General features: G+C 39.7%; 6 protein-coding genes across 7 annotated transcripts; 4 read left to right on the top strand and 2 right to left on the bottom strand.

The window, feature by feature from the left end:
- Positions 1 to 71,775: 71,775 nt before the first annotated feature.
- On the top strand, positions 71,776 to 112,371 carry LOC110948659 (chromodomain Y-like protein 2). Its single transcript, XM_022190294.2, has 7 exons — positions 71,776 to 72,138; positions 95,125 to 95,728; positions 102,079 to 102,296; positions 108,633 to 108,805; positions 108,889 to 109,099; positions 109,186 to 109,329; positions 109,418 to 112,371. The coding sequence occupies exons 1-7, from the start codon at positions 72,115 to 72,117 to the stop codon at positions 109,574 to 109,576; spliced, it is 1,533 nt and encodes a 510-aa protein (XP_022045986.1). The 5' UTR covers positions 71,776 to 72,114; the 3' UTR covers positions 109,577 to 112,371.
- A 270-nt stretch (positions 112,372 to 112,641) lies between these two features.
- Positions 112,642 to 114,963, bottom strand: cmc2 (C-x(9)-C motif containing 2). 2 transcript variants are annotated; one of them, XM_022190297.2, is made up of 4 exons: positions 114,666 to 114,963; positions 113,653 to 113,769; positions 113,498 to 113,569; positions 112,642 to 113,391 (listed from the first exon to the last, which is right to left on the bottom strand). In XM_022190297.2, exons 2-4 carry the CDS (start codon positions 113,731 to 113,733, stop codon positions 113,308 to 113,310), a joined length of 237 nt encoding a protein of 78 aa, XP_022045989.1. In that variant the 5' UTR covers positions 113,734 to 113,769; positions 114,666 to 114,963; the 3' UTR covers positions 112,642 to 113,307. The 2 variants fall into 2 exon arrangements, with proteins under 2 accessions (XP_022045989.1, XP_051799096.1); XM_051943136.1 differs by having other exon boundaries at positions 114,900 to 114,924.
- Positions 114,964 to 117,498: 2,535 nt separating this feature from the next.
- cenpn (centromere protein N) lies at positions 117,499 to 122,740 on the top strand. Its single transcript, XM_022190285.2, has 10 exons — positions 117,499 to 117,778; positions 118,457 to 118,502; positions 118,628 to 118,687; positions 119,904 to 119,977; positions 120,107 to 120,280; positions 120,388 to 120,489; positions 120,655 to 120,709; positions 120,858 to 120,967; positions 121,131 to 121,254; positions 121,661 to 122,740. Exons 1-10 carry the CDS (start codon positions 117,608 to 117,610, stop codon positions 121,780 to 121,782), a joined length of 1,038 nt encoding a protein of 345 aa, XP_022045977.2. The 5' UTR covers positions 117,499 to 117,607; the 3' UTR covers positions 121,783 to 122,740.
- A 1,934-nt stretch (positions 122,741 to 124,674) lies between these two features.
- On the top strand, positions 124,675 to 135,523 carry atmin (ATM interactor). Its single transcript, XM_022190299.2, has 4 exons — positions 124,675 to 125,033; positions 128,213 to 128,338; positions 131,313 to 131,512; positions 131,617 to 135,523. The coding sequence occupies exons 1-4, from the start codon at positions 124,782 to 124,784 to the stop codon at positions 133,400 to 133,402; spliced, it is 2,364 nt and encodes a 787-aa protein (XP_022045991.2). The 5' UTR covers positions 124,675 to 124,781; the 3' UTR covers positions 133,403 to 135,523.
- LOC110948652 (uncharacterized) lies at positions 135,311 to 139,471 on the bottom strand. The gene is made up of 3 exons (XM_022190286.2): positions 138,995 to 139,471; positions 138,689 to 138,902; positions 135,311 to 137,790 (listed from the first exon to the last, which is right to left on the bottom strand). The coding sequence occupies exons 2-3, from the start codon at positions 138,887 to 138,889 to the stop codon at positions 136,969 to 136,971; spliced, it is 1,023 nt and encodes a 340-aa protein (XP_022045978.1). The 5' UTR covers positions 138,890 to 138,902; positions 138,995 to 139,471; the 3' UTR covers positions 135,311 to 136,968.
- Positions 139,472 to 139,663: 192 nt separating this feature from the next.
- LOC110948663 (protein phosphatase 1 regulatory subunit 3E) lies at positions 139,664 to 143,948 on the top strand. Its single transcript, XM_022190300.2, has one exon. It carries the CDS (start codon positions 139,941 to 139,943, stop codon positions 140,862 to 140,864), a length of 924 nt encoding a protein of 307 aa, XP_022045992.1. The 5' UTR covers positions 139,664 to 139,940; the 3' UTR covers positions 140,865 to 143,948.
- Positions 143,949 to 144,179: the final 231 nt, after the last annotated feature.

The following is a 144,179-nucleotide window of genomic DNA, read 5'->3' as shown; positions in this document are numbered from 1 at the left end:
CAGTAAGATGGGTTGTGAAATATTTCCGTTGTAGCCAGTGTGCCAGTTGTCAACTCTACCGGAACATCTATGCCACATAGCGGAATCTGCTAAATAACAAACAGTATCTTCCCGAAACAAGATTTTCACTCGCTATGCCAGTGAAAGTGACTTAGTGTGGGCTGCAAAGCAAACAAGAACAGTACAATTTGCAAACTAGAATTTCAACCACGTGAAATTCCATCATGGTGCCACACACTCAAACAATTACGCAACTATTTAAATTTGGGTATGTAGATGGCTAATTTGGCCTCTCTGATTTTCCCTTTCCTGAGTCTAAATGCAGAATGCCGAGCTCCAGTGCACGGATGAAATGTATGAGGTGACTGGGCAGCCCAGTGCAGGTTCACTGACAGCTGGGAATGATGAAGGCTAGGGTGTGGCCTCACAGCACAGAACCTTGACACACCATGCTTCAAAAATCAAAAGAAAGAAGAAAAAGACACATTTTCTCTCTGTTCCAGACAAGTTAAAAAATGAAATAAAAAACACATAACACATTTTATAATAACTACCAGAAGTTCATAAAAAGAGCCATTGTTCAAACATTCTCCATTTCTCTTTTGTATTATGACTGTGTTGAGTAACAGAGATTGTTTTGGCTGGGAAAGGCAGTTCACTCTTAAAGCAAACCGTGAGATACAAGATAAACAAAGTTAAATGAAAAGAGGTGAAAAGAGCGTAACTCAGACCATGGTAATTGCTCATTTGTAACCCAAAGCTTGGCTCCCCCGGTGGGTGCAGCGGAGAGAGTGATGGGGTGTGTTAGTTGAACCCCCAGTGTGATTGGGTGCTCTGAGCCAGTACACCCTCACTTGGCCTCCAGTATGGTTTGCTTGATTTGAAGAGTGACCTTGAGTGGGAGGCTGCACTCCTTTTTCGTTTCTGCTCTCTTCGCTAAAACGTCTTATCCCTCCGTCTGCCTGGGGAGTGAAAGCTTTGCCAAGCCACCATCAACACAAGAGTTTCAAAGGAATTAGAAGTCGTCTCAACCAGGGCTCTTTCAATGAATGAGACTAGTGTCCTCACTCCCACTGTGTCTTTATGCCTGCATCCCTCTGTCATCCTGTTCCAGCACCGTGTTCAACATCTCGAAGCAGGTAAGCATAGACAACAGAGCGATCCCTCTCGCTGATCAGACACACGTTTTCTTCTGGTAAAATAAACATCATTTGATTCTGTCTGACAAGGATGATTTATCCTGAAATTATCAGCTTACATTCACATACTTGTGTCTTCAGTGCTTTACTCTGTAAGAGGGCGGTTGCTTCTAGCTGGACAACTGAGAAAACAAAGCCCCTGTCAGAAGTTAAAGTAGCACAGAGCTTCAAAGGCTAAGTAGTTAAGATTAGAAGTAGTACGGCGCTCCACTCCACCCAAAGAAAAAGGTGGAAGTGAGGCCATCCGGCATTTCAGTTCCATTTTGCTGCAACAATGTAAGTCCTCTCTTCTTGACATAACTGTAAAAAAAAAAAACACACAGGCATGTGCATTACAAATTCTCCATCTTTCTCACTACAGATTACTTCTAAGTCCTTCAGAGTCAGTTGGATAAATCCTTATTCTGCGTCTGCATTTCTCTAATTTGAGACAAAAACTGAATAAAGGACAAAAGACCAGAGGAAATGGCATGGAAATGAGGAAGAGTGGCAACCCACTGCCATACAGTAACACAGAGTCAGTAACAGAGAGTACAGATAACTTACTCATATAAACCATAGGCACTGGAAAATATGGCCCCATGATGACAAAATAATCATAGGATGAGAAAATAATAATAGGAAGGAGTAATCATCCTGGACAGGTCTTAAAGCCCCCTAGATTTACCCCATCACATCTTTTAACATGTACACGCTGCTCTGAGCAGAAGGGGCAATTTCCACCGCTCTGGAGCACTGTCTGGGTTTACATGAGGATTAGGGCTTGGCTGTCGAGTCAGAATCCAATGCGAAGCCTTGTATAACAAACTGAAGTAATTAACAGCTCACGTCTAAGGCTAACCTCTTTCATTTAGTGTCATATGGAGCTGCCTCTTCCCAGGAGTGAAGACCTTAACAAATGGCTTTAATAGGCAGACCTTCATAATGTAAAACCATAGTCTTGTGGGACAGCTCACGGCTTTGACCACAGAGCAAATATGAGTAATTTGTATACACGTCTGCAGGGAGCCATAACAACCGCAATGGGAGGCATTACTTTATATAATTACTAGAGAAAATATCTGGGTAAAACACGTGCAGGGCTATGTCATGCAACGAAAGAAAAAAAAAAAACAGACACGGGAGAGAAAGGAGACAGAGATTATGTGATCTATTCCTACAGTGGTTAGGACAGTCCGTGGTGAGGCTATGAGGCAATTACAAAGGCTCTTCAAATGCACCCAGCAAATTTACTCACATGGAAAATTAAGCAGAGACGGCATTCTGTCCCCCTAAAGACTTTAAGATATATGGCTGCTTTTGTAATTATCACGGGTCAGGTCCTAAATTGAGATACGTTCATATACCAGTGATTTCAGCGTAAATCTTCCTCTCTGCGTGATGATTCTTTCAGCAGCCTGCTTGCATGTGTGTCTGGCTTTTCGTTTTGCACACACACTGTTATCTGTGTGTATGCCCCTGTGCGTGTGTATATATGCATATGTGTGTGCATGCAGTGGGTGATATATGAGTTGCGATAGGATTGAGAGAGCCCTGTCGACAGCTGCTGGCTGCCATTCACACCTGAGAGGACCCATGTCCTGATGAGAATTAATGTACTCTGACATCCTCTGGGACTCTGGCAGCCCCCAGAGGGCCTAATGAAGAAATACAACCTTGCCAAGAGAGAGGGGGCATATCAAAAGGCTCCCTCAGGCCCCAGGAGAGGGCATATAGCGAGGGCATGGATAGACAGAGGAGACTGAGAACAAGGATATCTGAAGTGAGAGCAGAAAGACTGAGATTATTCTCAAAGCTTGAATACTTTGGTTATGTTTTGGGGATTTTTTGTTTGTTTGTTTTATTCAAATGTTGGTTGAGGCTCAGATGTTCATCATTACACGGATCAGCTTTGTTTTATTAATTTACCTGCACAAAGTGTCACCAACATATGCTGAGAATTTCCCACCTGCTCATTAAAAACATAATAAATCATTTTTATTAATTAATTTTTAGAACTCTTGAGAATGAACCAATTAGGTTACATTCCCTGACCTCCCAGCAAGCCCGTATAGACCAGGGTCCTAAAGGTCTGGAAGGTTAGAGGACCAGCCTCTGTGCCCGAGAAAAGGTCACATATGGCATATCTAAAAAAGAACTGCCTTCGGGATTAAAGCATTGGTCATTATGCAAAATCTATTTAGGTCCCAAGTGATGTATCATCCAAGTACCAATTAAAAAAACCTCCCTTTAAATTCACGGTGACTTGTACATCTCTAAAGGGACAGATGGTAAAGCATAATGGTATATTTGTCCAGACAAGCCTGCCCAGCTGTCCATAGACCACAAAGTCAGAGTAGGAGGTAAAAACAACTATTCCAGTTCTTCAACCTCAGACCTTATGCTCTCTAAATCCCTCATTTGCCCATCACTTTTTTTCCCCCACATCCTTCCCTAAATCCGACTCTCTGTAACAAAAGCAGCACATTAGATTTTCAGTGCTCTGGCACTCTTGGCAAACGGGGTGACTTTCACAAGTGAGGCAGGCAGAGCTTCTAATCCTAGAGGAGAATGTAAAACTCTGAAATAAAGACTCAAGTCTGACCACCGGGAAGAGAAAAGAAAGAAAGGCAGACAGGAGTAGCAGTGAGAGCCAACAAAGAGGTGCGGGTGTTCAGCACAGAACATGGAGATGTTGACTAGAAATGAAACCCAGAGTTTTGGTGCTTTCGGGTAGACTGAGGCCAGCACGGCAGAGGTTCTCCAAGAGGTTCAGTTGGGGACCATTGCAGAGATCTGAGTACAGTAAGAGTCCTGTCAGGAGGTCCAGCAGCCTCTGGATCCCCTCATAATGTTGACCAGCCATCCACAAACCACCAGGAAATGGTGGTAAGACCTGACCCAGACAGCATTCCAGGCGTGTGACCATGTGACGTCAGTGCAACCAACGTCTATCATTAGCACATCCACAAGCTCTTCCCACACGTCTTTCTGTCCATTCAAACAACACAGTAGAATTTCTTCTGAAGAGGCCGATCGGGGTTGTGAAAATGGCCAGATGCCCGTCTTGTCGCTGTGGCACAACAGCTAATTTGAAGTTCATTGAAATTGTTTTTTTAACAGCTGCTCAGTTGTCACACGGCAACACTCACTGGCAGGATATCCCTGTCTGAATTCAGCTCTGCCACTAATCCCTGAAAATTACAGTGTAACTGCATCCATGGAAAGTCACTTTAGCCACTCAGGTCATCCTGTTCACTCAAAATGAAAAAGGATTGAAATACTTCTTTTTTAAATGAATCTATAGAGGAACATATTGCATTGCCATGTTCAGATTTAATTCTCTGCTACTGTTATGTACATTAAAATAAAGTTGGCAATAAAGTCTTCAAATAGGATATCTTTCCAGATTTATTTTAAAACTAACAGTCTGACAGCCTCACAAATACTTTGCAAGTCAAAAAACAATGTCACTGAATTACTGGACAAAGGTGAAAGTAGCAATCTACTCCTTTAAAAACATGTTAGCTTCTCTTTACCACTTGGCCCATCAATTTCATTTGTCAGTTCAGAACCTGTTCAATTGCACAGCAAAACTGTGACGTGCAAGGGAATAGAGGTGATTTCTTTTTAGGCTCCAGTGTTTGGACAGAAATTGCTCTTTCATACCCCATTAAAATTTCCCACACATTTCTGTCAAAACACTGCCTTCAAAGTCCCTGTCAAACATGTATGCAGATGAGAAACACTCTTACCCAGTCATCCTGTGGGCAAACATTACTTCCAGCTGAGCAAACATGCCCAGACAGAACAGGCTATACATGACAGACGCCTCTAGTTTCTTACAGCCTATTGGTCAAACGCCATACAGAATTAATACATATACTGTCAGAGTTTTCCTGGCTCATACTTAAAACAGTAAGTATGATCAGTCCATGTACAGTAAAGACAATGACTCTGTGATAACATATTTGACAGATATTTTTGCTGCTTTTTCTGACCATCTGACACACAAAAAAGTCTATTACAGTTGAGTTAATGAAGCCTGAATTTGTAAAACTGATTAGAAAAAAATAGATGCATCTTTAGTCTCGATTCTTATCATTTTGGCACCAGTTAAAACCTGTTTTGAGGAAGTGACAAAAATTTCTCTAGCAGAAAAAAACCTTTACACTCTACGTTCTCCATGACTCCAGTCTGATTCCAGCTATACTTTTTGAACCACTACAGGTAACAATGTTAACCAGTCAAATTTTCCCAGGAATTAAAGCTGGATTAGAGTGATGCGATACAGATCTCAATATATACCTTTTATACAAAAGAAAATCAACTATGCAAGTCATCAATCATCATTGCATTTTATATAACAAAGGTGGATTACTTTTTGGGACATTGGGGATTTTTTTCATGGCAATACCATCAGTGGCTACTTGGACAAATGGGGCTAAAAAGACTCAGCAATGGCACCATATCTAGCTCTTTTAATACCCCCAGGCCATTTTCAGATGGTACTTTATCACAGTCCTAACATTTACATTGTTTATGTATCGTTTGTGTTGTTGGCTTTTTCTTTGTCTTTTTGTTTTCCATCCATGGATGTAGCTAAGCTAATTGCAGCTTATTGTGATTTATGCACTAGTCTTTGCATGGATTTGGAAGCTGGGAAAATTAATAAAGGAGTTTTTTTTCCCCACTCAATTCTTTTTCTCTCATTAAAAGAGAGACACAACAAACTTTAATTGAGGTTCCGTCTTAATTGGTTTAAGTGCAGGTTTACGGAATAGTCAATGATTCTCCAGACACCAGTTTGATGTGTTCATTTTGCAGCTGCAGGTCAGGTGAACTCTGACCCTACATCCTTACACAGTAACAGTGAGACCAGACCCTTGGCCTCTCTCAGTATTAAAGTTCTCATATTGGTCACAACGGTCATGTATAATGTAAACTGTGACCAATAATTGGTCAAGTATTTTAAGCCTCTCTTGTTTATTGAACTGCATCATTTTAGGCGCTGTGCATGAGGGTGGGGAGTGTGTGGTGTGTATGACTGTTTTTTTCTCGAGAAAAAAACACAAAATATACTGGTGCCTCTTCAATCCTCAATGGATGAAGTAATTTTTTATATCATTTACATCATTTTTATAGTTGATTAATTGATTCAATCAATAAAAATAATGAAGAAATCCTATTTTTGAACACTGGTTTTGTTGTGACCTCTGACCACGGAAACAGAAAAAGGACAGATTCTCTAAACATGTGCCAACTACTTCAAAGTGACTCTGTAGCAGCTTTATGTTTTACAGAAGCACAAAAGCAGCTAAAGCAGCATTTTTAAAGTAAAACATGTTCCAGCTCTACAAAGTTTACACAACAGTATCATTTTTATTATGCACTATTTTTGGCAGACTTCATGCAAGTAAAACATATACTATATTTCTGCCATTAGAAGGTGATGCAAAGTGTAAATAAATGGTTGTCATGTTACTTTATTATTCTGACTTGATGGAAAAGAATATTTAATATCAATAGTACTAGTAAGCCTTGATTACATTAACAATCCAGTTACGGTTGGGATTATTTTTAAAAAAGGAGGAAGACTGAGTCTGACTGTGAGGACGTATTGGGACTGTGAATAAGAATCTGTGGAGTGGTGCTTGCAATCGTGAGAGTGGGTCTTGGAGAGTTATGGCTTTAGCTAGCCTGTAGTTTATGTGCACTCTGGGTAAAATGCAGAGCACTTTGAGAACATTTATCATAAAACACAGGGAAGGGACCGGGATGTAAAATGGCTGCTCTGCTCGGCCTTAGTATCTGCAATCTGATATAAACTCTCCAGATAAATAATGTATGACTCCACTGTTGATAAAATGTCAGAGTGCCTTTTATTTCTTGCTCTGACAATTATAATGCTTTGTAAGGCTTTTGTTTCCCTCTTTTTTCATTTGTGAAAACTGTATTTCTCTTTTATTGTACTTCGAACCAGACAATGTGATTTTTTCTTGTGTGGTCTTAACTTTACACTGAAGAGCCTTATCATTGAAGAATACTGAACAGAATAGTCTGAATACACATTAATGTAATAAGTTTAAAGAAATGGAACACGAGGGAGACGGGCAGATTATCAGTGCTCAGATAGCTCAGATGGGGGACAGATAAATGTTAAAAACATACCGGAGTTTTTTTAAATATTTTATGCACTTGAGAAGGTACCGACTACTTATCACTCCTAACCTTCCCCTGACTACATTTTTGATTACCTGTACATATAAAATATCTTTTCCCTTCACATGGGAAGAAATGGTGATAGATCAGATGATAAACTGTTAAAACTGCTTGTTTTGCCTGAAAAATCCCTGATGTAAAGATACTTTATCTACACTAATACAGCACACAGAGAAGCGCCATTGTTCATTTTAGCCAACTCAACAATTAATCAACTAATTGTCTCAGCACTGGTTGAAACTCTTACTCCTCCGTATTTGTGCAGCCTTTTTCTTGCGTATTTTCCCAAAGACATAAATAAAACCTACATCCACTCTCTCTAAAGGACACAGGCAGTGGGGACTCCATGCACATTGGCAGCATTTAGCAGGTGACAAATGGAGTTTCCCAGGCTGAACCAGCCCAGAAGGCTCACTCAGATGGGTTGATGAATGTAGAAGTGAGGCCCGACAGGCAGGTTTATTTTTATTACGTCTGTCAGCGCACCTTTGCAGTGTCTCCACTCTAAACCCACATGCACAGTGTATACTACAGCAAGAGGAAGGAGTAGTCCTGAATCACAATGAAGGCTGTGTAGAGATGCCGTTGCAGCGTTTGTTCTTTACACAGTTGATACACATCATGCTTTCAGAAAATGTTTCATAACATGCCTTGCATCACAATTTTGCATGGAATAAGTCTCAAGCAAAGGAGGTAAATCAGTGACTATAGCTAGTTTCTTTTGAGGGATTGAGGGAAGCAGAAGACGAGAGAAAAACAAACATGTATGGCTGACACATAAACAGATGGGATAAAGACAAAATTATTGGATTTTGCAATACCCCTGTCAGAATAAGACAAAACAGAGTGTTCTGTGAACCCAGCAAATGCAGCTACTGACTATCAAAAGACAATGAAGGCCAAATTTACAAGTAGTGGCGAAACATCAACCATCATTTCATTACATTTCTCTCCCAATGAGAAAACACATGATGGCAGGGAAAAACACTGTTTCTTTATTTGGCTGCACACAGAGCACTTTATCTATTTGACAGAGGATGTGAAATCACAGAAAAGGAGTGTGGAAAAATGGGAGAAATATTCTTTTTAAGAAAATGATTCATGGGCTCCTGGCTGTGCAATTCATGAGTCAACAATGTACTGTGGGTGTCTTTGGGGGTGTGTTCGGGGAGGGTGTGTATCAATAGGTAATAAATCTCCAAGCATTCCCAGGATGAGGACAGCCTCACAGGTGTCTCGCTGTGAACACAGCAGCTTCAGCAGTACACACAGGTCACAGAAACACTGACTGCGTCGACCACAGGTCAGTTATACAATATGGCTGTGTGGTGAATGCAGGGAGATCAGAGTAAAAATAAATAAACATTCTGCCACTGAAACATTCATAAATGATAACTTGGCTCTAGCGTTATTTCATACTGTATAGTGGTGTTTAATAAAATCCAAACTAATGGATTCATTTTGAGACAGAAGACAAATGTGAATTTCCCAGAATCCAGCAAATACTGATGAAAGCCGGAGTTTTGCTCCGTTTCTGTTGCTTTGTTTTTATGTATTTGTTCTCCATACAGCAAGTGTGCATTTTGTCACATTTTGGGATGTTGCCCATTTTTTCAACCCATTTTCCAGAAAATATAAAATGCTGTATGAACTTGCAGGTTTATCTGTGGGCTCAAAGCTGCATTGAGTCTTAGGAGCTTCTCTGCTCTTTGGTGCTCAAGAACCACTGAAAACTAACAATCAAGAAAGGAAAGAATCTGCAAAGTAGACATTTATCAATGACTGGAATCCTCAAACACCCTTTCAGCTCATCTCATATCAAGTTTCACAACAGAACTCAATCAAATTAGGAGCAGCCAAGCTGAGACACACCCATTTCCACTCAAACGAGCAAGGAGAGACAATGACCTGTTTAATGGTGATAAAATGGTCTTTAATGGGGCTGGTGTGAGACAGATTTAATGTAGTGACTTAATGCTGAGGTCTCTCACCTCTTCCTAAGGCTCCAGGGAGAGCTACCATTATGTGATCAAAACCCCTTGCCACCTGATGGGCTAGCTAGAGACCCTGTATAATCAAGATCAGCATGGGTCTTGGATGATGCAATGTGGTTTAGGCTACAGCTAACAATTATCTCCACCACTCACTGATCTATTATTTCACCTATACAGTGGCAGCAAAAAGCAACACATATCCATCAGAAGCTAGAATAGAGGGTTTTTTTCTAAGATAGTGTCAAATGTATTCAACAAGATATTTTAGAGTGTAAAAAAGTAGATAATACAACCAAAGCAAGGAGGCTTTCTACATGAAGACTACTCCCTTGTAAAAGTGGGTTACTGTTAGCCTAGCCGCGCTAGACAACCCACGGCAACGAATTTAATTCTCTGCCAGGGTGGGTCTAGTTACCCTCCATAAGGCTCGAGGCTGGATTCTCCTAAAACTGGCCGGACCAATCACCATGAAGTGTAGAGTCAGAAGGCGGGCGTAACTAAGTGACGACAGAGGCGCGACGATTCTGACAGAAACAACTGGCGCACAATAAACAGTTATCTTTCGACTCGGCTTTGGCCACAGCCCTTAAAGATTTGAAGGTAAAATTCAACTTGAAAGACAAACAAAGGACGGCACTGAAGTGTTTCATTGAGAAGAAAGACGTATTTGGACTTATGCCGACGGGATATGGCAAATCCCTAATATGCCAGTTGGCTCCGCTGGTTGGGAAGCTAATGGGACTTAGCCACAATCCGCCGGCGCTCTCGGAACAACGTCAGCCTATTCGTTGCACTGATTGGTTGTATATCTACCCAATTGCTGCAGAGTGATTTGAAAGACAACCTTTTAGCCCGCCTCCCTCCCTGTCGAGCGGCCCTAGACCCTTGTGCCTTCAGAAACATGGGGCTAGCGCGGCTAGGCTAGGTTACTGTTGCTTCACTTGGATGTTTGACTATCACTGTGCAACTGTTGATCGTGCCGAGTTTGACGAGAAGATTTTCACGTTCATCTACTGAGACGGTTAATTTTTATCTGTTATCATCTTTAAAGCAAATTGAAGTCATTCACAAAACCTGATTTTGTTCTGTCACATCTAATTTGCACACCAGTTCCAAACCATAAGGAACTTAAACAAGTGTGATATGGAGACCTGAAGCCTACTGTGCACATATTCTAAGAATGAGTTTTTTTGCAGAATCCCAGAGTTTGAATTTAGAAAGATATCAATGTGCCTAAAGTATTTTTAACAAAGGAACTAGACTGTTTTTTCTTTTCTTTTGTTTTTTCGGAAAAAACCTATTAGACACAAATTCACATAAGTCTTGTCATGTCTATGTTGTGTTTCTATGACCCTGTTTGTCTGGAACCTAGTGTTGTATTGTATTGCTATATTGTCTAGTGTGGGTTCCTTCATGTTGTTTGTCAGTAACTCAATGTTGTCTTGTGTTATTTAAGGATAGGTCTCTCCTGGGAATGAGACTTAGTGTCTCAATGAGATTACCTGTTTAAATAAAGGCTAAATAAAAAGTAAAAATAAAAATAAAATGTTTGGGAAGGAGCTGTGATATAGGATTCAAACAGTAAATTGGTTGTCAAAAACTGTTCTTCTGTTTGACTAATCAATTCATTCACCAAGTACTTCAAACTGGCCTTTGCACCTGTTCAGTCAGATTTAACTCAAAATTACCTTGAAGCTGAATATTTCTTCAAATTTATTCTCCTGCTGCAACCTGAGGTCAGATGTCGAACTATCTGATGGAACAGAAGGAAATGCACCTGCAAAAAATTGACAAGTTTTCTCCGATTTCCTGCACAAGAATATCGTCTATTGAGCACTTTCCTCTAGTCGTATGTTGAAGAACGCACATATCAGTCCAAAAATAAAAAATAAAAACACACTGCACTCAAATGATTACAAATTAGATTTTTTCCGCATGCGACATCTTAGACTCAGCTTCCTGTTGTGTCATTTTGGTTTCACTCAGCCAGAGAAGGTTTCAGTCTCCAGTTCATCTGGAGTTCAAATGGAGCATCAGGGATTGTTCACCCTGTCTGTGTCTGTGAGGTGTCTTGTAAGTAGCAGCCAGGGAGGAATCCTTTCAATTAGAGTGATTTATGAGAGACCTTATTGAGCTTATTACGCATGGGCTAAGACTGGGAGTTTTCTGCACTGTACAGAGGGTCATTTACGTGTTGATTACATGAAGAAGAATTGGAAGCATTGGAATAGTATCAAATCTCATCCTGACTGTCATCAATCAACAATAACTTGCACTCCATTAGTCTTAATGAAGTCCATCTACCCAACAATTTCCTCCCCGTTTTCCTTTGTGCGACACCGACAACAAAAACGACACAAAAATATTTTCAAACACATCGTCCTGGGTTTTGTCGTATAATAAAAGGTGAACATTATTAAGCTCCGTCTGCTTCTTTTCTATTTGCAAATAATGCATATTTTTGCAGTTTCACAGACTACCAGCCTTCTCCCAGGATGGTCTAATGGTGGCACTAATAATGTTATCTTACAATGTATCTGCGCTGCAAAGAAAGCTTTTAAATCTCAAACAATTATGTAGAACTCATTATGCAATTCAGCAAAGACATTTAACTGTAATACTCCAACTTTGTAAAGATAAAAAATATATCTTTAGCACAGTTAAAAAGGTATAAACACGTGTTATTTTTCCCTTGTCTGGCAGAAAATGGAGCTGGGGAAAAGTTTAATGACAATTGTGTAATTGCGAAAGTCAGCAGAAAGGTACTATTAGCACAAGGAGTGTCACCAACATCATGGCTTCGGTGAAAATCAGCACAGGTCTCTGTTGGTATAAAGCCTGAGAAAACAGTATAACAATATGTCATTTGGCAACAATACAGTGGTGTGTGGTCACTGTGCCAGCAGTGACTGATTCTACAGCAGCTTTATTTTATTGGACATGATAATCAGAACTTACAATTGCACATTTCACATGCTGTCATTAAAATGATTTGAAAATTTGTTCTAATTTGTGCAACATTTCATTAATACAGTAATTTACAAAAAAAATATAGCTATATTTCTAAATCGTTTCTGGCATGAAAAGCTGCACATTACATGGGAACCGTTCTTCATCTCCTGCCTCAATTGAAGGCGCCACTAGCTCTATAACAAATTAGCTAATCACTAAGATTACTCTGGGACAGAAAGCAGGATTCAGTTAAAAATTATGTATCAGTGCAATGGGTGTCTCTGTGTGTGGCCGAAGGCACATAATAGGTGACAACTGTGTGATCTCTAGAGCTGCGAGGAACTCAGTGGTGATGAGAAACACAAAGGCTTGATTCTCCTCTATATTTAATGGAACTTGTTAAGCACGCATGCAATGTCATTAGAGACAAACTAAATTCTATCTGACAGCTTTCATTGGGGTTGCCGTTTTGAGATATGGAATCTGTGCTCTTGTTCTTCCACAACAGAAACACTGCTTCATTTCCTGTCTACATGGATGAGCTGCCCAATTTTACGCCAGCCTTTGAAGGTAATTTTACTTTGCCTGGGCCTCTCTGATTTCAACTTTGTAGGCATTATTTACAGAGAAAAGGGGGCAGAGTGGGTCTATCAAAATACTCCTTGCCCCAGGTAATTATCCAGAAGTCTTAGTCCACCCCCATTGATGAAATGTGCTCATGTTTATGCACATGAAGGGGATTACACATTCAAACAGTCGGACCACTATTCCACTTCCTCGCTGTGTAATTATAAAAGGATTAGACTGCATTCAAAATGCAAAGACACTCCTTATTTTGAACCATATCCTGTTACAAATAATATTGCACATACAAATGTGTGTTGTCGTCTTATCTCTTGTTATTTCATTTGGCCAAAAAAAAAAAAAGTGTAGAAAGAGGAAGAAAAACCTGAAATGGTGAAACAATACTTTCTATTTCAAATCCATGGAGCTTCACGGTGTTAAAGTCATAATGGGCTGCAGGCAATGAGAGGAAAGACACGGTGAATTAATTAGCCTGGCAAAGAGAGAGGAGCCCTGTATTGACCCTCGGTGCTTTTCAGTGGGTTCCCCCGCCTCTCTGGCCAGCCACACAATCAGCAGTGTCACTAATTAAGAAATACCAGTTCAGATTCTGTCCTTTGTTACTGCCATCAGACAAACCGCGAATTAAAAGCCAAAATGGCGTATTCTCACAATGTGACTGTTGAGTTTCTAATAACCTATTTTTTTTTACCATTTATAGATTGATATTGTTTGTGTGTGGAGTAGACTGTGGCTGTAAAGGATCCACTTATAATGAAAGAATATCATACATAATGTATAATGTTATCTTAATGCTTACACATCCTTATAGTTTAAAGGACACATTAAGCCACTACACAAACTTATTTCAGACAAGCCCGAGAGAGCTGTGTGTCCTTAAAAAAAAAAAAAAAAAAAAAAGCTCTGGAAAACTGCTGTCCAGGAATCGATGCTGACTGGTTAAACTCCTAGAAGACAGAGCTGATTAGTTAAATTCAGAGACCACAGAAAGTGCCTTGTTATTTTGCAATCTCACTGTTTTCATCTAAGAACGATCTGTTCCTCTCAAACATCAGCATCAACAACATAAAACTGGCTGTAAAGGCTACCAAAACCACTCCATTGTTCTACTTCCCACGTGCTCTTAGAACCAGATTCACGCTCAGTAGCTACAATTCGTTGATTTTTTTTAATGCGCTCATCTTAAACATTGAAGCCGTAGCTGATGCACCCTAAACTGTAACAGAATAAAAAGGCTGAATGGGCCAATTAGAAAGCAGTTCCTATAAACTCTACCTCGGCATTATGGTGAGAGTTGGAACAGCAGAAAATAGAGGATAGATTTCCTGACAAATGCATAATGTTTCTTCAGGTCAACCGAATTTTTGTGAATAATCTTTAGGTTTGAACCTGGAAAGGAATGTAGAATCATTTAGATACAGAAAAACTGACATCTACAGCATACTGCATATACATATCTCATGTAGAAAAATTAAAATGGTGGTAACTGACTGTAGTATCAACATTTCTCTACCAAAGCAGGTTGTTAAATGTACAATCTCCTGTATTCTAATACTTCCCCACACTTCATTCATTTTAACAGATTAAACAAATATATATATACAGCTACTTAAATGATGCTCAAGATAAACTCAATGGAAGTTCTACTAAACTCAAGTCCTACAAAATATTTCAGTGCTGTACATCAAGCCCAGGTGTTGGTTCTGTGAGTTCCTTTTCCTTTAATCGGGGAGATGTCCCGCTGCACAATGCTGCAATGCTTGCAGGCGGGCAATATTACAGCTAAGGGAGCCTTCTGGCACATTAGTGAGGTGGAGGTTGAGAGAGCAGGCCCTAGTCAGTCCTACAATAAGGAAGAGTCACACCAGAGACAGAAACAATAACTGCACTTCCTCAGCAATGGTGCTCCCATGCACCCAAATGCAGAAAAATGACAGGAGGTGACGTTCCCTGCTGCATTACTTTTGAGTTACGGAGGCGATTTGCAATTCAAAGAGTCTGAGGAGTGCTGACCACAACACTAACGCCTCCATGGGCCCACTGAGGCAAATAAGACCTGGGGCAATTTGCAGCTCCTTTTGCTGGGAAACACACTTTTAGGCCAAGTCATGTAAAATAAAAATATGATAAATACCAAAACTAATGAGGCCAAATTTTGTTTTCTGAACTAAAAATAGCGGTGGTGTTAGGAGTTAACTTTAAGTCAAGGCTGCCATTTCTTCGAGCAACTGATGGCCTTGACAATGTTGCAGAGTAGCTTGCATGTTCCACTTGTAAATTAATACTTTGCATATCTGCTTAACCGGTAAAATCACCTCTAAAGTTTTAGCTGTGAAGACTGTACACAATGTTTGAATATGCATTTGTTTGAAAAAAGTAGCATTCAAAAAGTGAACGTGCGATTAAGCATTTCTGTGAAGGAATGAAAACCTGTTATTCGAGGATTTCAACTTTGACTGCCACAACCTCAAACATTCTTACCTGAACTATTAATCATAGTGTGTGACTTCTGTGCTGCCATATGGAGGAGCAGCATGCGAAGAGTAGCCTACCAAACTTGCTGATCCTCTGTAAGAGGGCCCAATTAATCCTGCCGGCTGCATCATCCACATCAGGTCTGTAGTGTGCTGCGCTTCAGCTAGAGAGAAATACGAGTACAGTATTTCTCCCAGCAGCCTGTCCAGTCAGAAACAGGAAAACTCAAAGCGCTTGTGATTAATGATGGAGGGTTAAACTACTATAGATGATTTAGGATGACATGAGAAAGGTGGGGGTGGGGGGCGGTGAAAGGCTCTTTGCGCCTCTGCTCTGTATTTCTGTGCCCAGCAGAGCAGAGAGCCACATAACAAAGCAGTGCCAAACAGAAAAGCTAAAGAGAAAAAATGGTGTCAGATTTGATGTCTGACTGATTAAGTAAACTCACAAACTTAAGTTAAAAAAAAAAAAGCAGTACTACAACATGCTACATTTTATATTACACAGGATTGTACAGAAAAATATTGCATAAAGTTAGATAAAAAATATGTAAATCTTCTCAAACATGACAGTAGAAAGGGAATTTCGCCCGTACAGATGTACGGTTGTACTGCTTTGTACATTTTCTGATGTGGCTACCTGTATAACCGATTGATTAATAGACTGATTGACCTCTGCAATGTGAGAAGGCAAAAGCCACTTTCTCATGCAAAGGAATCAATCAGCACTACAAGGAAAATCTATGGTCACTAATAAGATATCGTCGGCTCAAGGTGAAGAGCCCTATTTTTATGAATTAAAAAAAAAAAGTAAATTAACACTCAGTTTGCTGCAGATGGTGGTTCTACACATGGCAACGGGTGCACAGATCTAGACTAGAGTAACTTTCTACCTTCATCATTGAACAATTTTTTGAAAAAGCCAGCAAATTCAGCAAGCACAAAGATCATATGTAGAATCTTTTTATTTTACTTTATACGATTTAACTTTAGCAAATCTACAGCAAAGAACTTTATTGATGAAGCTGAATTTTTGGAGTCAGTTATAAGCAAATGATAGATTAGTGTATTAGGGTAGTTCAATATTTTGTAAGGAATGTCGCTGGATTCTACTAAAATTTAGACTAAACTTAAGCTGTTACTTACATTTGATACACACACACACACACATATATGTATATATATATATATATATATATATATATATATATATATATGTATATATATGTATATACTTACACGTGTGAGGTTAATTTTACAGTTTACTTCACTTTTTTTTTTTTACCATTTTACACTTTATTTGCTACTGAAATATGCTCAGCTTAAGATGTTCTAACCTGATATGGTGTCATTTTTCTTACTTCATTATTGGAGTAAAACAGCAGAATTAAGTTATTATGGTCTAAACAAAACTCTTCAGATGTCTAAGACAAAGAAATGTTATAAAAATAACTCACACCTGTGAAAATTCACCATCCAAGCCACAGATAATTAAATGACCTTATCTGATTAAACCAGTCTGTGCTTGTATCATTTTCTAAAGAGAATCTTGAACAGCTGCATCATAAAACTTGTTTCAATACAAAATAACCTGGTTCAACAGGTGCAAAATCACAAGACACAAATCTGCACCACCACTGTTACTATACTGTGAAGGACAGACCGCACAACGATTTCCCATTTTCAGCGAAGTCATGTCCGTGGAGATACAGAATCTTTGTACTTGTCAGCAAGATGTCAGAGGGCCATTCTGCCGTTTTATGTCAGATTATTATTCATCCAGTACCTGGTGCAGAGCCTGTTGAGCCGACTTTGGCAGGTGCTGCAACTTGTTATACGTACAGTAAGTGGTTGGAAATGTTGTATTCCGTTAATCCCAGCCATGTTTATATGTACACAACAATTCATCCACTGCCAATACTGCAAACATTGAGGTTTCTAGGTTGAAAGCATGGTGGCGGTGAGCCACAACAGCTTGCATCAAACCAGTGTTAATTTTGACACCTGATGCTGATTTAGTTTTGAGTTTTGTCAAAAATGTGTTTTAGTCAAATTTTTGGCCATGATTTCTATTGACTTACGTGGGAAAGAAAGCTATTGTCTCGGGTATTTTAGTCTTAGAACTAACTATGAACGGTTTAAACAGCTGTGGCCTAAACTGTCACTATGTTTGTATACCATAGTTACACGTGTATTTCTGGTCTATCGCGAGGTTTGTGGATGGATAACATCAGTAGAGCTGTCCAACAGTATTTCTTTAGTGAACACCTAGAGAAAGATAGAGCGCTGTCATTAGTCCTTATCTATTCTTTCGAGAAGTAACTGGTTGCAGCCTGTAGAAGGGCCGAGTTTGACTACGACTCTTACGTCCGATCCACCATGGTTTGATTGGTTCAACATTGGAATTTGGACGGGGTTAACCGTCACAGACAATCTGATGCTACCTGTGAGTCTTGTATATGAAATTTTTGTTAAGAATAAAAATGTGTGTTAAATTTTCTCAAAGTATGAAAAATAAAAATACTCATTTTGCAGATGTATATGTTACATAATCCTTCTCTCGATGTTTTTTTTTACCTACTTCATATCCTATTGAGGAGATGAATCACCAGCAAAGCATTGCATTCTTTAAAATCACACTGTTTTGTCGCGTCCCTGTCCTGTGACAATCTCTTAAAAGGCCACTTTTCAAGAGCCAAGAAAAACAGCCCTGGTTTGTGACAAGGCATTTCCTTGCTAATACAAGGGTTTTTTTTTAAATAGCCTATTAAGTTGGAAAATGTTTTGGTCTTAGAAACACTTTATCTTTCAAGACATATTTAAGACAGCAGAGGAAACTTACTAATTAGAGGTGTCAGCATGCGATTCCACAAAAAGTCACTGAATAAGGCTTTAAATTAAAGCAGCAATTGGTTTATTCGTTCAGTCATCCATCTCAAACATTACATCTACCATTCAGTTTTTATTTGTTGATGAAAAATACTAAGTTTGGTTGTATCTTTGTTTTCATTTGTTTTTGCTGTGACAACACAAGGTCATTTGTGCTGAAGTGGAATAAACATGAGGCTGAAGTCCATCTACAGTACTGTGTGATGGCAAACAAAGCTAGTTTATGGATATGTGTGGTATCATCTTAGACATCTTTTAAATGTATACTTAATCCATATATCAGAAATAATCTTCCACTAGCAATAAGACAACATTTTATTGTACATCAGGAGGCAGCCATCAAAATGTTTAGTTTTCTCTTTATTTTGTTTCAAGGTGCTTAAGGAGGCATGCGAGTGTGTTTGTGTTCATGGCGCAACGAGAGTGAATGCATTTTTTTTTAAGCACATAAAGGAGTAAACAGAGTAAATTCACACAACAGAAAAAGAAATATCTTTTGAGGGTGGAAAGGGCTACTTGAAAATGCCTGGCAGCCTTAAACAAGAAAGTGAACCACAGAACTGTAGATAATTATCACAACATCTATAGCATTCAGCAACTCAGCATTTCATTATAATCCAGCACATATTTTGTTTAAAGTCACTTTGATTGTGTTTGACTTGAGCAATAACCGAGCCTGTTGGACCAGAGTCTATCTGTGTTTGCCTATAACTCAAACCAACTCAGCACACGCTCAACGCAGCATCTGGCTTTCACATTACATTTGAGGCTGAGTTTTGAGGAGCCTCTGAAATGTGTTGGAATTCAATTAAAACGTGCGCTCTGCCTAGGCAAACTGGACATTTTCCAAGAGTGCATTTCACACACCATAAACACTACACAAATCTTTAAACATATAACCTAAAAGGGCACTGCCAAGCCTTTTAGATTTTTTTCGGGCAGCATGCATTTAAAAATCTCCCAAAAATAACAAGCTGTTTTGCATTTGAAAGAAGGAAGGAGGCATTAAAATCCCCACAATTTATGGTTCTTGAACGCAAAAGTTCTCTTTCTACTTTTTTAACATCTTAATATTTCACATTGACTTCAGAATAGCTGGAGTTGAGAGGGAGATAAAGGTGCACGGGAATAAATTACTGTAAATAACGACTGCAAAGATTAAAATCAACAGGAATTAAAAAAAAAAAAACACACACATCAGTATCACAGTTTCTACAATTAGGCTTGTGCTGATTGGCAATCAGATTAACCATTGGGTTAAGACTCAAATGTAGATTTTTTTTTTTTTGTTAATCAGCCCAGGCAACATTTTCTCTTCATTTTTGCAAACTGACAAAACCTTGTATCTCCTTTGTGTATACACATGCTGTTACTGCTTAAATTTAGCAGCATTTGTGTGTGTAGGTAGCGCTTTTGTCTCCACTATCCTTGCATGCTGGGTGTATTTCTGCCAGTCCGGCTGTATTGGAGGATTGGCTAACTACTGTAGGTGTTCAAAGTGAATGCGTTCATAAAAGAAAAGAGGAAAAGAGGTAAACAGGAGAGTGCTTTGAACCACAAAGGGAAGGTATTTCTCCAGCAGTGTTCTCAATACAGCACCCAGACTGCTTGGGAATCCTTTTAGCCTACCCCTAATGCAATATTACACCCCTAATGCAATAGATTTCACTAGTTATCATACCGAGGTTCACATATGGTGTGACCTCTGTTGAAATCCGAAAAAACAAACTGTGACCAAGCCCCCAAATCTGCCTCAAATAACCACCATCTGCACCAGAGCTGATTTACAGTAAAACCAATGTCTCGTTAGCAGCTTAAGCAAAACTAGTGCACGATATGGAAACAGATATGATTATATAACATAATACAATAACAAATCTTGTTAAAGTTAACAGGAGGGACAGAGACCCCATTCAGAATCTCAACCCCTTGTTATTATTCCTCTCCCAATCTAATCCTGTCAGACAATAAACGACATAAATGCCTCTAATAGGATTATGGCCAGTGAAAATATGTTGGTACGAAGAGGGATGGAGACATAGGGGAGAGGGAGGAAAGGGTGAAGTGAGAGAGATAAGTGGGGTACCTTTAAAACACTCAAAAGAAAGCATGAAGAGAGGGTCAAGACTTGTGAGGGAGCATAAGTTTCCCAAACTGAGGATCAGACCTAATTCCTCCTGGCCCATGGCTGAGTGCTGGGTTGTGGCTTCAAACAGCAGTGAGTTTATTTAGTGGGTCTCTGGAACATTCCTCAGCCGAAGCCGAACAATAAGATGACCACCTCTGTCCTCCATCCTTCAATTTCAACCAAACGTTATCAAATCTGAGTGCCCCAAATGCATGACCTGCTTTCCAAATGGCTTTTAAATTAGATTTGATTAAGGTAACTGCCAGTTTGTGCTTTAACTGTTGAATATGTTTCCATCTAGTATTAGCACTGATCTCACACTGGTTTTACCATGTTTGCCTTGGCCTGAAACCTGCTTCTTCCCACAAGGTTATGAAGCTCAGTGGAGGGATCAAAATCTGCTGACATCCATGAATACAGGGCAGCAGTCATATTTACAAAAACTGGCAAAGAAAAGGAAGGAACCCTTTACAGCAGCAAGCTGTGCAGAAGAGTGAGTGAATAAAAAAGATAGAAAGGACAGCCATAATTCTGTCTGTCACTTTGCATTAGAAAAGAAATTACTCTAGTAAATGCACATATACACACATTCACACAGGCCTTTCCTCTAATGGACTATTGCTCCGTGATAAACGGTGCCGTGCCTCCTCAGGACCACCTACCCAGCAGGAAAATCAGGTCATGCACCTGGAAATGGTCAGAGCCACAAACACTAACAAACGGTATGTGATTAAGGTTGGCTATTACTCAGGACCTTGGCCCACACCAGAGCCAGACAGAGGTGGAGATAGGGAGCACTTTGAGCCAGAAGAGGAGGGACAGACTATGTACATCATCAGAAGGGAGGACTTAACATAAGCTAATCAAACAGACAAAAAAAATAAAAAATCTCACACCACAGAACCTCAAACATACCTGCTGGGAGGCTGTGAACACACAGAAACATACGGTGTATAAAAACAGGAGCTATGGAACACACTCTGGACTGCTCCAAGATTAGTTCACTTACAGAGCAGCCCATAGGCCTATGCTCGTATGTCACTGCTGCCTTTTTCTAAAATCAATTCAAACTTGTGCCACTGCCAAGTCCTCTGTCGGTTAGCTAATAATAATAATTCACTGAACGTTTGAGGCTGTTATGGATAATAATTAGAATTTCTGTTTTCAATCACAATTCCATGCTCAATCATTGGTAACAATTAGAAATAAATACTAATAAAAATTCCCTATGCTCTGCAAATTTGGCAATTTTATGACATTTTACATGGAAAAAACACTATTTGGCACCAAAAAAACCTCTCCATTTTAAAATTTCAAAGACTTTGTTCAATGCAATTAGTTTTTTCTATATGTGCAGGAAATCTATGCAAGTTTCGTATTATGTACACACAGAAGAATCTGTGCAATATTAGTGTTTTTATTGTCCAAATTTCATTCTCACGGAAGAATCTATGCAATATGAATATTTTACTACATATAGAATAACCCTTTGCAAAGCTGTTAGTTACAACATTTAGAGGAATTTGTGCAACATCTAAATGTCTATATATGGAAGAATCCATTTATTATCACAGTACAGGGGATCCTTGACTTACATCAGAGTTCCATTCCTACGGTGTGACGTAAACGGATTTTCGTCGTAAGTCGGAATTCCAGTGACAATGTAAATAAGACCAGTACATGCATTGCAATATCGATCAGTTTCCATATTTGTACTAGCCTAGCCGCGCTAGACAACCCATGGCAACAAATTTAATTCTCTGCCAGGGTGGGTCTAGTTACCCTCGGTAAGCCTCGAGGTTGGATGCTCCTAAAACTGGCCGACGAATCACCATGAAGTGTAGAGTCAGAAGGCGGGCGTAACTAAGTGACGACAGAGGCTCGACGATTCTGACAGAAACAACCGGAAACAACTAGCCTAGCCGCGCTAGACAACCTACAGCAACGAATGTAATTCTCTGCCAGGGTCGAAAACAAAAACGACAACAGTCGTTGAGCTCCATTAGCACCGACTCTGAATAATCTTTCTGTTAACATGTCTTTAATATACTTGAGCTTCACCCATTGACTGTATAAATAAGGCTTCACCGAACTCCCGCATCCTCTGATTTCCGGCGCTCTAGGAACTACATCAGCCTATTCGTTGCGCTGATTGGTTGTATACCTACCCAATTGCTGCAGAGTGATTTGAAAGACAACCTTTTAGCCCGCCTCCCTCCCTGTCGAGAGTTCCTAGACCCTTGCGTCTTCAGACCTGGGTCTAGCGCGGCTAGGCTATATTTGTACAGCTACAGTAATGAAAACAGTCATTAGCTCACACTGAAATACAGCTTGGTAGGAAAATACCGGCGAAAATGTTAAGTCGTCTTATAGCGCCGCATGACTACTGTGCATAGTATTCATCCGCTCGCCGTGGGACGACGTCTTTCTACGCACCACTCTAACTAGTTCCACTGAACCGTAATGACAAAACGCCATACGTTAAACTGAGGACAGGCCTGTAATCAGTTTCAACATAATGGCAAAATGATATAAGTTGGTACACCGAGGACCTCCTGTATTTACGTACATTTCTTGTGTTTTGTTTTTTGTTTTTTTCTACTGAAGTCCCCATATTTTTTGCACTATACCCTTTGCAGATGTAACACTCTAAATTTCCTTAGTGTGGGATAAATAAAAGCATATCTTATCTTGTCCTTTTTTTATATATATGTTATAATGAAAGCAATGATAGTGCCAGTAGATATTTACAGTTAAAATTTACATTACATTAGCTGTACATTTAAGACATCTGTAAATTCTGAAACTAAGGTTACACTTATCTACTCATCAAATGCAAACACTCCAACAATAAAACTCATCTAAGCACCAGACTTCCACCTGCCTGGCTTGTGTTTTGAAGGCCACCTCCACGTATCAACTAAAAGGAGAAAACATTTGTGAGACAGCTGCTAGACTTATGGCCATTTGCAGAGAACTGAGTTGATTGTATGGACCTCCACCAGTAATGATGAGTAATCTAACAAATTAGGTAGACATAACACTCCAGTAAACCCTGTCACATGCACAAAGAATCACACTGAAGGAGACATTCAAGATTCTAAGTGGTGTTTTAAGCAAGCGTTGTTGATGTTCTTGTGGGACATTATTTTACTAGAAGACCAATCAGGGTCTGGACTGAGAAGGAAGCACTGCCGTTCAGTTTTTTGGACAGCAGACAAACATCCTCCCAGTTGTTTGTACTGTAAATCACATTATGCTCCACGACGCCCTCCAACAAACCTGCCGTCTACCAACACCTCCTACTGTGACACATTAATTATAACTTCCTGTATACAGCCTATCCCAAGCCATGAATACGTAATGCCCCAAAATGAGTCATATTCACATAGCAGACGCCCAGCAGTGAATAAATACAACCTATCCATCACACACTGCCCAGTGAAAAATTAATGAAAGCCCACAGATGCAGGCAGGAGGCTGGGCCTAGCCAACGGGAAGACTGGAAAATATTATACTTTATCTTTCCTTTTTTAAAGCAAAATTTGAACAGCCATCACAATGTCCCAATTATGCCATTTATGCTCTACAAGACCCTGAGCACATGAAAATGACACACTACATGAAGAAAAACATGTCAAAATCAGAGCACAGACCAAGCAGGTGTTCTTCTAAATTCTGACTTCATATCGTCTCTGCCCAAACAAGGTGCTAACATGAATAGAAGTTGAATTTTCTCACTCCTGAAAGCCATCTCTGTCTTTCCCTGGGATGGTGAAAAATGCAGCAGAAACTGGCAGGTCATTCGTCTCTGTTGTCCCAGTGGGTGGTGCTGGCTACAGGTTGACTAATGGTCCTGTTGAAATGCTTCAGATGTCTGAGTAATGACAAGCTATAAAAGCTAAGCTGACTATAAAGTCAACTAATCTGAAATCTACTGGCTGTTTTCCGGTGATGAGAGGTGTTAAAGTTTTAGAACAAGAAAATGTCACAACAGTACGTAAACTGAGGTTAGAAAGGGTTTGGATGCTGGTAATTATTTCGCGGTCAACTGATATCGTGAGCTGATGAGAAAGTCCTCGAAGTCGAGAAGTTCAGACTACACAGAAGTTAACAGTAGCTGCTTTTCCTGGGCCGTTTTATTCCACTGGAATACTCGGTATTACTTTTATTTCCATCTGTTTCCTCGCATTTCAGTGCAGAAATTAAAAGGAAATGAATGAAAAAGGAATGAAGAAAAGAACATAAGAAGGAGGCTGACAGAAGGAGGCAAGGAAAAAAACACTAATAAAGTTAGGGGAAGTAAATTCAGGATCCATCCCATCTGAACATCCTCTGCCCATCCCACCTTCCCTTCTCTGAACTGCTCCCACTTAGCCCCCCCAGCCCTACCTCCCCTTCTGTTATTGCTCCTTCTGCTCCTCATGTCTGTTAAGTCAGCATGACATTTTATGATGCCTGGATATTAAAAAGCAGTTTCTATTATGTGTGAGAGGGAAGTGGAAACAGCCATGCTCATGCTAGGTAATTAGGGGAAGCAGGCGAGGGTATATTTATGAATGCAGGGGAAGGCTAGGGGGAGACCAGGGGAATTGGTGTGTAATGTCCTGCTGTCAGTAACAGTTTACTCTTTAACTCTATACGGAACACTGTTAAGGGCGGAAATCATTTTGAATCTCATTTATGATCCACGATTCCTCTGAATTTGGTTCATTTGTCCTCTATGACAATTCCAACAGCACAATGCCAACTGGAGTGAACTAGCGCTGAGCAGTTTTAGCAAATAAGGCCACGACAGGATAGATTTGATTACACTTGATGAGGTGAACAGAGATAGGAAACACAGTTAAACAGTCTGCTTAGAGTTGTCAACAGGGCCTTTACCTCAGTTAAATAGAATTCCTGATGTAAAAGAGAGTGTAATGTAACAGTGTTCTAAAGCTGAGTGAATTCCTGCAGCTTAGATAGTATAGCTTATGCATTAGGATGTCAATTTAGAGTCAAAACTGTACTAACAAAAGTTAATAATATCGTAATTAAAAATTGGAGTATCATCTTGGCAAGGTCAGTTTTACTTCTGTCATATTTAAGAAAATATTAAGATTCATTCAGCTTTAAATATGCTTAACTATCGTATAAAATTTAATGTCTGTACTTTGTATCTTCTTTAAATCAGGTCTGAAAACACATTTTGATCAAAATCTTTTCTTATAATATAATTTTAATAATTTCTTTTTATTGTTTAGGATTTTTACTCAATTAGGTTTTAATTGTTTTTTACTACAGTGTTCAGCTTTATACATGGTTACACTCCTTCTGGTGTTTTGTTGTTTTCACATTTTTATCATTGACATCTTCACTTTTTCACCTTTTAATGTAATTGTATTGTTTTTCCATCCTGGTCTTTCATTGTTTTGTCCTCTTTTTATAAAGCATTTTATAATGCTAGTTTTGAAGTACTATATATCTTACTTTCTTATGACCTAAAAACTTTAAAAGGATGAAAGGATTTAGAATCGTTAAAAAAATAAACCTCTATTTGTAATATTGTCTCCATTCAAAACCCCCCTTTGATTTTATTAACAGATTGCATGGCGCCAGTGGCAACATTTTCCACAGATCGCCTCAGCAGATATATTATAAAACCACCCTGTGTTCTTCTCCCCTGATGTGGTCAGCATATCCGTGTGTGATATTCGCTGCAGAACTTTGATCAGTTTTCTGACCACAAACTGTGAAAAATCATTTTCACAGAAACCAAAGTTAAAATAATACATTCACTTTCCCTTACATGAAAGCAAATGTACTCAGGTACAGAGGAAACGGGTTCCTCTGAATAGAGAGGGGGAAATAATTGTTGATCAGTGTTTAGTTTTTCATTTTGTTCAGTGGTCCATATATGAATCAAACACACACACAGTTTGAAATGCACCGGTTACTTTGTGCGATTAGGGTTGTGGCTTTTTGCCCTGTACGGCTGTACTGTATCTTGCCTGTCTCTGTTCAAAAACATTAAACAATATTTCCAGCCAGCCCCTCCAGGCCCCCAGCTCAATAACAGTTTGAGGCTGCGAGAGAAGTGAGTGGAGGTGGTTCAGACACCTCAGAGCCTTGGGGGCTGCTCTGGGCTCTCCCTGGAACCACAAACCAGCACAGGTCACACTCCAGTTTGTTGCTTTTCGTTTTCTCCACAGCTCTGGGACAAAATGAAGCCTTAACCTCGTAATCTACCCAACGTGTCCCCCGGTAGCACTTCTGGATTTAGAGCTGGGAAATTACACTTCGGGTGTGAGAGCTAAGGTGGGAGAGATGCGATTTTGAGCACAGCCGATGAAAGATGGCAGTTTAGATCACAGAACCACAAAACTGGGGTAAATTTTTCACTTTTTATGATCATACTTGAAAATATAATATTGTTTTTCACATCAGTAATTGAAGCGAACAGTTACTTAGTAAAATAAAGAAGATCGTACATCTGTGTTTATTTCTATACGATTATATCTTTGATGGCTTAGGTCTGAGAGGTAAGGAGGGATATAATGTGACAGCAGTCTCTCTGCCACCTGTCACCGTGCGGCTTTAGGGGAAATACATTCTGCCATACCTTCTCCCCAGAGCTGACTCGGGCCATCCAGCCCACTGTCTGCTGCACAATCAGCCCTCTGTTCGTGACTCGGGGTGGGTCCAGCTCCTTCCACCCACATTTCTGTGAAAACAACCCAATCTCAAACACTCTCTCTCTGGTATACCCATATGTAAATACACACTCCTGGACCCACTTCTAAACCCATCGCCCACCACGGTGCAGCAGGACCTATGGGGAACCTGACCCTACTCCTGCCACTTACCATTATATTCCCGCCTGTCTGCTTAATTGGAAACACATGTATGTGTGCGCTTGTGTGCTTAACGCAAAGATGCATGTAAATGCCGGTCTGCCGAGGTATTCCTACTGTAACGTTGGGTGTGACTGTGCATACAGTCTTGAAACCCTGACAATGCTGGTAGGATACATTATTCAGGCCAATTCACACCCTCACTCCCAGCCTTGATCTTTGCCCACCACTCATGCGTATTTACATAAGCAACTACTCTGACCAGTCTAACCACACCATAGCGTGAATATACAGACCACATTATATTACTGTAGTAGCCACACAAGTTCTTTTCATATGTGCACCTTGTTACATGATTATTATGTAAAAGTCACAAAGGCAATCGGTCGGACAAAGTAACACTTCTGGAACAAACACGGCACGTGTCTGAATTGAATGCTATCAGACTGACGTTAAGGCGGCAGCAGCAGATGATTAAATATGCAGAGAGACCAATTAGATACGGTCTGCAAAAACTTCACCACTCAATTATTATTATCTACGAAGAATAATGAAAAGATCCTCTGAATGTGCTAATTGGAAGCTGTCACGAAGATCTCCCATGTCAGACTTGCATACACTTTGACAATAAGACTCATTTATGTTCAGTTATCGACTAAATAAAAAATATCCCATATAACACATGGCATACATAAGTGAGCAAACAGTCCCAACTCATTGTCCTGCCATTCTGTGCTTGTCTAGTGTCAGACTTCAGAAAGGGCCAGCAGATACTACAAACAATGTTAAACACCTGTGCCTGAGATACAAAAAGCCATCACTTCAATAGATAGAGCATGTTTGGAAAGGGCTATAGAGCCAGGGAGAAGAACTTCCCTGCATCACTGTCTTCTCAGGTGGTCACATGATTCATAGTCTTACTTGCCAACAACTTAACACCTGAGCTACAATAAATGGCAACAGGGACAAATCACCCTGTGTGAAACTCCCCCCATACTCCCAATGTATGTGATGACACAGGGGATCCTCCTGATGCATAATGATGAAAATGTTGTGCCACTGTGACAAGGCGAAGTCTTTGCTTCAGCGCAAGAGACCCATGAGCCAACATATGGTTCAGTGTATTGCAGTCGACATTGACATATTGCAAGACGAGTTGGAGTGGGGCTCGCATCAAGAGAGAGCTCGTCCAAACCACTTACTCTATAGATCATCAGAGACAGAGGGCTCTCCCTCAGCCCTGTGCACACTCCTAAAGTGGGCCCGTTCCATCTGAAATGAAAATAGAGAGAAAGCATGCTATGTCTTTAGAGTACAAGTGCACTTATGTGTGTGGTATGAAACTCATACAGACATGGGAGCAAAAAGGGTGGGCCGATTGCTTAGACCACACACATATGCACACAAAAGTAATCATGCACATATATGTCTACATCCACATGCATAAACACAGGCACACTTGCTCATTTAAACACTCAAATGACACAAAATGACAACCACAGGCCAAGAAACACAGGCCTACACTGTTGCGGCATCACCTTTCAGCAATAGAGGGAGCAAACGAGCCTCAGCGTTTGCCACGGCTGGGTGCGCAAGTTAAACGCTCTCACAAGTGATGTCTCTTTGATGAGCTGTGGTAAGTGATATAATAATCACACTACTGCATGTTTACCAGAACACTTGCCCATGTCGCCCCACCAGCTTAATGCCCTTCGGTGAGCCTCAGCCAAATAAACAGATCCCATTTCTGAAGGCAGACACTGGTAATGTGGAGTCGTGCCCTGCCAGATCAAACCCTTCCCCATTACCGCCGCCACTCCAGTGCTAAAGTGCTCGTCTTGTTAACAATCCTCTCGTACAATAGCGGTATCATTGCTGCTAGAGGCAAGAATGGAGTTTATACTGCCTTCCAGTAAGGCTGTCCATCTCTGATGAGAACACACTGGAGGATTTTGTGTCACTGGAACATTTTAGACTGACACACGAACAGACAGTCAGAGAGGGGCAAAATATAGATTAGATAAGCTCTCTATGGCAAGCACACACACACACACACACACACACACACACACACACACACACACACACACACACACACACACACCACACACACACACACACACACACACACACTACCCCGACTGAAGATTTCTGCCACCAATGCATCAGACAACCCATAACTCATAGTGAGTCTACAACCATGAGAGGCAGTGATACACTGGCTTAATTTTAAGACAATAAAGTAGAGGGCAATTTTGTAAAAGAAAAAAATAACTCCAACCTGTGTTTTTTCATTACAGTTTTGTTCTTTACAGGCCACTTTATTGGCACCAATTTTGTCCCAACTGACACCACCCATACCTGTGAAAGCAATATCCATTATCAGCTTCTTGAAAACCCAGAGAAACACCTCTTTTTGGCCTTGCAGAGTGTAAATGTCAAAGACATCCCTTGTACATGTGTAAGCCACAATTATTGACGATACAATGACGTGGACTATTTCTACACAAAACAGCTTCATTGTCTAAACTGCAGAGTTGTAGTTGTTGCACGGAAATGTGTTCAACCCTTCATGACACCACTGTTACCCAGATTCTAGCAGTTATCAGAAACTCTTGCCTGCAGTATGTGCAGTGAAGGCCGAGTGGCTGCTAGACAAATACCAGCCACATATATACTTTTAAACAACAGTCATGACATTGCTATGGCCCCAATGCACTCTAACACCATGAGGCAATGGGGCACCTTTGGCGTTATAGGCCAAGGAGATTTCACAGTAGGTAGGTCACTGCAGAGACAGCACCATGACCTTCACTGCGTTGACAAAGCAGACAAAAAAGTGTGGCCTTGGAGCTACCAGGTAAAAAGATCACCATGCTATAAGCTGTGCATAGTATGGAGCTGATAATGGTCAAATTCTTCACGGGGTAACAGAAAAAAGCAAAAGAAGACAACTGTTTACACCAGTGTCAGTAAAGACAATACTTGTAAATATTGTGCGAAATCAGTTGGTCTTCAGAGGAGGGACTAACTACTGCTAAATTAGTGAAGAATGAAATGCTTTTAATGAAATGAAATGCTAGGAATGAAGACAAAGATAATCTACACTAAAACATATTCTTAAATTTAAATAGACTGATTACATGGCACAATCACTATAGTTGGTTTAGTTTTACTACACCAAAGATTCTGATGGAGCTGTGCGCTTGTTCATAGACTCAGAGGTTTTAGTGTGTGCATATGAAGTACCAAACAAATAAATATGATTTGGCCCATCAGTTTCAATATTGACATATCCACAGAACTCTCCACCCCCCCAATCCTTCTCTTTCTTTCATGCCATCCTTATTTCCTGCCTGGTAATAAGCACCTGAATACATAAAAGATGTTGCTCAAGTCCTTCCTGTTTATATTAATGTTTTATTTAGTGTTTTGTATTATCATAATCAAAGTTCCAATAAAAATAACAAAGTAGAATAAAATATACATATCAAGTGACAGCCTAGTTCCGTAACCTGTCCCGCACGGAATCTTGATGTTATGTTAACAAACAAATTAGCATTTAAATGAGTCCTGCATTTTATCCTTCAAGGTTATGTTGTTATGGATATTAAATTAGAGTGTGTGGAATTGCTTGTGTGTGCGTTTGTGTGCGCGAACCTGTGTGTGGTCCATAAGCTGCCAACCGACAAGTCCCCCAGAGAGGTGTTAGAGCAGGTTTGTTTAGGGTTGGTTTGGGAGAGAGTGGGGTGGAAATGTGCACGTCCCAGTGTGTGTGGGTTTTGGTCTGCACATGCTCGAGGCGAGCAGTCCAGACATTTTTCTTACAGCGGTAGATTTAATATCTATTTCTCCTCACTGTAGTTGATAGTTTCTTCTAAGCTAATGTGCCTATTATTTCTGTCTTTCTAAGGATGAAGTCTGAAGACAACATTCGTAACAAAGGGAGAATGGCCCGACCATGTGCTGGTCTGCTTAGGTTTGTTATTATTTTGGCTGAGCTCCTAGGGCACCAGTAACGGCGATGAAAGTGTGTGAACTGTTATTGCAGAGGCGCTACACAGTGACTGTTTAAACAGCAAACAGTGCTTAGAGACACACTGCACCCGCCAGAGGGCTCAATTGCCAGTTTATAACGTAAATTCCAAAACAGACTTTACACCAACTTTACTGAGCTATCACTGTTGGGGAAGAATCAAAAGTTTTTAAACTTTGTGCTACAACATGATACCTATAAAGCTCTGCCAAGACCTATTACTTGCCTTTAAAGCCGGGTGTGATCTCGTTTGATCCTCGGCCAGAGTAACGTTTACCTGACAGTCTGCCACCTACTAGTGAACCATCTAATCTATACATGCATTTTTCTGCAGAAAGAGAATAACAATGTGTTAGGAAGTAGAAACATTAGGTCACACTCATCTTGCACACATTTAAATCTGCAGATGATAATGTTGCGAGTCCACACTTAATCTCTAAGGCAAACTAATCTCCCCTTTAATATAGTTGATTCACGAACCTGCTCAAAAACATGTTGTTTTTAATCTACCCCTCGCTAGCTCAGCAGCCATAATAAAATGTGGATTAACTTGTAAGCTGGGTGATATGTGGAGGGGTTTTTTTTCTGATTCTTATGGCAGAGCATCTCCTTCTGTCTGCAGCAGTAAATATGTATGCTAATACAGTAGCTCATAAAGTCTTTAAAAACATCTCCCCGTGATATTATAGACAGAAAACCTCACATATTCAAACATATACACACATTCCATATGCTCATACACAACAACACACACAGTAATGACACTGATTCATGCAATTTAATCTATAAGCAACAAAAAGAAAAGGAATTTAAAAGACAGAAAACACCCATTTAAGATGGCTTTTAATTTATTGAAATTTGGGAAAATTTGAACAAATTTCTGTTCACCTAGTCTGTAATATAACATGTTGGGGAGCTATCATCTGCAAAGAAGGTTTCTAAGTAAGAAAAGTAAATAATGCAATGTTTACAAGGATTGAGCAAACTTTGAAATATCTTTTTTGAAGTTCTCTATGAACTACTAGAATGTCTGTGGTCTACCCACGCCGCTTTAATCCTTAGGTGGTGTCCAGAGATTTGATACAGCATGCACAGTGCTCCAATGATTAAGGCCAGGTGGATATGGTTACAGTTGGGCCAATTTCTGCCTGCGTCCTACCTATTAATCCATCTGAAAGTGTAGCTACACTTCAGATCACCATTTCGACATTCCAAGACACACTGATCCATCACAGGGATGTCAACCTGGAAGCACTCAGACCCCCAAGCAAATCATTTCCTGAAGCGTACCTCCACCCATCGCCAAAGCCAGACATTTATTTATTTAGCATTGCTATCCAGTGCAGTTTGGGCCATTGCAAAAACTAATTTGGGAATACATGGAGCTTGGTTTCAAACGCAAGGGTCTATGGTGGAGTGTCTGATATGTTCCTGTGGGTTTGCGACAGGAAATAAAGATTTACAAATGGAGTGGAATTCGCTTTGAGACATGCCAATGTTAGGTGGGTTGTTGTTATTCCAAAGTTAGAAAATTCCACCTCTACCCCAGAAACACATATCCTGGAAGTCCACATCCACAGGCCATATCAGAGCAGGGGCTCTGCTTTAAAAGGGCTTATGTCCTTTTATCTGAAAAGATCTTAACACTGATGGAAAAACATCAATGCCGAATGAACAAACACTTGACAGACCACAGAAGGAAAGCAATGTAATGTATTCCACCTTATAAAACAATAATGCATGCTTTTTAGGAAGTTCATGGCTTGAACTGATGCAAGGAAATAAGCCTATGATCAGTGTAAAAAGATCTGTTTGTTAACAGTCATCGCAGCAAAGGAGACTTATTTTTTGTCCATCTGGAGTGGATGATGTGTTATTTCTTCTACGGTTTCTCAAAGAGGACATATAAATTCAGATCTCACTGCTGAGATTTTAAGGATTAAAAACAAGCTGTGGTTTAGCTGGTCAGAATCTGCACAGACAGAAGTGAAATGCACAAGACCTTTGTCAATGCACTAGGTGGCAAGAAAAATGTCAATCTAAAGAGACTTCAGCGCCTTCTCCCTACTCCTGTTTTTATCTGTTACAACCCCCTTCTGTTTCCCACTATCCCACTACCTCTCAAGCCTTTTCTCTCTCTCACGCACACACATACACACAAAGTACAAGGGACTTGAAAGACCTGTTTCAGGTGTTTGAACTCATCATTACCAACTCCAGCCTGGGGATCTGCTCAACCTGACAGCCTTGTTGATAGATTGTAATTGTATGGTCGAAATTGATTGACTGCACCTCACTCAATGTAATATGCATTTGTTGGAGGTTACAGGTAAAGGGAAAGGCAGTAATGACTTCCCTTCTTGTCCTTTGGCAAATGACCCTGTACAAACTCTGACGGACACTTTACCATATTGAAGGAGGGAAGGATACTTTTGCATTTCACTGTGGAGTTTCTGCTTACCAGGCAAAAGAAGGTTCTGGTTTCCCTTTTAATCAAATTTCAATTATTCCAATGGAGGGGAGGAAACACACTCGTTTTGTGGCAGGCTTTCTCTGTGTTCTTTAAAACCAGTATTTTCCTCCAGCAGCTCCAGGTAATTAATCATCCATACATGTTTTAAAACATCAGCGACTCTCCTCCTCTGTTCTCTTAGTCAGTACTTTGCCTCTGTTGTCCCAATGTGTGAGTGATTACCACCAAACTAAATATATTACATATTCCAAAGTGTGGAAAATACACATATGGCGTGGTCTTTGAAACTGCATTTTATTTGAAGCATAAGCGGAAAAGAAAAAAGGAGGCTGAATGGAGTGTGACTTCCAATGTACAGGTGTAGTTAACGAAGTTGTAGAAAAGGAAAGGGGAAATGTACACTAGCAGGTCAGTGTTTTTCACATTTTTAATAAGCCAAGATTGAGAGAAAAAAAGTACTTGCTAAGCTGTGTGCATTAGCCGTTAACTTGCTGGCAGAAAAATATCTTGGTTGCAGTCAAGTTTTCTAATGGTAGTTTTTGGTGCTAATGATATTTGACCAACTTCAAGCACAATTCTTGCATCGTTCTTACCATAAGCCAGTCTCCTTCTATTATGCACAAGTTAGGCCGTCTAGTTTTCTCACTTGTCGTCTCATGCTATTGGAACAAACCATTGAAACTTTCATGTTCCTGGCTAGCCAACCATCTTCAAAAAGGAACCTCTTGCAGCTGTACCACTGGACCCTAACCCAGAATGCACTTTCAAATAACAAAAAAATTACAGTTTTAGTTAAGGATTGCTCTCTCCCTCTACTCCTGATGCTGCACTGCCCCTACTGCCACAGTGGTGTTGGTCGTTCACGACAACTGCCCCCAATGATGGGAGTCTTAGTTGACCAAGTTTTGATTTGGCAGTTATTTGTAGTAAAAACACTCTTACTCTACAGGAAGTAAAAACAATGGACAGACAATATCCTTGACACAGGTAGTTACTGCAGTTATTGGACAGTAATCACAGTTGTCTGTCTAAAGTGTGGGATCACTTCAGCAAAGTAAAGGACGACTCCAAGAAGCTGACATGCAAACTATGGATTTCCACCAGAAAAAGCCCAAGAAACTCTAACTAGCCCAGTCTTGGAACAGACATGCAGCATGCTCTAATGCATAAAAAGACAGGCAGGACTGCTAAAAACTTTACGGAATTTTTGACAGACCACCAATGCAGCAGTTAAGTGTCTTTTTAGACCTGGCACCAGTGCGGGCCAGTGACACACTGGTGGCAACATTGAGGTAGGATCCTATAATTTCTGCAATAAATTACCAAGGATAAGGTGCTCGCCAGCTGCACCATGTCAACCCAAAGTGTTCTACATGACCTGAATTATTAACAAATGTTCGGTCTTCTTGCTGGTTTTTCTGACACATTAAGAATCATTACTGCTTTTTCCAACATTCCTGTGGCTCACTTCTTGTGAGTTCATTATTCACTGTGGTTTTGTGTTTCTCTGTAATGTAGTATAGTGTTAACAATGGTTAGCTACTTATGACATTATTTCTCTGTACTGGAGTTCAAAACATGTTCTGATGCCTCCAAAAACATACATTAACAGTCAAAAGTTTGGACACACCTTCTCAGTAATGTTTTTCTTTATTTTCATGACTATTTATATTGTAGATTCTCAGTGAAGGCATCAAAACAATGAATGAACACATATGGAATTGTGTAAAAAAAAAAAAAGTGAAATAAGTCAAAACATGTTTTATATTTTAGATTCTTCAAAATAGCCACCCTTTGCTTTTTGGACTCCCTGAATGAGAATGTTTTGGGTTTGGATCCAACAACACAGGTAAACCGGGCAAGACAAACAAAACTGCCGGTATAATCTTCTATACGAAAGTTGAGGCAAAATGTGACGTATCAAACAAGAAAAGCACTCAGAGAGTGCAGTACTCCATCAAGGCTGCTCAGTCGTATGATTTCCAACGGATAAATCCGATAATTTTTGACCTTCCCTGAAAATTTCATCCAAATCCCTTATTCTGTTTTTGAGTAATGTTGTACACAGACACAACGACAGACTAACAGAGACAAGGACAAATGTACGCCGATTGTCACAAAACTCTGTCATGTTCCTTGGCGGAGCAACTAATACTATCTACTGTGGCTAACAAATACATCTGCATCTGAGCTGAATGAATACTGAGCAAACACAGTCACCCATCAGCAAGCACAATTAAAGCCAGATGTAAATATGGTCATCTTTTTACCAAAAAAAACTCAATCATTAGGTCGACTTAACCTTCAGTATGATGCAAAAGTTTCGGAAACTATTTCAGATTGTTCAAAAAATACTACCTTTAGTATTACAAATTTTACCTGATTGATTGATGAATTATACGGTTAGCTGTATCTTATGATAACCTGCTGAATGTATCAATCACTTTAAGCTGTATATTACCATAGGCATGGTCAGTGTTCTGTGTAAATATACAGACACTGACAGTTGTGCATACACAACATTCACCTTTTGTGCACATTGCATGAAGGTGGTGAGGCAGGACAGGAAAAGTCATGGGATGAGAGGGTGACGAGGTTACACAAAACCTCTTGAGGGTTCACCAAAGCTATGTTCCTTTCATAGAACAAAAACACTTTCCACAGCAGATTGTATGACATGCACACACGGGTGCAGACACATGGCTCCTTCTCAGTGATACTCGCACGAAGTTCCTGTGTCTAACAATACCGCCATAATTCTTCTGTTTCATTGAGCAAGCTGGTGGAGCAGAGTGGATCTAAATCAAGCTTCTAAAAGCTGCATATGGGTCTGAGAGGTTTCCTGGGTTATCTGACAAAGACAGAGGACATAATGAGAGACAGATCAGTTTCACCTCCATCTACTTCTCCTCTTCCTCGCCTTGCTAAGTCTTTCCATCTCTCCGCTCTGCCGTCCTGAGATACAGGACCTGTACCCAGTGCACAACCGGATGATACCAGGCCAATCTTCCCTCTCGAAATAGAGGAGGGCCGGAAAAGACTTTTGCTGACGTCACCATATCAAGAAGAAGGGACACGGGGGGGAGGTAGAGAGTAGATTAGCAGTATCTAAAAATACATTTGAAATATGGCTTCTGTTCTGCAACTTCCCATTTTCTGGCTGTGTCTATATGTTTTCTGTTGGCTGTTTCTCTCCTTGCATTCATTTCTCCATAATGTAACATATATACAGTATACACAGTGTTAAGTAAGTGGATTCTATGATAAAGTCAAGTTAACACCGATCCTTGTTTAATAATACACTTATATAGACATATTACATAGGTGTGGCCTGGTTGCACATTATTGTTTTAAGTCTTGGCCTCTTGCTCAGTTTTACTGGTCTCAGAGGACAGCGGGCATTGAGTACTAATTGGTTCCAGAGCGAACCATAACACGGACTCCACCAACGACTGTCCGCCTCCATCACCACAGGACCGTAACGAGTGTTTTGCAAACAACACAGTGGGGCTGATAAGAGGCCAGGTGGGTAATTGATGTGGTTACTAAGTGGCTAATTTGCATTCTTTACGCATATCAAACTAGGCATGGGGAGAGATACGGGTAAATTGGACGAGGTTAGGGGAAAGTGCAGTCATAAATGACAACATAAACTCAAAATATGTCTAAAGTGCCCGGAATTCTTGGAGAATACTCATAAATAAAGTGCAGTCGGGCTTGCAAAAGAGTTGAATGTAAGGGCTGGGCAAAAATATGTAATCAGAGAATTTTCACTGTCAATGTATACTGACAGTCAATAGAAACTTTGAGGTAGAAATGTACACAGAATTCTACTTGTAGGGGGGTTGTAATTATTCATTGTGGATTTACTGATGATCTAGTGCCCTGGTAGTTGAGATAATGAGGAGTTGTCATTTTGTCATGATTCATTGCACATGGGTTGGTCACTTTGCAAAAGTGAACCAAATACACACCAAGCAATACTCAGTGAGTATCTGCACAATTTGAGAATGGGTTTTGAAGGCCTATATAAAGGCCCAAAAAAGGCCACCATTGTTAGTCCAGTGAACAGCATCATGCCGCGTCTATCACATGAACAACGTCTCCAGGCACTGGGTATGGTGGAGGCCGGTTTGAGCTACAGTGATGTAGCCAGGCGTATGGGCTGTTCCCAACCCACAATCAGAAGCCTGGTCCAAAGCATGCGCCGACGGATTGCTGCCTGCATCGAAGCAAATAGAGGCCATACTCGGTATTGACTGTTATGACTTTGTGTTTGGCAGGTGCCGTTTTCTTTTGTGAAATTCTTTATTTTGAAACTTTAGATTTTTGTTTCTGTATGCCAATATGCTAAACAAATGATTCATATGAAGAAAATCCAGTTTCGGGCTTCAAAATAAAAATTACGTTGAAAAATATGGTCTCAAAGTTTTTAATGACTGTCAGTGTATATGTATACAGACAGGTGACAAATTTAAGGAAATACCTGAAACACTGACCACGACAGTGAGAGAATCCAGGGCTTTATTATGCTGTGGGGGCATTCTGCTGGCTTGGTTTGGGTCCAATGGAAACCAATAGAAAGTTGCTCTGAGTGATATCCTTTATCCAATGATGAAACATTTCTTTCCCAATGAGGGTGGTCTCTTCCAGGATGACCCTCATCGACACGTCATGAGTGGTGGTTTTATGAGTATGAAAATGATGTGAATTATATGCTACAGCCAGATCTCAATACAACTGAACATCTGGGGGAGACGTTGGACCAACAAGTTAGACAGTGCAATAAGGGAATATCTTTTGGAAGAATTGTGTTTATCCCCCTAGAAGAGTTCCAGAAAGTGTAAGAATCAATGTCAAGGAGTATTGAAGCTGTTCTGGCGGTTCCGGTGTCTTAATGTCTTTTTGTTTTGCGTCCAAGGCTGCATTGCAAACAGCTGATAGAGGTGTTTGAACCTGTAAAGGTGCTGTTAACAGCATTTACAATCTACAGTAGAAGACAAATTTGTTTTCTGATGCACTTTCAAGAGCAACATTGTCATTTCACCCAGATTAAAGCTAGTTTTTGCTGCTGCTGCTTATTCAAGTTGCAATTATTTTCCCCATCTATCTGTCATTCAATCCTACGCAGAATATTTTAGAAGGTGGCCACAGTTGAAGAACTGAATCACTGCAGTGTTTCCCTGTCCTCTCTGGTTGAAAGTTTCAAGCATATTTCGACCAAAATCAGCATCACCCATGGGTGTAGTCCCAAGTATGATCTTATGCACCACACCCGATCGTTACGTTAAAGTCCGCCGACACATCCTCAAGTAAAATTCACTGCAGCCAGAAAGAAATTAGTAATAAGGATAGTTTCTTGTCCAGTAGATAAAATAAGGACAAAATGTATTTCCAGAATATTCCAACACATCGCTGACACAGCACACATTAACTGACCATTCTGTATTTCACACTCAAGAATCATGAGGCAAGATAAGGAACCATGGTAAGATATCAGCTAGAGCAATTCTTTCCTCTGTTCGCACACACGGCAGCTGCACTATTATCACAAGATGTCTGACTGATGAGCTTTTCTACCATGACATCAGTGAGGGAAAAGATAATAACTGGTGACATGTGGGTTAGTTAAAGGATGAGTAGATATGATGACGGCAACACCGAGTCCTTTTCCTTTTACCGCTGGTGGTGCATGTTGTATTTGTACTAATTGCTGACAATATAGGGTATCAGGTGCTGTGGGAGTATCCTATAAACCTATTTCACAGATGCTATTACTATTATCTCACACAGCTCATTGGAAACCGTGAATAAGAACAACTCTCTTAGGAATCTTAATGCCTCTTTCCTGACAGGTGATGGGGACCAAATTAATGGACTCGGCAAAACACTATGGGTGATTCAACAGGCATTTGGACATGTGATTAATTGGAGAAAATGTTGTTTTTGGCACAAATAAATATGTCTGTCATTCTCTTTAGGTCCTCTTGTCTCACCAAAGACAGCTAAGCAATGCATGGCATCCCAATGTTCCAAAAGCAGGGAGAAAGTTAAATTTTGACTCTTTGCCGATTGTCGCACATGCGTGATGTGCTACAAATATCCAGCCATGTTCGATTCTTTGCATATGTGCTTTCTTCTCATCCTGTTCAAAGTCGTGGCTCTGAGCTGCCTTGCAAATGCTTGCTATCCCCCCCGGAGCACATCTGCTGCTTTATTGCTCCATCAGAGTTTACAGAGGCCTCAGCAAAGCCTGGAGCTGCACCTGCAGACCCAACCAAACAAAAGGAACCACACTTGTGCAACAAAAGGAACTCGTAATATAAATACTACGTCATCAGTTTTAACTCGAAAATCACATAATGTGGCTCAGTCGTGTATTAAAGTGTTGTTCGAGTTAAAGTCAAGGCTGGGAATACAATAGAGATTAAGATGAGGGGCAAAATGGAGCAATGGAAATTATGATAAAATAATAGAGGTACAAGAAAGTGACAGGGGGGAAAAAGAGACAGAGAAGAAACTGAGGCTTGCTGTCATTTCCTCTTCCAGTATAAAGAATTGCTGAGGCCACCTGCGCCAGATGCTGGCTGGGATCATTAGGCGTGTGGCTAAAGGAGAGGTGCTTACCCAAAGAGGAGAGCTGTGTACCAAGCCCACCTGCCCGGGGATAAGAATCTCCCTGGGACTCTTAAGCTAAAAGGAGAGTGCTGAGCCTCTCTTAAACAGATGAAGCTAAATAAAACCAAGGCTATTTATCAGTGTAGCAGCCACTCGACTTGTCACTCTTCACCCTGCCTCCTCTCCATTCAACCATTTATTCACGGCAGCGCTATCAGCCCACACAAAGCAAATCACATGCATGAATCAGGACAAGCGGCAAGGCTGAAGTAGCCAAAAATTACTTCTCCAGCTGGCCAAGAGGACAAATTAATATACAGAGTCGGGCATCACTTGAGAGTTGCCATTTGACTTTCATTGCACTTTGGATTATGTTGAACCCCATAAACTTTAAAAACCACACCTCGCTGTTCCTATTTGTAAAGGGTATTCCCATTGTGGAGAAAATTTGTGTCATTGAAAGCCTGGCCAGGCGACCACACGGTTATCTGAATCACTACTGCTTCCGAGGAAAGTCCCTGGTTTTACTCAGGATCAAACAGACCATCGAAATAAAAACAAAAAACACAAATACAATCTAAAAACACTTCAGTTTTAGGTCAACGCTAACCACCGGTGGTTCCCCGGCCTCTTCATGTCCATCTCCTTGCTGTCCCATTGCAGCAGCGAGGTGATTTCTATGCTCCATTCTTCATGTGAACCGCCAACGGCTAAATTCTTGTCAGAGCTGAAAGAGTGATTCCTGCTGCTACTGTGCATCACCGACGCTGCTCCCCTGTGGCAGATTTCCCACCACACACACAAACTGGGAGACAGATTATTTTCACCAGACTTACCCTCTCTGGGGAGCAATCTGTCTGTGTTACACTAGTGTTAGTCACACGGATAAAGGTACTGTGCTCCGCTGCAGTTTGCAGAATTTGGCTCCTTTTCCAAAAGCGATTTTAAAACACAAGTAATTATGCATGATATGTTAAAGTAAAAGAATGATTGTGGCGTGTGCTGGTAATTGCCTCCCTTCTTTACCATTACCACAGCATCGTACTAAAAAGAGAATACAGGGAAAAGTTAAAAACCAGCATAATGGGACATTTTGAGCAGACAAAATTGTCTCATTATGATGCATTATACAGATTCCTCAGAGCTGCAGTCTCAGAGGTTTGGTAATTTTGGAGCCTCACATGTATTGTTTAATCAGCATTGTTATCATTACCACTCTTTCCCCTCACCTCTATGCTAAAGTGCTGAAGCAGGTGAATTAGACCTTGGACCTTCATGACACTCAAGTGCATCTGTCCATTGTGCTAGCACGCTGAATTAAAACTAATAACTCCTCACTAACCTGTAATAAACTCAGCTGCAACAGTGCTCTTAAAAGTAGATGCTGCTTGCAACATCCAGCTCTACTTACCGGTACATGTTTGTATTTTCAGACATCATATAATCAGTTTCTAATCCTGAAAACTGATACATCTCCATACTTTTGTACAGCCATAATAAGAAACAGCATCAGTGGTAGGAAAACCATTCAGCGCAACAGCCATGTCTAATGGGGTTATAATGCAGGGGTGAATGGCTCTATCTGCTGGGGAGAGACAGCTCTTTCAGCAGCCCCTCAGGCCATCGCCTCAGGTCCATTTCAGCAAATATTCTCAAGTGTTTCATAATTTCCACTCATAAATGGCTTGTTTTGATCACTGAGCTATATTATTATTATGTCTTTTTAGCAGTTAGCTGGCTCTTTGACAGCCCAGATCATCAGCTTTGTTCATCATTAAAATGATTCCAGATTACAATAAAGAAATTGATAGTTGTAATTTAGATGATCTTGTTACGAATACAGTCCAAAACAACTTAACAGAAAGAGCGTGAGTGGACAAGATGAGGATAACAGATAGAAATTCTCCCCACTGTAAAGCAATGGACATTCACAGTTCACTTCAAACCCAAACAGTTTAGACAAACATGGGAAATGGATCCTTTATTTCATTTTATTTTATTCCTTTATTCCTGTACGCTGGTCTCAGAGGAGTGCTGGCATCGATTGCTGATTTAATGAAAGCGTCTGTTCCTCTCCCCCATTCCTCACTCCTCCTCCAGGTCACTCTGCTTAAAATGCCTCCGTTAATCAGATTTCTGTTAAAAGCCGTAAATAGAATCAGAGCTCTGGTGCCAAGACACACTCTCCTTTACTCTAGTCTTTACCGTCTCTCCTTTTTCTCAGGATTTTCCCCAACCATTAGTGTATGTGGTGGGCTTCTTTTCTGAGGTACGAGTTAACGGGCAGTCCCTCATAGCCACACAGTCAAACAAGCATTTCAAAGCACAAAAGAATGACTAAAATGACCCCACAGTTGTCCTTCTGTAAAATGCTAGCAGAAATAAATTAAATGGAAAATGTTGGGGGTTTTTTTGCACTTCCCTGCTATGACAGCCTCCCAGTGTTTCATTACTGGGATTTTAATCTCACTTTCTTCTTAGTTCACTTTGGTCTGAGTAATACGATACGATGGTGGAAATCTTGATAACTGTTGGTCCTATTTTACAAATCTGACCAAAAAAAATCTAAATGTATACATGATACATTTGCAATAAAGATAGAATATGTTGCCATAGAAAAAAAACACTATTAGTCTTATGACCTTTGCTGGTTAAGGGTAAAATTAAATCTACTGCAATAGGAAGAAAGGCGAAATTTGTCCAGATATTCTTTCATCCTTCTTGAAGAAGTACAAGAGTGACAGTTTATATATTATTTGACAGTGAACACAAAACTCTTCATACATTTGGTCGCTTTGAATGGTTCAATAAGTACAGCCTATGGAAATGTAAGTCTCCTTAAACCATATCAAAACTTTAAGTCTACATTTCATTCACTGACAATAAAATTTCTTCAGACTGGAAGTCCATTACTCACAGGAAGTTCTCTATGTTTGTATTGTACTTGCATAACGCCTACATTTGAGTTTGGTTGCATGGTATCAAAACTATTTTTTGGCAATAATTAGTCAGTGGACATCTTAAATAAAATGCCAGTATTGGATTGGATTGTTTTCCATTTCATAGAACTTTGTCTGCCTAAATATATTCTCCATGCTATGAAAGTTCTGAACACAGGGATCTGTGGCATTGCTGTAAAAGGATTCATGATCAAAACTTCCATTAACACAGCAATTAGCAGCTAGTCATTGCAAAGAACAGGGTACTCTTAAGGGGAGGATTTTAAGCGGTTATGTGGAACACATTTATATTCTATGCACAATTTGATTTGTTCATGATAGCTGACATATGGTAGTCATCACCAAAGAAAATCCTCACAGTTCAGGAGGTCTGCCTTGACTCAAAAATGTGGGAAAAAAAGAGGATGAACAGTACCATATGGAAAAAGTGAAAGTCTCTCAACCTTGTCTTCACCAGACAGCTTGTGTTAGGCCTAAACAAAGCAGAGGCTTGACCGTGAAATCAAAACACAAACTAAAAAAGTAAAAACACAACCTGCTATATAGTCCCAACTAATATTGCTGTGGGGTCCTGAACATTGCTGTTGATTCTTTAAATATTTACTTATGAAAGGCAATATGAAAGGGGATCAGAGTGCTGGTTGGTTAGGGATTCAGAGCAGGAGGGTCCTGTGGCTTCTTCCACTAATCTGCCTTCCAGATACTTAAAGGGTAAATCTACACTGAATCCTATAGAGAGGCAAAGTGTTGGTGTAGGCACTGGGTTGAACATTTAAAACATGCTGCAGTGACCATGAAAAATGACCGTGCTAGTTAGGTGTATAACATAATGCTACTTTATTGTGCTTTCAGGCACGGTAAGCAGCTCAAACTACCACTTGATCCTGGGTTTCTTGAGGTCATTTAGTAATTGCAGGAGTTTATGTCCATGTTAATCTGTCCACTTCTGCAAGGTTTTATAGCAACCTCCCAGGCTGAAGGCCTTTAGATAAGTATGAGGGTCATCAAACCTTAAAACCCTCAAGTGTTACAGAAAATTACTTGACATCTTCGTTAATTTCGGTTACCTTGCCTGAAGTGTGTAGCATTTAACTCTCTAGTAAACTGGGTTGTTCTAATTTTTTCACACAATTAACATGGACCTTTGCCTCAAAAGGAGAAAAAAAACCAACTAAACAATAGCATTTAGGGTTCTTTGGCAAACTGAAAATTCAGTCTGATTGTAGTTCATCTTGCCATGATCCCAGTCAGAATCAATAAATTAAAGAATAAGAGACACTATATTTGGCTCTTAGTCCAGTACACCGCGTGTCAAACCACTGACTTCAGTCTTCGGCCATTGAGCTGCAAATGATACATAAAAATTTAGCCAAACAATGTTGGACAGGGCACAGAAAAAGCAGAATATGTGTATGGGTGTGCAAGATTTGTTATTTTTTTTAAAGCTGTATAAGTTACAGTGACTTCAATAACTATAAAGCATCTTCCAGTATTATTCCTAAATGAAAATAATGTGGAATTTACTTGTCAATAAACATTTATCACAAAAAATTGATATATGTGCAGACCTTTAGAAATAAACTAGACTATGGACTACATTTTTTTTATTATTATTGTTTGTTTCACCAGAGTTGTCTAAGGTCCTGTAAAGTTCTTCACTGTTCATTTGTCATTTGGCTGTGCTGGAGTTCAGAGCTCCCCAAACATTTGACAGCAAAAACAACACAATCAAATGTAAAAAATACATTTTCATCTTTTCACGAGTTTTACCATGTTAATGGGATCTATAGGCTCATAGGACCTTTACTGACCCTGTTTACCTAAAATTCCACGTCAGAATGTGTTTCTTGGTGCTTAAGTAAGTTTGAGGTTTTTCTTTCCTTCATCAATACTGTGACAACATTAGCAGTCTGTCTTCCATTCCTCTATAACTTGTTCCTGATCATCCATCTCAAAATGTAAAACATGTCCACAGTATTGGTCCTCATGACATCCCTAGTTAGAATCTACTCTGATTAAACTCCTCTTTCACGTTCAGCCAAGAGGTGACAGTGATACTCAGGGCTTCCCGTCTTGACGTCTGCAGCTCATCCAGAATGCTGCTCCCTGTCTGCTATTCAGCCTCTTCAAGCTTTCTTCACACCAGCCTCACGTCACCGACACTGTTGCAGAAAGAAGCCATTTCAAGATGCTGCTGTTGGAATTCAGGGTAGTGAAAGGAACAGCTCTGTCATATCTCCAGCTCCAGTAAAGCTATACACTGAGCCAGCCATTACTTGCACAGACTGACTGCCCCATTGATCCAAGGACCATGCGGTCGCTTGTACTGGTCGAGGCTTTTCTCTGTTCTGGCTCCACAGTGGTGCAATGAAATCCCAGTTGAAGTCAAGACAGGAAAGTCAATGACTTTCTTTCACTGGATGCTGAATACCCACAATTCCACTTCACATCTCACTTGATTAAAAATAATAATAAAAATTTAAGAGCTTGCAATGTAGTTCTGTGAAACACTGTAAGGAATCATTGGATTTTTCTCTTTAGAATATTATAAGGCCTTAACCTTAAATGTGTGCTTTTGACTTCTTCTATTCATGTACATTTGTAACAATCCTCTTTTCTACAAATGGATAAAAAGCGTCTTAGGTCAATGTGTTGTATTAATAAGTGGTTGGTTATTTAGGAGATCTGTACTTTCAACTCTTGCTGACATCGAGTTCTGGTCCTTTGTGTGTGAATGCATTCCTAGTACGTATGTGTCAGCCAAATGAATGAAATATAATGTATCGACACTCAGCTGGAAGCAAGAGGGCTCAACTTGCACCACCTTGTGAAATGAGATGGTCTTGGAATGGTATTCACCATATTATTGCTAGTTCTTAATCTAACATTACAAAAGCCATAAAAGTAGTTTGTCTACGCCATGTCACACTCTGCTCACTTTATAACGTGGCTGTGCATGTGTGCAGTATGAAGCATAAATGGTTTGTGTGTACTCTCACCGCATCACCTTTTTATTACAACCACTGGAATGGTACATGCATATTTGTTTAGAATAATCATACAAGTTGTGTATGTTGAATCAAATGTACTATGTATGTTATATTTTCAATATCATTTAAGTAGGCAGTTTGCAAAAATAAATACATCATTTGGTCGTACAAACCATGATTAGGTATTGTATATGCTAAAGGATCCTTTAAGAGACTTTTCTTTGCAGCAGATAAGCAGCACAGACTGCCATGAGGGCTAATCATCACATTGTTCCTGATGAATAGCCAGCCAAAATGATTATGCACTCTACAAAAACTCTTAATTAGCAAAATCTCTTCCTCAATCAAGTATCTAAATTACATTTGTACAGTTCAGTGATTACTGACCAAAAGGAGGATTCTCGAGCTGTAAAGAATAAGCCAGCCCATAAATGGTCCCACTGAATGGGTGACCACTTACTGAATGAATCATGTCCTAATAATTAAATTGTATGGCATACCGAGAGTGTTAACTTTAGTGGATGCACATTGAGCGGTTCTGACTTCTCAAAAGGCTTTTAAAGAAATTAAGTGATGGGCTTAGACAATAATTTCTCTTTTCTGGGTCATTGATTGTTCTCCTGTTTTTGGCTCCTCCAGACACATTTTGCTCTTCTACTTAGGATTTGTATTCAGGGACCCTTGCCTTGTGCCTATAACCTCAGACAAGTCAAGGCACAAAGGAGATGCATGAGGCTGCGCTGAGCTGTTACTTCAAATATTTACCTTGAAATTTAATCTGTTTGGATTCATTGTTTTGTTGCTGAAACAAGTTGTTCACTCAATCTCTGTAATTGTTCAAGAAATAAAACAGATAGCTACAGTAAATCAAGACAGGTATTTCTGCACATGTTGCCATTTGGCAGAAGCGATGGCCAGTAAACAAACTACAAAAAGAGGGAGACCACACCATCTAGCGATCAGGTTTAAACTTGTTTTCATTATAGCCACTTGCTCAACAAATATTTACATCCATGCAAGTTAAGATCTGACACAAATTTATTAAATGGGCTTATCAGTTACATTAATTCTATGTATGAATCTATCAGGATAGCAATGTTACACATAAATCACAATCTGATTTGGATATGACCATCCATCAAATTCTGCAGCTTTTCGCCCTTAATATAAATGATATATCTCTGTCAAGAGTATCACTTGTATCCTGTTAATGGCAGCATTTAACCTTTAACGTGACAGGCTGGTCCAGAAAGCTTAAACACTATCGCCGCCAGTATATAGAGACCTTAGTACCCTCTTCATAGATAAAAAGAACAATTGTTTAACATGCTGAGATTGCTAAAGCTGAAAAGTTTTGTCAAACCACAGGAAGCTGTTTTTTGTTAACTAACAATTCTCTGCAATCTTTTAGCATCCAGCTACTTAACAAGTGGTTACTGATTAGCCTGCAGGTTGTTGTGATTTAGGGGGCACAATGGAATCTTCTCTCGGTTCAAGCACCTGTACACCATTTCTTTATGGTTTTCTGAGCAATATCAGCAACATGTCAGCATGTCATACTATTAGGCCAATAATCAACGTCAATTACTGTCCTCCTTCCCTCCCTTTAGTCCCCGTCTTCTTCACTCTATGCTTTTTTTAAGCTTGAGAACAATCGCTAATGCCTTGCTATGATATTTTTTAGCTATCCAAAGGGGTTTTACTGATATCAAGCTTCTTCCTGATCAATAAATAGAGCTGTAGGCTAGTGCCATTTATCAACTTCAAAACCTCACTCCTGATGAGTGATAGATCTCCCATGCAAGTCTGTTTCTAAAATTACTCATAAAGACTGATTACAGCCAAATCCGACCCCTCTTCTCCTGAATCCTCTACATATCATCAAAAAATAGCTTTCTGGAGTCAAGTAGCCATATGATAGACGAGCATTTCCGAACGCAAGGCCAGGGTATTGTGAGTGCCATGAAACTTATTTTATAGGGTCCATGATAGATGTTGTTTAGAGCGATTTAAGCGGCCCTTATGCTGGTGTCAGCATCTGACCCCTCCGCAGTGATAAAGCTATCAGACGGAGAGAGTAGAAGCAGAAGTGAAATACGGAGGGAGGGACACGTGTGCCAGATAAACTCCTGCATACTGGGCACCCGCCCAGCTCTGGGAGGGGAATGCCTTCAGTCTTATCTGCATAAAACTTGAGGGTGCAGAAGGAGTGGTTTCAGTGAAATTGCCTGTTAAGTCCACTAACAGTCCAACTTCCAAAAGTTTAAATCAAAAGCAATTTCCTAAGAGGAACAATTGCTAGCTGACTTCTCTTTGCCTCATAAGATTGCCACATTATTAACTAAGTTACATTTTTTTTTAAAATCAAATTGGTGGTGGCTGCATAGAACAACGGAATAATAATAAACATGCAGTGACAAAAGACAAGCAACATCACATTTAACGGATGCTTTTGTGTGCAGATGCCAGAAAACCTAGTCAAAGTCAGCGAGAATAAAAGGAGAGAAAGTATCTTATACAATAAATTATGAAAATCAAGATAAACATGTCAAGAAATTTAAAGTAAAAATAAAAGAGAAAGGCCCAAGCATTTTTAAAAAAAGGGCGTTCAAAAGTTAGACAAAGACTAAAAATAAAAGTGAGATTTAAGTAGTGATGATGTAAAGGCCATTGGGTATCTTTGGGGCAGCAGAATCATGTTTTAAAAAGAGCCCCACTCTTAACTACCAGCAGGTTGTTGAAACAACCAAAGAGCACAACCTAAGGATCTAAGCCGCACTGCAAGGCTTAAAATGTAGCGTATAAAATGTTAACTGATGCCACATAAAACCTTAAAAAAATATCAATACAAGTTTAATTTATCAGTTCACCCAAATCCCTAATGGTGAACGACAGTACAGAAAATTTCAGGCAATTTTGCAGCGGTTAGGTTAATCGCAATTCATTGTTTTTCCAGCCTTACTCTGTAAAAAAAGGAGTATGTATTTAAATGATAATGTATTTTACTTAAAGATCTGCGAGAAGCCAGTCAGCCATGTAGATTTTTAAAAATGTAATTTGATTTTGGGTGTATAATTGCCACAGGTCATAACATCATCATTTGTGTGCTAGCTCATCTGATAAATCATTATGTTTAGCTATGATACCACCATCAGCAGCACATATCCTACAGCTGGCAAACAGGCAACCAATTGGAGCTAATTACTTTTAATCAGGCAGTTAATTAGCATCAGCTAAACTGGCTCATCCACACTTGTCGAATTTTGTGTTGCAAATAAACTTTCCAGTTTACCTCCTTGTAACTACAGGCCATGCTGTCTCATTACATTAAAACATATGTCGTTCAAAAGTAAGGAAAATTTGTGCAGATTCTTGAAGGTAAAATCCACCTAATTCATTCACCATTTCTATTAACCTCATAATTTGAGAATAACTAGTCTTTTTTTTTTTTTTTTTTACTAGAAAAGACATCTAAACGGAAAAAAAAAGCTTAAAAAGAAATATGTCAAATTTAAACTGTATTCCAGCAAGCCTACAATAAGGCCAGAAACAAGAACAAGCGATGGATTCAGAGTTGTGCTGCAGGTAAGGAAAACTGCTGGCACAAAAAAAGTCTTCTTCATCGTAGAGGTTACTCTTTTAGGAAGGTATTACAAACCCGATGGGACATTAACCCCACCTCCCCTCTCTCCTCCAACCCTTATAATACAGACACTGCCCCAAATGAGTAGTTGGCGTTGTCATGTGAAATTGAGACCTATTGGTTGTAATCAGGAAATGCGACGGGACTGTCCCCTCTAAGAGTAGGTCACCTCTACTCCCCCGCCCTCTTCCTGTTCTGGTCTGTTCAGCCTTCATGAGCCCCATGTTTTATTCCCCATTTCTGTCTGCTCACATTGGCCTTGTCATTTTTCACCCTGCTGACTGATTACTGGTTACACTGTTGAGCCAATCTCCACTTACAGCTCCTTGTCTTCTCTGGCTTTATGACATTATTACATGTCTTTATCACCACCATCAATACTCCCGGCCCCATGGTGAGATGTTTCAACACCCAGCTCAGAGCAGACACAAACACCATAAGCTTATCCCACAAATCTCTGACACACACTTCACTGCAGCATATACAGTAGTGTAACTTGGACAGAGAACTGAACAGAACTTAGACAACATTTATGCATTAGAATCCAGACATTTCTGCTCAGGTCTGGGATCTTCTTATTCTGCCAAGCAGACAGAGACAAGTTCAATAGCTTGACTAATGAAGCGTGTGCAAAATTTGGAAAGACATTTCTAATCTCTCAACTCAAAATTAAATTAAATTAGAAATCAATAGCAACCAGGCATTAGTTCCAGTATCAACAAGTTTATCACTTTAACTTGTAGGAGTGGTATTGTGTAGTTACACAGATGCATAACGGAAAGTGAGGAAGAAAATATGAAGCAGCAAAGAAGGCATTTCTATATGCTGGTTGTAAAGTACTGTCTTGTGTAAAATACTATATTGTTTATCAAAAGAACATTGTGCTCTGCTTGTTTTATGGCTATGTTTTATCTTCCTCACCACTCAGTAACCATCAGTATTCTTTTGGGCGCCATCTTCGTTTCATCTCTGCAGATTCTACACATTAAGACATTAAATTTTTGTCTAAATAAAGGCAGTTAAAGTAAATGTATACTTTGAGATTACACAGAATTTAAAGTTTAAGATGGGGATGGATCAAAGTATATTGAAACTAAAGAAAGAGGTCTCCCAGTTAAAACTCTGATTTAAACTGATTTAACACTTTGCCATAAAAAAGGGTGATAGACAATCACTGCATAACAAAGATTCTCTTATGTGGACGCTATTTTTTTCTCATTCTTCAATATTACAAACAATTGTAGCCTATGTTACAATTCTAAGGCTTATTTTACCCTGAAGTCCATTCAAGGAGCAGATTCAAAGGATAATAAAATACCTGATTCCTGACCAGAGAGTATAATAGGCACAGTGTTCACACAGAAATCCTGTGTTTCAGCTAAGGCAACAGTTTTCCTGACAGACACTGCCAACAGATATTTTATTCAATTCAAATGTATTTTCCAATTAAAATACTGCCATTTTTTCCCCTTTAAAAATAAACAATCCAATTTAGGGACGCAGTATTTGCTGTGGTTAAAAATGCCGTTACTTGATAGACATTAAAAATGTGAACAGAAATAAATGAGTATTACTTATCTATGTTTTACAGTTATTTTTCTCTAATGTTATTCAATTCTGAGTGCGTATGTATAAATGCATTAGTGCCGGCTATTTGAGTGCACTCATGCCCCGAGGTGGATGCAGGGAAGTGTCCCCGTGTGCGTATTTTTTGGGCCACGAGAGCATAAACACAAACAGTAAGTTGATTGAAATGGGGAATTTTTAACATGAGAGCAGTGTAATCTTCATCTCACAACAGACAGCCCCGGTGTCAGAAGAGCACAGCGCTGGTGGCAATTACTATTGACATCACGCTAATTGTAGCTGAATAATTAATCCTTACTGTTGTGGAGTACAGGGACCTGAAAAAGGTGAGCTGGATGTGGCAGAGCTGAACTCCATAGAATGGTGATTAAATTGGAATAGGGAAGATTTTAGTAATTGGATGAGTATAATATTACTTATTTCAGTTTAGATCATGTTTAAGGAGACACCCTGACCATAATTAAGCTCTCAAGACCACAGAATACCAATTAATAACAACTACAGCATGAATACAAATATGATCTTAAAGCATAAAATATTGACTCAACATGCAAAACTAAGTTCATCTCTTGAAAGCAACATACAAATTTAGAGGCGTATTGAAAAAAAACACACACACAAATGCAAATAAATGTATCTGTACCGAATGGTGATCCAACTAAAATTCAATGAACACGAGCAATGAAATCTGCAGCACTTGTCTGCCCTCTGCTGGACGCTAACTTTCAACATGTCTTCTGAAAAGGGAAAGCAACGTGATATTTAGACACATTTTATCTCCAAGAGAGTACACTGAACTCTGGTGAGTTTTACAGAAAAACAATAATGGCATCCCTCAGCGATGTAGGCATAAAACAAGTGGAAAAGCTAATGTAGTCTATGATTTCTATTACTTTCAAAAGTTGTGGTAATGACAACACACAGCATCAGGATGCTCTGAGTTACAGCAGGTGATGCTCAATAGGACAAGAAAAGTTTGTCCATATTAATAGGTTACCTTGAGCAATAATTGGTTCAACTCCATAGTGAAGCTTCTCTGACCTCTGGCAGCCTAAGGCACAAAAAGATGTTTTTCAAGGACGCAAGGTGACAGAATTTCTTTTTAGTTATCACAATAAAAAGTAGCTTTGATCACGTTTTTTGAATAAAGCTGAAAGAATTTGTTTCACTGGAAAAGTGCTGAATGTGAAGACAAAATAATTATCTATATTAGATAATCTCATGGCCTTCCAGCAGAAACTTGAGTCATTTTATAGTAAAAGAGATTTTCCAGCAAACTTCAACATCGAAAACAAGTGAATTTCAAAGTGCAATATCACAAGTCTTAAATGCAGTTTTCATAATTACTTCTAGCCATTTTTTTAGTTGCATCGTTGTTAGAGGGGAAAAAAGTGACAATATTTGATATCAATAGTGATTAAGCACTTTCATATAATATAAAATAAAATATTCATTTACTCTATATTAGTGATCTTCTTACAAAATGCCCTGACGGAAGATGTCAGGGCATTTTGATAAAAGTGTAATGTAGTTGGAAAAGACTGACACCTCTGACCAATTGCCAGTTACAGCATAACAGCATTCATCAGTGAAAATGTTGGATGATAGCAGCAGGAGGCGATTCAACCTGCTAAACATAGGCGTGTGCCTAGCCCTGTTACTCTATTGTAAATGGTTCTTTATCTTCTTATACTCATCCATCATGGTACAACCTACTGAGGTTTCATGATTAAATCTATTGAGGTTTCATTATGACTCATCAGGGTATTTCCCTATGAGTCACAACTGTACATATAAAATTAACTTTGCACCAAAGTGACAAGTACAAATCCTTTCTTTTTCCGCACTGAAGAATAGAGCAATACTTTTAAAATTTGAGTTTAACCACATCATTCCTCAAATGTTCCACATCTAGGAGACGCATGGAGTCAGTGCACAGTTAGACAATGTTGCCATCTAGTGAGTAATGCAGCAAAAGTCCTTTCGACCCATTCCTACAGTCAAAGTAGAATTTCCCTGCTATAAATAGTTTTCACCATTTCAAAAGCCAGACCACTTATTCCTACAACTGTTACCTTCAGCGGACAAGTGCAGTGCAGGTGAGGTCTCAACTCTTACCACAATAGCAAAAGGTGTACATGATATATAAAAGCCATCTTGCATGAACTGTAGAGAGCCATGTCAATCAGGGCAGCATCAGACACCCCACCAGCCACAATACCATGCAGGCATCACTAATGTATCTCACATAGTTTATAAGTGACAGAGATTAACCAGGTCTTAATTACTGCAGATGAAATATCTGCATTGTAAACCCTTTTCCCCTTTCATTGTAAAATTAAGAATTGTTTCCACTTCTTAGTGCTGAGCTTTCAACTCCTAATATGAATTTGACAAAGCAATAGAAGAATGAGAAAGATCAGTATCAAAGGTATGATGATAAGTTGAAAGTTCATGATCATATCATAAAGTAAAACAAATAAAGAGAATATCAGACACAGTGTGCAAAGTTAAAATGGAAAAAAAACAAGCAACTTTGAGATATTTTGTCTGTAATGTCTCATCAAAACTGTCTTGACTGAGGAGTAATAGATCAAATTTAATTCAGTCTTGTCTGCGGTGTTGATTGTGTCAGTAGATAAAGAACTGTGACAGCTTCAATAAGACTGTAAAATGCAACACCAACACTGTAGCTGATTCCCAGCAAGCAAGGCTCAATATGTTTAAACTGATCATATATCATTAGTCAACACACCAGAAGCATTTCACTTGTTTTCCTAATGAGACAAACAGCAATCAGCACTATTTTAATAATACATAAACCTCACCAGGTAACGCATGAAAACTGTGAAATCAGCAACTGAGAGACTCTGAGGATGTTTGTAAACCACATTTCACATTCGCTCAGCTCCATGTTACAATATATATGTGTTTTGACAGGCCCAGCAGAGAACAGTGACAAGAAGTCATGCAACTCAAAGTATAGCTTGGTCTACCATTTTCTATGGTTCACCACTTTTTTAACCTGAACTATAATTCAGACCATAAGCCATGTAAACTTAGTGCAGTATCAAACCATGTTCCCCGTGCAAAACAGAACATGGAAAGGTCAAAAAAAAAAAAAAATCACAGATTGTGTTTTCAGTTGCAGAAAACACTAGATGCTAGTCTGTTATTCTGGCTTATGGATTTAAATTGTCCAATATTTCTATTGTTGTACATTAACTTAATTCAACTTCAAATATTGCCATGAAAAGATTAAAATATAGGTTTCGGGGCAAGGCTCTAGGCCAGGGGTGTCAAACTCCGTTCCTGGAGGGCCACTATCCTGCATGTTTTAGATGCTTCCCTCTTCCAACACACCTGATTCAAATGATCAGGCTCGTTATCAGGCTTCTGCTGAGCTTGATGATAAGCTGATCATTTGAATCAGGTGTGTTGGAAGAGGGAAGCATCTAAAACATGCAGGATAGTGGCCCTAGGCTTTTCCAGTGGCCCTGCATACAGCACTTTTGTCAGTTAGTAATCCAACCTTGCACATCATGGCAATAGTTTGCTGCTGTATCTCTGACTATGTTTTTAGGCACTTAACTTTTAAAACCCACTTTATACAAAAGCAAGAGCCACAGTAGGCACTTTAGCTTGTTCCAACCTAAACCTTGTTCACACTAAAATGCCACAATAGGTGACTCTACTCCTCCAAAGATAGTGCTAATCTTTCTCCTGTGCAGAGGACACACAGGCAAGCATGCCAGAGAAAACCACCAAAGAAGAAACTGAATACTATTTCTACATTTTTCCTGTCATTCTATGACTTTTTTTTTTAGTTAAGACGCCATCCCAAAAGCCACCATGAATCAGCATTAGCAATGTATACAGTGTAACGATTGCAAAGCATTGTTGTGGTTCTTCTTTTTTTCTGAATAAAGTGTCTCACTACTACCACCATCTTCTTTTTCACTGATGTGACAGCATTCCTGAGCTCTGTTTTTCCTCCTACACACTACAACAACAAGTCGGCGTTTTAAGATTTCTGCACTCTGGAAGCTGCTTTGGTAAAGCTCAGTTAGAAGCAGAACAACACACTTGTAGTCTGGACAAGGGCTGAAATGGAGAGAAAAGATTGCATCTTCAAATTCAGCCAGTTTAGTATGGATTTGGCCTCTGGAGGGGATGTTTGTGTAATCTGTAGGGGATGTGTTGATGAGGGCTATTTTTGCTGCATCAGCAACAGAGAAGAGTGAGCCTGGGTCTTGTGAGGAGGAATTCACACTGCAAAATATATTATTAATAACTACCGGTTTTTCTTTGAAGTTAATTACACACTTAGCATTTACTGACCTGCAGTTTTGTCAGACACCCACAGACACTTAGATAAACAAAATACTGCCCCTGTCTGGTTTGAGGAGTGATTCAAGTTTGAATGGTTGTAGAAACATAAAGAGACAAACTATAAAGTCGCTGAAAAGCAGAGGTCAGGCCTGGCTTAGCTTTGAAGGATGCACTATCAAAAAGACCTGCTGACATCCAAAAACATGTCTTAAGTTATTTTTACTATGGACAAAGAAGCAACTTATTTACAAGATGCACAAATTATGCCAACAAAAAAAAAAAAAAAAAAAAAAAAAAACACAGCGAACATGAAAAAGTGTCCTGGCTTGGCAGTCAATATAATAGACAGTGTCTATTTTACCCCATTCTTTCAATCACCACCACAGACACAATTAGAAACAACATCAAAAACACTAAAATATCATAACCCCTTAAGCTGTAGCGGGCCGAATACGGGCTGCGAAGTTTATCTGGGAACGCATTTTTAGCTGCAAACGCGATGATAGAAACACTATACATCCATGTAAAGCTTAGATTCTCATGAATCCGCCGGTATAAACCACTTTCAGATGTGATTACCACAGCGGGTAATATAAACACATTTCTCCAACAAACAACAAAAATTTAAAGGGCACATAAAGGGGCATAACTCACCTTTGGACGCTCTTTTACTGGTCAACAATGAAAATAATCCACAAAAACCGGCCATAATCCAAGCGTAGTCATCCAGACAATACTAGCAAGTATAATATTTTGTCCAAAACATGTCTTGAAATAAGTAAATATTCCACAAATAGCTCGGCTCCGTGCGCGTCCACGCGACGCATGGTGGCTCTGCACGTTCCATATTTCACTGTATTTCTGTCCATATTTTTATGAAGCATACACAAACCCACGCGGTCTTGGACTGAAAATGGCGACTGAAGTCTAAGCTTTCGATTCCAACCGCATTTCAACCAATCAAGTGACTCATCGCTGCCTCCGAAGCCTAAACAGCCAACCGTTGCCGAGACTGATGGATCTGGACTTCCCTCATATCATCAGTAAATTCTGAGCAAATCACGTCGGAGGAAACGTTTGACTGACAGGGCATGTAGCCAATAAGCTTGCTGAATAGCCAAGAGGCCTCTTTTAGCAGGCCTGAGTGGTTTTTCACACCTCTCCTGCGGGCAGCAGCTGCAGCCTTTCTCTGTGTCCCTCTGTACCTCTGATACTGATCAAAATCCACACTGAAGCTTATCTGAAGTGATTTTTTTGAGTTCTTTATGAGTTTTTGGAGTGAAAATAATGTGAAAATGGGCTGATAAACGAACATATACCATTTTTGCCCAGGGTGTGCAGAGGGTGTCCAAAATTGACAGTGCCGGGGCATAGCAGTACAAATACATGTGTGAAACACTCATTTCTTGTAGTATTGCTCTGAAATTTTGACCTGAACTATGTAAGACCCCAGGTTGTTGCCTTTTTGTGTTTTCAAACTCTCATAGTGCTGCCACACTTATTTTCAGGTGTTTTATGAGGGAAAAAATTTAGGCAAGAATAAAATTCATCCTAATTCAGTGTGTTCCAACATAAAATGCTCTATGCAAGTAGCATCTAGAGTAATTCTGACTTCACTGGGTGAAAATTCAGGTTGTCAGCTTTCAAAGGACACCTCAACCATGCCTGTACTCCACACAGTTCAAGAACAGCATTCAATTTACTTTCTGTACATCTTCAGTAGAAATTTCAGGCGAAAATTGACTGAAGCTTATACAAACCCTCACAAATCTAAGTAACAGTAGCACAATTTATTCTCTGAATTCATTTTATGCCTACTATAATGGTACTGTGGTTCTATCCCTCTTTAATGAGGAAGATTATCATAGTTTCCATTTCCAGTTAACTTATCCTTTACATTGAAGTAAATAAGCATGTATAATTAAGCATAAATGTCAGACTTTAAAGCCAACATTTCAAATCTCTGCACATTTCTGCACTCACAGTTTAATCAAACGTATTATAATGACATTTTGGCCAGGAGATTAAAAAGGAGAAAAAAAAGTGTGCTTGATTATCAGGGTAATTTAATTAGCCCTCTGGAATAATAATGCATTTTAAACATCTACATCACTCTGTCCATGAAAGACAACTGCAAAAGAAAACCATTTTAATTCAGTGCTTTCAGCCACTTCAACCATAAATTAGAAATAGAACATAAGAAACACAAATTCAAGCTTCTCTAATGTGAGCTTCATCAACAAAATAACACAACCTGATTCCCAACACAGTTACATAACGCTGATAGTAATGTTAGAATGAAAAGTTTTGCACAATATTTTCAAATACGGCATGTTTGGTGCAAATCAACCAACTACCATATACAAACAGCGCATTAGCATTCGCCAAAAAAAACAAACAAAAATACATTGCGTTTCTTATTAAAGTGGCAATAAACGTGACCAGAGGGACCTCTCTTACCTTAAATCAGGTGTTTCTTGGTCGTTCCCTTCTCTGGCTGCTTAAGAAAGTCCAAAATCCAGCTTGCTGCTCAAACCAAACATCTTGAAAAAAGTACGTTCAGACGAGTGCACCTGCTAGTTAGCTAGTTAGTTGTTCCTTAGCTTCCCTGCTACTAGCATCAATATTACCTTTAAAACGCGAACTTTGCTGCTCAGACTCGTCAACACGTGTCTCTCGGCGTTCCTTGTTTCCAAAGAGCCTTACATTTTGCTTCCTGTCCATAAATCGTATAACACGGACTGTGTCCCCTGGTGTCCAACCCAAGGAAACACCTTTCATTATTTGATGGAAACTTGGAAACAGCAGCTGGACGAGAAAGGCTAATCAGAAGCTAACACATTTTAACGACTGGTTTTATGTGCAGGAAGCATTACTGCCACAAAAACAGTAATACGTGGCGAAAAAGTAACTGAAGAGGTCAGTAAAATATTTAGTTAATCCACAATGTATGTGTTCTCTGCAGTTACACAGCTAGCATGTGTTCAGCTAACCCACGTTGTTTTATATTTACACGTGTACATGATTACAACTGAATATCATGTTAGCTAACAGATTGTTTTCAACTTCCTGGCGCTCACAGTCGGGTCTGTACTTAAAATAGTGCAAAAGTTGACTTTTTTTAAGGTACTTGAGTCATATTCTGGACTAGGGGGTGGGGGAAATGGAAGAAGTTTCGTGAACACATTTGAGATCATGGTGGCTGTCATAGGAATATATCATACACAAACAGAGCTATGTGGATTAAGAGTTACCATGACAGTAAACCTTACAAGTAGGCCAGGTCTGTTTCCACAACATTTGGCTGTGTTATACCACCAGTGGGTATGAACTCCACTGTGGCTGCAATGGTAAAAGGTAGACATCGCCCTTTTTTGACAATAAATATTGTACATTGCTGGTGTCATCCATCCAAACTGATGGCAATCGGTCATTCAGATAGAGGTCACTTTTCCATTAATGTCTTCAAAGATTCATGCAGAGATACCATTCATGGTACTGGAGAGAGCCACCATGCAGGTATTTAATAAACCCAGAGGAAATAGTTCTAAACAGCTGGAATCAACAAACTAAATTACCATTCTGTGTGTGACAGCACAAGCAGATCTACTCACTGTGACTTGCTGTCATATCCTGTCCCAGACTGATCCACTCCTGTTAAAATCTTGTGCAGTGAAAAGTTGGATTACATTTGATATTGGTATGATTATTTTTTAAGCTTTTCATGTTTGTTTTTATAGCAACAAAGTTCTATTGTTATGGACCTTTTAATTCTGAAGCAAAATGAGTGAGACAAGTACGACATGCTGTAAGTTTGGCTCACAAACTCTATTAAGCCTCACTGGGATGTTTTTGGATCAGTGTTAGTGCTGAAATGTTGAAAAATGCTTCCTGTAATTGCTTCACACAAGTCAATTTACTGTTGCTTATGCTTGCCTATCTGTAATTGTTACTCTGACAAGGAACGCTGTAGAGTTATGTTATGATCGGCGTACGTTTGTCCTTCTGTGAATCTGTAAATCCATCTGTCTATGCGCAAACAATGGAATAACGGATTTGGATGAAATTTCCAGGGAAGGTCAGACGTGACACAAGGGGTCACTTCATTAGATTTTGGCAGTGATGTGGCTAATAGTCTGGATCCATGGATTTGCTAAGGATTTCCGTCTCATTACGAGATCGCGGCACAGCGTCGCTGTAACTATGACAACAAGTGAACGCTACCTCAGCTCCCTGTTGACGATCATGTGATTGTGATCCTGCTGCAAATCCACCGTTGCGGACTTATTGGGACTTATCTGTCAGAAAATATACAAGGAACAATTGATTAAATTGTGGAGGTGTTTCTGAGTCCCATTAATTCCTGCCGCCCGCTACATATTTAGGTCGCACGATCCAGTATCCGTACATAACGTACACATGCATAACACGCCTGTGCTCAGTGCAACATCATTTTTTTATTGAAGATTTCATCCGTCAGAAATGATGCAAAGACTAAACGGCCTTGGCGGGCTACGATGCTCGCTGAGTGCTTTTCTTGTTGTAACTATGTAGTTCAGACTTTCGCCTTGTTGAAAGTGATATAGAAGGGTTCTCAAATTTCAATGCCCTGCAACACTTCCTTATAATGCATTGCTCTTAGATTGAGGCCCCCCTTGCTATCTGCCATGAAAAGGATCATACTTGTAAAAAAAAAAAATAGTCACACTGTTTGGCTTTCATTTTATCTGTCAATACTATTTTCAACTGAAATTAAAGTAAAATAAACATCATCAAAATTACTTGTAAAGTTCGCTCTTTGATAAGCAATTTTCCTTCAGAATGAACTGAAATCTTTTGATGTGATTTAGAGGTCGCCATTGCTTGGATACTGCAGAATGTCTTACACGTTCAATCGTGATAATTCCTTAATTCAAGATATTAAATTGCAGATGTGAACGGCTATTTTTCAGTAAATTCAAATTTGTAATGATGGCCTTGCTGACCTGTCCTTGTTTCCTTTTTTAATTTGACAAATTGAACAAAATCTCTCCCCGGGTCTTAGTTCTGCAGCGACAGGTGAGAGGTAATTGAAGAGTTTGTGGCAACGTAAAAATGTTCCCACTGGGGTAGAGTTGGATGCAAATGGTGAAGATTTGTTTGGCTGTGTGATCTTTGACCATGATCCCGCCATTTGTCTGAGGAAAATGGTTTTCAATGGCCATTTTCTCAGTGCCCTCATCAGGCTTCCTATGCTGTAGCCCTGGATGATGAACTGACTCGATGAAGATCCAGAAGTGTGTATTAATTGTGCTTTATCTACTTTATAATTCAGAGCCTTGAAATGGTGTTGTATTCTATTAACATTGTTCAAAAGTGTCCTAAATCACTGTAAAAAAAAAAATACTGGGCTATGCAAGTTTGTCAGAATAGTCAGAACTGCAGTTTATATGATACACTAACGTTCAGATCAACCTCAAGAAATCACTGTAAAACCTAAATAAAGCCAAATGTCATGCCATTTTAGATGTTTTTCTGGACCACTGTTTGCTGCACTCTTAAGAACAGTTCAAATATCTGATGTTAAAAGGGTTTATTCCAGCCAAAAACAAAAAAAGCAAAACATGTTCAGAGTTTACTGATCTTTCTTAATTTCCTAATTCTTTGTGCCTTTATTCTCATTTGTATTTGTTGTCAGCTTTCATGTCTATAAACCAAAAAGCACTTTGTAAACTTGTTTTTGAAGCAGCTTCTCAGGCTAAATGTTATTGCAGAGACAACTCAGATGCAGAGACTTCTAGCTCTCTGAGACTCAGATAGTGTTTCCACAGAGATTTGTCCATTTGGCAAAAGTTCTTTGTGTTCAGAGCTAATAGTGAATCAGTCCTGCTGCAAACAAAAATGAGATCATGATAGCGATAAGTAATCAATTACTAAGGCCCAGGCTGTGAAATTAGTGGATGTAAATGGATGCATTCTCTTTCTTAATGTTAAACTGAATCCCATGACCCAGAAACCTTATGTGGTGGGGTTTTTTGAGTTGAAATATGTGGGCGGGTTGGTCTTTTTTTTTTAACTGCAGAGAAAGAGACATTCACATAGAGTAAAAGGGAGAAATGCACTTTTCATGTGTTCATTTATCTTACATTTATGTAGTAAGTTTAACAGTAACTTTTGTTATCTTAGTTGAAGGAATTCAAATGGTAAATGATATAACTCTTGTCACGCTGACAGAAAAAATGAGCGCAATTTGCTGTCAATCAGTCATTCATTCAACATTAGTCAGCTGTTGTCAACTGACAATCTTGCCTGTAGCTTGACTGGAGGCCAAGTTTGCCAGAATTATTAATAGAATGAACTTGCATCATGGTGAGTGACAGCCCCCCGAAAGCGCTGTAACAGTACAAGATGTCTTCTCTCCTACGGCATCATTCAATCCCACTACGTTCATACATTGTACACAGGCAGTCTTAGTAGGATATAGACTCGATTACTGAAACAGAGTTATGTTTAAACTTCCAGGAAAAATGGTCAAAGGTTGAAGAAAAGCTGGACAAGTGTTTCAAAAAGTGTAGAAGTCACAATAAGAAAGGGCCAATGGTGTGACATGGAAGAACCTGATTCTGTTCATGCATCTTAGTGTAAATATGCAGCGTGACATTCTCACTGTTGTTGGTCTCATATGATTGTATTTAGTGATTATGAAAGGAACATTACATTCAAGTAGCTAAAGGGACACACTCAAAAATTTGTTTTAGGGGACTTAATAGCATGCACAGTAAGAACTGTAAAATCTTCCACTATAGGTAGAGGGAATGGTTGGAATTTGCAGGAGTCCAGATTTTATCTAGGCCAGCTATGATGACAAGAGAAGTTTAAGCATTTAAACCTCAGAACCCAGTGGACCTTACTTTGTCTCCAAATTCACGTCCATTCTTCTTGGTTGAACTGCTCTTGAAATATTTATTGTAGCAAGGTGTAGCACATATCAAATGAACTTGCATGGCTTGACCTTTCCAAAAACATTAGTTTCTAGTGAGTCTGTGCAATAAATTTAGATAAAATTTGTACGCTATGTCCACTCCCATTGCTGTTGTTTGATTTGCCCATTAACTCGTCAATGCATAGATATGTTAATGTCTAAATCTGCAAATATCTATGAAATGCAATCATTGCATATTCACATATTATCACAAGGAAGAGCTGCACTTGAGCTTTATTATGCCTGTCACATATTTTTCATACTATATTAATAATGTTATGAAGACAGACAAACTTCCACAAAGTAATATCTTCAGTAATTTCCACACCCTTTTTCATACTCCTGCTTCTCAGCTGATTGATTCCCAAAGTCTCTATCATTTTATAGTGCATGCCTTCCACGTATCAAAATAAACAGCAGCAAAGTAATTTGGTTTTTAAATTGTTTCGGCATCATCTCTATCACAGGTCTGACATTACCTTCCAGTTTATGAAAAAATGCACCAAAGAATTTATCTGAAAATTGCGCCAAACAATAATCAGCAGGTCACCTGTGCACAAGATATGACAAACCATAGACTCTAGGGTGGCTCAGGGCAAAGTGGACGCTGGGATGTGTTTGAGCATGTGGGGCAAACATTTGCTTGGTTTGCCACATCTGCAACAAAGATATTCTATGTTTACTCTTGTGAAAATTGTAACAGAAATAATGCAAATATTTTTCTCAGTTTCTAAATCAGAAAGTATCCTACTATAGTTCTGATGTTGCGAGATTCCAGACAACCTCCCTCTCACGATGACAAGATATCTACTGCCAGCAGTTTATGGTGAGATACATGTGAAATCATTATTTAAAGTCAATCTTTTATTCCCTTGATATAAATTCCAATATAAAAATTCTGAAAGTGTTATCATATCAAATGATGGAAGATCCGGTTAGCCTAGACTGGGGCTGGGCGATAAATCGAATTAATTCGATTAATTCGCATTTTGAAAACCTGACGATTTGAAAATTTGCAAAATCGTAAAATCGAGGCGAGCTTAAATATATAACAATACAGATTCTTCTTCTGCCTTTCACGACCTGTGGACTGGCGTTTGCTACCGCCTATCATCTCCTTCCGCCAAAACACTCACACCCCCACCCCCGTCATGGCCGACAGAACAGCAGATGAAGAGTTGGTCGTGAGAAAAGGGCCTCATGTTACATCGATTATATGGAAGTGGTTTGGCTTTGACAAGACTGACACAGAGCAAACTACAGTCATGTGCAAGGTTTGCAAAAGTACTTTGAAAACGAAGAGTAGCAGCACAACTAACCTCTTTCAGCACCTCCGGCGTAGGCATCCTAAAGAATGGGAAAAGTGCCCGCAGCTACGGGAGTGCGGCATGGCTAGCACTAGCCATAGCAAACAGACCACAAAGAAACAACAAAAATCGATTAAAATCGTAATCGTCCAAGATGACTAAAAAAAAATCGAGATTTTATTTTTTGGCCATATTGCCCAGCCCTAGCCTAGACAGTTCTGAAAACAAAACAAGATGCAGCATGCATGGCTGGCCCTTGTAATGACCAAGATAGGAGCTTAAAAGTAAAGGTTGTGACATTAACCTGAAAATAGCCTTGGGCTCCTAGTGTTAAGCATGTGGGGAAAAGTCAGTTGAAGCAGCGTGAAGCACTGCAGTGACAGCAAGAAGAGTAGAATTTGCAGTGTGGACTGGTTGAAGTCTAAGTGGTGGTTGTTTCACTGGAGGGAATTATTTAGCAGAAGGTTGTCAAAACAGCAATGCTAACAGTTACGACAAAGTGAGATATTCAGTGATAATCAGTGTTGCATACAGAAATATTGTCATTACTTCAAAATAAGCCCAATCAGGGCAACTTGAGTGAACCCATTAAAGGATTCATCCAAATTATTCCTTAACATTCTCCTCTTTTTTTTATATTATCAGCCAAGTAGGCATATTTCTTTGTTTTTCTATTAGTTAATAAGTTGGATATTTCAAAAACTCCTCAACAGATTTGATTCCAGTTTGGGAGTAAATGTGGCTGTGAGCAAAAGAACAAGTAATTAGTTTTTGGTTCAGCAAGTGCACCCCTTCGGCAATTTAGAAAGCACATCACATTTTGGCTCACAACTGTTTAGCCATGAGGTTATTTGGTCCATAGCTGGATGAGCAAGCATGTGAGATAATTTTTCAAGTGGCAAAGCCCTTTAGCGGTCATATTAATTCGTACTGTTGCTCGTTGGGAGCAAAGGAGGAAGTCGAGTGATGGATTATCGGGCCACAAAGTTGGCAGAGGAGGAGGTCAGGATGGATGGGTATGTGAGTGAAATGCCATGGAAGGCCACTGCTCAGTTCCTCAAAGTCAATTTTTGTTTCTTCTAACCATGCCTGTGACTGTTGAGCCCAAAGCAAGAAGGTTTTCTAAATCTCAGCTTAGAACTTCAACTTTAACAATGATCTATGTAAACTGATCCAAGTTGTGTTTGGGACTCAATATAACCAAACCTTAGAGAGAGCAGTTAAAGTTTTGGAAGGCACTGACAAAAGATGATGTCCTGCTTGTTCAGATCAGAAAACACTGGTGCGTGCTGTTGTGGAGTGTGTTGACAATCACAATATTTTGTTGTGATTTCAGAGGACTTGTCACACCTGTACATTGATATATTGCTCCGTACTCGTACCTTTAAATTACCATAACTTACATACCTCACAAGTCTGACTTATTCAAAATTCATGATATGCAAGCAAATGATTTTTCTTTTATATTGTTATTGCAGTTTAGATAATTCAGCCCTCTCCACTGACAAGCGATTATAGTTTGTGAACAAAATTTCAGCACTAAAAACTAACAAGTACTCAAAATGAATAACAATTGTTCGAAAAAGGCCCAGAAGAAAACAAAATCAACCGACAAAGTCATTATTTAACAATAACAAATGATTCTGGTAGTTTCTTAAAAACTTCTGATACCTCTCTCTAGAATTTATGCTTGTTCTTCAAGTGCAAAAGCTTCCAGCTCACTGACATTGTTAAGATCCTTTGCCATCTCTGATTTCTGTAAATCCCACCAAAGATATTTAAATTTAAATCCCAGCACTGTGGAGACAGTTGGTATCCCCCATTTAGTATTTGTTGTTATTTTGCATTGGTTTTGTGAATAGATTAATATATTAAAGGATATTATAAACTAAGTGAAGGTTGTGATGTCCCTTTTTCACTGTGCCATTCGCAGCTGACAAAACAGTAAATTGCAGGAGGTTTAATACTAATGACAGAGGAAATAACATCTCTCTGACGACAGGAAAAGAAAGCATTCATTTCCCCATTTTCACAGATGTTCAGTACCTGCATGATTTGAGATGTGGTACAGTACTGTGAACAGCAGACACAGTAGTGAGCCAGAAACATACAGAGGTCGCCTAACTGATCTGAAATGCAATGAAAATGGCAAAAGTAAGTGACATCCACTGCCTTCTATTGCATATGTGAAATAACAGACATGCTTCTGCATTTTCAGTGTTTCAGACATGGTATTTTAAATAGTACAATAGATGAAAATGGCATAGACAAATGTACCAGGACCATAAAACCCAATAATTTGTAGCAAACTCTTTTTAGGCAGTCACTGCAATCATGCTTTTGTAGTTTCTAATGAAACTTGTACACCAATCCACTGTTCTTGACCTGTCTCAGTTGATATGTGCCTTCTCCCAACTGCAAATTTCTGTTCTTTTTTCAGATGTTTGCTTGGATGAAGTTACAGGCTCATAGCAGGTCACTTCGCAACAGTTCAACATTTTCTTCTCATATATGCATGCTTTTATATCTATGCTTTCTGTTAGTACCCTGTTGGAGGAGCCACGATTTGCGACTGATACAGAACTCTCTGACACTGTATGTTTCACTCTAGAAATGTCCTCTCATAATCTGATTTCATTGTCCCCTGTGCAGAGTCAAAGCACCACATGCCAGATGAGATAAACAGACCCATAACATAACTGAGCTACCCTCATGGGTTCCAGTGGAGATGGTATTGTTTTCTTTGAAAGCTCCATATTTTTTTCTTCTGTGATAATAGAGATGATCTGACTCTCCAGCACATTATTTTTTTATATTCTCTCAGAAGCTTTGTGATTTGTCAATATGTTTTGTTTTTTTCACAAACTCCTGGCTGGCTTTTTTGTTTCTCTTTCAAAAATGAGGATTTCTGCAACAGAGCACACTTTTATTGAGAAACTGATGCATGGTCCAACCAGACACTTTTGCACCTTTATCTTGTAGGTTAGCTTGTAGGTGTTTTAACATTTGACTTGGTGCCTTTTTCACCTTTCAAAGTATCCTTTGATTCAACTTGAGTCAATTTTTATCTTTAAGCCATGTCCATAGAGGTTGGCTCTGGTCCCATAGACCTTAATGTTTCCTTTCCTAATAGCAACTGTCACAGGAACATCAGTTTGCTTGGTGATGGTCTTGTAGCCTTTACCTGGGCTATATTTAGCAATTGTTTTCTTTTTTAATCTCCCTAGTCACCTCTCTTTTTTCTCTTGTCCATTCTCATGCCCATTTGGTGCACACAGTTATATCAAGCAGTACAATGAGTGTTTTTCTTCATTTATATAGACTGAATGACTGATTATATATATACACCTATGATCAATGAGGGCAATAGTTGGCTTCAAATATCACCACAATCCACTCGTGCATCACTTCTTATCAGGTGTATCAATAATTGTGTTCCAGAGATTTTTGTAAAACAAGCAAGAATTCAGTTTGCATGGCTTACTAAAGGCAAGGATGCATGACAAAGGAGCTTTTACATTACAATGCTTTTCAGGATTGTAGGTGATCCCTTTGGAATTACCTGATTTTCTGCATTAATTTGGTTGTATAATGTGATTTGTTCTTCATCTAAGCCTTGTGCTTGAGATAATAACACACACACAGTTCTAACCTTTTGTGTCTATATTGAACACACCTATTAAACATTCCCAGGGCTGGTGAAAGAGTAAATTAACTCTTGGATCTAATAACTGTTTGAACCTTCTTCGGCAGCAGTAACCTCAAACAAGTGCTTCCAGGAATTGCAGATCAGAGCCATGCAAAGTTTTCGAGGAATTTTTGACCATTCTTCCTGACATAACTACTTCACTTCAGTCATTCTTTGGATATCTTGTGTGCATGACTCTCTTGAGCTCATCTTTGTCTGTTTTAGACTGGAAGTAGGTCGTACCTGCATAGGTTCACTTCCACTGAGCTTCAGTTGGTGAATAGCCACCCTGACCTTATCCTACAAGATACTTTGATAAATCTGGGAATTCATTTCCTCTTAAATGGTGGCAAGCTGTCCATCCCCTGAAGACAACAAAGCAACCCCAAATCATGAGGCTTCCTCCACCTTTTAAGTTATGTTTTCATGTTGGTATTATTATGGTTTACAGATTGCTGCATGTTCTTTCCTGGTCTCATCAGTCTGCAACACATTTTCCCAGTCGTGCAGTGGAATATCAAGGTGTTCTTTGGCAACCTGCCATGGACGCTATGCTCCATGGAGCCCACTTCCACGCAGATTAGTCATAGAACCAAATCGTCTCCATTTATGGACAATTTGTCCAAAGTGGATTAATCAGTATCTAAATTCCAGGATCTTAATTCCTGAGGCATATCAACTGTTGTCTATTGCAAGTCTTCTTTGATCTGAGGGTGCTATGAGTTCAAATACATTTTGTTTTCTGAGAACTTTTACGTAGATAAAGGTGTGACCATATTCAAAGGCAGATTTACACACATACTGTATATAAATAACTTCCAAGGGTTCACTTTTTCTTACTTATGTGAAACAATGATTTCACAGCCACTGTTTTATAATAGTGAATTCAGCAAGTCTGTAACTTTTCCTTAATGTATAGATAACTGAAAACTATTCAGACAACAATTTTGTCATTTCCTAATACTTGCCATGTATCTGCAAATAACGCTTCTTTCATTTACAAATTAGGTCCTATGACAGTATGGTTTAGTTGAAAGAAACTGCTTGATCTTGCGATTTGCAACTATTTAAAGCGTTTTTTGAATTTTGTCATTGTGACTATAATAAGGAAATCCAATGTTCCTTTTTCATCCCATTCAAGAACATTTTCCTCTGCAGCTCAGTAGAACACAAGTGAAAGTCTTCAATAGCTCTCAGAAAGATTCATAGAGAAGAGAGCACCACATGAACTAACTAAGAGATGCCTCACTGGTCACAATAAATGGTGTCATAGGATTCCTATAAACCTTTCTGCATTCACAGACACCCACATTCATATTGAACTTCTATACTTGTGAAGACCTTAGCTGACATAGTGTATTCCACAGACTCGAACAGTTAAAGTTACAGTATCTCAAGACTTGCGTAGCCCAATCTGAGCACCTAAATCTGCACTCCTTACTGTAAAACAATACCTTTCAAACCTCTCTTTAAAATCTGGTTAAATGTCCTCACTTCTCTTTGTTCAACCTATAGATGGTCCACTATCTGACATTCCAGCTCATGCAGAATTTTCAGTGACTTGTACTAATAAACTAAGTACAGTTGTAACTTAAATCATCTCGATGCACCTGAACACAGCATCAGTTATGTTTTGATGGTAGTCAGTGTTTTAGGCCTTTCACCATTTGACAAACTCATCTCAAGTGACCCATCCAGGATTGGTCCAGCCTCAGCTTGTGTCCACGTAGCATTACATCAAACATGGCTGTCTTCTCTTGAGCTACAACCACCTTGAAGCAACTTCAGCTGCTTCTGTGGCGTTTACCTACTTGCCCCTGTGATGCCAGGCATGTTACAGGCCTTGCAAAGAGGCTGGCTTGCTAAAAGTCTGCTTCCCACTTCAGTGAGCGTGACCCTTTGTCATTTTTCCACCAGCTCAGCATACTTTGTCTTCTTCTACTCTGCCTAGTCAATGCAGTTATTCTAGGAACAGCGAGCTCTAAGAGAATGATCTGCTTGGAGACTTCCCGAGATCAATACCATGTTTGACATTACCATTGTTGGAGCAGCAGTTTCTGGGAGTTTAAGTCGCGTCCCCAAGTTGATTTTCAGCTCCCAGTCTTGTGCCACTGCCAGCCCTCCAGAGTAGGTGGTCGTGGCAGCTGCTAATGGCTCTTCTCCAAGTCATAATGAAAGAGGTGGTCTTCTTCGTGGGAGGAAGTGCTTGAAGTGGCAAATCCTGCTAGAGCCAGAATTTGCTATAGCCTTCAGGTCCTGCAGTAGCAGACTCGCCCAGTGTTTTTCAGCAACCGCTGAGGATGTGCCACACGATTTCTCTTTTCAGGAAGAGTTGGCAAGCCTGTGTCTCTGCCTTCCCCCACCCGAACAAGTTGAATCAGTTTGGTAGGACATTGTAGAAAGCCAGGATTAAGAAGCCCAGGGGACCATGCACGCCACTGCTTGATACCACCTCGGCTGGGCTTCCTGCTGCTGCATTGGAACCATTTTGCTTAATATATACCTACATGATAGTGGCAAATGAAGAAAATTCATTGCTTTGCCATCAGCAGAGTGTCTTAAGAGTTAGCTTTAATAGTATCTCATAAAGGTGTTATTTTATTGGGATATTTAGTGAAAGTGGGATAATATTTCCAGCAAAACAGACAAGGTCATTTAGTTCTTATTGGTAATGGTAATTTAATCTAAGACTTCTGATACAGTTAGCCCCTCTAACAACTTTTTAGGCCCACCAAATAAAAATGAAAAGGATCTGTAATTAACTACTACAATACAATGCATATAATGAGCCAAATAAGGGGGCAGTTTATACCTCTGATGTGATATCAGCATAGCCTGTTCAGTGTTTTGAGCAAAAAATATGTGCTCAAAATGCCTTCAGCATTTGTTTTTATGGATAGATATTTTCACTTTGTAGCACACACTTAGGAACAGTTGTGATCCACAAGCTAGTGTGGCCTGGAGAGCAGCTACACATTATTTGCAGGGAGCTTTGTTCCCCAGATCTCAGTATCAATAATGTGAAACAAGCAGCATTTGTTTCATATTCATGCTCTGAAACACAGAAGCAAATATCAGAATACCTTTCTATGCCATGTGGTTTTGTAGAAATGTGATTTTATTAAGACTTTGTTGTAGTTAAAGTTGAAGGTAGTAATGATGTCTTAGTTTGTCGAGTCTGTAGCGATAAAAATGAAAAACAAAGAAAGAAAGAATCGCTCACCAAACATTTTGCTTGTTATTTCTTTTATAATTATGATTTCTAAATTGTACATTACACTACAGCTGAAATTATTTTTAACACCAGTGGGAAACAATTGCAAAGAGCAAGACTTGCAGTGAAGTCGTTTTGCCATAATGAATTACAGTATTTTTCCATTTAATATCACTCTTTATTTTTTGTTACCACTGAAGAACTTCTCAGCAAATCCACTTGAATTTAAAAAAAAATAAAAATAAAATGTAATTCACATGCTTCCTTTCCCTTGAAACTGTGGAGTACAACATAGCTAAAGTGCTCTTGAACACACTAACAGTTTCCTTGTTAGATAGGATCATTTTATTGGATGCATCAAGGTGATCTTAACATTTAAATGCAAATAAAATATAGATTTGTATGTTTTGTTTATTTTGGTCATAAATAAATGTCAACCAGAATTAAATTTTGCAAAAATGATTGCACCTTTATCAGTAGTAACATCAAGAGGCTAGTTTTGCTGCGTTCAGAGTGCCATGATTCATTATAAATAGTTCCAATTATTTTGTTCTGGATGTTTCCATAAATGTATATAAGGGTCAGGGCTTTGACTCAGAGTCAAATATTTGACTCTGGCAGCAAAGTGGACAGGTAGAGTAGCTCATAGAGAGGATCTGACTGCCGGCGTGTGTAAACACTAGAGATCTAACATATCATCCCCCGTTGAGTAGTTGGATTGCTACAGAGCTCCGAGGAGCAGGGCGCAAGCAGACCATCAGGCTGTGCATTTCTTAGCCGGGGACTAATTTTCAGTCCTCCACTTGGGTCTGGGTAAACAGCACCGCCCCGATGGTTGTTTGTTTTAAGTGTGGAGCGATCCATCGCAGAGCGCCGGGCTCGATTGACACTGTCTGCTGATCTGCTACTGCGGATTGCTCAGAATAACAAGGCTGCTCGCTAATTCCCGTCTATCGGGGCTTTCGCCGAAACACCGAGAGAGTAGGGTCCAAAAAAGAGCCAACAAGGCAGGCAAGAACGCCGCGCCGCCGTTGTCCGCACCCCAGAATGGCTTCAGGAGACCTTTACGAGGTAGGATAAAACCATGTCCAGGGAAAATGCTCTGTAATATTGACGAATAATGGAATTAGGAAGTAAAGGGAAGGGCGTCGCGTATGTAAAAAGCGGTGTCCTAAGCCCTTTAACAGGCGAAACTAACCGCTCCGAAGCTTTGCGAAGACGAGCTTGGTTAATTTGTGCTCGTACTTTGCGTCGCTTCTGATATACTTTGACATAATTATCGGCGAACGAGGGGCGAGATGTAGTAAATTCACGGGGCTGAACTCCTCAGTCTGTCGCCGAGTTGAAAGTCGTGGTAAAGTGACAGCGGCAGCGCGGAGCGGACGGGCATAGCTACGGAGAGAGTGATGGTTGTGAAGGTGCGCATACGTGCCAAAAGATATTTAGTCATCACAGCCTTTACAGCGGTGTGAGTGCTTCGCAAAGGCTTGTTTTTGGCACATAGGACGAGACACCCGGTTTATTTTTATCGAGCGGCGTAAACAAGTCTGCGGGAGCTCCTCTTCGTCGCTTTGTGAACATTTCGGTGACTCCCCACAGCGCTGGGGCATAAAAGTTACCCGACCGGGTGGCACGAAGGTCACACTGCCCCTCACCATCACTCAACTGCATGAAGCCCGATTCTTCCTCCATCAGTCAACCTCCACACGGTGTCATATGTTTCAGATGCCCCGCAGAGGGACAAAAAGAAGGCAGATTTGAGTGTCTGATGACTTCCAAGGACAAACATAGTTTTGGCATGCCACATTTTTTTATTTTCTAATGTTCACAGTGTCACAAAAAGTCCATCTGACAAGAAACCTGGGGATCCTGTGAGTGTGCAAGCAGATAACATTATCTGCTCACAGCACTGGCAAATTGAGCACAATGAGTTGAGCAAGACATCAGTTAGAAGACAATAGATTAAGAAAGTGAGACGCACTAAGTAATTGTCTTCTCAGAAACATTTTTTTTTACAGTTAGGCTTTCTAATTGTAACATTTAATATATATAGATATTACTCCTTATCTTAGAAACACATTCATTTGGAATATGATGCTGCCAAAGACCAAATTAATAGATTCCCTACTCCCACCCCCCATAGCCATGTGTTTGACAGCTGTCAGCTTTATTTACTTAATTGTTCTTTTTTATGCTTAGCAATACATTACATTAATTGTCTCTCTCTCAGATTGGCTTCTGACGCTCCACTACTGAGCAGCAACGAAAGCTGTTTTCTGTGTGACACATTCAAGTCATGCTGCTCAGTAATTAATGCCGCTTGGCATTGGGGGGAAAACTTAATTCTGTGTTCTGTGGATGTAGTTGTACACCAGTGAAGTACTACTGAGCAATACTGCACTTTTGTTTTTAAGTTGAAGTCCTTGATGTAGAATGATTCTTGTTTCCACGCAGGCTGTTGGCATGATGGGAAATCTGCCTCTTGTTGCATCATGTGCTGTAACCATGTGGGCACTGGTAGTGGAGTCTTTCTCTGTGAAGCTGTACAGGTTATTGCTTATTTATGATTTTTTAAGAAAATCTGTGTGTTGTGTCCGTCTTGATCCATCAACAACAATGTGACAACAGCTCCATGGGTGACTGCTGTTTTGTAGTGATCAGTCTGGAAGAAAGGGACCAAGGTTTGCTGATGCTTCGTAGCTATTTTTTTCAAATAAATAAATAAATAAACATTTAAACCATGTAGAGCCGTGTCTCCTGTTGTTGAGATTTATGGTACTTATTTTAATAAGCTTGTTGGAGGTGCTATCATCAATCAACTAGCTGATTTGGTTGTGTAGAAGTGGTTTGTTAGATGCTGCTGTAGACGATAATTGGCAGTTCCCTGTCTTTTTAAATCTGATACACACAGGCCTGTTTGGACAGTTTGGGATTGGAAAAATGTAATATATGTAAGATTAGACTCTTGCTTAGTATTAATATTATCTGTCTTTGAGAAATACAAAAACAAAGTGACTAAAAACAGCATGCCGGTTCGCATTTATACAAGAGGGATTCAAGGATTTCACATAAAGTGAGGCAACCTGATGAGGTGAGAATATGCCTGGATGTTTTCCGCTGAAGAAAAAAACATCTTGACATCACACATAGGTTTCTAATAAGATGTTGTGAAGCCTGGGTTTTAGTCATTAGCTGTGTAGAGTTTTCAAGTTTGAAAATCCATAATTTAGAAGCAAGATGCTAAGAAGTCAAGGAGATGAAGCCTTTCGGGCTTTGGAATGAGCAAGCAGTGACCTCCGGGGCTGAGTGAGATACTGTAGGCTGAGACCAAGGGGGGTATTGAAACTCTATGCTTTTCAGATATCATTTGAAAATGGGAAAGAGTTCAATATTTGACCTGTAATTATGTGTCTAAATTCGGTATGCAGTCTCCGAGGCTGTGCCTGGTGTTCCAGTGGGTGGGGGCGTTCCTAAAACGTCAGTCTGATCTATTGCATGCTTTCTTGATCTATCAGTAAACTAGGCCATCATTCTCTTTCTTTGTTGAAAATGGAGTAAACTAGCGAGATGTGCTGAACAAACATCATGACATCAAACCCTCTGATAGCAAAGTGTGAAAGCGTTTTTGCACTATCATGGATCGACTTTGGAGTTGGCAGACTAAAATGTAATGAAGAAATGGAAGCTCCAAGAATGAATGGAACAATGTGTGTTTTTGAAATTCAAATCTTATGGTCAGCACAATTAGTATATATACATAGCTACACATGTTGGACAAACACATTCACCTACAAAGAGATCAATTCTACATTTAAAATGATCTGAATACATTTGCAAGAAAAACAGTTTAGTCATATCAATTCCATGATCTTTATCTTACAGTGAATCTCCACACAAATTCTGTGAAAATATTTACCTCCTGACTTAAAATGTAGCTGCCAACTTTGTATTTTTATGATCTTTCGTGAAGAACCAATGGCTGTGGTTGACTTGGAATGTGTTGGCGGTAACAGATGTGACATGTTTTACTTGATTTCTTCGTCGTTGTTGTTAATGGTTACATCACTTGCTTTATGTTGTTCTGTTGCGGACAATGAGGTTATAGCTGAGGCTGCACCTTCTTTTGCTGAAATGTGGTAGCAATGCCATGGTGACTTGTTTTATCCTGACTTTTCCTTTCATGCACCATCAGGTTAAATCTTTCATTCATCCTTTAAAATATCTCAATAGCTACCGGACAGGTGCAGAGTTTTACTTCTACATTTATTCTGAGAGAGGATCATGAGAACTTGCAAGATATCTCAAGTTTGGTCATCTTTTTTGTGAGAATTTGTCAAAAAATAGTGCCTCGTGATGTCGCCTAGTAATTTGCTAAACCCGAAACTGGCTGAAATATATTATCAAAGAAAGAAAATGTAGTCTCATTTACCTGTCAAATGGCCAGACTGAGAATCCTTTTACTACCAAAGAAACCGTTACCTCCATCACCAATTTAATGGCTGCAATGTCTTTTTCTTTGGCATTAGAAAAGATGAAATCATTCAAGCAGGGCTCAGCAAACAGATTTTAAAGTTATTGGCAGCCCTGTGCTAAGAATGTGACCTCGTTTTCCATAAAATTACAACTTAATTATGGAGATTATCATAATGTAGCAGCAGATTCCTGTATTTTGGTAGAACAGTGAAGATCTCCCAGTGGTTTGTTACACACAGTAATGACCCATACATGCACCAAACCTTTCCTTCCAGTTTCCTGTTTCTCTCACACTGATGTATCTCGTTTTAATTTTGACCAGTTATGTGTTTCTGTTATTATTAGCAGTACTGTCAGCACAATTCCTTGGCCTCAAACTAGGAGCCCAGCAGGCTGAGTGGGGGTGAGGTGTGAGGTGGTAGTTAAGGGGGAAGGGTCAAACGGATTCATTAAGCCCCGTTCAGACATTCACTCTTTTCTGCTAATATCACGACATCTGAGCATGTCTGAATGAGCATACTTGTCACTCTTCTGTAAAAAAATATGATGGGAATTTTAGTAGCTTGGTCAATTTATGATGCGCTTTAAGTTTCTGAGGCAATTTGGGAGTGGCTTTTTCATATTTCAGCCCCATCGTTGGTCCAGAAACATCAGAGATTGCAAAAGGCACAGTTAGTGGCCGAAATCACAAAACACATTTCTCTGTTGCTTTGTCCAACAATTTCACATCTATTACAAACTCTCCATGAAAATAACACTTTAGTGATGAAAGGAAAGACTAGCAGGCCAGATTAATTACAGTCATTAATCATAAATGTAATACCTGGTTAGGCTTACTTTTTCTGCTTCCGGTTTGTAGGAATCTTTCCTCTGAGTTTATTAAATACCTGCAGCATTAAACAGCAGCAGGATCATATGAAAATCCCCAAAGCCAAAGAGTGTCCTGCATTTATTCACAAGGGACAGCAGCAACTTTATTAAGTACTTATGTTTATATGTTATCTGGACATGGAGACAGGATCTCACATTGTATACTTTTCTTTCTCTTTAGACAGGTGAACTGTTACACACAGATTAAAAGCTGCCACTTTAATCATTTGATTTAGATTTAGTCTATTGGTGCATTATTGTGCATTACTTCTCTTGGATGTAGGCTCCTGCCCAAATTTTGTGTGTAGCTTGTGAGACAAATATTTCACATGTACTGTGTCTCTCTCCATTGTTTTCATGGGTATGTATGAATGAAGCCGTGAGCAACATAAACATACAAGTGACCTTTGTCTGAATGGCAGAATGCTAACACTTTAACAGAATAGTGAAGTCAGCAAAGTTATGGGTCCCATGCCTGATGAGGGATTTCTATGAACATTACAGGTCATTGCAGTGCTTTGTAATGATTGCTAAAAAAGCCAGTAATAAATAAAAAAAATTGCCCAGTGACAAATCTACCATCTCTAGACCCAGGCCAAAACCGGTTCGCCAAAGGGTCCACTCCAGCCCACAGGACGACTTTGTGAAGTGTAAAAATTACAGAGAAAACATGATGTTGTATATTTGTAAAACTGTATGTTTAAAATAATTTCTAGACCTTGCCAAGTTGTTTTGATCATAAAGTAAAATACTAGATCGCTCATTGTTCTTTTGTGGTTTTGTGCCTCGTTTTTGTAATATTTTGTCTTGTTTTTGTTGTTTATTTTGTCTGACTTTTGTCATTTGTCTCATGTTTTTGTCCTTTTGTTTCTTGTTCTTGTCCTTTTGTGTTTCCATTTTGTGTCGTTTTTGTCATTTTGTGTCTTGTTTTGTCTCGCTTGTGTTGTTTGTCTATTCTTTTGTCACTTTTGTCTTGTTTTTGTAACCTTTTGTTGATTTTTGTCTCTCTTTTTTTTTTTTGTGGTTTTCATCATAAAATAAAATGCTATATTGTTGAGTTCCAGATGCCTTTGTAGACGCTGTGATCTGGAAGTTGTGATACACAAATGACAAACTGAGGCTTAATATTGTTGAAATTTCACTTATTTTTTTCTTGAGAAATTTCAGGTTCATGATATTTTGTAAAAAGATATTTCCTTAAATATGAACATTGTCAGTCGTACTTTTTTGCACTGAAACAAAGGAAAACTTTGGCGTTGTCATTTTGATAGGTCATTATGCTAAGATTTTAGTGGTGCGGCCCACTTGAGTTCAAATTGGGCTAAATGTGTCCTCTGAACTAAAATGAGTTTGACACCCCTGCTGTAGACTCTTCTGTTTTGAAGAGAGTCACCAGTGTTTCTCAGTGATCTTCCCTCATGTGGCTGGGTCATCAATCATCAGCCAGACAGAAACATGAATGAGCTGTGAATGACAAATAACCAATAACCTGCTCCTTTATGTCAGTGTTTGGATGGTGTACGTTCAACAGTCTGTACCACAGCCTTAATAAAAGTTTTACAAAACAGAGGTAATTTAATGCATATTGATGAGATGGTCGCAGCGTGAAAATGATATTCAGTCAGTAACGTTTAGCTCTCCCTAAATAGTTGCATAAATACAATCAGAAAGCATACAAACCAGCATGTATCCGCATCCAGCTTAGGCATAGTTTGACTTTTCAGGAAGGTTTTTGCTATTTCACACTGAACATTGCTGCCAGCATTGGGTGATCCTCTAACCAGCACGTTGACATTTGTAGTTCAGGGTGAAATGTCTTTATTATTCTTGGATGGATACCATGATATTCATTAATTCATGGTTCTTCGTGTTACGTGCTAATTCTGAAATATTAGCATGTGCGGTTAAGATAGTAAACATAGCAAGCACTACAGTCATATGAAGTTGGAAATAGTTGGGTTTTTTTACCTGTTGAGATAAGCAAGCATTTGATCATCCTTGATACTCTTAATAAAGGTGATATACTCAAGCAAATACAATGCAAAATTGTCACTTTGTAGTAATTTTTAAATTAACAGGTCAGTCACAGTTCATACAATTAGAATCAGGGCTTCAGATTAGGTGCCGATGATTAGAACCTCCTTATTGAATGATAGATGGTTTTATTTGAGCCTGTCACATCTGGGGTCTGTCACTGTCTTTGCTCTTGAAGCATTTGGTAAAACAGGTTGTGTATGCCTCTGAATCTGTTAAGGGATTTTATAAAGTTACATTTGAAATAAGTCATTCCAATCAGTCTAAGCATAAATGGTTGCAAAAAGAAGTCTCCAAGAACCCAAAGATTTCCTCACAGGATCAGCATGTAGATCTTGCAGCTGTTGGTGTCCAAGTGCATGCATCCATCAGTCAGAAAAAGATCCCACAAATTTGATCTGCATGGGACCCATGCCAGAAAAAGCTGACCAAAGACTCTTTCAGGAGAAGAGCCTTGTATAAACCATGCACTGCCTCAAGGGCTGGGCAGCTTGCATGCATTGATTCAGTTAGGAATTGTGCATCATATCAAAGAGTGATTGAAGATGATGTGAGGCCATCTGGCCAACAGTTAAAGATGACCTTTCAAGCACAACAGCAAACCTACCAAGAAATGCCTCAAAAAGAACAAACTGAAGTGTTGTATGGGAATTTGAAATAGGCAGTGTAAGCAAGAAAACTCTAAAATAGCTTGTAGCTTAAAGAATTTTGCATTAAACAGTGGTGAAAAATTGACTTAAGGACAGTTTTGCAAAACATCCTCCAAGAAGTTATTTCTTCTGAAGGGACAACCTGGCTTTTAAATGGTAACTTTTTCTGCAGAGGCGTATGACATCTGTTGATATTTTTGTTAAATTAAACCCAATTTTCAAGTTATTTGTGGTCAGATATATCACCTTTATCTGTAAGCATATGTTTCAAAGAGGATGAAATGTTTGCTTGCCTAAATAGGTCAAAAAAAGCTACAGGACATTGTAATGACAGACTGCCATTACTAGAGGTCAGTTAGATAGTAAATTAAAATGAAACCAAAGCACTCTTTAATTTCTAAAAGCATTTATTGAAGTATATGTTGTGATGTGTCTGTTTCTTTGCTTGTTGGAGCACATGGATTGCAGCTGTGATGCCAGGGAGTTCCATCTGGGTCTTCATCTGTGAACAAAAGGTGATTCATGGCAGTAGATGTGTAGTGGAAAGAAGCAGGGTGAACTAGTTAAGCAAACTGCTTAAATGTATTGTTAATTTATTGGTGTACTGGTCACATGTCCTCTCCTCCCAGGGTGTCCGGGCAAAAGCATTCCTCGGGGGTTCGGATGCCTTTTATTAGTTCCGGGAGGGAGGTGGCATGTGGGAAGTTGGTAGAGGGGAGTTTTGGTTTGCAGTTGTGTAAATAATTATTTAAAGTGTCTGGGGGGGTATTTATTAAATGGGGTTTAGGCTGGTTATACTTACTGTGTGTATATTTGTAGTCGGTAATGGGTTTTATGTAAATATTTATTATCTATTTAAGTGGGCGTGTTTGGTGGTTTACCTCTCATGTGGTATCTGCGTGATAGGCACAGGGCATTTAAGTCAGTGGAGAGAAGTGCCACGGGCTTCTTTTTACTGGGTTGGAAGAACATGCTGGTGTATTTTCTGGCATGGTGTACAAACGATGGTAAAAAGAAAATATGGATTTGAATCTTCTCTGATTGCCTGGTTGCTTCATTGGTCGCCTCCGCTGCTTTGGCAGGTTGACAGACATACTTACTTTGACATTAATGTATATTTGTTAAATATGTTTGTTAGTTTTGTCATGGGGTATGTATTGGGATTTCTATATTATTATTTCGCTTAAAGCACTGTTTTGGAGCTGCTGGCATAGCTGTAGAATGATAGTCAGGTTTACTAAGATATTTATGTGCAGATGTACGCTGTGAATGTCATTGAGTTTTCGCTCACATTCTGTGTGCATTCAGGACCTAATAAACAAAAAAACAACGTATTATTCATTCTATTCCTGAACTGGGCCTTGACCTGCTCGCCAAGATGGACTTTGCAAGTGAAGGAAAGCATTGAGCAGTGGGTTTTGAACTCTAACTCGGTGCCTTTGTTTGAAGCACATACAGCTCATGTATTTTGTACTTAAAATATTTTTGTGATTATTTTGCACTGTATTAAAGCACATGCATATTGAGTATTTTCTTTAGTGTTGGATAATACCACTCCTAATGTAAGCTGTCATTGCACTGGCTCCATATTTAGAGAGTTTCATCCTGGATGTTATTTCTTTGTTCTACAATATTGAGGAATGCAATTAGTGCAGGTGCTGTACAGCTAAACTGCATTTGTGGTGATAGTTTTCAAAAAATGTATTTTGGGTTCCTGTATCATGTGTGGCCATCATTCTCAAACTTAAACTTCAAATTTCACCAACTGTTTTGTAAGGTTTACACACCAAAACTACTTAGGATTAGGAGATAGATCCTTTCACCACATGTTTAACGTTTCTCCTTCATTTTCTGGCTGTAACAAATGGTCAAATATGCACTCATTTGCACCAAAATTCATCAGCTCACCCAAAATTCATCAGCTCTTACATTGCACAACTGTCTTGACATCCTTGACATGCCTTTTAATGTTTTTCTCACTATGTTTTAGACTGAAAGATGCTGAAAAGGAATTTTGTAGTTGAGGGAAGATATGCCCCACTCCACTCTTCAAACTCGTACTTGAATACTAAAATGTTACTCAACCTCTCTGGTCTGTGGATGCACCTCCACGCCTCTTCTTTTCTCTGCATGTGACTCCGCTATGCTGTCAAGTGTAACATTGTTTGGTGCTGTAGGCATTCAAATCTCCTGCGTATTTCATTAAAACCCCAACAGCTCACCTATCAAAGGCTGTTTACTCCTGTTAATGAGCTCACAGCATTCGAGAGCATGATGAGCAGTTATTAACACAGCTGCATTAAACCCTCTGTTGAAACGTTCCAACTACCCACAATTTCTGGCTCAACAAACAGTAGGCAATGTCAGGTTCCCTTTAATTATGAAGGGAATATTTATAAATGCAATTGTGAAAAGGGACACATAAAGTTAAATCTTGTTCAATCCCATGCTTGTGTACCTTCATGGAAAAACAAGCATGTGACAGAATCTAGCACAGTAGAAGATACAGAAATTTCTCGGTTTTGCCTAAAGCCGGATTCACAGTAGATGGCAGAGATTATGCATACCACTATAAAAACACGGTAAGTGTAAGCTTGGACACTCGGGGCAAATTACATATTTTGTCAAGTGCAAAGAAGTAAATACAGACCCTGCAGCAAATGTATATTAAAAATTAACCCTTCTTAAAATGTTAATGTGCTGTTATTTTTCATTTCATGAACTTCAGAAATGGGGAAAAAATAACTTGTCATTTTGGCAACATGCAAAGTCTGCTGGTCCACTTGCAGTCTCTGAAGTTTGTCAACTCATTAGGCCTGAACTGACTTACTGAACTGATTTGTAAGGTAGATGAAAATTTGTATTTGGCAACTGTCAGATGATCACATTTCTGGAGCTTGATCAGTTCTGACTCTTCAGATTTTGTGGTAACATTCAACAACCATGGGCTTCTCTATGCAGCACACTGAGGCTCTGAAATGAGGATAACTGATGCCGACAAAGTAGGGAAAGGCGATTAAAGAAGACATCAAAATGTTTTCAGCTTGCAGTCTAACACTGTGTGAAATGCCATCAGAAATGGCAGCTGAGAAGAAGCATGGAAGACGACAGGACAAGGTCTAGAAAACAGAGGAAAATGTTCAGATTAAACTGCACAGTATGCTGGACAGAAATCCCAACCGCCATACGACTGCTGAGGGACTTTAGGAAGGTCTGACTGATACAGGAGTGGTGGAGCTATTCACTGCAGGGTTTATTCAGAAACAGGTTCCACAAGGAAGAGTCATCTGTGACCTCATCGCAATGCAAGTGTCTATAGTGGGCAAAGCAACATCTGGAAAAGCCTGAGTCATTTTGTAATCAACAGCTCTGGCTAGACGAGATTCAGTTAAGCTCCCTGTGCAGTGAAAAAAGGAACAGCATTTGATAAAAGAACACTTTGCCAAATATTAGCAAGGCGTTGGAAATTCTGCTTTGGGGTTGTGTGGCAGCCAGGGGTGCAGGAAACATTGCGCGGGATGATGGAAAACGGATATTTTAAAAAATCAGCAATTTCTGAATGTAAGTACCAGGCAAAGAGAGGAGGCTGGTCATGGACAATGATCCAAAGCCTATTGAAAAAAAAAATGATGATGAACCACTTTAAGAAATGGAAGCCTGAGCTTATAAAATGACCCTTACAATCCCTTGACTTGAACATTATTGAAAATCTGTGGGTAGATCCAAAACATGCCTTGCCTTACTTAATTTGTATGTTCATTAGATAAAAAGCACATTAACAGTGCTTCAGCATTTGAATGAGTTTGCTGCAGATTTATTATTTACTTTTCACTTTAAAAATCAGCAAAACATGTAATTTTACCAGTGTGTCCAATTCCTGTATGCAGCTGCACCTGTGGCTTACGATTCAGTTTATAGTGCAGTGTTGGAATTTACCACAGATGGCACAAAATTAGATGGACAGTATGTATCATCCCTAATTATGCTGATGATTGATGTAAGCCAAAGGTTTTCAGGTTTTTCAGCATGTCCTTGCTGAATGTTTGGTATTGAAGAAGAGAGGACTACTGTGTCTTTTGCCCCTGTAGCCATCTTGGCTCTAATGTGTTGTTAACTTTTTGAGGAGGGCCGCAGTTTTATGTTTGGGCTCTGTATCTACGACGAATTACCTGATCTAACAGATGTAAACTCAGCTTAACTTTGCGCAGCTAGCATAGGTTGTACTCATGGGCTAATTGAGTAAGACACTGGCGATTATGTTCCCACCAATAACTCATGGAGTAATGTCAGTAATAAAGCAATTGTTAGGATTGAAATGTTTCCAGGATCACTTTATAAAATCAATATTTCGTTTAAATATACCTCCAAGTAACACCAACCTATTTCCTCCTCATGTGTCCATGCTGTTGTCTGTTTTTGGATCAACAGTTGCTCACCAAACAAGACTGTAAGCTTGTCAGTCCCTCCAGGATTTCGCGGGCGTTTTTCGTGATTGTTGCGGCCGAAAATGCCTGAATTCGCGGCAGCTTTTCTAAAAAATTGTGATAAAAGTTGCGATGTTTTAAGCTTATTTTTTGTGATGAAATTGCAGGAGACAGTGACAACTGCTAAAAAGTTGCTTTTTTTCCAGCTTGTTGAACATGTTTCAACAATGTAATTGACAACATTTATTCCGAAATTCATTATTTTGCATTCCAACCCATTTCCACAAAAGCTGGCACACCACAGTAGGAAATTAGCAGCAGCCAGATGGTTTAACATGACCTGGTTGGTAGATTTGCGGCACAAAATGTTAATTTACTATTGAATGAATCATATTCGGACATATCCGTCAGTGGCTAAAAAGTTAATTTCACATCCTGGCACACACGTGTTCACACAAACAGGCTCACGGCTTGTCACGTCAACTAACAAGAACAGCACTGAGAGAGCGCAGTCCTCCACCAAGACAGGTGTGTGTTCTGCATATGTACATACTGAATCGCGTGACCTAAATATGTAGCTAGCAACTGGAATTGATGGGACTCAGAAACACCCCCACAATTTAATCAGTTGTTCCTTGTATCATTTCCGATACGTCCACAGAGGTAGATTTGTTGTAGGATCACAATCATGTGATAGTCTGCAGGCCGGGGAGGTAGCGTTCACCTGTTGCCATGGTTACCGTGCCGCTACCTCAATGGGAAATCCTTAACAAATCTGTGGATCCAAACTTGGCTGCACAGTGATGTAGTGGTGAGCACTTTCGCCTTGCAGCAAGAAGATCCCCAGTTCAAATCCCGGGGTGGGACTGGGATCTTTCTGCATGGAGTTTGCATGTTATCCCTGTGCATGTGTGGGTTTTCTCTGGGCACTCCGGCTTTTCTGCATCTTCAAACCATAAACAAGGAAGTGAATTCGGTGATGTACGTGCATTAGGTTTGCACTGGGGACTACTATGATTGGTGGAACTCACGGGAGGTGGGCCAGAATTGCAGGAAAGTTGTGGTGATTGGACAAAATTGCAAGGCCACGCAAAATTTGCAGAGATTGGTTGATTTCGCGTGAATTCGCGCGATCGCAACATCGCGAATTCCTGGAGGGACTGGCTTGTAGTTTCACAGTGACAGCCTGTACATATCACAGTATACGGTTTCAATGTATGACGGATGTTACTCATCATGGTCAGTCAGTGGAGTGCTACTACACATTTTATTCACTATGTGACTAAACAGGGAACATTTCCACAGGATACATTTCTTAAAGGACATCACCCTGCTTCAGTTTCAATATAAATTTGAATATTTTGATTCTGCAGAGACATGCTAGTAGGCATAATCAATGGTGATATGTACCAGTGATAGATACCACATCAGTTGCAATAGGAAAATTGTTTGATCAAATATTTGATAGTGTCACTTGAAAGCATCGGATGCCACCCCCTGTGACACCACAGAATAAAAACACAAAGGCTGTGTCCGAAATCGCATACTAACGCACTACTCATACTAAATGTGACGTCTAAATAAGTATGTAGTGCGTTCACACTGGATAGTATGAATAGATTGAGTACGCGAGAAATACCCGGATGTATACTATATCCGGAAAAATTTTAAGTATGCGCGGTGACCACACTAGTCATACTCAACTGCCCCATAATGCTTTGCGAGCTATCCACCAAAATGCAAGCCTCCGCGGGATATGTGGCCGGACCGCGGCGATTTTTGTTTTATTTTATGTGGTTAAGTAGTCATCCTAATCACCCCACAGATTTGAGAAATAGGCGTTTTCTGACCAACGTTTTAAATTTGTCAGACGCCTCACAACGTGCTACTGAATGCTAGCAGCTAGTTGCAGCAGCTCGCTTTGCATACAGAACAAGTAGCAGCTACAACTGAAACGATTCGCATAATCTGGCTAATAACTGCATGAGGAGTGCCGGCTTGAAATTGCCACATTAATTATGCGACTGTTTGTTAGCGTAAAATCGACCTGAAGCCGGCATTCAGCCGAGATATTTGATAGCTGTACTTCCGGTTTTTGTCGTTGGAGGTTTGAAATGCATTATGGGAAACGGAGTAGTATACTACAGTGTGAACGGTCGGCATTCTAATCATACTTATAGTACGTAGTATACAGTATATACTCTTTGAGAATGTAGTATGTAGTACGTTAGTATGCCATTTCGGACACAGCCAAAGTTTAAACTCTCCCTTGGTGGAGGCTGTGGTCAGTAGGAGCTGCTGGTTTCCCTTACAAGATGAGCCTCTCAGCCCAACAGCCTCGTGTCTATTTCACCTTTGCAACTCTCCAAATGTCACACCAGGCGACGCACTCCAAGTTTTGACACACTTAACATTGAGGTGCACATGAAAGCCAGTGCATGATAAAAGTTTCAGGTATATCACCCAGCCCTATATGTTATCATGGTTCAATGCCATGCAATGCACCGTACCCTTCAGCTGACCCTAAAGACTGCGGAGTATTTCCAGCAAACTGTACAGCTGCAACATGAATCATGTTTAGCCCAAACTGAAGCAGTAATCATTCATCATCATCTGCCTGAAGACTGTTTTTAAGAGATTGAATGATTGTGATCTTCTGCAAAGATAAGGAGCTTTGATTATGATGGAAATGTGCCCTGGAGATGTCCAACAAGTATGAAGTTAAAAAATCATTGTGTCTGAAAAAGTAGTTGTGGCCCAGTCCCTGCATATAGTTAAAACATTATATTTAAACTGACATTCACTCTCAATTTAGCTCTGTTTTGGTGTCCTGAGGGAAATAAGCTGCTAAATGCTCCACGACAGCATGTTCACCAGCTAGATGCTAAATTTGCCTGTCTGTCATTTGGTGCTATACAGTCAATTTATCAGAGCTTATTTGCTGAAAACAGCCGCCTGCTGTGGTCAAAAACAACATTGTGAGAGAGGTGAGACCTAAACTGAACAATAAGGCTGCTGGCCTCAAAGCAAGCAAACAAACACACATAAAGCTGTGGGTTTGTCACTGTAAGGGACCCACATTACCTAACCAAACAGGTTTTAACTCCCTCTCTAACCCAGGTTATCTGACACATTTGTTTGAAATTGAAGCTAAAAGTGTTTAAATCCAGAACGTCCATTACAGCATGAACTGGTGAGTAGCAGCAGAATCTGTAATGCACTTTTACATCACGGAGTTTAGGTAATCATGTTTGTTTTCGTACTTACTAAAAAGTGTTTTTCAGAGTACGTTTTTAATGGAGATGTGTTTGAATGACGTGTCACTCTATAGGTTGTTAGCTTGGATGCTGTCGTTTCACTAGACTGAATTGGTGTGATTTTCCACACTTGCTGGTCAGTGTTGGTTTGGTGGGGTGAGATGTGTGTTTGGCATCTGTGCAAAACCATAATTTTATCTCGGTTTACACCTGATTCAACTGTTATCTGCCCATTGGATGGCTGTTATCAGTTGTCCCATAGGGAGAGCTAATAGGTGCCCTCCTCCACCTACTTGTGTTCTGTTCTCACCTCTTTAAACCACGGTGATGGATTTGGTTTGATGCTGAAATAGCAGCATAAATTTGATAGATAGTTCGTGCCATGAGTCAGTTGCCAAATTTTCATCCAAAAGACTAGGATTTGTTCTCCATGTGGGATCATGATTTTCAGACTTTATTTTTTTTTGTCATTTTTGGCTTTTACATTCCAGTTCCAGCTTTTGTACATAAAAAGAAAAAGTAAATAGTTAGGTTTGGGTGCGAAAAATCTCAAGTTAGGGCTACATTTGTCACAAAAAAAAGCTGTTTCTTCATTTTTGACACAGTATTAATTAGTTACAGTGATGTAGGTACCAGTAGTGCCCATACCTGAAGGTCCTGCGTTTAATGATGACATGTCCTCGAATGGGCTTTGCAATGGGTGACCGTCTAATGTCCTTGACCGGAACAGAACAGAATTTAATACAGAATTTTATACATAAAATTCTGTGTCTGCAATAAATGCATCAGGCATATAAATGAAGGATTTAAACGCTTCACAAACTGATATGAAAGAACTTAATGGAAATTTTATCATTTAGATTTTATTAGATGTCGATGTCTTTTTCCATACAAACAATCGCACAATCACAATTTGCTCATTCATATGGAAGACCTCGTTGCAAACACATGAGATTTGTGCACTTCATGACACACAGCCAATCATAGCATGTGATGTCATCTGTAAATACCGACCCCCGACCACATCTGGTAACTCCAGGTGCATTACATGTGGGGCTAAAGGACGAGTGGAGATTTTACGTACACTTATTTACTTTGTAGTCAGGCTTACTTTCTGTTTATCTCCATGGAATTAGAATGGGTGATAACACAACTTCTGGCCACTAGTGCAGTTTGCTCCTTCTAAACTATTACTATTGGAGTCATAACTGATAACGGACATTTGGTGGGCTGGTAACGTCAGAATCAAGTGCCATTTCAGCCCACTGTTCACTCAAAAATACAGCTTTCTAAAATGTCTGAATCATAAAACACCAGCTTGGTGTTTCAGAGGCAACAGGGAAAACTGACCTTTTGCAGGTTGCCTGGTGAGGGTTGGGGTCTCTGAGCCCCAAACCTTTCAGTGACTGTTAATTTTGAAATGTCAGTATAGCTGAATACCAAGTACAGTTGTTGTCATAACCAGTAATTATTCAGTTTTTTGTCTGACAATGTTGCAACTATAATAATCATTTAGTCCACTCGTCTTATTTCTTTTCTCCTTTTGACTGGTGTTTCTCTTCAATTAGAACTACTTACCAGATGTTGTTGGTGTTTTTTTGTTGTTGTTTTTTTTTTGGGGGGGGGGGGTTGCCAGTTAAAAAGAGAATAAAAACAAGATTTTGCCATTTTCCTTTTATTTATACCTTTTACTGTGGGCAGAGATCTGACATGCAAATGACAAGGAAATGCTGCTGTGGATACAAGTTTTACAAGAAAATAGAATCTGACGTTTTAATGTAGATGTAGTTTTACAGCTTGGACATCATGTCAACAGAATAGGCTGGTGTTGGAGGATATTGTTTCCCCCAATTTACTCATTCTCTGCAGCTCATACTTTTAAACATGAAGAGCTTTTAAACCTCTCTGCTCTGTTTACCACGTTTCCTCTGCTTGTTTTCTTTTCTCTACACGTGTCTCTCTCCACGTTGCTGTTAAGTGTGGCATTATCTGGGACTGTCGGCAACCAAATCATCTGTTCATTTCTCTGACACCCCTGTGGCTCACCCATCAAAGACTGTTTACTCCTGTTAATGTGCACTGCACATCTGAGAACATGATGAGCAGTTATTACCACTGTTACATTGGAGTCTCTGGAGAAACCGTCCATCCATTTTCCAGGACCCACGGCTCAAGGCCCTGCTACTTCTAAATCATCTACAAGTGTTTATTTAACACACTCTTGGAAAAAATGTTCTTGTCTTTTGCTGTGTAACTGAAGAAAGCTTCATTCAGCATCTGTTTTAAACATTCCTTCTTTTAAAAGTACTCCTGTTAAATCAGAGAAGCCCTACATAATGCCTGAAGATGCGTGTGATTTTTGTAGAGCTCGTCAAACCTTTAAGGCATAAATGTACCCCTGCATCTGGCAATGATATCTATAAAACTTCATGAAAACTTTTTTCATAATATTCCCCCAATGGTAATGTTATATGGCTGGGATGTGTCAACAGCGGTGCTGGAGTTTATTTGTACATCTTGAAAGTGGCTGATGCTAACAGATTCTGCTATAGTGTTTCTGCATGATGTTTATGTATGACTGTTTTTGATGTGATTTGTTCAGTGTGTTGCGTATTCTTTGTGATGTGATGGTGTGTGAAGTGTCTGTTTTATGATGATCCAATGGTCTGAAGCTAAATGGGGATCTCCGATTGTCCTGTTTTACTCCCCTCAGGTTTGATTAGCTGCTTTTGACTGCATGTGTTTTAGTCAGTGTTTTTAGGGTATGTGGATGTATTTAAACTCCTTCCGCTGACATTTATTTAACACCTAAAACTCATCTCTGTGGAGCATAATAACATATTTTTAACTTTTTCTATTGCAGATAATCCTTTCATTCCTTAAAATATTAAAGAATCATGATACACTACCAGTCAGAAGTTTGGCCACACTTCTCATTTAATATTTTTCCTTTATTTTCATGACTGTTTACATTGTAGATTCTCACTGAAGGCATCAAAGCTATGAATGAACACATATGGAATTATGTAGAAACATAAAAATGTGAAATAAGTCAAAGCATGTTTTATATTTTAGATTCTTCACAATAGCTGCCATTTGCTTTGATTACTGCTTTGCACACTCTTAGCATTCTCACCCTGACCTTCATGTGGTAGTCACCTGAAATGGTTTTCCAACAGTCTTGCAGGAGTTCCCAGAGATGCTGAGCACTTTTTGGCCCTTTTGCCTTCACTCTGCGTTCCATCTCATCCCAAACCATCTCGATTGGGTTTAGTCAGGTGACTGTGGAGACCAGATCATCTGATGCGGCACTCATCACCCTCCTTCTTTGTCAAATAGCCCTTACACAGCCTGGAGGTGTGGTCGGGGTCATTGTCCTGGTGAAAAATAGATAATGGTCCAACATAATGTAAACCAGATGGGATGGCATGTCGCTGCAGGATGCTGTGGTAGCCATGCTGCTCCAGTGTGCCTCCAATTTGAAATAATCCCCAACCGTGTCACCCGCAAAGCATCCCCACACCATCACACCTCCTCCTCCATGCTTCATGGTGGGAGCCATTCATGTAGAGACCATCCATTAATTTTCTCTGCGTCACACAAAGACAGTGGAACCAAAGAACTCAAATTTGGACTCATCAGACCAAAGCACAGATTTCCACTGGTCTAATGTCCATTCCTTGTGTTTCTTGGCCCAAACAAATCTCTTCTGCTTGTTGCTTTTCCTCTGTAGTGGTTTCTTTGCAGCTATTTGACCATAAAGGCCTGATTGACGCAGTCTCCTCTGAACAGTTGATGTAGAGATGTGTCTGCTCCTAGAACTCTGTTTTTTGTTTACACCATAATATGTGTTCATTCATCGTTTTGATGCCTTCAGTGAGAATCTGCAATGTAAATAGTCATGAAAGTAAACAAAAGAACTTTCAATGAAAAGATCTGTCCAAACTTTTCACTGGTAGTGTAAGTCTTCTTACATAGAAAAGACACCATATTGACATTTTTAGGTAAAAAAAATTAAGATATTTTTATTAAAATTGTGTCTTAACAAAACTTTTAAGTTGTTTTTTTTTTTTTTTAAGAATGTAGGTTATTTTTCACATCCTTCAAATCTTAGGAGACATCACATAAATGGAGGTGAGATTCCAGTATACAGCACTGGGACCCCCACTGGAGTTAATATTAGTATTAACCAGCATGTCTAGTTTGTTCTTCCAAAATATTTCTTTTCCTACATGGGGAGTGCCGTCATTTCCTCAGGTTATGGACTATGAACCTGTTATTGCCCAGAAAATTGACCTTGATTCTAATCAACACCTCTTCAGATTAAGTTGAATGCAATCAAATTGAATTGCAAAGTGATGATTCGCACTCTTCACACTTCTTATTTGACTGATTAGTCACACACATTGTGTGAAGGTGGTAGACAACAGCACCATGGATAGTCTTTTAGCAGATTATTGAATATGAATTATTTATCCACCAGCTGCTTCCTTTTTAAATTAAGGGATTTCAGTATATTTTGGTGATAAGAAAATAACTAATATATTTTGTATTATTGTTCAGGTAAATTCAGGAACAATGTTCACAGAGGAAGACAGAAAACGTACGACAACACATGTACGATAGACACTATTTTCTTTAATTGTGCTGGAGCTGTTTGGTTCATTATTCTTATTTTATACTTTGTTCTGACTTGTGTGTGTTTCTGGCTTGTGGTACTTGTTCCTCTGGGTTTATTCTGTTACTGTGCACAGTAAAGCTCCCGTATCAAATTGTTTGCAGGTTCTTTGTGGTCTTTGCTAGCTTGATGTAATTTTTTTTTTTAAAGCAGTGTTAGGGTTACTTTGAGAACTTGGTGTTTAAGTTTTTATCATGGTTACAGCCTGCCACTCATCTCAGTTCCATTCTGGTCCCTTATCTTTCTTCTACAGGGAGTTTGTCGTTATCTTTAACTGGACATATGTCAAAAAATGTGCCTTTTTTTGATGTGATGGTCAGAAAAATATCTATCTAAAGCAGAAAGGTTCATCCTCTGGGACGTATGAATGTGGTCAGACAGTTAAGTGGAAATCTGCCCTTTAAGTTTTGATCCTTCCTCTGTACAAATGTGACAGTTTGATAGTATTATTTCGTGAAAAAACAGGAAGTCAGAACCCAGATGAAACCTTTTATGTAGCTTGACCATGAAGTTTACTTCAAAAGGAGCCACACATTTCCACATATACATACAATTGCATAAAGGGGCTCAATCCTTTTAAATTAGATTCCAATTAAATTCAGTGCACATTTTAGTAGGACTGTATTTATTTGTTGGTTTTTATTGTTACTTGAGGCATAATGCTGCCTTTATACAGATAGTAAATTGACTATAAATACAGCGCTCGATTTCGACGGTCGCCAGGTCGCCATTTGCGACTAAAAACGTTGCAAATGGTGACCTGGCGACCGTCGAAATCAAGCGCTCGATCGAGCTGAACTGCCTATCATGTTTTCTTCATGGAGGCAGCCACTTTGTATGATGTCATCAACCTGCCATGATTCTCAGCGCTCGCGGCGACCTGGCGACTGTCTAAATCGAGCGCTGTAAATAGATAAATAGTTGCATGTTGTTTATTAGTGTCATCATCTAACAAACAAGCACCATTCTTGGTATTTTCTTTTTTGTATAAAACCAAAAATAAAATAAGATAATAAGATAAGATAATCCTTTATTACTCCCTGTGTCCGGGGAAATTTCCCATGTTACAGCAGCATACATCTTACAGTAAAGGAACAATAACAACAATAAACAACAGTATAATGATAATCATAACAATCACAATATGTCCAGGAGTGTAGGATGGGAAAGGTGGCTTATGGAGTGATGTGAAGTACGAGAGACCTGTGCAGATTATGTGGTACGGGATTGTGTGACAGAGTCCAGTTTTGTGTAAACATCAGCCAGTGATGCTGATGTTGTAAAGCCTTATAGCAGATGGAATGAATGACTTGCGATAGCGTTCCGTCTTGTAGGTTAGGTGTCTCAGTCTACTGCTGAAATTGCTACTTTGAGACTTCACAGTGTTATACAGCAGGTGGGAGGGGTTGTCCATGATGGATGTGAGCTTTGCCAACATCCTCCTCTCACCCACCTTCTCTATGGAGTCCAGGGAATGGTCCAGCAAGGAACCGGCCCTCCTCACCAGTCTGTTCAATCTCTTTCTGTCCCTCTCAGTGCTCCCTGCTCCCCAACAGACCACTGCATAGAAAAAAGCAGACGCTACCACAGAGTCATAAAATGTCTGGAGCTGAGTCCTGCACACTCCAAAGGACCTCAGTCTCCTCAGCAGGTGGAGACGACTTTGGCCCTTCTTGTACAGGACCTCTGTGTTGTGTGACCAGTCCAGTTTGTTGTTGAGGTGAACGCCCAGGTATTTGTATGAGTCCACTATCTCAATGTCCAAACCCTGGATGTTCACCGGTGCAGTCTGAGGTGCCCTCGTCCTGCAGAAGTCAATGGTCATCTCTTTTGTCTTACTGGCGTTGAGCTGCAGATGGTTTCGCTCACACCAGTCGACAAAGTCAGAGATGACTGTCCTATAACTGCTTTATTTAGACAGATGTGTCATGAATTCTAACAAGAAGCTACCAAGAACTTCAAAAAGAAAAAAGGAAGCTTGCTGGAGAAATTTAGTTTGTGTTCAAGCAATGTTGTGTGTAAATGGCCAGTTAAAGTAGTGTTTTATTTTATTCTATTTAAGCCAATATGGACAGAAAATGGAAAATTGACTATATGATCAAAAAATGTGGCTGGCATTTCCAATAGAGTTGGGCGATTTCACAAATTTTGGAAAGGTCAATATTGGTGTGTTTTACTGTTTAAAGGGAGGTAATGTTACATCTGTTGCAATTATCATAGGATCACAATTATTTGAGCTGATGATAATTTTTTTATGATAATTACTCCTTTCCATTCATCTGAGTGAAAACAGCTGAATTTAAATTTGGTTGGATTCAGATTACAACTTTAAAAAGTCAACACTATAACAGATTGTCTGCTTCGATGAGTTTGTGGCGCTCTGTCAGCCGACTCCTGGGCTGCTCCTTCATCTTGAATCATTTGCACCTTCTTCACTTTCTCTGTGTTTCTGTCTCCACTGAATTTCTCAGTGCGTCTTCCCTCCCCCATCATACATCATTAACTCCTTTATTTTAAAACCTGATAGCATCAAGTAGTAGTCAGACTTGTATAGTCTTGATACAGCAGTTTCCAAATGTTCAGAGATTTCAGGTTATGAACTGTGAAATTAATTTCAAGAGAATTCAACCTACAAAGCACATACACTGATTGGTTGAAACAACGTTATAAAAAAATATCTTTAGGCCCACCGGAGGGCTCTTTACTAACTCCTTACAGTGTGGTCTTTCATTTGACAAGGGTTTGATTGAGATGCTGTATTTCTTCCCACTGAACTTTGATTCTCGCTCTGAGTCTGCCCCATTAAAGCAGTGTTTATAGTCTGCCTTCCAGCTTCAGCCTGAGGGGTGCATTTGTTTTAACTCCTGCGCAGCATGCGTGGGTGGTGGGTTGACACAATGAGCGATCCTAGAATTGGAAGAAGAAACTCAGAGAGGGAGCTTAGTTTGAGCGCATTACTGGGTTTAAAGTCTGCAGAAGTGTGAGCAGCCTGAACACCCATTGAGTAACGTGGCCCAGACAAAGAACAATGTTCATGTGTCCACAGTGTGATCTAGAATCTCCCTTCTCATCTCATTAGCTACAGAGTGGGAATGTGTTTAGTACTTCTCATATTTAAAACTATTGAACATATATATCTCTTTATTCTGTATTAATCAGCACACTGTATTAAAAAAATGGGAAATACAAACAAAAACACCGTAAATATCTGACAGCAAAAATATTATAAATACTAATAATGCTACTAGTATTAATATCATAAAATACTAATATTTTGGCAGATTTAAATAGAGTAGAACCATTATTTTATGGTTAAATGTCGTACATAAACTGAAGAAATTACGATTTGTAAAATACAGATTTTTCATGTGGATGTTATAATTATTTGTTTTGTTTTTATTTGTTTGCAATTGATGTGTAAATGAATAACCTTTTCCATGTGATTTCATGAATTATCTTTAATTTAACAAAACCAGGAATATTTGAAAAATATATTTAAAACCAGTTTTACACACATTCATTTTTTCAGTGTACACTATTATTATTTTTCTAAATTTCCTAAACATATCGGTATGTTGAGAAGGGAAAAACTAAAAGACCGTGTGTGTATCAAAATTCTCCGTCATTAAAAACCCTGTCTAAGTGCCTGTTCCTCTGTGTGCTGCCTTCAGGTGGAGCGGATCGTGGACAAGAGGCGGAACAAGAAGGGTAAGTGGGAGTACCTGATTAGGTGGAAAGGCTATGGAAGTAAGGAGGACACCTGGGAGCCGGAACATCACCTACTGCACTGTGAGGAATTCATCGACCAGTTCAACAGTTTGAGACTGCACTCACACAAACGACCCAAAGTCCCAAAAAGTCGCGGGGAGCCCCTCATCACCGGACACCCGTCTGCAACAGAAAGCTCCAGAGCTCGGTCTGAGGCCCGAAAGAAGAAAAGGACTTGTGGTCCAGCTGTGGGGGTTAGAGTAGGAGGTGTTCTTGGGCTTGGTGGGGGATCAGGACCGACTCAGAAGCAGAGGAAAGTGGGTGTTGGGCCAGGGAAACATGCTTTAGGGGACAGAATGAGCAAAACCATGACATACAAAGCTCCACCACCAGGTGGGCCTCACTTTGTTCCTCCATTGAGGGTTCCTCATAATGGACTCCAGAATGGAGAGATGGAACCTCTTGTGTACAGGACAGCAGCGAGGTCACACAGACTGCCCTCAGACAGAGGGGATGGGGAGCTGGGACATGTGGATACCACTGGATCACAGTTCACCACTGAACTAGGTAAGGTGCTAAAAAATGTAGTGACGTGGTGAACAGTGAGGAGGGGATACTATGTCTTAGAGGCAGTTATTGGTATTGTAATGTTTATGAAATGTAGATGTATAAAAAATAACCTGGTAAAGCAACCACACTTGGAGAATGAGCAATTATTTTTGCTTGTTATCAAAGATATGAGCATATGTATTCAACATACAGCAAAACAGATTAAAAAGTCAGCCATAATACAAATGAAATCAGAACTCCTGTTCTTCTGTTGCAGAAGAAACCTCACTCCAAATCCCTGTGATACAACTATTAGTTGACTCTTGGAACTTTACTCTGTGTGTTTATATGAAGATGACATACCAAAAAAGTCTATTTTACAGACTCCATCCTCCATAAGTGACTGTTGTAGGTTAAAAACTCATGCTGAACACTAATAGTGTCAAACAACATTACATTATGCTCTACAATCTGCATTATCAAATACATCATCTTTTTTATGTTTTATCGTACTTATTTCCATGCTAAGCGTTTTCTATTAAATGACAAATTTCATTGCGTATAAATATAAATACTGTATGCTTTAACAGGGACACACTGACACTGTCGAGCTCTATGGTGCCACACAGCTCATAAAAGCTCCTACTGCGGTTCTTTACTGCAGGAACAGCTGATAACACCTTTGAGTTTCACTCCTGGGTCACAGTCCAGGCCCTGAACCACCGTAGTTAATCATTACTTATGTTTTCAAAAGTCATCCTGACATGTTAAACAGAAAATCCATATCAGAATAGAAGTCTTTTTTGTCAGTATTTGAGTAATAGAACATATATACAGTGTTAACAGTAGAATTAATATGGAGGTTGTTCATTTTTCCCTATGTCTAATACCTGTTAAGGGAATGGTTTTGTCCTCTGTTGTGGGTGTTGGAAAGTTTTGTTCTTGAGATATCTGAGAATATACAGAAAATGTGTTTATGGACGTGCATTGTGGGCTTGCTTAGGTCTGGCAGACTATTGGCTTTATGTCCCAGCACTGTGGTGCATGTGAGGCAGGACATTATATTGTCATGTGACTTAGTAGACACATTCATGTGAACATTAGAAGTCAAGAACTAAACACAGGAGAATCTTAATGCTTACATTAGAGGTTCTCCATCTGCAGTCGATGATCAGGTTAGGTTTTAGTGGGCAAAACTGCATACATTTGCATATCAATAAAATAAAACCTCGTTTAGCTGCAGCAGTATTCAGATCATTTGCTGAAGTAACAGCACCAGTCGAGCAATGTAAAAGTAATAGTTACAAATAAAAGTCCCGTATTACAGTCCTGGTTAAGCAAACATTCAGCATCAATGAAACTGCAGCAGATGGAGCTTGTTTGAAGTACAGGGTGACACAAAAAAACTGGAACTTTTTAACAGTCCAATAAAATGATGGAAGAAAAATATTTTATTCATAGTAATTGAAACCTTAAAACATGCCATTTAAGAACAATGATGGAATTTTTTTCATTTTTAAAAAAAATAATTCCTGTAGATGGCGTCCTCCTGTACGAATGCATTCTTGAAATCTACCTGGGGCTATCTCAAGAGTAAAGTGTACATGACTCTACCAAGAACTCTGGATGAGTTACAATAAAGAATTCAGGATGAAATTCACAGTATCTCAGGTGAGATATTGCAGCGGTCAATGAGGAATCTCAACAGCAGATTTCAAGAATGCATTCATACAGGAGGACGCCATCTACAGGATGTACACAAATGAGAGGAAAGAAGAAAGAGGGACGTTTTGATCCACAAATCTGTTTTTAGTTTTGGGGCTTGTTCTCTCGTCTTTTGATTTCTGGTGAGAAAAACACTATTTGGAGTAGCTGTTAACAGCTCACAGACATCTGAAATGTGACACTGACTACACACTGCTTTTATATGACATCAGTAACCCAAACAGTTGGAGACCACCAGTACGATCTTTAACTATGTGTTTTAATTTAAAAGCCAGACTCTTGGCAGAATGTAAGATAATCCAAGTGCCTGTTACTGCTTTTTTGCTATCTTATGTTTTTTGATAAAGTTATGTATTTAACAGATGGTTGCAGAATTGAAGTTCTGGTACTTTTGCCCATCACCCTGTAGGTAGGCTCAAACGAAGGTGGAATTGCAAGTAGAATTTACCTGTGAAAGTAAAAAAATGGACTTTCCCTAAACACCCCCCATCTGGTTTACTGATATTGCATATTTCTCGAGCATGTGAACAAATTGAAACCTGCGACATCATATGAGAAAGTTCCTGAAATTGTGGGATAGTGTTGCATTATGTCTTTACTTTCGTTTTGTTTGTTTCAAATGCATCTTTACTCACCATTCTCATCTTTGAGCTGACTCTGGGTTGCTCTCTTTCAAGCAAACTTTAGTTATTTTTTAAGCTTTTGTGTCATAATTTTATTTAATGTCATTTTTTAATTGTTTTATTATTGACACCGTGTCGAATGACATTTCATTTAGCTGTATATTCATTCTTGTGGATATACTTAGCAGGAGAGTTAAATACACTTGAGCTTGAATCTTGAACTTGATGCTGGACATCATGTTAGCTTGCAGCTCTGAATTGTGGGGAATTTTGAACTAGTGCTGTCTCATGACTGAACCACTGTCAGTGGTGTGTGTTTCTGCATGTCAATAAACTCACATTCTCTATATCTGCGAGTATCTCAGCAGTAAAAGGCCAACATTTTTTCTGTCTCGGGGAAACTGCTATCTCAGCTTCCCATTCCTCGGTCACTTTAAAGCAGTGTTACCATGAGAAATTGGCAGTACGGTGTTGCAGTGGTTTGCATTGTCACCCCACAACAAGAATGTTCTAGGCTTAAACCTGCTGGTCAGCCCTGGCCTTTGTGTGTGGGGTTTGCATGTTTTCCCTGTGCCTCCGTGGATTTTCTCTGGTTGCTCCGGCTTCCTCCCACATGGTAGGTTAATCAGTGATTTTAAATTGGTTGTGAGTGTGAGCCTGCACGGTTGTGTGTCTCTTTTTTGTTAGCCTGCGATGAACTAGTGATATGTCCAATGTCAGCTCCAGCCGCCCACGACCTTCTATAGGGTAAAGCAGCTATAGCTAATGGATGGATGGATTACTATAGGAAAGCCCATCTCACATGGCTGATCATTTTGCATGGTTTCCATTTTCTCTTTGTTAGGAGAAATAACCCCCAGTTTATTATCTTTGACTGTATGTGATTTGTATGCCAGTTCTGGGTGTTAGAAATCTTGAATGGTTTTTCATGTCTTCAGCCAATAAGTACCTGAATTTTTTTTAAATAATACCATAGAAAATGTTACACCAATCTTTTTCTCCTTTAGTTAACTATTTCTGTTTCTACCAGTGCCCAACTCATAATTGGACTTTTCTGATTTTTGAAGCACCTCCTGCTTCCACCTCTCTGCTGCATTATTCATCTAGAAATCATTCACACTTAAACCACACACTGAGGCTCTCTTTGAGGGCTTTTGTGTAGTTTCACAGCCTCTGCAAAAGGGAAATTTTGAAAAAGATATTTTTTAACAGAATCAGACCCATTGTTTGTTTTAAAGAGCCAGATTTGTTCTTTTCGAATTTCATCATTCACACCATTGTTTGTGGTGAGAGAACTGCACTTGTGTGCCTGAGTGACATATGACTTATTTGTTGGTTACCGTTTACTACCACAGCATCACTACGTGTTGTTGGATAAGAAACTCGTGTGTTGCTTGACTTGTCCTTAAGTCTTCTGTCCATTTACTTGGTCATAACTACACCTGAGAGAGAGAGATGCACTGCACAGCTACAAAAAATCTCTGATTTTAATATTTTGTTGGACTGATTTTTGCTTTGAGTATGGTACTCATTTGCTGTGGCATCATTTCAGTAAGCTTCTGCAATGTCACAACATTTATTTCTGTCCAGAGATACATTCATTTTTCACCAAGATCTTATATTGATGATGGGAGAGTTGGACTGCTGCACAAAGTCTTCTCCAGCACATCCCAAAGACTCTCAATAGGGCTGAGGTCTGGACTCTGTGGAGGACAATCCATGTGTGAAAATGATGCCTCATGCTCCTTGATCCATTCATTCACAGTGTGAGCCCCATGAATCCTGGCGTTATCATCTTGGAATATGCTTGTGCCATCATTGAAGAAAAACTCCGTTGATGGAAAGATCTGGTCATTCAGTGTATTCAGGTAGTCAGCTGACCTCATTCTCTGGGAACATAATGTTACTGAACCTGACCAACCCCACATCATAACCCTAACCCCCACAGGCTGATAGACACTCGGCATGATGAGTGCATCACTTCATCCGCCGCTCTTCTTACCCTGATGCACCCCTCACTTTGAAACAGGGTAAATCTGGACTCATCAGACCACATTTGTTCCTCAAAGGTGATGGTTCATCACTATCGTTCCAGGTTTTAATAATGTGTTGGACGGTTCTTAACCTGATTTTAGTAGTTTCAGAAATCTCTTCAGTTGTTTTCTTTGCTTGATGCAAGCTAATAATGCGACCTTTATGAGACAGATTAACATCATTTCCATGACCACAGGATATGTCTTCTGACATGGTTGTTTAAGAAATGAGAAGCTCCTCACTGTATCAGCCAGGGTTAAATCAGTTGTTGCAGCTGAAATGTATTCATCACTGCTGTAATTATCCAATGGGAAGGCTCTTAGCTATTTGTCTGTGTAGGTTCTCATTCATCCAGGTCATGGTTATCCAAAGTAGTTAAATCAGTCCACTGGACTTTAAGAAAGTTCCTTGAAGATGTTTCACCTCTCATCCAAGAGGCTTCTTCAGTTCTGGTGGTGGTTGGTGTTGCCTCAGCTTTTAAACCTCTGTGAGGTGTGTCCAGGGCTATTATTCCAACGACCAATACCAAAACTCATCTGACTACTCAACGATGGTCGTTGTGAGTATCGGTGTGGGTCGTTGAAATGCACAGATGTCACTGAGCCCTCGTGTGCTAATGGTGGTCATTAGCATGAGTCTGCTGAGTAGTTCTTTTGGGGAGTTTTGAAAGGACCTGATTGTAAATTGGCGAAAGATGATGTCGCAGACACCCCCCCCCCAAGCTATTTGCTTAGTTAAATCCAGGTTGCGACTTTTTTTGGCAGGTCGTGTATGCAATTTTCTCAGAAATCCTTTCCACTATAGCTGAATCAAAATTACTTGTAAATGTATATTGGCCCCTTTAATATTGTACTGATCCTAAATGTCAAGTTTCCATATTAAGAAAAGATCTGAAATTTTTTTTCTGACAATTTTTCAAATGTGAAACTTGAGATAGTGACAAAATTCAGCCCCATCTGCAATTTTCAAAGTTGAATTGTAAATGTAATCAAGGTGAAATTCACTGATTCTCTCTGTGACAGTACAGAGATTTCCAGCTGTAATTATGGCAAAATCACGAAAAACAGCCAACGGATAGAAAATAATTAAAATCATTGCTAGCTGGAATTAGCAAGACTTGACAAAGCCCTGCTGAAAAGATTTCACATGTAAACACAGGTTCAGATGTTGTTTTGATTTCTTAAGTTGCATAGTTTTCATCCTGCAGTCATATCACAAATGTAGATATCTAGTAGTATCTAGTATGCAACATTTCACTACTTTAAATAATACACAGAGAAATATCTGTATTTTCTATCAGACACAAAAACTATGAAGAAATTCATAATAAGATAAGTTTTTTTTCTTTAAAAAGATAAGAAACTGTACTTTGTCGTAACTTATGCACCTTTTAGGCTAAGCACATCTGATAACTGAAGTAACTTTTGTGGACTTTAAATAGACTCATGCAGGTCCTACTGTGGTAGCAAAGAAAACTTGCTGTAAGGAGGGAGAGCAGCTTTCCTCAGCTGACTGTCAATGCGACAGTAAGCTGCAGATGCAAATGTAGTGGTTACACAAGCAATTCTGTATGATACAGTTCTTTATCATAAACATACCTCAAAGAAAAACAAGCCACTCAGTCGTGCAGTTAATTTAAAGTCCATAGTTTAACCAAATTATCTAAATATCTATCTATCGTTTTCATTATAATTTCACTGTTTAAAGTGAAAATGAAGCTCACAGTTTTAAATTTTTTTAAAACTGTAATATAAGTGATTCAGGAAGTCTAGCTGTCAGATCACCAGACCTGCAGACTGTTGGAAACATTTTATGTCACATCATCAGCCAACCCAAACTGGAAAAGCAATGAAAGGTTTATAATTTTGGAAAGTAATGTTTTCTTGAGGAAGATGATTTTATTTTAAGTTTTGTCAGTAGTTGTGTAGTATGTAATAAGTCTTGGAACACAGATTGACCTGTTCTGTCATCCCTCGTCTGTGTCAGGCTCCCCTCTAGCCAATGGAAAGATGCATCTGCACAGCTCAGTAAAGCGGAAGCTGGCCGAGGAGAAAGGCTACGTGTTTGACAAGAGGCTCAGGTACAACGTGCGACAGAACGAGAGCAACTGTCGATTCCGAGACATTGTGGTCAGGAAGGAGGAGGGCTTCACGCATGTCCTGCTGTCCAGCCAGACGACAGACAACAACGCTCTGACACCAGAGGTGAGAGTCGGACTACGCATGTTGCACTGCTTATACACACAAGTTACTGTGTTCTCTTTGTGCATGTCCACTTGATCCATATGTTCTGTCTTTCACTGATATGTAACAATGCATCGCGACATATAATTAATGAAGTTTTGATTGAATCTCAGTTGCCATGGTGCTCTGTTTGGGAAAAATAAATTATAAAAGTTTCCCCAGTAACTGCTGTAGAGATGCCCTGGAGCAATGCACTAACTCCCCAACTGCTCCAGGGGAGCTTTTCAGGAGGCAGCTTCAGAAAACTGTGGTTTTATTTGACAACTGCCAGGTGTGAAAATGTTAGCTGCATGAATCTAGCAGGACATTGTGGGGGAAAAAAACACACATGATTCCTCAAAACTGTCTCCTGCTTCTACAAATGTAGTAATTGGAAGTACATATAATCCAGTGTAATGCCATCTGTTGTTATTGCAGCAAAATGTTAGTTGAACTAGTGAGGAAATTATGCTGCAAGTTCACGGAGGAGAACATTATGTAATTATTCTTAAAGGGAACTGAAGACCCTAGAGATGATATCCAGTGATTTCCACTGCTTGCTTTGTATGAATAACACTCCCACTGCTGCTAGAGATGGCAGTGTTTAGAAGCACAAGTTTTGTTGATTTAAGGACTGGTAAGCACAAGGATTTAAAATGCTCTAAGTCTTGCAATCTTTAGTTGTGAAAATGTAGTTTTTGTCTTTACATTTATGGACTTTGATCACAGGAGCATCCACACGATTCAACATACAAAATACAAAATACTTCTCCAATTATATTATCATGTGAATATATTAATATTATAAGCAGGTTCTTCCATGCAAAGTTTTTGAAAGAAAGTAAATATATTTTTGTCTTGCAATCACAAAATTTGCTTGAGGAGATTTAGACAAAAGTTTTTGTTAAATTATTAATAAACTGCTCACATTAAATAGGTTGTCACTATTTTTAGCAGCACTTTTGATTAGGTCTGTTGTTCCACCAGCTGAGTCTTGTCTACAGGCGTTTAGTGTGTGTAATCTGTGCCAAGCTGTGTTCACTGGCTTTGTTGTGTTTTGTCACAGTCTCCTCAGCAATTTGTTGATCACCTGCTAACACCATGTCAGTCAAATTCCTTCCATAAAATGAACATCTAGAGGTAAAACAAAGTTGCACTGACTTATAATAATCCATCACAGGGTAGACGATCAAAATCTGCAACTCAGAGAAATATCTGAAAATGAATGAAAGACTTCAACCAGGGTGGTAGATATGCATCTGCAGTACTGGATGTCATTTAATGGCTCTCTGCTCTGCAGCTTTGTGAATTGTGATGATTCACTCGTTGAACTGGCTCCCTGCAGGAGTTTTCCGGGGCTGTGATTGGCTGCTCATTTTCACACTCCAATCAGCAACAAGCTGGTCCATTTCAATTTCCCCTGGACATAGTCAGTCACTTGCGTTTCCCAACTGCACACGAGCAGAAATTATTGGTGTGCCCAAATGCCAAATGCTTTTTCACGAATCATCCACACTCCTAAAATCTGACAAATTAAGTTCATAATTGACACAACTAACTAGCTGATATTAACCCTGTGCAAATAGAACTGGAAATGGTATTTAGGATTTTATATATATGCAGTTTAAAAGTACAACTTAAATCATTAAAGTGTACAGCAACTTTGTAGTTTTTAATGTGGATTTTTTTATGGATGGACCATTAATATGCATAATATTATATGAGCAACAAACAATGACATGTATCACAACTATCCACCTCTGGCTTATAACTCTAAGCAAACAGGATTTTCCTCCTCTCAGATTGTCTCAGATCTTCCACAGAGGGCGGTTCTGGCTTTGATACAGCGTCGTGAGCACGGCAGCCTGTACTTCACAGGCACTGAAGTGGCCTAAACTGTGTGTGCACATGTGTGTGTACTTTCATGTGTGACAGTAAGCCCGTAAGCTGTGGGCTTATCAAACAGCTCGGATAGCTCCTTCTCTGTCTCTCCGTCTTTGAAGCTACAGGAACAAGAGAGTCGACGGATGTGCTTACTGAATGGATGCAGCTGAGAAAATCTTGAAAAATATCCCAGTACATTTTTCCTCCAAACACCCCAATGCTTGCTTTGAGCAAGAAAGTCCCTCAAGCTTTTTACTGATACTATTTCTGCCACCTTTCTGGCCTAATGTACTGTAGCTCTCTCATCCTGTGCTATACATTTTTTAGTTGTTTCTTTGTACCAACCCTGTTTTATCATTCTTCTTTTCTTAATTCATCAATACACCGATGAGAATCCTAAAATTATAAACTAAAACTGAACAAAGCAATATTCATAACTTTTTCTTTTATGGAGAATGATTTAACTCTATTTGGGAATAACCTAGATCTTGAATTCCTGGAGTAAGGTAAGCTATTTCTATTGTGATAAATCTAAATATAGAATAAAATGTCAAAAAAGTTGGAAACAGGGAAGATGTCAGACTGAAATGGAGTCGATCAGACAGACTCGGTTGTAAAAACCTCCTAACATGCAGTCCACACTACTAGTGTGTGGACAGTTACATTTTTTCAACATAAAAAGAACTGTGTGGAAGATAAAACGATTTCAGCATGCAGTGCCCAATGGTTGCAACTTTAAAAGTAATTAGACATACAAAAAAAGCCCGACACATTCATCATGTTTCGTAGGAAACTCGTTCAGTGACTTCTGTCTTGCTTTGCCAGCCCTTTGTGTTGAACAAAACAATCTGGCTTCACCACACTATTATTCTGCTTTACGGAAATAAACACTCTAGCTAGTTTTTGTTTCTTTTAACCAATTACAGACGTTGTGGCAGAGATAAGTGAAAGATACTTCTTCGGTATAGTGATGGTGTGGAATTGTTTGCATGCAGAGACATTGGGGCTGTCATTAAAATAGATAATCAACTGGTGACAAAAGCATGGCTGCCATACTACACGATCCAAATCCTCAGCAAAACCTAAAGTTTTCAGTGTGGTAGGCTGTTTCCAGAGGTTGTTGTTGTTACGCATTGTAAAGAAAACTGCAGCACACAGAGAGCACAAAGGAGGCAGAATGCTGACTGAAATGATCGGCCAATGGCAGACTTGTACCCACAACCTACATCCAATGAGTCAGACTGCAAAGACTTCGACATCACCAGACGCTTTGTATGTTCAGTGGTGATGCTCTCCTACGCCTGTGGGTCTTGCTTGTTGTTGAGTCTTTCTGCCTTCATGCTGATCTCCAGCAGGTGGAATGCAGCTCGATCGGAATGAGATCAGGTGATGGGTTTGAACAGGAAGTAATTCCGCACGTTCACTCTGAAGAAAAACCCTTTGGTTGCTTTGGCAGTGATTGCTGCCAACATTCTGGTGAGCATTCCTGACCTAATGTGCAGTCAGAAAGGGTTTTTTCACCATGTAGATGATTTTTCAGTCATTAACAAGATCTGTGCCTGCCGGTCTACCAGGTCATTTACAATGTTCTAGTTTTCCTGTGTGCACCGACAAAGGACACACAGCTTCCCATGAAACATTTAGTAGCCAAGTATCCAGTTACTTTTGGACCTTTTACAGGTTGGTCACAATGCAGCCCACCCTCACCCTGAATGGTCAGGAGGATGGCTGCTCTACCTGGGCCTGGTTCTGCAGGAGGCTTTTGTTTTTCCTTTCCAGTAAAGGGAATTTGTTTTTCTGTCACCAACCACTTACTGAAAGAAAATTTTGCTTTTGTTTGGTTTTCAGTATAAATTTTGTAATGTCTTCACCTTCCTATGTCAAGTGCCTTAAGATGGCATATGCTGTGAATTTGTGCTGTAAATAAACATTTGGATTGAGTTGAATCCAACTGAATTGATAAAAACAGTTCTTTGAATAGTGACATAAACCAGCTCAAATTATTGTTGAGACTGAGCACTTTAATGTAGTGTCCAATATTTTCTTCCAAATTGAATGTGCTGAAAGCAAAGAGCCTGAAAAAGTGAAGAAAATTTCTGTACCTGTCCAGATGCTTATGATCTAGACTGTGTGATTGTTTGGCTGAGGCGCACCCCAAAGCCTATTTTCCAGGTAGCGATGCGTGCCATTTCCTTGTTGTTGATACAGCATTTGCACATGAATGTGACTTTGACTGCACTCCCTCTTTCTCTCTGTTTCACAGAGTGGAACTAGCATCTGTCCACCTGTGAGTCATGTATCTGAGCAGGATTTTAATTCACCTTGCTACAATAATGTCATTTGCAGTCACACACACACAGATGTGTTTCCATCACTCCAGAGGACATTACATCAACTAACCCAAAGCAGAACAATACCTGGCTAACTGTAGCTTTCAGCCGAACCTTCTGTGTTAAATTGATGAGTGTAGAATTTGAAGACTTGCTCTTTGTCCCCCTCCAAAAGAAGGTAGATCCCTGTAAAAAGACCTCTGTCTCCACAATATGTGTCATACAAGTGCACACAGACACACACGCAGTTAAAACGGGACAGATTATATGCTTGGTGAGACATAGAGAATTAAGTTCACTTTGAGGTTGAATGGTTAATATGGGTCAAGGGTGATAATCTGATTAAAATGCAGCAACAGAGTGCTCAGATTGACTGCAGACAGTGATGTGGGGGTGTGTGGGGGGGGGGGGGGGGGGGGGGGCTGGGCCCGGGGCCTCCAGAGGACTTCTTATCAGGTCGGCTGTCTGACAGCGTCGGCTCACTCCCTTCTTCATCATATGAGACAAAGGCCAAACACTTGTCTGTCGATGCTGAATGATGCATCGCTGATATCAGCTGGCAGCGTGAAACTTATCTCTCCTCACAGGCATCAGTCCGGTTTGTCGAGGTATCATACTGCACGTGTAAACACCTGTGGACAGGCCAGATATTTATTTTTCTTATACGTCTTTGATAGTTTCCTATGAATTAGCAAAGGCATGAAGACGAGAATCGATGCCTTTGACTTAGAAGTTTGCAGCAACAAATGTTCTTCCACTTGTTCCACACTACGGCCAGAAGGAGTGGCTGCTGTTAAGGCAGTTGCTGATGACAGGCAGGCTGTCAAGGAAACAAGCTGTCCAGCAAGTTGTCATGTGAACACATTACCTACTCTCTACCTCTGCTCAAAAATGAACGAAAAATAGCAAGAAACAAAGTTACCTCCAAGCTGTCTACAAAAATCTTGATTTAATTCAGGAGATGGCATGTGAAAGGCACAGTTACTGTCAGTGTGTATTAGAGAATAAAAATTTGCGGGGGGGTTTTCTTTTGTATTTCGTTAAGTTAAAAAATAAAATAAAACTGAATAAATGTTTAATATATATATATATATATATATATATATATACGTTATGTAATGTAGAAAAAGGATATTTTAAGTCTGTGTCCTCTTAAAACAATTTTGCGCTGTCTTGCTGCACTATTTGAGTAGAGTCGCTCCTTTCCGTTCATTTGATGCGATCTGAATGTGTCGGTTTCATGTATTAATGAGCAACCAGGTCACTTTTCCGTAAAAGTCAAAACAGCAGTCTTACCAGGTCAGACTTAGGACAGTATTTTGAGTATTTTTCTCCATTTCAGGAACAATATTGGTCCAAAAACATCACAGAGAGCATAAATGACACAGTGTGTGTCAAAATTGCAAGACACCTTTCTCATTCAGTTTGCTGTATTTTACATCTTTTAGTTTACAAATTTCCAGAAATATTAAACTTGACTGCAATGAAAAAAGAGACTAACCACTAACAGATTAATGATAGACACTAATATTGAATGCAATCCAGTTTTTGTTTTGTTTTTTATGAACAAATTCAGTTTGATGCTTCCAGCTGTTTGTGGGAGTCTTCCCTCTGACTTTATTAGATACCTGCAGACAACAGACAGCAGCAGGCGCCACATGAGCGTCTCCACACTGACAGCATTACATGTGTTTTATGTATGTGGAACAACAGCACTGATAACTGGACATTATCCCTGACATGGAGACAGAATCAGCCTGGGTCCCACTGTGTACTTTTCAGTCTGTCAGTGACAGAATGGTGTCACTTAACAGACTGATGAAGCCTGCAATGTTAAGTATCACATGTCTGTTATGGGGCAACACACTTTTCAGTTTCCATTAATTTATAGCACTGTAGAAATAAAGACAATACTCTTTTAAGCCCACTTCTAGTCACTTTTGACTATGTCTGCTATGACAGATACATGTACTAAATGGCTGTCAGAACTTGCCTGATATTCAGCTTATTTTCTTCTTTCTTTTAACCGTTCCTCTTGTGTCAGTTGAGTTAAGCGTATAATACATAGACAACATAATGCACATCTCTTCATGCCTCTCTTCAGATCATGAAGGAAGTTTGTCGAGCTTTGGGTAATGCAGCTGCCGATGACAGTAAATTATTACTGCTCAGCTCCGTGGGGACAGTTTTCTGCAGTGGCCTGGAGCCGTCCTACCTGATAGGGCGTCTGTCCACTGACCGCAGGAAAGAGAGCAGCCGTATCGCAGACGCTGTACGGTAAGAGGAAATCTTCCACTACAGACACAGACTCTTTCATCACTTGCCATTCGTCTCGACTGATTGTTCTTTGACCTCTTCAGGGACTTTGTGTTGGCATTCATCCACTTCAAGAAGCCTATTGTGGTGGCAATAAACGGGCCTGCCCTGGGCTTGGGAGCTTCCATCCTGCCGCTGTGTGACGTGGTGTGGGCCAGTGAGAGAGCCTGGTTCCAAACTCCCTGTGCCGCCCTCCACCTCACCCCCTCCGGATGCTCCTCTTACACCTTTCCCCAGATACTTGGCGTAGCTCTGGTGAGTCCCAGTAAAATCAAGGCTTTTGGAAAATTCCGCTTGATCTGTCTTGATCTAATTTGACAAATATTTTCCCCTAATTGCAGGCCAATGAGATGCTGTTCTGTGGGAGGAAACTCACAGCACAAGAGGCCTGTAGCCGAGGTCTCGTGTCACAGGTCTTCTGGCCAACCACATTCAACCAAGAAGTGATGCTGCGTGTGAAGGAAATGGCATCATGTAACGCAGTGGTAGGTTCCAGATCTAGACAACCGAGGGGGCTAAGCAGCCTCTTGTACAAAACCAAAGTGACTCTCTCCATTTCTGTGTGTTTAAAAGGTTTTAGAAGAGTCCAAATGCCTGGTGAGGAGTATCCTCATGTCCGTCCTGGAGGAGGTGAATGAGAAAGAGTGTCAGATGCTGAAGCAGCTGTGGTGTTCAACCAAAGGACTCGAGGCACTGTTCAGCTACCTGCACAACAAGACGTATGAAAAGTGACCATCCACACCCAAGTTAAAGACGGTCAGTGTGGGTCTGAGGCTACCTACTGAAGGGGCAACCAGGGTGACAATGCTGTGATCTCATACTGCCTTTAGGGCCTTCGTTTCCATCCATCAGCAGAGGGGATTCTCTGGAGTTCTGCTTGCGTACATCTCTACCAACAAAATAAATTCCTTCACGATCGTGTTTTGTAAAGCAGCTTTTTTTTTTGGACCCTCAGCTGTCCAGATGTTTTTTCTCCGCATTTAAGGAGTCAAAGAGCACAGGGCCAAATGTGCGTTGCTTAAAAGCAGGGAGGGTACAGAGTGTTTCTGTACTTTAGACTTAATCATCAGGATGTGTGAAATCGATGTATGTCTGAGTGCACATGATAAAATGATAATATATATGAATATATATTTATTTCAAGTGTGTAGAAGAGTCGCTTTCTGTACATACGATGCTTTTTTCAGGATTTTCATTCAGTTTGCTTATTCTTGAGTCAAAGTGTCAACCAAAGCTTGCATGAGGACAGTGTTGCTTGCTCTTTAACTTGCACATTCCCTCCTCTTTCTGTGTGAATTAAAGAAAAACCTTCCAGAAATGCTCAGATACGGTAGTGGATCAGATTTACCAACTGCTCAAAACATTACTATTAAAGATCATAACACACTGAAACAAAATCAGCATATTTGTTCATCACACAGTTCATTCTTCATACTGTCAAAGTCTTTGCTTTCCAGTTTGTTATTATTGTCAAAATCACAAAAAAAGAATAATTCTCCTGGTTAATGATGTCAAAAGGAAGTGGTTTTGCTACTAACAGGCAAGGGTACAGTTCACCATTTATTTATACAAATAAAATCTGATTGAGGTCAGATTTCTTTTCCAGGGAGACTTGTTTGGATAGAAATGCCCCTCAGAAGTCAGAAAACCAAGTGAAAAAGAACAACTCTTAATGTCTTGTGTGAATACTAGCACTAAATGTTCATGACTCAATGAAATGACGGCACATATTCCAGGGTGGATTAGTGAGTAACTTTAGCCTTACATGCAGTACTGTGATGGTTCATACGTACAACATGGCTTCCAGTTATTAATACACATAGTAATGGTGTGAAATGTGTAATTGTTTTTTGTTTATTTTTGGGGAATAAGAAATTCACATGATCGTGTTGTTATTGCCTGACAGCTATTTCTTAGTTGTGTATTTTTTAGGGCACACAAAAGAGATGCTAATAGCCCGGTCCTCAAGTGTCTTCAACTGTCGTAGAAATGGAGCATCTTTGTAGGTGGAGTCAGATTCGTCCTTATCTGCATGTTATGATTCAAGATTTCAAGAAATTTTCTATTGCGATGTGTATTATAATTAGGGATCTATTTTGTTTTACCGAAATGTAAATGTATGTAGGTCTGTGTAAATTGTTTTGTAAAACTTGTCCATTTTGCAGCTCAGAATAATATATGTATAAATATATATAATGTAGACTGTTTTCTGTAACTAATTGCATGTAATATACTGTATAAATGTGTTGCCTGTCTGAATACCTTGTATTTCGGGGTATGTTTTGTACCAGCATTGTAAGTATTGTTAGAAATGTTGCCGTTTATTTTTCTATTTATTTGAGATAACTGTTTGGTTGTGCAGTGCCATGTGGTTTTCTTTGCTCCAGAGGCACCCTGAATCTCTTTAACACCTCTTATATAAATTACCCCCAAAAACTCCAATAAGCAAAATGGGTCAGGAAAGTAAATCATTTACAAATTTAATTTTAGAACCAAAATGGACACACTGTCATCACTAGTTCACTTTTTGAATTGCCCATATCGTAGTCGTGTTTTGTTGTAAAATATTGAAGGCATGTCAGATAATTTAATATATATTGTGTTTTACTAAAGTTTATAAGTATGAACTGATTGATAAAATGACCTTTTGTTGTGTTTGAAATTGTGGACTTTAACCATATTTTACTTTGTTAATGCACCATGAGGTTGTCCAATGGTGTTTTTGTCATCAGATTAATTTGTGGTCGTTGATTGCTGAGGATAAATCACTGTTTAATGAAGCTAAATATAACAAAAAACAACAGATTTCACTAAACCTCATGACAAAAAATACCATTGTAATTTCTCTGAATTTATATTTCAGCTCAAAAAATGGAAATTGTCATCAACTTTGTGAACCAAAACGTTATTAAGCTTAGTCTTACCATGGATCCTCATATTCGCTCTATTTTCCCCCACTTAATAACAGTTACCATCCTCAGTTTCTGCTTTGCTGTAACGTCCAAGATAAATAGAGGAGGACTTGTGTGATGCAGCTACCGTGAATGAAAATCACTCATTTCCGCTCAGTTAGTCACACTGATATTTCAAGACAGGGGTTTTCGTGTATTTATTCACCTATTTATTTTTGTTTCTAAGATATTCTTTTTGGCGTGTCACCTGAGACCGATGTTGTTTTCAACAGTCGGTTTCTCTTTTAGACTCCAGATCCAAATTCCCACCTCAGCATGTTGTTTTTTGAAGTGTGCTTGATGATAAATTTCAAGTAAATCAGGTATGACTTGAACTTGTTTTTTGCTCCATTATTTATTACAAATGACAGGACTTTAGGTTTTGGCGTCTTTGTTATTTTTAACCATGTCTTGTATGTGTGTGTTTCATCATTCATGGGTTTTGTTTTTCTCTCCCTGCGTTGTCTGAAAGCACACCTTGGGGTGCCTTACAATTTGAATATCTGTACAAGGTCGATCCATACGTCGTGATGGGTAGAGTGAGCTGCTTCAAATAAAGAAACAGTAACTTCAAAACATGTTTTTTTTGTTTGTTTGTTTTACGTTTGTGCCGACACTAACCTGGCTTTCATCCATAGTCTCTATTCATTTCCACAGCTAACACTCCGTAACCCTTTAACACATCTCTGATTTGGTTCTTATCGTCATGGAGGATTCACTAAAATCCTTCTATCAAATCGAACAACACAAACATAGCCGTGTGAACATGCGCGGCCAGTTTCTCTTTTCCTTCTTGTCATCTTACACTGTTTTACCACAACATAAAAGCACAAATGGATTCTTACATGAACTGAAAACTCACTTTATTTGAAAAGGATAAATCTTGAATCAATATGATTCCCTGTTCAAACACACTTTCAAACAAAAACCAGTGGCTGTGTACATGAGCGTTAACATTGTGAGTCCCCCCCCACCCCCCCTTGTTTCCAGGTACCAGAATATTCCTGAGGGGTCCTGCAAACAGACACAATGGTTGGCTGAAAGCTACACTAATCTCTTTGATGGAGCTGCAGTGTACGGCTAATAGAGGGCAAATGACTGATGATACCCAAAAGCAATCTTTAATCCTAAGTACTACCTGCTGTTGTTGTTATGCTGACCTAAATGCTTTGCCAACACTGCAAGTTTCAGCCTGTGCAGATGATTGAAAGGTCCCAACTGTGTTTTCAGGGTTGTCATTGCTGGTGTATGATCCCAGCAGATAAATAACTTGAATTCTTACTTATCTTTCTGTCAACTCTGAATATATTAGTAATAAGCAATAATATATAGTAACGACGCCATCTTGCACAACGTGACGTGCATTACTACATGATACTTAGACCTGCAAATGCTACAAGGAAGAGTGTAGCTCTTTGTCTTTCAACAAAAACAGCAAATAAAGCCTGTTCCACAGTGTCCCAGTATGTTTTAACTCGCAGTGCCAGTGGCAAAGTTACAGCACAGTGTCCTTTAGAGATGCCCCTTGGACCCTTCTTTCAGCCTCCTTTTCATCTCTTTTGCGTGCTGCTTGCTGCGCTCCCGCTTTTCCAGTCTCTGTTGCACAGTAATTAAACACAGAAAGCACTGATCAGAAACGCAACAAAGCTGGAGTAGTCAAGGTGCAGGTTGTGTCTTATTCACAAATCAAAAAGTAACCAACCTCCTTCTTCAGGCAGTTGCGCATAGCACGGTCCACGTCGTTGCACTTGCCGAAGAACTTCATAACGTTGTGCTGATGGTGACATGAAACAAGATTGAAAGTGCCGCCGTTTCTGTACATGTGCCAGCAACGCAAGAATTTAGAGAGCGACGTACCTCCGTGTGGCACTGCCTCAGCTGAGTTATGAGTTCGTTACACTCATCCGTGTGCAGGTGAGGTGACAGGTCAGGGTGCATTCTGAGTTAAGGACTTACTCAACCACTGGTGAAGTACTGAAAAGCCACAAACAAGACGGACGCTGAGAATCTACAGTGCACACATGTAAAAAATTGTACTAAACACTGTAAAAATGCTCTGCCCATAGATAAACCTTTGAATAACGGTCGAATGATATGCAAAAACACAACATATTGGGATTATTTTGCAATGAGTCACATTTTTTGCATTTCTTTCCAATCAAAAATCAATACAATAAAATGTGATTTTTGCCTGTCTGTACCAAACAAGCATGTCCCCTTACATTTGGAATATATTATTTGTGGACAAGTGCTTCATTTACAATTACAAGTTGTGATACAATTTACCTTTGTGCTCTGCTCTAACTTTGAGTTGACTGATATTTCCTAATATCCAACTGAAATAATAAAAGACAGCCAAATTGCAGTAATATCATACTAATAGAGAACATTAAAAACAGTATATCCTCACATATGACAATCTGGAACCTTTGGCATTCCTGCTAGACAAAATGTCAAAATAAGACCATTTTCTTGACTAAATACTTGATTCATGCTCGGTAAATCCATAAATGCACTGGTTGGTTCTGCTCTACTGTATTTACAGTCTGTGTCAGCATGAGTTAGACTTTTCTAAAGGATACTAACGCCTCCCCATCCCTCTCCTTCCTGATTTGTCATTGTGATGAGGGAGATTGTTTTTTTTCCAGCGGACACTTACCTGCAGACACATAAAGAGAGGGAGAAAGTACACAACACTGTGACAGTTGTATGACCGTGTTATTGTAAACTACCTACACTGACAGTGAATCCTCTGGAATCACGATAACCAAACTAGAAAACTGTTGCCTCCTTTTCTACTACTGTACATCTGCTTATCGACTATAAGCTATTTGGTAACACTGTTACTCTAGAGGCTGATTGTAACTTACCACTTAAAAGCCTGTGTCATCTGAGAAGTTTTCCAACGAACCTGTGAAATGTCACGTTAGCTACCTGCTAGGCCTAAGCTAACGTCGCCTAGCATAAATACATGCAAAAACTGAACAACTGCTGTGGTTTTTGCCTTTTTTCCTGTAGAATAGCAAGCAGGTCGCCGTAACACCTCTACAGTTTTTACTACATCTACTAGTTCTTTTCTATAAAAAAAAAACAATATAACCTACAATAGCATCAAGAAGCTGGAGGACATGCTGCCTTCACTTGCACAGCTTTCATAACTGGTATAGCAGAGTTTCGAGTGACAGTTGTCAACAGCGAATCAAGGTCAGCGTTGTTGCTGAATCTACCAATGGGGTGCGTTCTTCTCATAAAAGGCGGGACTTGTGATGGGGGAAGTTTGTAGGAAAAACAAGAAGGTTCCCTCCAAGTACTTCTGCTTTGGTGCTGTGGTGTAGTCACCATAGACTGTAGCTGTTGTTCACCTATTTTCTTTCATCTTACAAAAATGTTTTAACTTCATTCCTGTTTTTTTATATTATTTTGTTTTGTGTCTTTTAATATGTAATCATTCACTCAGTTACAAATGACAAGAAGTTATTTGTAAGCGAGCCTGGCCCTCATTTGGTATCAGTCTTTCAAACCTTAACAGTTACATATTAGTAATGACACTGTTGAACAGTTCTTCATCAGCAATTCTCCAATTCTTCATCAAGAAATCAAAGATACAAAAGAGCAGAAAACTTCTGACAGATTTGTTTCTTTCTTTCTTTCCTCCTCCATTAATCATGTCACAACACATCATGTTTGTCTAATAGTTTCTGCACACTGCATGGTAGTGTCATAAAAGTGTGAGCTATAAAGCGAGATAAATAGATGTGATAAAAAAAATCAAAATAAATTTCACATACGTTTGAGATCAGCATTGTAACTTTATTTCAAAAATGTTCCTCAAAACATGGACTTCCTACATCTGACAACATTTTATTATCATCATTTTAAAAACGAAAACTGTGGTTTTGTTTTAATGATGATTTGGCATTCAATTTTCGATGGAATGAGCAGCAAAATGTTTTGATCTGCAGATCATAATTGTTTGGGGCTACTAATCAAAGTTGACTTTCATGCATCGGTGCTCTGTTCTTGTTCTGAACGTTGTACTAAAGATTTGAACAAAACACACATTTGATGGGCTGTTTAAAGCTTGTAGTGGGAGAGCAGCTCACTGGGAAGCCGACACTGCAAAGAATATACTTTATGAAAGGGGATTTTTTTCCCCCATCAGCAGTTAGACTCATGATTAGAGTTTTCATTTTTGTGTGGTTCATTCTGACAGACTGAAGGAACAACTGACATAATGAAAGCTGCGTCCCAAAGATCACAATCAAACAGGTCACAGTTTCTAGCAGTTGGAGCTGCTGTGGCTGCTCAGTGTTGCATGTTTACAACTCCAGTGTTGTCTCTTTCTCTTACAGATTGATTTATTGGTTCATCAGAGTATTGGTCTGTGGGAAGAAACTGAGGGGAGGAGATGAAACAGGGTGTGATGGATCAGTAGTGATGTAATCTGCCTGTTTCCTCACTCTGAACATGTAAATAATGGATGGAAGGCAGCCATCACACTGCAAATTTTCTTAGTATTTTGTTGTCCTTGTAACCTTAAGATTAAATGATCTCTTCTTCCTTACCTTTATAATTAAATCCTACAACAATAATTTGGTTTTAGAATAATCTGGCTTGTATTATTTTTCATGTCATAATAATTTACTAAGTGATGGATGACAAGAAGTCATGGCTGTCACTTGTCATTAAACCTCTGAACCTATATCCTCATATTTATCTTGTGACCCTTTTCAGGGGCCCAACTTATAGATTTGGAGCAACAGGACTTAACTATCTGTACTGGAATACTGGAAACTCCACTTTGATAAGCTATATCATTAAATTGCTGCATTGTTAATGCTGAATCACTATCAACAATCTAATCATGTCATGCGAATACACTCCATATGTAAGTTATTTCAGAATCGACTTCTTTGGCCAAGTATGTGAGCCCATACAAGGCATTTGGTGTTCCTTTTGCTCTCAAAGTACTTACACAAAAGAAGACACACATGCATTTAAACATGGAAAATAAGTTGTAAAAGGAAAAAAAAAAAGTTTAACTTTTATACACAACTGTAGAGATGTGTGAAAGAGCATGGTTAAAGTGAAGGAGAGTTTAGGTGCAAAATAAAAATGAATAAAAGTTTAGTGCAAATGATTTATTTCTCATATTTTTAGCATTTTGTCCTAATTTAGGGCTACATTTCAGTGTTTTTATTCTTTCACATAAATAGGGTGTTGAATGCAGGTATTTTATTTGTAAGTTAGATTGACGTAATCATGATTTTACATTGTAAAAGTTTCAAGATATTTCAGCACTTAATAGTATAGTATTTCTTGTAAGTACAACATCAGCCATGCTACCGTTTTTATCAGTCCTAACATACCACATATGCTATCTTCAAAAGAATAAGTTACCCCACTGTTTTCATAGGTGCACTTGCACACATATTTTTTTCTACTAGATGTTATGTTTCATAATCCCACATTCCTTACTGTACTTTCACAAATTCCAAATTGTGTGAATGCAGTGACAGGACTGCTGATTATTTTCGTTGTACACTGTACGACAGTAAATGATGTGTCTTCTATCATGTCTTCTATTCCATTAAGTGTAATACCACTCCATCACAATAGAGGGCGCTACAGGAAGTGCGTCATACTTTCTGGCAGCCTCTGATTGGTGGATTCTTGTAGGCGGGTAGTTTGGAATTTGTTGACTGGGCTGTTGTTGCTGTGACAGAAGCTAAACGGGCGCAGTGGTTCAATACTACTCCAAAACTCTTCCAGTACAACAACGAAGATTGTTTCGTTTTCTGTCTGAGGAAGAATGGACGACTCAGCTAGACGCTTGTTGCAGCGGATCATGAGACGGATACCGGCTCAGATGCTAAAACCGACGCTGGACAAATGGGGCCGTTTGACGGCGGCGCAGCGACAGTCCATGGATTTTACTGAGTCAAAATGGGCGTTAACAGAAAAACTACTCGCCATTTGTGAGGTATGGGGTTGCTTTTTCTTTTCTTTTTTTTTCTCTTTTTTGACGTTTATTAGCCCCTTTACAACATCAATAGAAGCAGCAGCAACAATAATAGAAGTTACAGTGGATGTTTTCTGGTAGCAGTCATAACAAGTGTAACTAATCTATATCCATAAATATTTGGACACAAGTTTGCATTTTGGGGTTGTACACATGACATTAACAAAACTATACACCCATTTTTTCCCTCTTTTTTTCCTCCCCTTCCCCTTTTTCTTCCCTCCCCCTTCCTTTTCCCTTTTTTCCCTTCCTTTATTCTTTTGTTTGCCCCACTGCACCCCAACCCCCAACCCATCCACCCAAAAAAGAAATGAATTATATGCATATATATATATACAGATACAAATACATCTACATTCATACCTACAAAAATACGTGGGATTGCTTTTTCTGAAATACAACTTGTTGCGTTTTTATTTTAATGTGTTAGATATACAGTGTGTGAAACCCGAGGCAACTTTATCAAAATGCTTGCTGAAGCAGGAAGTAAAATTCATCACTATGCAATGCATGACTACACTACACGTTAGCCAGGCCACTTGAAATTAACCACTGTTTTTATTTGAAAATCTCTTACTTTTGATTTTGCTCTCATAGCTATGTTTTTTCTGCCTTGTAACGTCGCTTTTTTCTTCACAGGAGAATGAAATGACAGTTAAACACATCACAGAACTCGAAATGATACGTAAGTTCTGCTAAAAGTATTTGTCATTTGCTCTCTGATAACAGGGACAGCCCAGGTAATGATAATCACACCACGCCATCAGTCTAAATAACACTTCATGTGTCTCTTTTGCTTCATTCACACAGATGTGATTGAGAATCCAGACCATTGTATGTGGTATGCCCTCCAGCTCATGGACCCCGAAGGTATGTTAAAATGGAAATATGCTGCTTTTACCATTAGGAGTTAAAGGTCTGCAGGTTTTTATTCTAATCCAACACTCCAGCTGCAGTGTTTTTATTCTGGTTGATAGTTTGCAAACCTAGATCTATATAACAACCTGCTGGAGACTGGGTCATTATGTCTGCAGGCTCATGTGGTTGCTTAATATCTACTACATATATCTACTACTGGAACTTCTTACTGTCAGGCCTCCCCACATGCATGGTCAAACCTTCACAGATGATCCAGAATGCAGCAGCACTTCTGGATCAATCATGCAGCATCACCCTTTTTAGTTGCTGCCCACATAAAATTCAAAACTCTGGCACTTGCATTCAAAACTAGAATGAAAACAGCTCCCTTCCACCTGAACTTTCATTCAGGTCTACACTCCCTCCCACTCTCTACGCTTGGCCAACAAAAGGCGCCTGATACAACCATCACAACAGGGCCTGTAGATAGCCAGACTCTTCTCCTCTGTGGTTCCCTTGTGGTGAATTGAGTTAACAAGCTCTGTTTGAGCTGCAGTGTCCCTCTCAGTATTAAAGAAAAGACTAAAAACCCAGTTCTTCACTGAATACCTGAAATTTTACAATAAAGCATAGTTAATCTGTGAAATCTACGGTAGTGTCATTCATATAGCATCTGCTTAACACAGCTTTCTACATCACTAAAACTGATAATTGAAGTTGCTGTGTATCTATTTTTGGGGGAGGGTTTTCTGACAGACACGTTTTTCAAAGATTCCATCATACAAAACTAAGAGTTGCAGAAGTCGTTGGAGACTCAAGACTGCCATAATATACTATTACTGAATTCTGAGTGTCTTATTTGTGATTTCAAAGCCCAAAATGTGTAAAAAAAAATCTTGTTTTTGTCAACAACACAAAGAAATTCAGTTTAACATGATAGTGGAAATAAAGTAACCAGAAAACATTTGAAAGTCAGAGGATTCTGACTTTTTTTCCTTAAAATAATTCCTCAGACTGATATATTAATTGTCAACAACTTGATAATTAATTAAATAGCTGACAACCAGAATCCGTGTAGTAGGAGCTTTGCATGGTCATTACAGATATTCACTAACTGGTTATTCAAAGAAGTTGTACTGAGCAGATACAGTATCATTTCTGCAGTATTTGGCTAGTATTTTAACTGTGTCTCTTTTTAAAATTATGTTTTTAATTTTCTGTTTTCTAGAGGATGTTCACTCTGTAGAGCTGACCCAGTTCAAGGAACAATTTAAATCCCACCTCAGAGAGCTCATAAGACATGTAAGACATATGTTCCTTCTTAATTACATTGCAAAATCCTAATATGTATTTGCATCACTAAAGGACAGTTCATGTGCTTCTGTGGTTAATCCTTTACATTAAAAGCCTGTTTTATATGCTGCATTAAAGGTATCCATCAAAATAAAGAAGCACACAGATGAAGCTGTATGGATTCGAATTGCGTGGGGGGACAGTTTTTCTCGGCCGAACCACCTGAAGCCAACATATGTTGTTCACCATCTGCAAACCCCTTATGTCTTTGTGACCAGCCTGACTTCTAAGCTAAAGCCGCTCTTATCTCAGGTGAGGAATGAACTCTTTGGTCCTTCACATTTTCCGTGTAGTTGCCAGGTAGCTGTTCTTCTGTGTCTTTCTTACGTCCCCCTCTAAGCAAGTGGTGTTCTTTACAGGCCTTGGTTCTGTCTACCAGATATCAAGCTATTAAGGATGCCAGCCTCAGTGGACGAAAGCTCACCGCCATCAGAGACCTGCTGATGAGGCAGTATCAACAGGTTAGCCTGGTGTGATTATGTTGCAGAAGGATGTGCTAGTTTAAGTTCTGCTTTTTGTTTAGTTTATTAGATTTTTCTGAGTGCATCAGTTTTTTTAACTCTCAAATAAATGGTTTAGACAATGACGTTTAAGTGGAAGTTCACTGTATCCTTTTTCCTCTATAGGTATTTCCCACAAAGTATCCCAGCCCACTTGCGGAAAATGATCAAAATGCCTCAAGTATGTTTTGCAAATCATTCGATCTTTTCTAAGCTAATTTTTTTGGTGTGTGATTTCACTTGCTTTAACATTGTGTTTGACTTATTGTGTGTGCCCGGTAGAATTCTGCATTGCGATTTTATGTGTTTGGATTTATTTATGTGTACAGACATTCTCATAAATAAAGAACAAGCTGAGCTTGCAGCAAGCAGACATCAGAAGGCCTGTGAAGCCTTTGGTGATGGGATGTTACCTCAACTACAGTCTGCAGTTTACAAGGTAACCAGACACCTGACTGAGTAAAAGTAGAATAGCATTTGTTGAACATCAAACTTATAGACACAAAGGTCACAGCTGTCTCACCACATCAAAGATGCAAAACTTTCACCACTGTTCTGTCCTGTAGTCATTTGAATGGTATCTTGTGTAAATCTTTCTTCAGCTGGAAACTAAATTCAGAGACCACACAAATAAGACGATGACGGAGCGGGAAGAGGCCTTCAGATGTGTTGTTAAATTTGCAAGCACCAACCTCTTGGAGTCACTCAGACACTGTGCATCTTCAGGTATCAAGGACTTGTTAGCCATGAAAGAAAATATTTGTGTCTTATGAAGTAAATAATGCTAATGTACGGAGCTCTTCCAGCAGTAAACACTGTAGAATTTTTTACCGTACTAGTAGCTCCATGAATGCCCACATGAGGGCAGACATGTACACTATAGAAGCTGTAACAACAACCATGATGGATGGTGCAAACTAGGAAGGACTTTCCGGGGAAATGGGATTTTAGTTTGTTTCTATTGTATTGTGTACTAGTAGCAATATGTTTTTTAGCAATATTTTATGTGTCAAAAAAGGGACATAGATTTGGCATGAACCATCAAGTCAACAATTACGTCAGTGATTATTATTAGTTTTTATTTTCCTTTTTACAGTCAGTTAAATCCATCTCTGCGTTTTTCTGTTTACAGGTATTGCCTCCACCCCTGGCACATCCCTGCTCTCGTCTATTCCTTTAAAAGGAAGGAATTATTTTGTCATCACAGACAACAGCCCTGGTCCCTCCTCACAAACACGGCAACCATCAAACTGATTGATGACAGACTCTTGATCAAAATGTAGCCAGCTTCACGTTACAGGTATAAATCCATCCGAGACGCATTGAGGTTGCATTGAGAACCGATTGCACAGACCGCATTCGATGGTGGTCTGACAAATGACCACTTTACTTTAGAAGTTTTCGCATGATTGTCCAGAACCACCTCCTCAGCCAACGTCCTTTGTAAAAGTACGTCCTCATTTGCAAACCGAAGGTGTCATATTAAACTGCAAGAAAAGGCAACAGCAGCAAAATGTTTCTTCTCTGTACAATACATCGCATTTGGTCTTTGAAAATGGAAACGATGTATGTGTTTATTTGCATTATAGCACTGGGATGTGTGGTCCGATCACTCGTGGTTCCTTAAAACAGAGAGGTGACAGCTTGTGATCGGATCACTCTGTTCTTTGTCTCCATTCTCAGGCCATTCATGCTTTACTGTGGCCGCTACATGATTGGTCTTTACGTTAATGCAGCTCTTTATGAGTGATGGCCTTCTGGAATTTAAAATGAATTCCTGTATTCCTATTATGTCAGTAGTTGTCAGTCAGCAATTGACACTTTTTTTTAACTGTATGTCCAAACTGAATATAAAGGCAGATTTTTTTAACGTTTTTAAATTTCCACAATGTGTTTTTTGCCTCTTGATACAAATGTATCTCTTTATCTTTCACTTTAGTTTTAATGCGGTCTGTTTCTTGTATTCATATTTTTTATAAAATATAACATTTGGTAGAGAACAAAATGTTGGATGTGAACTACTTCCTCACAACTTGTCACTGACATACACCTTGTTTCAAGTAACATTTGGACTCTGTCATTATGGCTGTTCATATAGGCAACAAAAGATTCCTCTCTAACAGAACTATGTTATAAAAGAACATAAAATCTCCTGTCGTAATTTTGTGCAGTAATGAATTCTGTGTTCAGTAAAAGCTGTTTTGAGACCCCAGCATTCTGAGTTATGGAACTTAGTTTTTATGGTCACAAACTGCCCTGTTTGCACCCACTTACTCATCCCATAGATGTGCAAACAGCTTTTTAGCTTAATCCATTTTGATGAGTCCTAAAAATTTGGTAATGCAAGAATTGTTCCCATTATATGTAGAGTTTCATAAGGTGATAACAGCATGAGTGATGTTTTGAGCAGGTTCAAATGAGAACACTTTGTTTTTAACCAAAGCTGAGTACACCCCTGTGCAATATCATCAAATTGTTAAATGGTTAATTTCATAATAATTTCTAGTTTGAGGTACTTGAGCCGATATATAATTAATTAAAAATACAGACTGCCAAGATTAACCTCAAGGCAACAAAAGTGAGTGCACCTGTGAGCCAATTATCGCTAACTGCATGAACAAGATTTGAAAGAACCTGTGAGCACCACAGTGATCTCAATTTTGGACTGTTCTACTATGCATGCATTAGCTGTCTGCTAAAACAGACTGCTAAGTGTTTATGCCTTGGAACAAGGATTATATGAGGAAACATTGCTCACAAAACTGTACAATTATGTTTTTTTCCAGAGAACACTAAACGGAGCCTGATAAAAGCTTGCAGCATGTTCTTTAGCCTGCTGCAACCAAAATAAATTTGTTTGGATCAGATGAGGTCTAACATGTTTTAGCAAGAAGGTGGAGATGTTAATGTGCATGAGGGCAAAGTGTATAGGGGAGATGGCATTTATACATAGCACTATGAATGCAAATTTGTATATCCAAATAATGCAAAAGTGATGATTTACTTTCTGAAAAAGCTTGGCAGAAGATGATTTTTTAAAAATATGTCCTTTATGGTAGAAATCTATTTTATTGTTTTTGTGGTTGTTATAATGGTGGAGGTATAAAATAAAAGCTGTTAAGCTATGAGGACATTTATTTCTGCAGTTCCTCAAGCCCCCCATAATTAGATAGCCTCCCAGCTTTAGAAGCCAGTGGGAATTTGATCTAAGTGGTAAACACCACTGAAAACCAAGTCCAGCTCAAACTTTGCATCACACTCCCTCCTCAGTTTCTGTTGCTTGCCAGATGAACCATTTTAAATGAGCCACTGTATCACCATCTGCCGGGTTTGTTTACTACTTAATTTATAACTTTTGAAAAAGTTACCAAACACGAGTTAAAAACATCTGTGAATACTGCAGTATCCCCATGTCAAATGACTGCTCTGAGAGAAATAAGAACTGATAGAAAGTCCTGGTCCTGTGCATTCATTCACTTCTACTGGCTGTCAATTACAGAGGCAGAGACAGTCTTCTTCCTGAAGAGGATGTGTATGGCACAGCTTAAATGTTTTTCAGACCTTCTATTCTTACTTAGCCAGCCCATTCTGTAGAACATAATGCTCTGGTTGGCCATTAGAATTGATAACCCATGGAAAAAACTAGCAGGGTTGCTATACTGAGATTTGAAAAACGTAAATAAGAATGTTGTGTAAGGAGAGGAGAAAGCCTACTGAGGTGAGTGGTCAGTGGTAGGTTTAAATCTTCAGTGCATTTCTAGTGAGTTGGACAACAGAGCTACATATGCTGAAACAGTGCATTTACCCTTTGATGCACTACATGTGTCAAAAGTGACCCAAATTCAATGGAAAATGGGTATCTCTTGACCCACATTGTGCATCAAAGGGTTAAAACAGGGCTTAAAACAGGGCTTAAACCAGGGTTATACAGTCATAGTGAAATCACAGACCGGTATGACACGAACCATTTTTTCAGAAAAATTGAAAGGTATTAAAAAGGGTCAATATGAGAAATATATTTCCCCACTTTATATCATAAACTATACACATATTAATTGAGAAAATCAACCGCACTGGAAAAACAAAATGCTAAACTTTATTTAAAACGGAAGTGGGACCATCGTCCTGGATGTGACGCAGCTGAGCTCTCAGAGCCTCTTCCTGTGTGTGGACGTAGCCTGTCAGTCAGAGCTCCGGGACGGAATGACTCTGTCCATTCAGTGCTGCTGTTGGAGCTCTCTGCCAAACACAGAATGGACTGTCAACACAGAAACATGGCTGCCTCTGCGACGGCCAAGGCGAATAACAAAGATAACACTACTACAGACAGTCCGAAACGTCACGGAGAATCTGTGCCGCAGTCTCGGGAAATAATAAAACCCACCATCATGGAGCTGACCAAAGAAGTGAGGACGAACATCCTCTGCACCGTGGAAGGATGTGGGAAGATTCTCCCTAACACACCTGCATTGAACATGCATCTCGTCAAATCGCACAGAATAAAGGTAATTTACTGCACTAAACCTCGGTCATTTTATACGGTTTACGGCTGTACGTAACAGCAATGCTAACTTTGGCTAACTCGGTATCGAATAAACCTTGTCTTAAAACTGGAAAACGCAAGTCATCATAACTTCGTATTAGCTAACACTGGGTAGAAGTGATGCTTCGAAAATAACAATTGGATGTTATAATTGACGTTTCGTAAAAGTTTACGTAGTTTTTATGTTTTTACGTTTATTTAGTGACCATTTACCAGTAGCGAGTTAGCTATGCTGCAACTAGCTACTTATGGTATCAATTATTGCTTTTGATCACGTGAGCACCCATGAGTAGTCATTTTAAATACAGATATGTATCCTTACTATGAAAAGTTTTGTTTAGTAAACTGCCAGTTGATTTCTTTTGTTTGTCTGAGCAAGCTGTTTAAGTGTGCAGAAACCTGTTTGTCGTTTCATGCCATAGATCTTTATCTTTAAAATACGACCAGGCACACACTATTTTCTGAGTTTAACATTTAGTTTACTACAAATACTAAATAGTCAGTACACTGGATTCAAGCAAAGCATTTGGGCCAAAATCTGCCTCTAACCCTGGTTCCTCTGTCTTCACTTAACTGGGCTTTTTCGTAGGAGGCAGTAATTCACTGTCTCCCCTCCATGAATGAAGTTCTTTACTGGGAAAGGCTGCCTTTTGTCCTGCAATAGACTAAGCTCTTTGTTTAAAATAGGTGAATGTGAGAATTTGAATTAGCTCTTAGAAGAAGTCCATGTGGCCCAGCTAGGAGAGCAGTTAAAGGCCTCATAAAACCACTGACTTTACTCTGTAAATCTGAGGCATAGTGCAGGTGCATTTTAGGTTTAAATTGTTAATGAAAGTCAGTTGTGGCTTGTTTTGCGCATAGTCTGAACATTACTGGTGAAAACAAAACTTTATAAGCGAAGTTTAATGCCTTTCTACTGCAATTCATGTACCAAAGCAGTCTTGGAGTATTCTCTAGTTCTGATGTGTAGAATGGTCTGACTACACTTCATTATCATTACGCTATAGGGGGCAGAAAAGCTCCTCTCAAAATTATGGGGGTAATTGTTTTGGTGAAACATTTGCATGCAGGGAGAAGAGCACCCTCATTAACATCGACGATTCACACAGAAAAACTAGCAGTGCTGCTTCATTGCACAATCAAAACCTTCAGCAAAATTTTGGAATTTACAGTGTATAAGTTGCTGCTTGGATGCTGTTGTTGTTTCCTGCAGTAAAAGGCATTTTGAAAACTGTAAAATGTAGATAGCGCAAGTTGAGGAGAAAGCCTTGGTAAATGCGTAGCCAAAAGCAGGCTTATACCTGCAATCTACATTGGGTGAGTCAGACTGCTTTGACAGTAATAGCAGGTTCTAGTCTTATGTTTTAACTTTTCAATGTGCAGCCACACTTTGATCACAGATTGTGCCTTAAAGGGGTGCAAAGAGAGAAAAGAAAACGAACAGCAGTGATATTGTTTGAGCAAAAAGGCACAGATTGGGCATGTTATTTTGAATCCACTGCTATGCAAAACTTCTGTCAGCAGTGGTAATGATATTCTTGTTAAGACGATGACAAAGTGCTTAAATGTTGGACTTGCTCACTCTAATGCTTCTTCTGCATTATTCATGGAGTCAGAGAGGGATGTATGATGTGGGACACCATTTCTGTTTATATTACATCCTCTTTGAATCATAATAGCTTTGCTGCATCATTGCACATCAGTAGTGTATTTGCTGATCAGTCACTGTTTCTGTTTCTTACTGGGTAGCTGTTTCTCTGTGAAGACTTGACACGTTTCGTTTGAATTTGTGCACTCAGCCCAGTTTGGAGTCCTTTCATAAGGCTAATGTGACTGTTTTGGCTTGGCTTTAGCTGTCTTTCAGTTCACACCACTCCCCTTAGCAGCAAGGAGAAGCACAATTTAAGATCAGTGGTTCTCAACCCTGTTCCTCAGGACCCATTGTCCTGCATGTTTTAGATGCTTCCCTGCTCCAACACACCTGACTCAAATGATCAGCTCGTCATCAGGCTTCTGCAGAGGCTTGATAACGAGCTGATCATTTGAATCAGGTGTGTTGGAGCAGGGAAGCATCTAAAACATGCAGGACAGTGGGTCCTGAGGAACAGGGTTGAGAAGCACTGATTTAAGACTATTGTCACTTTTCATTGTAGTCTTCCAAAGAAAGGTTGCGTAAAAGCTGCGGGCTGGCCCTTCTGTAGAAAAACAGTGAATCTTTACATGCTGTCTCTTTTGGTCTACAGCCAGCTACTGATGGATGACAAATAACATCTTGACATGACTCAGTCTTCAGCCTACGACCATATGATGTTGCTGAAGCAAACTGCAAGAACATGTATTGTTTCCAAAACTGTCTTCTAATACTGACATGTTGTGATAGAGCAGAGGGTGTTTGTCAGCTTGAACTGTTCTGCTTCCTCCACTGTTGCAGCCGATGGAGGTGACCTTGACCACTGGACGGCTATAAATGCCTGTTATTGAGTGTGATGTTGTTGTCTGTTTTCATCACGCAAAATACATTCCGTCTCGGTCTTGTTTTCTGTCATGTTATTTATCATTCAGAATTAATTTTAATGATAAAATGTACAGACAGCTGGTTTAACAAATACAAGGAATAGTTGTACATCAAGCTCACCTGATGTCTGTTAAATGCCATGTACTACTAACAACCCCACAAATGCCCTTTTCAGTGGTGTGAAGTAAAGGCTACTGTTGATATACATTTATCTGGTTTCTTGCATGACATTATACCATTAATGTGCTTATTTACCAGCACTGTCTAATGAAGAAAAGGCAATGTAGAGCTGCTAGTGTCTTTTTTTTCTGGAAGCAAACACATCTTTGAAATCTAATTAAAAGAACTTTTTTTATTTTTATGTATTACCCATACTGTATGGCAGTTAGGGTCTTTTCAGCTAGTACAGTAAGAAAGATTTTAGCCAGATAAAACCATAGTATGTCAGCTGAAAGCAAATCTGTGTGATTTCCTAATTAAGACGTTCCTTAACCTGCTAAAATCATTTGAAAGTGTTAAAAACTATTTTTATTGCATGGTATATTTATGGATTTTTTTGTATATCTGGAACATGTGTTGCTGTGGCAGGTGTGATGTAATCCTTTTGGTGTCTGTGTCACCCTCAGGATGGGATTGTCAATCCCACAGTCAGAAAGGACATGAAGGGCTCTCAGAAGCTTTACTGTTGTCCCATTGAGGGGTGTCCCAGAGGACCTAACAGACCCTTCTCCCAATTCTCCCTTGTTAAGCAGGTAAGCATTTCCACCAGTGGCCTGTTGTGATTTATTAGCATCCTTGCACTAGATAAAATACTTTTTTAAATTATTTAATTTCTCGTGCAAAGCTGAGATCCATTATAACTTTCAAAGTATTTCTGCTACAAAGTGTTTGAATAATAAAAAGCAATGTAAACCTTAAAACCTATCATATATTACTTATAAAATATGATTAAATAGCTTTAAAATCTGTATACAGGCAATTCAGGAATTTGTTTCTAAACATCTTGCACAAGTAACAAAACATTTAGTGAAAACATGAAAAAATGTGAAGTATGTGGCACTGATCTGTGTAGTTAGACCATCAGTGTTTTTCCTTATTTTGTTTCAGCATATTTTAGGCGAGCCAGAAAAGGCTTGGTGATGTACTGGAGCCATACTTTGCATGAACCCTCCCCCAAACTCTATAATGTCACAGAAACTAGATCACAGTGGTATCAGGGGCTCTCCTGATTGATCACAAGTCACCACTCTTACAACAGTGTACAGTTTGCTAACTGTATCTAACAAAATGCATCATCCCAGTAATCCAGAGCTTTTCAAACAGCTTGTCTACTTATAAGCAGATGTGCATTAATTTTGTAAAGAACACTACACCGATCAGGCATAGCATTATGACCTTCTGCCTAATATTGCGTTGGTCCACCTTTTGCTGGCAAAACAGCCCAGACCAATCAAGGCATGGACTCCACTAGACCCCTGAAGGTGTGCTGAGGTATCTGGCACCAGGATGCTAGTAGCAGATCCTTCAAGTTCTGTAAGTTGCAAGGTGGGGCCTCCGTGGATCGGACTTGTTTGTCCAGCACATCTACAGATGCTGGAGTGGATTGAGATCTGGGGAATTTGGAGGCAAAGTCAATAACTCAGAAGCACTGTTGTGCTCCTCAAACCATTCCTGAACCTTTTTTGCTTTGTGGCATGCTGGTGCATTATCCTGCTGAAAGAGGTCACAGCCATCAGGTAATACCATTTCCATCATTTCAATGAAAGGGTGTACATGGTCTGCAAAAATGCTTAGGTAGGTGGTACATGTCAAAGTAACATCCACATAGACCCAGTCGTCTTGCCATCACAATTTTGCCCGTGTCAGACTCGCTCAAATCCTTACACTTGGCCATTTTTCCTGCTTCTAACACATCAAGTTTGAAGACAAAATGATCACTTGCTGCCTAATATATCCAACCCACTAACAGGTGCCATGATGAAGACCTGTCAGTGGTCATAATGTTATGCCTGATCGGTGTACATCGATTGAGAGCTGACTGTTTTACACTGGCTGTTTATTGCAAACTTTTATTTGAGACAACTGGGATTCCTGGATAATCAGCTGTTACTGGCAAGCGGGGCTGATCACCCTCTCCGGCTGCCATCCAGTCTTGCTGACGTGTGCTATTACCGTAGTCGTCGTGAGAGTATGTTCCCGCCAGTGATCGTTGTTGAGGAAATTTCTCTCTTGGTTCTGCAAAGTTTGCTGTAGTGGGGTGTTTATTTGTATTCCAGCATTCGGTGGGTTTACCAACACAGAGCATGAGCCTGTGAAGGTAAGTCGACCCAGAACATTTAGAGATTTCCCATTTTATAGTGATACCAGAGGGTGGATCAGAGGGTAGAGAGGGGCTGTGTGCAAATACAGAGGGTAAGACAAAAGGAACATCTCAGAGGAAGGGTTGGGGGGGGGTTGTAAGTAAATACTAAGGTAGACAGTGGTTAATTTGCGTATAGTTGACTCAAGAGTAAGACAAAAGAACAAAAGGGCAATTGGATAACAGGAGGTAGGACGGGGGGTATAACAGATGGTAACAAAGGATGAGTCTGGTAAACACTTGCAAATAGCAAAGGTGTGATAACAGGAGGTAAGACGGAGGGTATGGCAGACGGTAACAAAGGATGAGTCTGGTAAACACTTGCAAATAGCAAAGGATGTAGGAATTGTGGATAACCATGGGACATTGAATGAATGGGTGACATGTGACAGTGGTACCAAAAGGTGTGCTATTTTCTTCATCATCAGAAACTAAATATTGTGCTTAGTTTATTAGAGTAGATAACTTAGTCTACAGTCACAAAAATATTTCAAATGTACATTGTGCATTTGTGTTTCTACATCTAAAGCTTGATTTATAGTCCTCTGTTCCCTTAATTACGCTATAGGTATGACATAGCTGTATACCCTATACTGTGGCCTTAAGCACCTCTTCAGAAATGTAGCTACACATCATGGCGCCACATCTCAAACAACTGTGATTAGTCCAATTGGTACAGCATGTTACTACTAGGCTTTGTTTTTGTAATTGGCTGTAATTTTGTCTGGCTTCTACTGGCACTAGCGAGTATTATGCACATGTAGCTATAAGCCGGTTTGTCATTTTCAAAACTTTGCCAGTCCATTTACAGACTCAGTTGATTTCTTTCTTTTCCCTGTCGCAGTATTTTTGGTATAAGTAACTGCTGTTCAGCATTTATTTGCTCCAAATGCAGGACGATCTGATTTGCTTCAGCAGCAGTTCTAAGCACACAGACACTCAGCACAGTGGTACAGAAACACCACTGCTAACTAGCATTGTTAGCAGAATAGCACAGAATGCTCATAATGGCATAGGCCACTTACATGGGTTTCGGCGTACACTCTGTGTAGATTTAGTGCAGCATTAAAAATCAAGCTGGTTTGGTTAACATTACCTCAGATTATTTGCATGGTTATGACGATTTAGACTGGTGTAAAAACTCTCAGCGCCTTCTGTAGACATGCCTGTAGCATTTCAAAACGGTGAATGTTAGTTAAATTCTTGTTGTTTTTTTTTAGTTTTGAAATCTAGTTTTATGTATCTGCTTTTTTTTTTACTGTGTTACTTCATTCCAATCTGACTGGGTGAGTAATAACACAGTTTTGTGTGTGTGTGTGGCTTTTGTGTACAATATACTATTTTCACTTTGTTGTCTTTCATTGTAGCACTTCATGAAGATGCATGCAGAGAAGAAGCATAAGTGCTCCAAGTGCAACAATGGCTACAGCACAGAATGGGACCTGAAGAGGCACATAGAAGACTGTGGGAAGACCTACCACTGTACATGTGGCTGCCCCTATGCTAGTAGAGCTGCACTACTCTCGCACATCTACAGGACAGGTCATGAGATTCCTACAGAACACAGGTATGTACATGTATAACTCAAATAGAGTTTAGTAGAAATTTTGCATTTCGCTGATGATAAAAATATTTTTGACATTTTTCTTTCTCTGTTTTGTTTCTGCACAGAATTCCTCCTGTCAAAAAGCGAAAGATGGAGAAACTGTTAAGTGGTTCTGAAAAGGTTAAGACCAATGATCCAACCTTTCCAGTCATGCCTGCTGCTAAAGAGCTGACAGAGAGTGCTCTCCCTTCTGATACAACCGTTCTTATCCCAGACTCAGTGAATCAGAACTCCAGCAGCCGTAGGAGCCTTCCAAAGTTGCTCCTACCGAAGCCCAAGATGGCTTTGGTCAGTGTTCCTGTGATGCAGCTGGCCCACCTCCCTGTCCTTCTTCCATCTACAGAAAGTGGGGCTCTGAGGTCGGTTGTTCTTGCAGTAGACAGCCAAGGCTCTGTCAGCACCCTTCAACTCCTGCCACAAGCCACAGGAGCAGTGGTACCCCAGCTTGATGCTAAAAGTTTGGGTTTCAAGGATAGCATGCCGAGTTCTCGCTCAAGCCTGGGACCGATTAGCACAGGGGTGCAGGTCAGCCTGGATCCTGTTGGTACAGAAGACACAGCCAGCAGCATGGCAGGACAGAGAGGGAGGAGCACCTCCACCAATATTCAGACGGACAAATCGTACTTGTCAAAAATGCCTACAGGGGTGGGGGTCGGGGAGGGAATAGGCTTGTGCTCTATGGGTGAGTCCTCGGTGTCATCTTGCTCCCAGACAGACATCAGTGTTAGTGCCCAAGTCCTCCTGCCAGTCAGTGTCGAAACCCAAACATTCTTCTCTCGAGCCAAAGCCACATCTTCTATCGGAGCTCAGACAGACAGCCAGTGCCTGAACCAAATTCCTTGCTCCTCCTCATCTGTTCTCCCATTCAAAACCAGGCAGACACAGACATACTTTGCTTTGCCACAATCAGAGGAGAAGGTTCAACACCAGGCTATCATGTGCTCTGACCTATTTGGCAGTGACTCTCTCAGTGTGTCTACCCAGACAGCTCTGGACATAGATGACACTCTTGGTGCTGCAGGAAGCAGTATATATGAGGACTCAAAATCAGCAAGTAGTATGTGTTTTGGGGTGCAGACACATGAGCTCAACACAAACAACATGGCAGACAACCAGACCCAAACCATGACTTTGTTGAATGACCTAGAAAACATTCTGTCTGACAGCATGTCAGGCCACCAGGTGCTCACTGAGGCCTCTGCAGGCTGTGGGTCCGGTCTCGGCTCTGTTCAGGAGCAGCACAACGGTATAGATTTTGACTTTGAAGAGTTCCTCAGTGCTGTGCACATCCAGACACAGACGGAGGAGAGTGAGCTCGGAGGACTGGGTGGTGACACGCCGCTAGAGTCTCTGGACATTCAGACTCAGACAGACTTTCTCCTGATGGATGAACTGGACCAAAGCGAGGGACCAGGTCGAACCCAAGCCAGCGACTTGGAGTTATTTGACACTCAGACTCAGACTGACCTCAATTTCCTGCTAAATGCTGGAAGCCACATGCCCTTGAGCAGCATCCTACGACATTCAAGCTTTTCTATGAGCACAGAGTCCTCAGATACGGAAACACAAACCGATCTCCCTTCCTTTGCCACAGGTCTGTCTGCTCAGACTCCTGTCAGTCAAGGTGAGCAAGCAAGACTACTGAACAGCACAGAGACTCAGACTGTGACCAGCCAGGCGGAAGGTCTGGGACATCTCTTCCTGACCAGCAATGAAACGCAAACGGTCATGGATGACTTCTTGTCTGCAGACCTGGCGTGGAATATGGAGTCCCATTTCAGCTCTGTGGAAACTCAGACATGTGAGGAGCTTTGTGCTCTCTTTCAACACCCTGAGAAACCCAACAGTTGAAGCCCTCTTAGCAAAGCTTTCTCAGCATTTGCAGTACAGGTTTCTGATATCTGCCTCTACCGATAGGAGGAATGATTCAGCTATGATGTCCTCCGGCGGACCGTAGTCTTAGCAGTAAGAAGTCTGCGAAAATGTTTCAACCATTCCACTGGGGGTGTCATGTCCAGAGCCTTTCCAGGTGTTTATCCTGACAGCTTTGCTGCACTTTATTAGCTCAACGGGCATGATTTATCAGCTCCTGTGACAGTTTACATATTTATTTGCACATAAAGTAACATTGTACGTGTCTTGTCTGAAATGCCAGTTTGCTCGTATATTTCAGTGTGTAACCACTGTGACTGGTTTTCACTCTTTGGTCTTACTAGCAGTATAAAAATAACATTTCTGAAAATATCAGAGCCACATTTGAAAGGGAGAACACCTTTAGCTGTATGAGGCTGTCATGAAAAGGCTTTCAAAAGTGTCTAACAACTTTCAAAACAATCACGTCTGGGCTGTACAGTAAACAACATTGTACATTTAGTTTATGTATTTCTGAAATGTGCATGAAGTCTTCTTGTGGTCAGCAGCACAGAACATAAAATATCAACTCTGTGCTTGTGCATCTGATGGCTGCCTCTTTAATGTTTTCTTATCAGCGTCGACAAAAATCTAAACTCTGAATTACATCTTGTAAGCTTTGCAGCCAATGGAAAACATCACTAGAGAAGCAGCTTGGTTTTTCAAAATAAAACCCCGTAAAGCCTTCCAACGATGAACAAGGCGTTGCTTGAAGTTGCTGAGATGTATCTGAAATATACTGTTACCCATAGAGATGTGGCACAAGTAAAAATGAAATGTCTGTTTGTCTCATTTTGCACACCTTTCATTGAAATTGAAATGTGATTGTGAAGTCTGATGTTGTGTAAACATTTTGTGTCTAGGCTTCTATAGCCGAGCAGTCCGTTCAAGTCAGTCAGCAGGTGAGACTGTCAGCGTTTTTGACTTATTCATTAGCTGAGTGTAAGTGTATACAATAGCAGTACTCTGTCCCAGTAACGTTGCTGTACAGAAACAGTGAATTAGATCTAGGATTACCACAGAGTTATTGTATGTATTCACAACCCTATTTTGACTGAAAGGAGTCCTGTTGAATAGCAGATGTTTGACACGTAACATTTGGGCACAATATTTTTTGTTTTCCATGTTCTCTCTCTTTAAGTGGCTAAATTTCATATTTTGATTGTGTTTTTCATTCATTTTCATTTGTTGGACTCACTTACCTCATTGGCCCCACAGACACATTGTGTTCTACTCGGGAACATGGAGCTATGGGCCTTTTTTATTTGTTCATGTTGTTGCGCTGGTGCCTTAACCCAAGTATTAACTTGAGTTCTGTTACAGTTCATTTGCTGCTTTAAAATAATGATCATATTTATATTAGGATGCGTTTTAGAAAAACGAATAAACACTAAATAATTGTCAGAATCCTTTCAGTCTTTGCATGTGAAATCCGTTCTCTATTGATGTTTTCAGTGTGGTTGCATGAAATACTGGAATGTCCCTGTTCATTTCTCTATTTCTTTGTGCTATTCTGTCACATGAAAATCATGCTATGCAGCATTTTACTGGAGAGAATGACTTTGATTCCATCTCAATATTTTTATTGACAGGTGGTTGATGCGGTTCCAGTTATTAGATGTTTGTGGAAACTGAAGAATGTACAGAACATGACACTGTGCCCAAATATAGCACACTCATTATTTTGACACCATATCCAACTCGTTTATGGATATTAAGGTGTTCATAACACATTGACATGTTAAATTTCAACTTTTCTTGTTTTCAGATCAGTACTTCTAGTTTGTGATTCTCGAATTGACATCTAGCATAGCTGCTCCCTCCAGGTTCAGTGGAACGGGGAAATGCCTTGCTGTTAACAGAACCATGTGTAGGCGCTTTGTCGGTCTCAAATGCCAGTTACAGTGCTTTATTTTGTCCCTGTGGGGAGTGCATGCAGATATTTGTTTCTTGCAGAATTTGACTTTCTGTTGCCTATATGTGTAGAGGTAATGGTTGCCTTGATTAATTGTTGTAGCTACAGTACACTACAGATGTTAATAAACCGCTGGAAAGTATAAATTGTGTTCCTTGTCACTTATTAAATAGAAGTACATAAATAGATAAAAGAAAACGTACTGAATTTAGCCAAGAAAACCAGCAAGTGAGCAGTCCACACATCCAAATCAGTTGCATCAGAAGCAAAAAAGGCAGTTTGAATGATTTGGAAGTCCAAAACTTTTTTAGTTTTGTGTGAAAAATTTGAAACCCTTATCTATATAATGTCAACTGTCCTTCCTCTTGTTACATTGATACACAGTTACATCACACTAAGTATAGGCATACTGAATCCTTACATGTGCCAGATATATTAAGTCTTAAACCAGTTTCAAGTCATTATATTTAACATGCACATTCAGGAAAGACAGATGTTTGGTATGTAAACACTGCAGCTCTTACAGAATAGCAGCAACAAAAGTATAAGTACTAAAAGATCGCCCAAATGAAACCGTATCGCAGCAGATTGCTTGTCTTTCAACAGCACACACAGTATATTTAGACTCGGTATATTCTTTGCATAATACTGTTTTGATAATACAGGGTGTCCCAAAAAATTGTATACACACTTTAAATAATTGTAAACTAGTTGTTTATTATAATTTGTTTAATTTTCAACATGTAAAAGAATTTAAAAACATCATTCTATTGTTTTGTCATCACCTGTTCTCAAACTGATGTCCGTTCTGGTCCAGACACTGCCGACAACGCGAAGCGATGGAATAGCACACATCATGAAACAATTCCCTTGGTATTTGCCTGCATTCACGGTTGCTCTCAATTCAGTGACTGTTGCAGGGCTCATTGCGTAGACTTTGTCTTTTAGGTATCCCCATAAAAAGAAGTCTAGTAGTGTGAGGTTAGTTACTTATCAGCTGCTAAAAGGTGTATACATTTTTTTGGGACACCCTATACTTAAGCGGTGTATAACCCAGACCTCACCCACAATCACCAGGAATCGCTGACTGATATGGAAGTGAGAATATACTGAACAGCTGCAGCAGTTTGGCCAGTGTTTATATCATGTATAGAAGTGTTCAGAGAGCTTTAATTTTTTAGTGGACTTTCAAAACACAGAGAGCAGGGCAGACACACAGCCATACTTCTTACGAGGTAGTAGCATTGTTGCTAGGTAACAAGTAATAGCTGCAAAAGTGCCTGAGAGAAGAGGCCGAAATAATGATCAATACTGAGGTTAGCGTTTCATTGTTTTGTTCACTGACCTACCACTGCAACATGCTTCATAACTATATACATTTTTTCCTACAAGTGACTATTTTGATGGAGACATTGTTACAGCAGAGTGAGCCTGAATTACATATTATTATAAAATATGATAAAACTGGCCATTTTCTCATGGCTGAACCTGAGAATTTAAAATTATTGCACATTTTAATGTCATCATCGGCCATGTTAGACGTTTAATTCACAGGCTTCATACAGCTTGACAGCACACACAGTTCTGGTCCTCAAGAGAACAGGCAGCCAGGGTGCATATGAGGTCGTGCGATTGCCTGTGACAGGCTCTTGCCCATTGAGTAGCTGGTATGGTGCACTGTGTCAGGTTTAGGAGACACTGGTACTTGATACCTCTTGGGGACAGAAACACTCACAGCAGAGAGGAACTGAGGGTTATGCTGACATGTCTGGTACTTGGATGTCGGAGCTGCAGAGTAAATTGGAAGTTCTGTGTCCACTCTTCTTGGTCCACCACTCTTCTTATCCAACACAAGACAGTTTTCCTCTAAGGTTTCCCTTTCTGAAGCCCTCTTGCTTCTGGAGAGGTAGCTACTGGGTTTGTTATTCAGATGAGGTGAATTTATAGGTGGTAAAAATGTGAAGTTTTTAATGGGAACCACAGTATTATTGGGCCTACAGCTGTGTTTCTGAGGCTTTGTGGGCCTGTTCACTGACACAGAGTATTTTGAAGGCAGATGGCAAGGCAGCAGGGGAGTCTCTCGTAGCGTCCCTTCTTTCACGATTTTTTCCTCAAGGAAGAGATGTGCTGTGTTTCTCTGCATGATGTTGAGAACAGGCCATTTCACATCATCTGACTGCTGAGCTGTTACCATCGCTGGACTCCAAAATCCTGTCGGTGGGTTAAATTTCCTAAAGCTACGCAGGCCTACAGGAGCCTCACCATGCTGCTCTGTGATGCTGTCAGCATTAGAGGGGGTTGGGTCAACAAACAAAGGGGTCGGATTGTCAGCCTCTTTCTGCTTTGGTTTCTTGTGTCTCTTCTGGGTCAACAGTATGCAGCTCAGCGGAGCAACTCGGGCCCAACCCCAAACCTGTTGTAAAGCCAAACTGAATATTTAAAACAATACTTTTGACACATTTAAAATGAAAATTTAAAATTAGTTAAATGTTGTGCCAGTCAAAATAAAACAAGCTTGTCAAAGCAGGTAAAGTACTAGTGGGATTTACAACATTAGTAAAGTATTCCATTTAGAAAGTTCAAGTCCATTGTGCTCATATTTCAAATGCCGGAAAAGATTATCAGATCATTTTACGGAACAGAGACATTTAAAGTTTCCACTCCACGTATGCTTTTGTTGCGATGAAGTCAAAATGCCTCTGTGCTACTAGTGATACAGGTAAATTGGGCATAATATCATAAACATTGATTTAGAGGTTTATGAAGATGTACAGATGTGTGACAAATTAAAGGAAAACCAACTTAAACTGTCTTAGAAGTTGTCGCTTCTATACACTGTGGCGTGGATGGAGCAGAATTCTTCCAAAAGACATCCCTTCACATTTCTCCAATAAGTGTTCAGTTGTGCTGAGATCTAGGAAAGATGCATGATTCACATCACTGTCATTCTCCAACTATTCACTGACCTCTTTTGCCCTACAAATATGGAGGCATTGTAATTCATAAAGAAACCATTCCCATTCAGATAGGAATGTCTCATGATATAATAAAGTTGATGATTTGGTGTGATCTTTTCCTCTTGTGGGACCCAAACCATGCCAGCAAAATGTCTCTCACAGCGTAACAGAGCTACCAAAAGCTCTGGTTTTTCCTTTAATTTGTCGCTTGTGTACATAAAATTACTCTACGACTGATTTTAAATTGTAATAGGAAGGAGACTTATTCAAGATCAGCATGTGTAACAGCTACAACCTCCCTAAAGGAAGCATTAATTAAATAGAGTTGCAGTAAGAAGATATTCATTTACTTACAGCTTCTTCCCAGCCAGAGTAACAATGATACTCATGTGGCTCCAGCTCTTTCACGACGCTCTCCTCACTAACATCTAAAAGGGAATCAACATGCCTCCTTTCTACTGCCCTCTCAGTCTCCCAAACTGTGTCCTCCTGCGTTGAAAAGTCCCTGTATGCTCCATTTACAGCTGTGAGGTCTTCTTCTTTCACAGACACCATGACGCAGTTAGATCTTAACAGAGACAGAGTATCTGTGAGATGTAGGCGAGTTGTAAACAAAACACAAACATTTTTGCTTTGAACAGAAAACCAAGAGTAACTCACCAAAATAAAGCAAGTTCAATCTCTGTTGCATTTTAAACGGCTCTGAATTGATATTCCCATTATCAGCAATCACCACTCACACAAAAGTCTTTCTTGGTTGTCTACTTTTTATCTGCCTGACAGAGTTTTCTGGAGCAGCAGTGGAGGAAGCGGTGAATGCCTTTAGAGACGAGCTGCAACGCGGTCGTCATGGCAACCCGGAAGGCAGCAAACGGAAGCTATGATGTGCAAAAGGGGGCGTGGCTCGTGCGCTGCAAACAGCTCTGCTCCACATGGGTTTATGATATATCTGGGTTGTGTAACAGTTCACACGGTGCCCGACGTAATCCCGGCATCCACACAGTAATTAGATGGAACAGACTAAGAAAAAAAAAGCATCAAACAGCTTTGCGACATCACAAAAAACACCCAAAATGTAATTATAAGCTTCCTAAAAATGCATTTATTTGTTTTATGAGGTCTTTGGGGGATGTAGGTAATAATGACACAGTGCAAAAAAAAAGAAAAAAAAAGAGGGAAGTGAACCGGTTTGTTGATTGTGAAGGAGGAAACCTTTTTGGTTGGTTGCTACGTTCACTTCTGCACGTAAGCCACGTGCAGCTCAGCTGTGAGAAGAGACGTCATGCATGCCCTGCACATCACAACGAGAACAAGCCGGGAAGGTACGCTCTTTTTTTCTTCTTCTTGCAGTGAGAACACAGTGTGACATTCTCTGTGGGCAATAAAATCCAAAACGAGCCTTCTGCTGGAGCAAACTCTCACTTTATTGCCGAACAACAACAGCTCCGTGCATTGGTCCACAGCTGCGGAGTGTCAGCGTCTGACGCAGCCGGAGCACCTATCCGCGACAGGGACACTGACACCTGACCGCTCCGTCTCCTCACCCCGCCGATCTGCTCCTCATCACGACCACTCCGCCTCTGCAGTGCAACGACGGTTGCGTTTTATGGAAGCGGAGCCTGTACAACTTGCCGTGGTCATGCTGCCCCCCAAGAACTGCCTGCCGAGGAACTACAGCTGCATAGCGGGGCTGTTCGGCAGCCTGGCGGCGGCCAACCCCAGGCTGGAAGATGGGGAAGAGTTGGACATGATGAACGGTACGTGCGAGACCATCCAGAACCCGGTGGTGGACGAGAGACCTCGGGGCAGAGAGATCTTCCTGAAGCCTCCGCAGAGCCCCAATCTGCGCCGCAGGTGCAAGTCCCTGCCGACCCCCACAGAGAGAGCAAAGTTAGAGATCTGCCGCAGCAGAAGTCCCACCAATCAGAAAAAAGTCCGTTTTGCCGATTCTCTGGGCCTGGAGCTCATTTCAGTGAAGCACTTCGATGACACAGATGTGCCAGAAGTTCCGGAGCGCATTTTGGCTAAATTACACAAAGGACCCTCTCACCTGAACCACATGGACACAAAGTTCCCCAAGCCTCCTGCACAGTCCATCTTCATGGAGCTGCAGTTTACAAACCCAGGCACGCTGCCCGGCTTCGAGCAGAAAGTGAGGGAGGTGAAAGTGATGCTGGAGAGCGTCGAGGCGGATGAGTTCAGCCTCTCCGGGTTTGTGCGCGTCTTGAATATGGCTTTTGAAAAGAGCGTCTCTTTGCGCTACTCTCTGAACAACTGGATCACATTTATGGACAGTTTGGCCTCTTATGTCCCCGATTCCAGCGACGGGGTCACTGATAAGTTCTGTTTTAAGATAGTCATGCCCACCTACCTAGACAACGGAGGCACTCTGCAGTTTGCAATCAAATACTGTGTTGGCGGGGAAGAGTTCTGGGACAACAACAATGGGAACAACTACAAAGTGCGGCACCACCGGTTCAAGATGTCTCCTCCTCGGGAGTGGGAGAATGGATGGATTCACTTTATCTGAGCTCTGCAGTGGCACATTGTGTGCGGAATTTGTGCGTAATCGCACCCCGGGTACCTTACTTATGACCGTAGCCTGTTAAAAAAATAATTGGATTTTTTCTGCCATTGTCAGCTGTGACACAGAAAATATTTTCACATGCTATTTCAAAGAGTTGGCCCGCTATGATAGCAACACATTGAGTGTGTATAAGTGCAGTTGAAGCCTGGTAGGTCCCCGGTGTGGGATGCTGTGAGATATTTTGCCTTGATGTCAGGGCTCTGTACAGCCTGTGCCCTTTGGGAGGGCATGTTCACGTTATGTAATGTAAAAACACGTGCCACGAAAGAAACGTGCCGGGCAATGACAACTTCAGGCATCACTGCTCTTTTCAGGAGATGCTGTAAATGTATTTGATGGCTTCTTGTTGCTGCAAAAAATGTCAGTTGGTTTTGCATGAGTGCAAACATATCAACCTAGTGTGAGGCAGACAGCATCACTTGTTGGCTGATGAGGACCCCAAACCAAGCACGTAGCAAACTCCTCTGCAGATCTCCCTCAGACAGGAGGCAACACACACACACTCATGTCTTACATAGTTGACAGACAGCAGCATGGGGAAGGTTATTTTTATAATTCAAAGTATAATTTCCTTCTATCATGCCATAAAAATGCCTTATTCTAAGCTATGACGTAGGAAGTTTCACACTGAATATTAGACTTGAATAGAATAATGCATTAAATGAATATCATCATGAAAAAAGTCTAAATTCTAACTGCATATTCATGTAGCACTAAATCATAAAGGCTTTGCCTACACAGAAAGTGATTCAGCTTTCTTCTGTTTTTTGGGGATTTGCTGTTTTATCTGAATGAGCTCCCTCCACATGCAAATTCTATTTAGTGGCTGTCTGAAAGGTTAAATTTACCTCAGATCATTTGTGCACCTTTTCTCCTCCTCTTCAGGTTGATCCACATAGAGCAGATGTAATTATTTTCTAACTGAAACAATATTGTACATTTTCAGAATTATAGTCAAAGCATATTCATTTCTAAGGTTCTTAATTGCACTCTGTAGCTCTACAAAGTAGCCATTAACCCGACGACTGTGTTCAGCCAGCCTCTGCTCCTGTAAAGGTTCGCGGTAGTCGTTACTGTGCAAGAATAGTGCTGCTCCTTATACATGACCAAATGGCTTGAACCACCTCTTTGGCTGACGTTTGCGTTCTTAGACTGCAAACCGTCTTTTTGCTTTATTTCTCTACTTGACACCCTGACTGATGTTATACAACCAGCCTGTCCTGCATCTGTATGTTGTTAATTATTTCAGTGGTGAGTAGTCTTACAAACCCACTTCATTTATTTGTACTCTGTAAGTGTGCAGAAAGTTGAGACTCCAGCAACTAGAGCAGGGTGCTTATAATTCCAGCGCTCTGACTGTAATCTCAACATCACTTTTGACTTTGTTTACATCACCGTGGCCGCTGAGGAAAGCTCTCCGTTTAATGAGGACATGGGGTTGGGATGTGGACCATTCCTGTAACCACTTAGCTTTTTGGAGCAGATCCACTGTGAATCCATCAGTACTGTTTGTCTCCAAAATTGACATGTCTTGTGTTAGGACGACGATGCTATACCTGATGATGTTGATTAGTTTTGATGAGATGAGAGCGCAACAGATAACATTTGCTACCATTCACTAAACTGCTTTTCTCCAATCTCTTCATATAAAAGGTGTAGTCATGTTGTTGAATCACTGGGTATTTGCATATCATCTGCTTTGGTCTATGTAAATGTTCAAGCGTCCGTGCAGTGCTATACCAGAAAGCATGAATTAACCTGGCTGAGGCAACTAATGTGGGTACATAGGGATGCATCAATACCAAATTTGGTTCTGTCAGCCGACAATGTAGTGTTCTTGTCTTTGTTTTCTTTCTTTGTTGAATTAAGCTCTCAAAAAAGTGAAAATATTACAATTCCACCAAACTGAGAAAGCAATTCAGTATTATTTAAGTGTTGTTTACACTCAACAGTGTTGGGTACTAGTGCTCCACTTTGGCCTGGTGAAACACACAGCTGCTGGTATTGGTGCGTCTCTATACAATGAATACAACGAAGGGCTTCTGGTCTGATTCGATTCTCACCTCAGTGTGTACATAACAGTTTGCATCAGAACTCACTGATATATAGATATGTGTGTTAATGTTTCATATTGAATGTCTTCCTATTACTGTTCGGTGTTATGTGTATTTCGAAGCATTTTAAAAACAGAACTGAGAGGTATGAAGAGTCAAAGTTTGTCATTTTGTTAAGTTGTAAAATATATATATTAAAGCACACTTACTAATTTAAGTTGTCTTTAGGGACATTTGAAATAAGGCCAGTGTTAGAATGGAAAATCAAACTGATATTTTGTCTCAAAATGTTTCAACATAAAGATAGAGATTTTCCTTGAAATGTACCAAAATGTGAGCAGTGTATCTGAAAGAAATTCATATATTGGATATCCTGTGTGCACGACTCTAAATGTACGCTGCCTTACTAAACTGAGAGTTCACTTTGTGTAAGATGGAAGATAGCAAGTGCTTGTTTGTTTGGAAAGAATGTGATTGCAGAACTTGTGAGCTCTGGACATTGATGGGGGACATATCAGGACCGAGTTGCACTTTGGTGTTTGATAACTTTTGGCATGAACGACCTATGATTGTAGCTGATACTGAGTAGACTCGGTCAAAGCAGGTCTAATGCACTGAGAAGAAGGAAAGAGGTGTGATGTGTATATGAAAGCTTCTTCTGCGAATAGCTACTGAACAAAAATGTTCTCCATGTGTCTTATTGTACTGTTCTTTTCTCTCACAATGTAAAGTCTAATTCACATCTGTTTAATTTCTAACATTTTTTCAGCACTGAGGGTTTTATCTTTGCTTTCTTGTCAGTGGGATTTTTGTTTTCTGTAATTCCTATGCAACCCTTTTTGCATTGTAACATCTGTGAATTTTCACCATGTTTGCATGTACAACTGAAAAACACCTATATTTCTCAGTTTAAATTTTAATGTAGCAATTATTTTGTTAAAACTATGGTTAATAAAGACATTTGTGATGGAAACCACAGATTCTGGGAGTTTCTTCAGCTCATGTTCATACAATGCAATCTCCAAAAATAAGCCTTTATTTAATTTTAATGTGGCCTTAATGCTGTGTCTGACTGCAGAGAGGTGCATGTGTGCATGCCTGAGGTGCACATCTTATTGGTCAGCTGAGCATCTCATTTTCAAAGATCGACTGTTGGCTCCCCTTCCTTATCTTATCTTATCTTATCTTATCTATGGCAGCCATC

This window comes from Acanthochromis polyacanthus, chromosome 2, assembly GCF_021347895.1.
Source record: "Acanthochromis polyacanthus isolate Apoly-LR-REF ecotype Palm Island chromosome 2, KAUST_Apoly_ChrSc, whole genome shotgun sequence".
NCBI classification, from domain to species: Eukaryota; Metazoa; Chordata; class Actinopteri; family Pomacentridae; genus Acanthochromis; species Acanthochromis polyacanthus.
The sequence above is the reverse complement of the archived record's forward strand: the minus strand, read 5'-3'. Positions and strand labels throughout refer to the sequence as shown.

Excerpts from the sequence above, each read along its gene's own strand:
- LOC110948659 (XM_022190294.2), top strand. The coding sequence starts at position 72,115 with ATGGCTTCAGGAGACCTTTACGAG. Across the intron at positions 95,729-102,078 it reads ACAGTTCACCACTGAACTAG|GCTCCCCTCTAGCCAATGGA; the intron begins GTAAGGTGCTAA and ends CGTCTGTGTCAG. Across the intron at positions 102,297-108,632 it reads ACAACGCTCTGACACCAGAG|ATCATGAAGGAAGTTTGTCG; the intron begins GTGAGAGTCGGA and ends GCCTCTCTTCAG.
- cmc2 (XM_022190297.2), bottom strand. The coding sequence starts at position 113,733 with ATGCACCCTGACCTGTCACCTCACCTGCACACGGATGAGTGTAACGAA. Across the intron at positions 113,570-113,652 it reads TGAGGCAGTGCCACACGGAG|CACAACGTTATGAAGTTCTT; the intron begins GTACGTCGCTCT and ends TGTCACCATCAG. Across the intron at positions 113,392-113,497 it reads GCAACTGCCTGAAGAAGGAG|AGACTGGAAAAGCGGGAGCG; the intron begins GTTGGTTACTTT and ends ACTGTGCAACAG.
- cenpn (XM_022190285.2), top strand. The coding sequence starts at position 117,608 with ATGGACGACTCAGCTAGACGCTTGTTGCAGCGGATCATGAGACGGATA. Across the intron at positions 118,688-119,903 it reads CCAGCTCATGGACCCCGAAG|AGGATGTTCACTCTGTAGAG; the intron begins GTATGTTAAAAT and ends TCTGTTTTCTAG. Across the intron at positions 120,490-120,654 it reads TGATGAGGCAGTATCAACAG|GTATTTCCCACAAAGTATCC; the intron begins GTTAGCCTGGTG and ends TTTCCTCTATAG.
- atmin (XM_022190299.2), top strand. The coding sequence starts at position 124,782 with ATGGACTGTCAACACAGAAACATGGCTGCCTCTGCGACGGCCAAGGCG. Across the intron at positions 125,034-128,212 it reads TCAAATCGCACAGAATAAAG|GATGGGATTGTCAATCCCAC; the intron begins GTAATTTACTGC and ends TGTCACCCTCAG. Across the intron at positions 128,339-131,312 it reads AATTCTCCCTTGTTAAGCAG|CACTTCATGAAGATGCATGC; the intron begins GTAAGCATTTCC and ends CTTTCATTGTAG.
- LOC110948652 (XM_022190286.2), bottom strand. The coding sequence starts at position 138,889 with ATGGTGTCTGTGAAAGAAGAAGACCTCACAGCTGTAAATGGAGCATAC. Across the intron at positions 137,791-138,688 it reads ACTCTGGCTGGGAAGAAGCT|GTTTGGGGTTGGGCCCGAGT; the intron begins GTAAGTAAATGA and ends GCTTTACAACAG.
- LOC110948663 (XM_022190300.2), top strand. The coding sequence starts at position 139,941 with ATGGAAGCGGAGCCTGTACAACTTGCCGTGGTCATGCTGCCCCCCAAG.